The sequence below is a fragment of the Giraffa tippelskirchi genome, chromosome 3 (assembly GCF_054371585.1).
Source record: "Giraffa tippelskirchi isolate mGirTip1 chromosome 3, T2T-mGirTip1v1.2.pri, whole genome shotgun sequence".
Lineage (NCBI taxonomy): Eukaryota > Metazoa > Chordata > Mammalia > Artiodactyla > Giraffidae > Giraffa > Giraffa tippelskirchi.
The window spans coordinates 87630188-87742920 of record NC_137277.1 but is presented as its reverse complement, the minus strand read 5'-3'; the positions used below and the strand labels follow the sequence as shown (position 1 = coordinate 87742920).

At 40.1% G+C, this 112733-nt stretch overlaps 1 protein-coding gene across 4 annotated transcripts; it reads left to right on the top strand.

Annotated features, from left to right (window-relative positions):
• Positions 1-53316: 53316 nt before the first annotated feature.
• On the top strand, positions 53317-88741 carry GORASP2 (golgi reassembly stacking protein 2). Of its 4 annotated transcripts, XR_014079004.1 has the most exons (12): positions 53317-53496; positions 68838-68918; positions 70449-70652; positions 71332-71418; positions 72087-72217; positions 74934-75066; positions 76749-76872; positions 80248-80334; positions 81359-81469; positions 85733-85813; positions 86055-86207; positions 87868-88741. XR_014079004.1 is itself a non-coding variant. In XM_081577839.1 (11 exons), the coding sequence occupies exons 1-11, from the start codon at positions 53434-53436 to the stop codon at positions 86075-86077; spliced, it is 1125 nt and encodes a 374-aa protein (XP_081433965.1). In that variant the 5' UTR covers positions 53317-53433; the 3' UTR covers positions 86078-86294. The 4 variants fall into 4 exon arrangements, 3 of the variants coding, with proteins under 3 accessions (XP_081433965.1, XP_081433964.1, XP_081433963.1); XM_081577839.1 differs by lacking the exon at positions 87868-88741 and having other exon boundaries at positions 86055-86294; XM_081577838.1 differs by having other exon boundaries at positions 85733-88741.
• Positions 88742-112733: the final 23992 nt, after the last annotated feature.

Genomic DNA, 112733 nt, shown 5'->3' with positions numbered 1-112733 from the left:
ATTCTCTATGAATATTCTGTTAAGCCATGATAATACCATCTCACTCATTTGGAATACAAGGAGTTCCCTATTTGGCACTTGTAGGGATTAAATGAGTCATTTTTAATAGCATATCAATTGCACAAGTAACCATTGTATTAAACAAACTAGACTCCATAGGAAAGTCATCTTAAAGTCACTTTTTTCCTCTAACTGTTCCTTCAGATCCCCTCTGAAGGAGGGGTTGATTGTTTCCATGCCTCTATTTGAAATTCAGGCTAATCCCATAGCTTTCCTGGCCTCTCAGGCACAGAACAGCCTCATTTTAGAAACGGAATGTCCAACTCTGTGTAATAAGCAAGACCTCAAACTTATATCCAGTATAGAGTTCCTCCCCTTGCTCCTGCTGGTACTGTTTCAGGCTGCAATCCATTGTGGGGGGGGCGGGGGCATGTCCAGGGTGGCAAGGCTGATGGTGGAGATACAGTCAACTTCTTTTTTTATTCTTTTTCAGCTACTGTATTTTCCCATCTACAGTCAGATCTAGGGAGAGAAGGGGTCAGAGTAACAAAGGCACAATTTTAGATAAATGTTAAATTGTCACTTGCCCTCCAGGCCCCTGGTCTATGAGATTTTTTTTCTCATGGGACAGTGTTTTGAGAAGAAATTTTTAAATTAAGATATAATTAAGGTACAGTAAGATTCACTCTTTGTAGTGTAATATGAATTTTGACAAACCCATTCAGTAATGTAACCATCACAATACCTGGAACACCCCTAGGTATTGTGTGTGAACACCATCACACCCATGAATTCTCCCACATCCCTCTGTGAGTAGCACCTGCTCCAACCCCTAATTCTTACAACCTCTGACTTCCCTGGTGGCTCAGATGGTAAAACGACTGTCTACAATGTGGGAGACCTGGGTTCGACCCCTGGGTTGGGAAGATTCCCTGGAGAAGGAAATGGCAATCCACTCCAGTACTCTTGCCTAGAAAATCCCATGGACGGAGGAGCCTGGTGTCCATGGGGTCACAAAGAGTCGGACACAACTGAGCGACTTCCCTTTCTGATTTGTCTGTTTCTAGAGTTTGTTTCTCCCATTTTGTAAATAGAATCATATAATATGTAACCTTTTGAGCCTGGCTTCTTTCTCTTAACACCATGCATTTGGAATTCATCCATGTTGTTGTCTGTATCATTTATTCATTCCTTTTAGTACTGCATAGTATTCCATTTGTATGAATGTACAGTTTATCTGTTCTCTCACATAAATTTGGGTTGTTTGAAGCCTGGGGCAATTAAAATAAAGCCATCATAAACAGTAGGGTACAGATTTTTGTGTGAACATAGATTATCATTTAACTTGGGTAAATAACTAGGTGTAGGATTGCTTAATCATGTGGCAAGAGTATGTTTATCGATGAGGTAACTAGTTCCAAAGTGGCTGTACCATTTTGTATTCTCACTAGCATTGTAGAAATTTTCTAGTTGCTCTATATTTTGCTGACATCTGGTGTTGTTGATATTTTAAAATTTTAACCATTCTTTTGTTGTTGCTACAGCTTTATTGAAATATAATTCATATGCCATGTAGTTCACTCATTTTAAAGTATATAATTCCCTGGCTTGTAAACTATTCACACAGCTTTAAAGCCATCACTCCAGTCAAATTTAGAACATTTTAATCATCCCACAAAGAAACCCCATACCCATCAGCAGACATTCCTCATTCCCATATACATATCCTCTCCAGCTTTTGGAAGCCATTACACGGCTTTTTGTCTATTCTAGACATCACATATAAATGAAATCACACAGTATGTAGTCTTTTGTGACCAAATGTGACTTCGGATGTTTTCAAGGTTTATCCATGATATAGCATTTATCATTACTTCATTCCTTTTATTGCTGAATAATATCCTATTGCACGGATACACTACTTTTTTTAATCTCTTCATCAGTTAGTGGACATTAGGGTTGTTTCCACTTTTTGACTATTATAAATAATACTAGGCTTTGCGGTTTGGCTCAGATAGTAAAGCATCTGCCTGCAATGGGAGAGACCTGGGTTCAATCCCTGGGTCAGGGAGATCCCCTGGAGAAGGAAATGGCAACCCACTCCAGTACTCTTGCCTGGAAAATCCCATGGACAGAGGAGCCTGGCAGGCTACAGTTCATGGGGTTGCAAAGAGTTGGACACGACTGAGCGACTTCACTTTCACTATGAATATTTGTGTACAAGTTTTTGTATTGACATGTTTTGTATTGTTTTTACACTAATAGTGGTATCTTGCTTTGGTTTTAATTTGCTTTTTTATGGGGCACTTTTGAAAGATCCCACTGGAGTCCTTCCACCTCATCGCACATGAGGCATCAAAGTCTCTCCTCCGGTAACCACTTAGGACTCAGCCCCTCAGCCCTGGGCCCTCAGCCATCCACCCTGTCCAGACCTTATATTGGTACCCCTTCTCTAGATAGTACTCTTGGGTGGAATCTCTTTTATTGAAAATCATTATGTGGGTTACATAAGGAGAGCTTTTAAAATATACACATACAGGATAAAGAACAACTATCACAGAATACTTGAGTACCCACTGCTCAGCCCAGAAAATAGAACATCATCAGTACCTTAAGAGCTCTCCAACTCCATAATGAACTCTTCCATAACTAGATGCTCTCCTTTCCCCAAGAACTAGATTCATTATTCTGAATTCTGTGTTAATCACTCTCTTGTTTTTCTATATAGTTTTAATACATATATATGAATCATTATTGTCTAGTTATGCTTGGCTTTGCACTCTATATAAATGAAATATTACAGAATATATACACTTATGACTTACCCATCTATTCAACATTATGATTTTGTAGGGCCAGTGCTAACCCATAAAAGTGTTTTCAGCTTGGATGTGGAGCACATAATAGATTCTAGCACCTACCGAGCCTACTCCCACAACCTGCAAGCACAGCCTTATGTGGCAGCCTCATGTTTTTGAGATTCACTTTTGATGATGCTATAATCCATTCATTTTTATGGTTGTAATGCTATTTCACTGGTATGAATATATTTAAGTTGGTTTATTTCTTCTAGGAGGGTAGATATATGATTTTTCCCCCAGTTTTTGCCTTTAGGGACAATGTACCTATGGGTAGTCTTGGTTTTGTTTTTTTCTTCAGTTTTTAAAAAAATTATTGATGAATAGTTGATTTACAATGTTGTGTTAATTTCTACTGTACAGCAAAGTGACTCAGTTCTGTATATGTATACACATATATGTATATATGCACTTTCTTTTTCATTATGGTTTATCACAGGATATTGAATATAGTTCCTTATGCTACACAGTAGGACCTTGTCGTTTATCCATTCTATATATAATAATTTGTGTCTGCCAACCCCAACCTCCCACTCCACCCTTCCCTCAGTCTCCTTCCCCTTGGCAACACAAATCTGCTCTCGGTGTCTGTGAGACTGTTTCTGTTTTATACGTAAGTTCATTTGTGTCATATTTTAGATTCCACATATAAGTGGTGTTTTATGGTATTTGTCTTTCTCTTTCTGACTTACTTCACTTAGTATGATTATCTCTAGGTCCATCCATGTTGGCAAATGGCATTTTTTCATTCTTTTTATGGGTACTGTTCTGAATAGAATACTTCTATTGTGTGTGTATATGTATATACACACCATATTTTGTTTACCCACTCATCTGTTTATGGATGTTTAGGTTGTTTCCATGTCTTGGCTATTGTGAATTATGCTGCTGTGAACATTGAGGAGCATGTATCTTTTTGAATTATAGTTTTCTCTGGATATAGCCCAAGAGTAAGATTGAAGGATCATATGGCAACTCTACTTTTAGTTTTTCGAGGAACCACCATACTATTTTCCACAATGAGCATTCTTTGCACTTGTTTCCTGGTATTCATGTGTAAAATTTTTTCTAAGGCTTAATGCTTAGAAGTGAAATTGCTGGCTCATAGAATACTTGTTTAACTTAACTGAGTAAAGCAGAGTGGGCAAACCAAGTTGCACTTTCACCAGCAGTGCACATTTTCCATACCTCACCATCACTTGCCTAAATTTTTTGCCAGTCTAGTGGGTATGAAATTGTATCTCCTTGTGGTTTTAATTTGTCTTTCCCTAATTACAAATGAGGTTGGGTATCTTTTCACATTTTATGAACCATTTGTGTTCTCTCTTCTTTGAAATACCTAAATCACACTCTTTGTCCAATTTTTAATTTAAATGTTTGCCTTTCTCATATAGTTTTTAGAAGCTCTCTATATATTCTAGTCACTAATTCCTTTTGATTGTATGCTTAATAATTATCTTCTCCTAATTTAGGGCTTGACTTTTCACTTAACTAATGGTCTTTTTTTGAAAACATGCATTTAATGTAGTTGGATTTAGCAACATATTTCTTTACAGTTTTTGGGTTTTTGTCTGTCTTCTTTAAGAAATTCTTCTCTATACCAAAGTCATAAAGATATTCTCATGTATATATTGACTTCTAAGTTTTATGGCTTTATACCTTTCACATTTAAGTCTTCAATCCACCTAGAATTGATTTTTGTATTTGGCTCTTCCTCAAGAGTGAAAGAGCTATTATTAGCCCTTTTCTCTTCCATATAAATTTAGAATTAATTCATCAAGTTCCACCAAAATATCTTGTTGGAATTTTTATTGGAGTTTCATTGAATTTGTGAATCAATTTTAAGAATATTAACATATTTTCAATATTGAATATAATAACCTTAAACAAAGTTTATATCTCCATTTAGCTAGATCACCTTTAATGTCTTCCAGTAAAGTTTCATAATGGACATGCACAGCTTTTGATAGATTTATTCCTATGTGCTTTATATTGTTATTTTAATGGCATCTTTTTAAAATTACATTTTCTAACTCATTGTTGCTGATGTATAGAAATGTAACTTCTCAGTAATGATTTTGCATCCAGAAAACTCTCTAAAACTCAATTAATTTTGGTTCTTCAGTATTTTCCAAATACAGAAATATACCATCTGTGGATAATGAGAGCTTTGTTTATTCCTTTTTTTTCCCCCCTTCTCTCTTTTTTTTCATTGGAGGATAATTGCTTTACAATATTGTGTTGGCCTCTGCTGTACATCAACATGAATCAGCGACAGGTGTGCATATGTCCCCTTCCTCCTGAATCTCCCTCCCATCTCCGACTCCATCCCACCCCTCTAGGTTGTCACAGAGCACTGGGTTGAGCTTCCTCTGTCACACAGCAAATTCCCACCGGCTATCTCTTTTACGTATGGTAATGTTATTCTCTCAATTCATCCTACTCTGTCCTTCCCCCACTGCGCCCCCAAGTCTGCTCTCTATGTCTGCTTCTCCATTGTTGCCCTGCATAAATAAGTTCATCAGTACCCATCTTTCTAGATTCCATACACATGTGTTAATATATAATATTGTCTTCCTCTTTCTGACCGTTTATTCCTTTTTGACCCTTCTACCTTTTGATCCTCATACTTTTCCCCCTTTCCTTTGGTATACTGCACTGCCAGAATATCTAGAACAATGAGGAAATGAAGGGTTGATAGCAGGCATCTTGCCTTATTCCGGATGTTAGAGGGAATGTTTTCAACAGACACCATGTAGTTTGATGTTTCTTTTAGGTTTTTTTGGTAGATACATTTTATTGGGTTAAAGAAGTTTCCTTTTATTCCTAGTTTGCTAAGAGTTTCTGTAATAAATGAATATTCAATTAGTGTTATTATTCATAAAATACTAAAGTTTTCCATATCTTCTTGTGTCTATTTTTGCAAGTTGCATTTTTCCAGGAATTTATACATATTTTGAAGTTTTCAAGTTATTATAAAGTTGTCCATGATATTTTCGTTTTTAAAAAATCTCTTGCATCTGTACTTATAGTCTCCATTTTTCCCCTAGAGGAGTTATCTGTATATTCTTTGTTTTTTAATTGATTAATCTTAGCAGAAGTTTGTCAGTTTCATTAAGCTGTTCAGAAAAATATTTGTCTTGGTCAATACTCCTAATCATATAACTGCTTTTTACATCATTAATTTCTGCTTCTATGTTTACTATTTCCTTTCTTCTACTTTTTAAAGGCTTATCTGCTGTTTGTTTTTCTAACTTCTCAAATTCTGTGCTTTTCTTCTTTTCTAATGGAAGCATCTAAGGATATATATTTTCCCACAAGCGTCCTCTATCTATATACTACAAGCTTTGACACACAATAATGTGTCATTATTTAATTCTAGATATATTGTATTTGTCTATTTTTCCTTATATTTTCACTTTTGCTCTGTTATTGGATATAAACAAATTTCTGATTGGCGTATTTTTCTGGTGATCTAAAACTTTTATTATTATGCAGTGACCCACTTTTTTTTTTGCCTTCTCGTCTATTTGTCTGATATTAATACAGATATACCACACTCTTTAGTCTTTGCCTAATATGTATTTTCTCTTCTTTGAACTATAATATTTCTGTATCCTTATGTTTTAGGTGTGTCTCATATAAACAGCTAGGTTTCAACACCTTTTCCATCTGACCAGCTTTGTCTTTTAACTGAAAGATTTTATTGATTGTGATTAGTGATATATTTGGATTTCTACCATCTTATTTTGTGCTATCCATTTGTTCCACGTTTTCTGTTCTTTTTTCTCTTTTCTTGTAAAAGATTTGGATTGAGGTTTGTTTTTTGTTTCTGTTGTTTTTCAGTTTTAACTTATGAGAGTATAACTACTCATAAATTATGCTCCCTGTGTCTACCCTAAAGATATTGGCATGCATGTCATTTCAAAAGTTAATAATTTTACCCTTCTCATGAATTACAAAAGAACCTTAGATACTTTTGCTCTGATCATCCTCTTCCTGATACATATGCCACTGTTATCCAATATTTTAGATCTCTTTTTTAACTCTATAATTTATACATTATTAATAGTTTTATTCAATTGATTTTGCTTAAATATACCTGCATATTTACCAGTCCCCTATGCATGATTCCTTTTTACATCTCGGACCTTCCATTTGTATCATTTTCTTTTTCCTTGATCTGCATGTGTTTGAACTTTTCTTTATTGAAGCTTATTAATAACCCCTCTCTGAGAATAGACTCTCTAACATTGGTTCCTGGACATCATTTGTGAGGCTGGTTTGAAAGCACAGTTATTTAGGTGATTTGCTGCCTTGAAGCTGAAAAAGGTAACTCTTAGATAAGGCAGACTTTGTTAAACAGGAAATGTTCCCATCACATCAAGGGACCCTGCTTCTAGGCATAATGGGGATTCTGTTGTCTCTTACAGATAAAAGAAACTAGATACATGCATCAAATTTACCTGCAAGAATCTTAAAATCCTTTAATCTGACCAAATGATGCAAAGCAATTTAACAAAGGGAATCTCACTTTATTTTGGGTTGAAGGTTAGAATTTCTTATAATACAAAGTTTGCTTTAATATTCCAATAAAACCACTTTAAAACTCCTTCTGATTCCCTCAGTGTCCATAGTGGACATCTGTGTTTTTTACCTGTCAGACATCTAATCTTGCTTCTTCTGATCATAACACTCCAATTTTGCTTTGAGAGAATATCCTTTCTTCATTCTTGCCCCGTGTAATTGGAGAAATAAGCCCACCCTCTGATTCCAGAGCTGGTCATCTGAGTTAAGTGTGGCCAATCAGTGTACACTCCTGGCTACAGGGATGGATTCTACCCTGGGCAGGCTGGCAGGTGAGGTGATGAAGCTCTAGTCAAGAAGAACTCTACCAGCAAAGTAACCTGTGAGAAGTCTAAGCAATTTCGGCCTTGACACAACAGAGGGAACAGAGGCCCCATATGAAAGCTTAGACTATGTTCATCCAAGCCCACCACCTTTCCAGAGAGGAAGGGATGTCAGGCTTGTGAGCTGAGACCCAACATCCTGGAGCAGTAGGGAACCTGCTTTCAACCCTGGAGGTTGAAAGGGAAGAGGCCTTCCAGAGGAGATGCAAGCTCCTCCACACTGCTGTTGTTGGTTAGTCACTCAGTCGTGTCTGACTCTTGAGACCCTATGGACTGTAACCCTCCAGGGTTCTCTGTCCATGGGAGTTCCCAGGCAAGAATACTAGAGTGAGTTGTCATTTCCTCTTCCAGGAGATCTTCCAGACCCAGGGATGGAACCTGAGGGGAGGGCAAAAGGAAGAGGAACAAGCGGTTCTCTGCTCTGCCCCTCCCACTAAGGTCCGTGAGCCTCCAGGTAGGCACCAAAGCGGGGAGAGGCCAGCTTTGAAAAGCTGGATTGTCTTAGCAATCAATAATAACAAGGAAGTAACAGAATATAAGCTATTGCCAAGGACCCCCTACATAGTAAGAAAGTTTCAGTGTTTGGGGCTGGAGATTGGAAGACAAATAAAGCAGGTTCATGTTTTACCCCAGAGTTGTTGCTGCTGTTAAGTCGCTTCAGTCGTGTCCGACTCTGTGCGACCCCATAGACGGCAGCCCACCAGGCTCCCTGTCCCTGGGATTCTCCAGACAAGAGCACTGGAGTGGGTTGCCATTTCCTTCTCCAACGCATGAAAGTGAAAAGTGAAAGGAAAGTCGCTCAGTCGTGTCCGACTTTTGCGACCCCATGGACTGCAGCCCACCAGGCTCCTCCGTCCATGGGATTTTCCAGGCAAGAGGACTGGAGTGGGTTGCCATTGCCTTCTCCAACCCCAGAGTTAAGATGGTTAAAAATGTTCACAACGAATTTACAATAATGGCAGAATAAGCACCAAGAATCTTATTTTCTCCTAAGAGTAGGCGAGCTGCCCTAGCCTTTCCTGGAAGGAAAAAAACAACAACAACAAAATATCTGGAGAGAAGGGACAACAAGAAAGAAGGGGGAGGGGTGTGTGTGGGGAGAAAGGTCGGAGGGAGAGAAGAGGTTTAAAAAGTAATATCTGTGGCTAAACTTAGTCGTGAGCCTTGGAGAAAACAAGGTGAAAGGAAGGAGCGGGACGGAGTGAGGGTTAAGGGTGCTCAGCTAGCTCCAATTACAACCTAATAGAGAACGAAACTGATTGGGCAGTCGTTTCAGGCTTAATAAAAGAACAGCCTTCTTGCCTTAATCTAGTCCGGGCAGTCAGAGAAGCTGAGTCCTCCCGGGAGGCAGATGTAGAAAGGTGCCTTGTGTTAATGTTATTTTTAGGGTTGGAAGTGGCGATGGTGGTGGTGGAAAAAATAGAAAGGAAAAAAAGAAAAGCAAAAGAACACTTCCTTTGTGCTGTTTTAACAGGAAAGCTCTCCTTCTCTCCTCAAGCTCAGTAGACGCTACCTAGTGGGCAAATGGCAGACTCGCACTCAGCCGGCAACCGTGGCCAGCCCAGGTTTGATATTTCCTGTTTACCTTGCTTCACCTACAAAATCCAGAGGTGTAAATGGTGTGTTCGCCTCTCAAAAGCTGCCCATCACTTTGGGGTAGAGGCAGCAGATGATTCAGGCTAGCAGAAAGTGGCCCAAGAGAGCCAGAGAGCCCTGAGAGCTGGGGTAGACAAAGGAGACTCAGTGGCTGCCAGACTCAAGACAGGAGTTGGGAACCAGAGAGGCTGAAGACTGGCCAGGGCTTACAGCTAGCTGTGGGCAGCAAGAAGCTGAGGGTCCGGAACCTGGGGTGCCTGCTGAGGCAAGTTGGAACTTATTGGTCCTCAAGACAGAGATTTGACATTTAGAAGGTCACTGTTATGCAAGGCAGTGGCACCAGCCAGCAGAAATACAGTGGAGAGATTTATTCTAGCCAGGGACCATCAGTCCTCTGGCCCATTCTGTAGTTTATACCACTGCGTGTGCATTCTGGGCCTAGAGAGAACTTCTGGGGCCCGTGGGAGCATGGGCTTAAGGAATATTTCAGCCAGTATGAATTGAGGTGTCTTTTTCCTGAGTTGTAGTTGACATATGACATATTAGTTTCAGGTATACAATGTAATGATTCCATATTTGGATTTATTGTAAAATGATCACTGCAATAAGTTTAGTAACTTGCATCATCATAGATAGTTAAAAAAAATTGATAAGGACTTTTAAGATCTACTCTCTTAGCAGTTTGCAAATACGCAGCACAGTATTATTAACTATAGTTGCCATGTTGTACATTATATCCTCATGACTTTTTTAGAACTGGAAGTTTGTACATTTGACCCCCTTTACCCATTTTTCTCACTCCCCAACCCCCTACTCTAGCAACCACCAATCTGTCCTCTGCAGCTGTGAGGTTAGGAATTTTTGTTTTTGCTTTTTAGATTCCACGTATAAGTGAGATAATATAATATTTGTCTTTCTCTAACTTACTTCACTTAGCATAGTGCCCTCATGTTGCATAATGTCCATCCATGTCGTTGCAGATGGCAAGATTTTCTTCTTTTTTATTGCTAAATAATAGTCTATTATATATATATATGTATTTTATATATATATATATATATATCACATTTTCTTTATCCACTCACCCATCAATGGACATGTAAGTTGCTTCCATGTCTTGGTGGTTGCAATGCTGCAATGAACATGGGAGTGTATTTATCTTTTTGAGTTAGTTTCATTTTCTTCAGGTAAATACTCAGAAGTGGAATTGCTAGATCATATGGTAGTTGTATTTTTAAATTTTTGAGGAACCTCTGTACTGCCTTCCATAGCTATTTACATTCTATTTACATTCCCACCAATAGTGCACAAGAGTTCCCTTTTTGTCATTTCCCCACCAATACTTGTTACTTCTTATCTCTGATGAAAACCATTCTAACAGGTATGAGGTGATATCTCATTGTGATCTTGATCTGCATTTCCCTGATGATGAGTGATGTTAAGTGTATTTTCATGTGTTTATTGATCATCTGTGTATCTTCTTTGGAAAAATGTCTATTCAGATTTTCTGCCCATTTTTTAATTGAATTGCTTGCTTTTCTGCTGTTGAATTGTATGCCTTCTTTATATTTTTTGGATATTAATTCCTTATCAGATATATGATTTGCAAATATTTTCTCCCACTCAGTAGGGTTCTTGTTCAGTTTGTTGATGGTTCCCTTTACTGCACAGAAGCTTTTAGTTTGATATAGTCCCATTTGCTTATTTTTGCGTTTGTTGCCTTTGCTTTTGGTGTCAGATCCCCAAAATCCTCACCAAACCGATGTCAAAGAGTTTGCCACTTACATTTTCATCCAGGAATTTTATGGTTTCTGGTCTTACATTTGAGTATTGATTCCATTTTGATTTAATTTTGGGGTATGGTCTAAGATAGTGGTCCGGTTTCATTTGACTTGAGTTTCTGGTGCTCATAATCAAAAGAATCCTAACTAATACATCTACTCAGTCCTATTGCAGAGGACTTTGGAGAGGGCCAGTGGTCAGAAATAAAGTGGCAGTAAGGCAGTAAACATGAGCTATACCTACCTGCCCGCATCCTCTTCTCAGGGACGGTCCTGTCTAGACTATCTTGATGAAGATGCAGATCTAAGCATGTTGTTCCAACCCTGCACTTGGCCAGGAGCAGGTGCTTGATCCTAGGACAGTCAAAATAGGTTAGGTTATGCTACCTTAAGGAATGATACACACATTATTGTTGTAGGAAGGGGGAGGCCCCCCTACAGGGCCCCAAGAGTGGGCTCTTGTCTAACACTTGGAAAAGAATTGCCCTAGGAGACACGTGCTGACAAAGCAAGAGATTTTATTGGGAAAGGGCACCCGGGTGGAGAGCAGTAGGGTAAGGCAGGAGAACAGCTCTGCTGCGTGGCTCACAGTCTCGGGTTTTATGGTGATGGGATTAGTTTCCGGGTGGTCTTTGGCCAATCATTCTAATTCAGAGTCTTGCCTGGTTGCACAGGCATCGCTCAGCCAAGATGGATGCTAGTGAGAGGGATTCTGGGAAGTGGATGGACACACGGTGTCTCCTTTCGACCTTTCCCAACCTCTTCCAGTTGGTGGTGGCTTATTAGTTCTGTATTCCTTAACAGGATCTCCTGTCATAAAACAACTCATACAAATGGTTACTATGGTGCCTGGCCAGGGTGGGCGGTTTCAATCAGTGTGCTTCCCCTAACATCATTAGTGGCTTAAAAGAACATGAAACAGAGGGAGGAACAAGGGCTTATTTCCTGATCACACTCCCTGTCCATAACATGTCATGTTATGTTGTCCTCAATCCAGGAGAGGTTGCAGGGGCAGTCACTTGTTTTAGAGCATTGCTGGTGAGTGCCAAACAAAAAATGAAACAAAAACAAGAAAATGGCTGAGATAATACAAAGGATTGAATTGTCAGATTAAACATACAGGGATCATCGATCCTACATGATACTAAAATGTATTAATAATTCAAAAGATACAGGCAATTCCAAGATATAAGTGAACATGGAGGAATTTGGGACTATCACTACAGTTCTCCCTTTCTTTCTGGGTTAGAAGATATTCTTGTTTAGATTTAAAATCTAAATCTAGATTTTAAAAAGGGCACCACCTGGGAAAAAGGAGTCTTTCAGCTAAGAAATATCTCCAACTTATACTCCAGTCATGACGTAGCTGATTGACAGTTTTCCATTGGGCCATGCCCCATGAATGCATACATTCCAGATTGGTTGACGATAAGCAACCAAACAGATCAAGTACCTCTTGTTAATAACATTCTATACATGAAGACTCTCCATTATCTGCCATCAGGAGGTGTGTATAGCACACTAATAAGGAATAATTTCTTTGAGTTACCCCTTGCTACATGTTGGTATCCCCAGAGGAGGAGAATAGATTCAGGCCAGCTGGTAATCTTTTCCTTTGTGGTGATAAATCATGCTTTGGCTTTTAAAAAGTTTCCATCTGCGTTTTAAGCATATCAGTTCTATTTGCATTTCAGTGGCCAAAGCAGGTCACATGGCCAAGTCTGAAATCAAGGGGCTGGGAAGTATAATCCTTCCTTGGGGAAGGAAACCAGATATTGCTAAACAGTGATATAGTCTACCCACAGGCACCCAGTCCAGAGTCAGGAAAGAGGACCCTGATGTACAGCTTTCCCTGGTGGCTCAGACAGTAAAGAATCTGTCTGCAATGCGAGAGGCCTGGGTTCAATCCCTGGGTTGGGAAGATCCCCTGGAAGAGGGCATGGCAACCCACTCCAGTATTCTTGCCTGGAGAATCCGCATGGACAGAGGAGCCTGGCGGGCTACAGTCCATGGGATCGCAAAGAGTCAGACACAACTGAGTGACTAAGCACACACAAGGTATTGCTAACTGCTGTAACAGATAACTCTCAATTTCAGTTGCTTAACACAAAGAATGCTTATTCCTCTTCCTTTTTTTTTTTTAAATTATTGATGTGTAGTTGATTTAGCTGTGTTAATTATTTCTCTTTCATATTACAATTCTACATGATATGTAGTAGGCAGCTTTCTACATGGTAACTCAGAATCCCAGTCTCCTTCCATATAATTACCCTCTCTAGTAGCCTCATAGTTTTCTAATTGGTTCACAGGAGAAAGGTGTGGGGTTGCTGGATCATAATAGTGATATTGAGCATCTTTTCTTGTGCCTATTAGCCATTTGAATTTCTTCCTTGGAGAAATGTCTATTTAGGTCTTCTGCCCTTTTTTCAGTTTGGTTATTTGTTTTTCTGTTGTTGACTTGTGTATGCTGTTTGTATATTTTGGAAATTAAACCCTTGTTCACATCATTTGCAAGTATATTCTCCCATTTTATAGGCTGACCTTTCATTTTTGGGGTTTTTTTGTTTTGTTTTATTGTTTCCTTTCCCGTGCAAAACCTTGTAAATTTGTTAGGTGCCATTTGTATATTTTTGTTTTTACTTATTTTGCCTTGGGAGACTGAACAAGTCCTAATATTCTTTTTTTTTTTTTTAAGTATACTTGATTTGCCACATTTGCCAATCTCTATTGTATAGCAGAGTGACTCAGTTATAGATATATAGACATTCTTTTTTAATATTCTTTACCATTGAGGTTTATCACAGGATATTTAATTAACTATCCTATTGTATAGCGCAGGAGACTGTATTAAGTATCCTGTCTTAAACCATAATGAAAAAGAACATTAAAAAAGAATATATATATAACTGAGTCACTTGGCTATGCAGCAGAGATTGGCACAACACTGTTAATCTATTATACCTCAAAAAAATTGAATATTAGGACTTGTTCAGTCTTCCAAGGCAATTACAGTAGGACCTCATTGTTTATCCATCTTATATGTAATAGTTTGCATCTGCTAATCCCAAACTCCCAGACCCTCCCTTTTCCATCCCTTCATTTTGTAGTTGGTTCATTTGTGTCATGTTTTAGGTTCTACATATAAGTGATATCATATAGAATTTGTGTTTTTCTGACTTATTTCACTTAGTATAATAATCTCTAGTTGTATCCATGTTGCTGCAAATGACATTATTTTGTTCTTTATGGCTGAGTAGTATTCTGTTGTATATAGGTACCTCATCTTCATTATCCATTCATCTGTTGATGGATATTTAGGTTGTTTTTATGTTTTGGCTTTGTGAGTAGTGCCACTATGAACATTCAGTTCAGTTCAGTCACTCAGTCATGTCCGACTCTTTGCAACCCCATTGCAGCACGCCAGGCCTCCCTGTCCATCACCAACTCCCAGAGTTTACTCAAACTCATGTCCATTGAGTCAGTGATGCCGTCCAGCCATCTCATCCTCTGTCTTCCCCTTCTCTCCCACCTTCAATCTTTCCCAGCATTAGGGTCTTTTCCAATGAGTCAGCTCTTTGCATCAGGTGGCCAAAGTGTTGGAGTTTCAGCTTCAACATCAGTCCTTCCAATGAATATTCAGGACTGATTTCCTTTAGGATGCACTGGTTGGATCTCCTTGCAGTCCAAGGGACTCTGAAGAGTCTTCTCCAACACCACAGTTCAAAAGCATCAAAAGCACTCAGCTTTCTTTATACTCCAACTCTCACACCCATACATAACTGCTGGAAAAACCATAGCCTTGACTATATGGACCTTTGCTGACAAAGTAATGTCTTAGCTTTTTAATATGCTGTCTAGGTTGGTCATAACTTTTCTTTCAAGGAGCAAGCATCTTTTAATTTCATGGCTGCAGTCACCATCTGCAGTGATTTTGGAGCCCCCAAAAATAAAGTCTGCCACTGTTTCCTCTGTTTCCGCATCTATTTGCCATGAAGTGATGGGACCAGATGCCATGATCTTAGTTTTCCGAATGTTAAGTTTTAAGCCAACTTTTTCACTCTCCTCTTTCACTTTCATCAAGAGGCTCTTTAATTCTTCACTTTCTGCCATAAAAGTGGTGTCATCTGCATATCTGAGGTTATTGATATTTCTCCCCCTGGCAATCTTGATTCCCGCTTGTGCTTCCTCCAGCCCGGCGTTTCTCATGATGTACTCTGCATATAAGTTAAATAAGCAGGGTGACAATACACAGCCTTGACATACGCCTTTTCCTATTTGGAACCAGTCTGTTGTTGCATGTCCAGTTCTAACTGTTGCTTCTTGACCTGCATACAGATTTCTCAAGAGGCAGGTCAGGTGGTCTGGTATTCCCATTTCTTTAAAAATTTTCCACAGTCTGTGGTGATCCACACAATCAAAGGCTTTGGCATAGTCAATAAAGCAGAAATAGATGTTTTTTCTGGAACTCTCATAGGGGTGCTTATATCTTTTATAATAGTTTTGTCCAGGTATATTCCCAATAATGAGATTGCTGGATCATATGGTAATTCTGTTTTTAGTTTTCTGAGGAACCTCCACACTAATAGTGGCTGCCCCAATTTATATTCCCACCAACAGTGTAGGCGAGATCCCTTTTCTCCACACCCTCTCCAGCATTTATTATTTATAGATGTTAATGATGGCCATTCTGACCGATGTGAGGTGGTACCTCACTGTAGTTTTGATCTGCATTTCTCTAATAATAGTGATGTTGAGCATCTTTTCATGTGCCTACTGGCCATCTGTGTGTCTACTTTGGAGAAATGTCTCTTAAGACCTTCTGCCTGTTTTCTGATTGGGTTGTTTTTGTTGTTGTTGTTGTTGTCCTAATATTCTCAATGGACATCTGTTGATGTCTTTGATAATCCCCTGCCCTGGAAAATGATACTGGATCAGTGTCTCTTGTTTCATTCATGGACTTTCAGCACTAGGTTTGAGAAGGTGGGAAACAACTAGTTGTGGTTTTGAAGTTCATTTTTACTTTGCTCCCTGCTAGTACCTTGAAACAGATGGATCCATTCAAATGAAAATGAGGTTTAAAAGTGATTTTTATTAAAATTAACATTCAGTTTAAGCTCTCCTTCATTCATTCCACAAATAACTACGTGAATCTCCTGTAAATAGGTTGTATATGTGACATAATTCATAGTTGTTTGTGCTCTACCAATTACACTGAAATTATGACAGAAGTTACCACAGAACCTCAGTAATCATTATGATGTAATTTGCAGTTTTCAGATTTGGGAGCTTTTTGGAAGCTGAGAGTAACTAGCCAATTCTTTTTAAAGAGTACAGTAATGACTGTTATTACTGAGAAGTTGAATGAAGCTCCTTTTATGCCCTGAAGATTACTTGATAATTATACTTGATGGTGTCATTTTAAAAAAAGTAACCAACGCATAAATAGATAGCAAACTATAATAACAGTCCAATAATGTGGGCCAATATTGTTGGCTGTGAAAATTAACACACTCTTCCATTGTTCTTTATGTCTCTAATGGGAACACCTGCCTATACAAGTACACTTAATTAGATACATTGCCTTGACGCATGAATGGCATTAGACAATCAATGAAATTAAAGGGAAGATTTCTGAGATTTTGTTTATCTTGCGAAGACACAATAGGCCACCAAGACTCAAACTATTAATGAGTCAGCTCCCCTTACCTCACCCAAAACAAACCTGGCTCTATCCTTCCTTCACAGCTCGTTGAATATGGTGCCCACACCTACCACCACCATTTCCTTTCAGTCATCTGATCTGGACTAGAATGTATTACTACAGCCCACATCTCAGAAAATCCTGACTTTCTATAGATGAAGCCCATTAAAAGATTTTTAGCTTTTAAGTACCCAAAGTCAGTATTTTTTCTCCATTTTTTCTCCTTTAAACTAGGCTGTAGTAGACTTTCCCCGTTTTTTATTTGCATATATTTTTATTGTATATATTTTTTCCGTTTTTTGATTGATATATAGCTGATTTACAGTATTTCATATGTACAACAAAATGACTCAGTTATACACACATATATATTCTTTTTTTTAGATTGTTTCCCATGATAGGTTATTATAAGATATTGAATATAATTCCCTATACTATACAGTAGGACCTTGTTGTTTATTTTGTTCCCAGACATTTTTTATGCAGGAAAACATTTTTGTCATTCACAACTGACTCCGGGTTGAAGTGTTAGGGATTCAAAGCTTGCTTTCAGTCCCATTCACTTTCTTTCCTGCCTTCCCGCTCCTCTCACCTTTATACATTCAGAACATATCTGAGCCAAAGCTTGCTTTTATGATCGTCTCTGGTGCCAGGCCCTGTGCTATCTTTACTAGTGATAATTGTCCTGTAAAATTTACTTCTAGGGAATGAATAAGATTCTCTCCCAATCTTAAAGTACCTCAATCAGGGTGAAGTCACATGGCTTCTGAAGTCTGATGTCAAGTTACCTTTTTGCAACTCTGGTGTAGCCAGTGAAACTGCCCACCATGCTCACTTCCCTGCTGGAAGAATGGAAGTTCCTGCCTGAAAACAGCCCAGCGACAGCATTCAGCTTGAGTCTTTGATGCCCTCATTTTCCACAGCAGCCATTCCAAAATAAAAGCTCCTGCCTTTCACTGATAGGTTGCCCTGGGAACCACTTTAATATATCTATTTCGATCTTTGTGATCTTGGTTCACGTGCTGTGTGGCTGCTGGTATTAGCTCCCATTTCTAATTTTAATAGGACTTATACTATCTAGCTCACTGAAACAGCCCTCTTACTTTTTTTATTCAACTGAGTAACTCCAACTGTTTTATGACTAAACCGTTTTATTTAACATTCTCCAAAAGTACTCAATAAAATGCTACATGAGTCCTTTTAGGGGGCCTTTTTAATGAGCAAGAGCTATTATACTTTTTAAAATTCTTGTGATCAAACTCATCTACTTTTAGAAGGCTCCAATTGAAGGAACACCGTCTGTAGAAAATCTACTGCCTGTATGGGATGACATGACAGACAGAAAGGCTGAGGTTTCACACTACTGGGGTGCCACCCAGCTCTCCCTCTCTCAGAAAACTTCTTCACCCCCTTTCACAGAGCTGAGTACTGGCAGCCATGTTTATATGACAAGTTCCCCACTATCTGTCACAGCTGCTTGGGCCTGAGGGGAGCATCTAACCAAAGTCAAGCCAATCAGATCTCTGGCCCAGGAATTGGGAACTCAGCCTGAGCACTTAGTTGGTCTGTACATGTTTTGCAATCTCAAGAGCAGGGGTTGGGGTGGGAAGTGCATATTACACACCACCTTGTGGATAGCAGAATCAGGAAAGCCAATCTGAAGAGAAAGGGGAATGAAGTGAACAGGGCATTCCAACCCTTGAGCTCATCTCTGGCTGATGCTCTGCTTCAATTTCTGCTTTCCCTAGGGTTCCATGAACTCCCCCTGCAGCCTTATAACAAAGCCCTAAGTTCTGCTTCAACTGACCTCTTATCATAGAGTAGGTGGTACTTTTAAAAATGCATCCACAAGTTCTTTGCTATTCCTCCCTTCTCATGGTGAAGGATAAATTTCCTCCCCTGAAATGTGGGCTGCAAAATAGTGACTCACTTCTAACAGAGAGAATGGGGTGGAATGGACAGTGTAAGACTTCCGAAACCAAGTCATACAGGGCCTTGCCACACACCTTGCTTTCTTTCATCTCGATCACTATGGGGGATCCAGGAGCCATGTCTTGAGGACACTCAAGCAGTTTATGGAGGGGCTCAAATTGAGAGGCACTGAGGCCTCCCACTCTCAACTAGCTCTTCTCACCTGCCATGTAAGTGAGCCACTTTGTAAGTGGATCTTCTAGCCCCAGCCAATTCTTGGCCAATGCTTCAAATAAAAACTCATGAGATTCCCTAGCCAGAACTGTCCAGCTAAGCTTCTCCCAAATCTTTGACCCATAGAAACCGTGAGCATGTAAGTGTTTATTGTTTTAAGCCACTAAGGTTAGGGTAAATTGTATGCAGCAGCCTTCAAGGCCCCACACTATTTGGGATCCCTCTCAAACCTCATTTCTGGCCCCTGCTGACCTTGCTTTCTATGCTATAACTACATATGTCTCTCCTTACAATCTTCACCCTAGTATTCTCATTGCCTGAAGTCATCTTCACACAAAAACTCTTTCTCATCTTTTAAGTCTTAGCTTAAATGACAATGAAACCTTACTGAAACCTTACTGAGACCTTATCTAAACTATCCTTCTATCCCATTCTCTCACAGTATTCTGTTCTTTGTGTTCATAGATGTTTACTATAACTTATGTATTTATTTGATTTGGGGTTTTCTTGTTGATATTTGTCTTTCTACTTTAAGTCCAGGGCCAAACACACAGTAGACTCTCAGCAGTATTTGTGGAATAAATACTATAAGTGAAATGGGTTCCATTAGCTATGACTAGAGAAGAAAATGGCAACCCACTCCAGTATTCTTGCCCAGAGAATCCCATGGCCAGAGGACCCTGGTGACCCATGGGGTTGCAAGAGTCACACACGACTTAGCAACTAAACCACCACAAGGAGTCCTTACTAATGGCCCAATAGATAAACACTGGTCCAGGGGACCCAGATTCTGTTTTCTTGTTTTCAATAAACCAAATGCCCTATCTAGGGTGTTTTTTTATTTTTTCTCTCCCAAGATATCCTTAGGATAGGTAGCTATCACCTAAGAGGGCCCACAAGCCCAAGGAGTTACTTGTCAGAGGCCAAACAGATAAAAAGCCTTGGACAGGCTGGCAGGTCACTGATTGAGAATCAAAAGCACCAGCTCTGACAGCTCCCTCTGTCCACCACAAACTCAGCATATCTGGCTTTCCAGCCATTTTCAGAGCAGCAGGTCTGACCCTCATCCAGGAGTGTCAGAAAGATCTGCTTTTTCTGCACCAGGCATGAGGTTCCCTAGCTCTTCCCTGTCCTGCTTTCCTCCCTGAGGCCACCGGAGGGCGCTCTTCCTTCATCCCTCTCATTCCAGCCCCTCCCTGCCAGGTCACACAGAGCGTCCCCAGGGGCCTCACTCTCCCGTGTTCTCAGACTCAAGTAGTGCCAATAGCACCGGCCCACAAACTCCCATCTCAAGTCTCTTATTTACCTAATAGGATACTTACAGCTTCAGTAAATATCCTTAGGATCACCCACAGGTAAGGTGACTTTTCGTCACAAGTAGCTGGTGGCTCAGATGGTAAAGAATCTGCCTGGTTCGATCCCTGGGTGGGGAAGATTCCCTGGAGAAGGAAATGGCAACCCACTCCAGTATTCTCCCGTGGAGAATCCCATGGACAGAGGAGCCTGGCGGGCTACAGTCCATGGGGTCACAAAGAGTCGGATACGACTGAGTGACTAACACTTTGACTTTCAGCCAGGACATACAGCAGGGCCTGAGCCCGAGGAGGACACAGATGACCTCAGGATGCATTTCATGAGCAGACCCCATGGAGTATGCGGATGGATAGACAGCCACAGCTACCCCTCATCCTCTCTCTCTCTCTCCCCCACCCCCCACTTGCCCAAGACCACTGGTCTCATGTTCCCTCTGTCTCTCATTTTCATTCTCAGCCAGCTTCCTCTGTTTACCTAAGTTCTGCAAGGCTCAGCCTGTACCTCATTTCTACAGGGCCAAATACCACAGCACCCACAGGTCACTGGCATTTCAGCTCTAGCTTTCCAGACAGCTTGTGAGAATTCAGATCATAGTTTCAAGCCAAGTTATGCCAATCAGGGAGCAGTGGATCATCTCCACATGGAGGCATCTGGGGCCATCTGGGGCTGGGGGCAGGGTCCTCCACAGGCTGTGGGCAAGTGCCCTTCCAGAAGGGTGAGGGGTGGACAGGACTCCTTCAATGTCATTTCTCCACCAAGACCTGCCTCTCAAGAGGGAAAGTGTGATTTGAGGGTCACCCAACAGCCTAAATATCTACCCCACTAATCTTTGGAATTCAGGGAATTTTCTCCAGAAAAAAAAATCCTGATACTAGAGGATATGTTACACAAGCACAATTTAGTGTCTAGCAAAATGGGACTTTGGAGACCAAGGATATCTAACCTCACTCATCTCATGTCAGCTTGACAGCATTGTATTATGAAGAATTGTGCCCTCATCATTCTGTGTTGTTTAGGTGTGAGGATGTGCTGGATATCTACCTGGATGTGTTGAGTCACTCAGCATCATTTCTTTGAGGAAACCTACCCTTTTCCAGTCAGTGCAGGACTGGAGTGTCCCTTATGGTGTCCTGTCCCTTCATCCTCAGAGGTGAACATACAGTTGTGACTGAATCTGTTCTAGCCTGGCCTCAGTGATTGATGCAGAGGTGGATAAGGGACCCCTGCAGGACCACTTAGAGTCCTTTCTCTGATATATATGTTTTGTTAAACAAACCCTGAGGCTACCAGATGCCCTCTTCCCCATGACAGGAGAAAGACTGCAGAGCTGAAGACAAGGGTGGTCCTGTAGAACAGGGGTTCCCAACATCTGGGATCTAATGTCTGATATTCTAAGGTGAAGCTGATGTAAGAATAATAATAATAATAAAGTGCACAATGAATGGAGTGCACTTGAACCATTCCAAAACCATCCCCCTCCCCGTCCATGGAAAAATTGTCTTCCATGAAACTGATCCCTGGTGCCAAAAAGGTTGGGGACAGCTGCTGTAGGACACAGAGATGAAAAGAGAAAGAGACAGGGAGGGAGAACCTTAATAATACAGTTTGACCTACTGGATCCAACTATGCCCAAAGAAACCAACTCATTCCTTTTTTTCCCCTTAAACTACCATATCCCCCCATTATCCACAGTTTGTCTTTCTGCGGCTTCAGTTACCCATGTTCAACCTCAGTCTGAAAATATTAAATGGAAAATTCAAGAAATAAATAATTCATAAGGTTTAAGTTGTGTGCCTTTCTAAGTAGTATGATGAAATCATGCTGTCTTGCTCCATCCACCTGAGGGGGGAATTCTCCCTTTGTCCAGCTTATCCTGCTCAGCAGCCACTTAGCTATCTCCGTTATCACTGTGTCTATGTTCAGGTCACTCTTACTTTACTTACTTATAAGTTCCCAAGCACAAGGATAGTAATGCTAGCAGTTTGGATCTGCCAAAGAAAAACCTGCAAAGCGCTTCAAGTGAAAAGGTGAAAATTCTCCACTTAATAAGGAAAGAAGAAAAATTACATGCTAAGGCTGCTAAGATCTAGGTAAAAACCAACCTTTTCTCCATGAAATCATGAAGAGGGAGAAAAATGTAGGCGGTTTTGCTGTTATACCTCAGATTGCAAAAGTTATGGCCATAGTGCGTGATAAATGTTCAGTCAAAATAGGAAAGGCATTAAATTATGCAGTAAGATATTTTGAGAGAGACCATATTTGCATAACTTTTATTACAGTATATCATTGCAATTGTTCTATTTTTATTTATTAATCTCTCTACCTAATTTATAAATGAAACCTTATCACTGGTGTGTGTACATAGGGAAAGACATAGTATTGTATACAGGATTTGGTACCATCTGTGGTTTCAGGCATGCTTTGGGGTTCTTGGAATGTATTAATATCCCTCAGAGATGAGAAACTACTGTAGTTTGAGCTGAATTTCCTGTCACATGCAACTTACAGAATTCAAACTAATAATCGCATTCATTTTACACAGGAAACTGGGAGCCAAGAGAGTAAATGATTTGCCTAAGATCACTCATCTAGTTAGTTATATGGCCAGTCAGAAAGCAGGTTCTAAAAGAATGTGATATGAGCCATCTCTCCTTGCTGGGTCAGAGAAAAAGACCCTGTTTAAAGCTATTTGGATTCAGTCATTAGCTCTCTAATTCCATATCATTAGAAAATTTGATAAGCATCCTATAAATGTCTAAGCCACTATTAATATTCTTCAAGAAAACAAGATCCTAACCACAGAAAACTCCCCCCATAATGACAATGACCCATTGGCCAATCTTCTTTTGAGACAGTTATTTAATTGCTTACTAACCCACAAAGTATACTATTTCACAGTCTGCACCCTTGCTACTTAAGGAGTGGAATCTGAACTTGGACACCACAGTGGAGCCCGTTAAAATGCAGATTCTCAGGCCCCACTCCAGACCTTCAGAATCTGCGTTTTAGCAAGATCCTCAGGGAGTTCACTGCACCACAAAGCTTGAGAAGAATGGATCTTCCATACCTGAGGATCCTTACCTTAACACACACACACACTTTTGTGATATGCCTTTTAAAATTTAATGAACTTATACACACACACCCTTTATCTGAAAATCAGGCAGCCCTTTTGCAATAAGGAATTAGTTTGGTGCATCTTTTTCTTGCTGAACCTGTATAAGTGCATATTGGAACCTTCCAATAAACCATAATTTTAATAGAAAGAAATATTGTTGAGGCTTAATGCCAAAATGCCAGGACTACAGATTAGAGCATCTTCTTTTTTTGACTTTTTGAAAAATGGAATCATATTTGTTCATCTCAGATCTTTCCAAAACCACCCCTAATATTCCTCCAAAACATTCTTCACAGTTCCTTAAAGATGGTCAGAGGGGTTCAGTGATTTCATTTGTGTTTTCAATACTCTCAAACTCCTCCAGGTCAGGTCATTCAGGCTCATTAAGAGTGTCTAGGTCAGTGGATTTCAACCCTGGCTGCACATAAGAGTCACCCAAGATAGCTTTAAAACTACCCATGCTTGAGCCCCTCCTCAGGCCAACTGAATCAGCGCAGCAGGGCATTTCTTTTTTAAGCACCCCCAGGTAATTCTAAAGTGTCACCAGAGTTAAAAGCAATTCAATATAGTGGGTTGTTTTTTTAAAAAAATCTAACACCCAGGGCCTGCAGAATCAGAATCTCTGTGGCTGAAGTTCAAGCATCAGTAGTTTTAAGCCCCCAAGATAACAGTCAGGTAGAGCCAGCATAGAAAACTACTGATGAGAAACTGTTCTCAATTTAAGCCAGATATTATGCATATTCTTCTGTATATGCAGCCTCATCTAATCCAGACTAATGCAAGTAGGGTTCACCATTTGGATAAATTCCCCAGGCATCCTTGAGCCCTCCTAGCCCAAGGTCCCTTGGATAGCAAGGAGAAATGATCAATTCAAGGAAAAAGCACAGAAGACCAGTTGAGGAAAAATATATAGCTGCCAGATCAACTCAGTAGAAGATTTTATTGTTATTGAGCTAAAATATGCCTCTAGCCAGTGCAAAGATGTTAAGATGGCCCTTTGCCTGACCAGAAGAAGATGATTTTAAATCTTACTGGATTCTGGTCCAAGTCCCTGGAGGAAGCTTCAGGGAGGCTGGGAGTAATAGAAAGAAGTCTGGGTGGAGGGACAAGGTGAGGGTGCACTGTCTAAGAGCTCTGCCACATGTAGGCTAATCACCCCCTATATAGATATAAAGATATAAAGATGCAGGGATCAATTCAAAGTGTCACCCAGATCCCAAAGTTGAATTAGTGAGGCCTCTCGATGTCACCTCGAGAACCAACCTCATGGCAAGGGCAACACACCTCAGTAAGAATCTAATTACTTTTTTTCTTCTATTGATCTTGGCTGATCTATTCATTTGGTCCAACCCGCACTGAATGGAGACTGGTCCATTTAGTCTGCTCCTGGCTGAGGAGCTTGCTTAATTATTCTTGCTGTCTAGTTCATCACCTGTGAGCATTCTCTATGAAAGATGTCATTGACACCTCAGAGAAAGGAGGCCTTGACAATACAGCAGTTTTCTGGAGAAAATTTAATCTGCCACATGGGAAAATACAGCTTGTCAGGCAGACTGGTGGAGCATTTTTCATGCTCTGAGAGTTTTCTTTCAGCTGTTCTGTAGGCTGTGGTCTGGGTCATTTTCAAGATCTACTGAGAGCCAGTGAATGGCTGAGCCCACAGACCCGGCTGCATAAGCCACATAGCCCTCCTGTGGGCGTGGGCCCCTTCAGAGGTCCCATGTCGCTTTAAAAAGAGCAGTAAGCTGCCATCTCAGGTTCAAATTCTGACTGGCTCTGCCCCTGTGATATTGTGATGTATAGTAAGAAATACTTATATTGGTCTCTGCCCCTGGTTCCTGACACAGTACTCCTGAAACCCTTATAATTTCCTGGGTAATAGGAGTGTCTTTCGTTCCAATGAGGCAGCTCTGGGTAGGCTCCTGGATGGCTCCTGGATGAGTGCTGGTTATTAGACAAACCAAGCCATGATTAGAAGCCGGGAATTATCAGCCCCCACTCCCATTCTCTTGAGAAGAGAAAAAGGATGCCTATGTGATGATGCTACCATAAAATCCCAAAAGTATGGAGTTCATAGAGTTTCCAGGTTGGTGAACATATCCACATAAAGAGTTGATGCACTGCAGCTCCATGGGGACACAAACTCCTGTGTGTGGGAACCCCCCAGACCCCACACTTATGTATTTCTTCATCCGGCTATTCTACTGTATCCTTTATCATCTCCTTTAAGATGATGGTAAACATGTTTCCCTGAGTTCTGTGAGGACCTCTAGCAAATTAACCAAACCTGAGGAGAGGGTTATGGGAACCACTTATTTGTAGCCAAATTGGACAGAAGTTGTGAATAACCTGGGGACCAACTACTTGCAGTTGATATCTCAGGTGGGGTGGCAGCAGGCTTGCAGGACCACACCCTTAACCTGTGGGAACTGATGCTGTTTCCAGTGGATAGTTTCAGAATTTGGTTAAGTTGTTGGACACCTGGCTCACATCACAGAGAATTGCTTGGTGTGGGGGAAAACTTCCACAAATTTGGGGACCAGAAGTGAAGTGTTCTGTGTGACAGTAAGAAAAGAAAGAAAGTGAAGTTGCTCAGTCATGTCCGACTCTTTACAACCCCACGGACTGTAGCCTGCCAGGCTCCTCCATCCATGGGATTTTTCCAGGCACGAGTACTGGAGTGGGTTGTCATTTCCTTCTCCAGGGGATCTTCCTGGACCCAGGGATTGAACCCGGGTCTACCTGCATTATAGGCAGACGCTTTACCATCTGAGCCACCAGGGAAGATTGGCGTGAGATTACTCTCCCTTACACAAAAATAGGGGAGAACTGGGTTTTTCCTGAGACAGAAAATTGGGTAGGTTTTTCCTTTTCAGCCCCTCACTCTGACTTGCCCCTCACTTTCGGGCAAGTCAGTTAACATCCCAGGGCCTCAGTCCACTTACTTGTAAAATAAGAAAAGAAAATTTAAGAAAGCTTTCAGCTTTAAAATACTGTTACTTACAGGGCAACAATGGAGAAACAGACATAGAGAATGGACGTATGGACATGGGGAGAGAGGAGGAGAGGGTGAGAAGTATGGAAAGAGTAACATGGAAACTTACATTACCATATGTATAATAGATAGCCAACTGGGAATTTGCTGTATGGCTCAGGAAACTCAAACAGGAGCTCTGTATCAATCTAGAGGGACTTGGGTGGGGAGGGAGATGGGAGCAAGCTTAAAAAGGGAGGGGATATATGTATACCTATGGCTGATTCATGTTGAAGTTTGACAGAAACAGCAAAATTCTGTAAAGCATTACCCTTCAATAAAAAATAAATTAATTTAAAAAACTAATTTTATAGTATTTTATAGTGGATTTTATTTTTATTTATTTTCATTTATTTTATAAATGAAAACATCTATATTTTTTTCGTTGTACATGAGCAATTATTTTTTCTTACTTAAATAGCACTATTTCTTACTTAAATAGTATTTAAATACTTAAATATTAATTAATGTATATGTTTTGCCAGAAAGAACACATACACATTAGCAGAAAGATTAAACTGTAAATCTTCCATATCCTCACCACTCTTAATATTTTGTATATATGCTAATAGACTTTTATCTAAGCATAAACATGTTAGAAATATTTTTGCAAAATCTGAACTGTGGTCTAGATCAGATAGATCACATCTGATCAGTGGTCTACTTTTTCACTGAAGACAATATTTAAAACATCTTTACATCTCAAATATGTATACATATATATTTATATGCTATTGATCACATAGTATTCTAAAAATGTAGCAACATTTAACCAAATTCCCATTTGTTTGCTACCGTAAATATTGTTGTGTTGAACATCCATGGATATACACTTTGCCCATTTCTTTTTCCTTAGGAAATTTCCTAGAAGTGAAACCCCGGAATTTAAGAGTAAACTTCTTTTTAGGTATTTTTATATATAATATACATTGTACATTTTATACATAAAATTATCCTCTAGTAAATTGTATAAATTTAATTCCTCAAACAGTAAGAATTCACTTTCCCTCATTCTATTTACTTTTTGTCTTTCATGCTGTGCTGTGCCTAAGTTGCTTTAGTCGTTTCAACTCTGTGCAACCCTATGGACTATAGCCCACCTGGCTCCTCTGTCCATGGGATTCTCCAGGAAAGAATACTGGAGTGGGTTGCCATTTCCTTCTCCAGGGGATCTTCCCCACCCAGGGATTGAACCCACATCACTTATGTCTCCTGTGTAGGCAGGCGGGTTCTTTACCACTTACACCACCTGGGAAGCCCTTGTCTTTCATAGGTACATCCTATTACTGGTAATTTAGCATTCTTTGATAAACAATAGGATCTGTTCTTTTTGTGTATTTTTCTTGGAGATTTGTGTGTTTTCTCTAGAAAACTTTCTCTGTCGTTTGTCCATTTTTCCTTTGGGACTGTGTCTGGACTCTCTTGCATTGGCATAACTGCTGCCTCCTTAAATATGACAGACGGATAAGACATGACAGGTGAAGGGGTGAAGAGGGAGGGAGTCACCATGGAAGGTTTGGAGCTAATAGATAGGCCCCTGTGCTCCCCAAAACTTCATCCTGTGCTCTTACCCCCTGGGTAACCCGCATCAGAACACAGAGAGGAGATACACAAAGAATGCCCCTAAAAATGTGGGGGAAACTGAAGCAGTTTTCCAGGTGTCTAATGGAAGCTTGGCTGTCACAGCAGAGCCAGGGCCCTGGAAGACCCAGAGCAGTTCAGGAGCCATCTTTGAGAAAAAGTGACCAGAAGAAGCAATGAGTGATGGCATGGGGTTGGGTGTCTCCAACGTATCCAGCTGCATCACTGAGATCCACCATACTTCTGCTTTCATCATCTGAGAAATGTTTGTTGAGCATTTCCTTTGAGCCAGGGACTGTCCTTGCCAAGATAGATAAATGTCCAACAGAAATATCATTACTTATGTAACTATTTGGTCTTTGTTTCTTCAAAAGCATTCCATTTTCAGCATTCAGCAGGCTAGGAGTATTTCATTTGAAATAGGACCCATAATCAGAACAGTAAATGAAATAGGATCTGAAATGGATGGAGTCGGACCCCTTCTCCAAAGGGTATGTTGTTTGTATAAAACCAGGTGATTAGTCAGGACCTGGAGATGCCAGGAGGATTTGCAACAATGCCTTCAATGGCTTCCTTGGAGCCAGAGGAAGTGACATTACCCTTAGTATAGTGTTGGTTACTCAGTCGTGCCTGACTCTTTGCAACCCCATGGAAGGTAGCTCGCCAGGATTCTCTCTCCATGGCATCCTCCAGGCAAGAATTACTGGAGTGGGTTGCCATTCTCAGCCAACTTGCCAGAGGGAAGTATGTTTTCACAAAAGGCAAACTTATCAAGAGTTTGTGCTGAGTGGTGGTAGAAATAGTATTAGCAGTGGTAGTAGAACATCTATGGGTTTTCACAGTGACATGTATTATAACTTTTTAATGTGAAAATCTCCAGACTACTCACATGAGAGACATGGAAACTTCTGGATATTCCTTGTGGCAGCTGTTCAGTAATTCACTATGGCTGACTCAGACTTCAAACTCAGTACAGTTCAGCCCCTCTTTCTTGCCTGCCCCCAAATACCTGGTGCAATCAAAACAATAATTCAGTTATGTGGGTATCTCAAAGGTATGGAGTAGTACCATGAATAAGTTCCACATTTCATGTGTCTCTGTGTTTATAAGGCAGGTTTCATATTTCACCCTGGGCTTATCACTTGCCAGGCCAGTTTTTCCTTTCTGTGTATTTTATTCTATAGGGTGGGGTGAGTGCTGTCACTCAGTCGTTTCTGACTATTTGTGACTCTGTGGACTGGAACCTGCCAGGCTCTTCTACCCATGGGATTTTTTAACCAAGAATACTGGAGTTGGTTGCCATTTCCTCTTCCATGGGGATCTTCCAGTCCCAGGGATTGAACCCACATCGCCTGCATTAGCAGGTAGATTCTTCACCATTGAGCCACTGGCTAAATACCACAGCAAGAACCTTCCAGGCCAGGAGGTGGGGGTGGGGAACAGATTTTGCAGTATCTCTAGCCATCTTCCAAATAAATAATGGCCTTTCAGGATCATAGACCTTTGTTTCAGCAGTTCAGGAGAATTCATTCTCAGTAGAGAAAACTCATTTGCTGGTGACAGTGATTCAAGCTGCTAACTTCACAGAGAATATTGCAGGAGCCAAATTCTTTCTCAGTTATGGAGGTCAGAGGTGAGGCAACTATGCTTACAGGGCAAAGCTCTTTTATGGATTCCCTTGGCTTCCTGCTTTCTTCTTTACAGCTGATTAACACCCAATGGCCATTTCTTTAAAAAAGAAAAAGTCAATTCCTCAGTTTAATTAACTTCCCTAACGTAGTATTCACCACCGCCTGCCAGAATCCAGATGCCGAACTTGAGACTTCATAATACTTGATTTCAGTTCAAGGTAAATCATTGCTGTAGTTCTCTAAACATTGTCTCAGAGCTGTGTGGTCAGGATCAGGCTTGGACTTAACCCTTGGTGAGATCATGTAAGCACTCCCTTGTGACTTTTAGAGAGCCTGAAACTCTTTGTCTTGGTTTGCCATCTTGCCTCAATTTCACGGTCAAAGCTTTAAGATCAGTCTTCCTTTCCTCTGCTACACATTTGCTGCCAGCGTGGGTTTTGTTGTTGTTCATTTTAACACACTGTGGGGTACTTCTTCTTGCCTCACTCTTGAATACCAATAAACAAATGTTTATTGAGAATCCAGGGAGCATGGTTTGCTTTGTACATTTACTGAGTAGCTGTGGATTTAGACAATCATATGCATTTTTATTCTTTTATTATAGCTCTTCTGTGTTATATGGTAGAGGCAATAAACTATGATGGCTTGGTGCATGAATGCTACGTCAAATTGCCTGGGTTCAGATACAGCTCTGACATCTCACGGGTGTGTGATCCTGGGAAAGTTAATTGACTGCTCTGTGCCTCAGTTTCCCCATATGTAAAATAGGAATAATGACAGGATCTACCTTGGGGTTGTTAAGTAGTAACTTAGCTGACAAATGTAAAGCAGTTAGAATAGTGCCCTGGCTTATAGTATATCTTCATAGTGCTCCTCATAGTGAGCATTTATTAAAGACTATCACTACTGAAAGATCAGTATTTCATTGAGAAAGGAGATTGTAAATTATCTACAAGTAATTGTCCTGTCAACTATGGTTCATCTATTACTTGTTTTGTGCAAGGCACGATGTGAGTGATGAAGCCACAGAGGTGAATCTTACATAAACTCTGCCCTCGAGGTTGGCTGGGAATTTTGCACGTACATCACAATTGTGTGATGAGTCGCTGTGTGAAATCCCTCCGCTGCACCAGCTAGTCTGGGACCAGTTAGGACCTGGTGCATCTGTGAAGGGTCACAGGGCTCTGATATCCAACTTGCTATTTCCTTTAAAGCTTTCTAAATTACCTCGCCTTTGTTGGTGATATCTGCTCTTCGGAAAAAAAAAAAAGCCTAGGGCACAAGAAAAGAAACAATTCCTGCTGACCTTTAAAAGGTGTTATTGTATGTCACAGATTCTAAGGCGAGCATTTTTTTTTTAACCTTTTTGTGCCTCTGAAGTCGATGCAGCTAGAAAGCTTTGCCATTGCCTTCTTGTGAGCAAAGGGGGTCAGGAGAGCTCAGCTGTCACTTCAATTGACTTACATACATTGTCAGTACCATAAGACATGAAATTTATCCTTGGTCAAATGTCTTCAAATAGATTACAGTATGATTTAGATTAAATGTTACTGTACAAATGGAAAGGCACAGAAACAGAGTACTGTAATGTATGATTTTAAAAAATTGTACCTAGTGAGAATAAAAGGGAGCTTTCATTGAATACAAAACAAATTCTACGTGCTAGGAAATCATGGGCCGTAGTTTAGCTAGCAACATTCTCTGTTTAGCCTTGAAGTACAAAACGAAGCAGGTCAAAGGCTAACAGAGTTTTGCGAAGAGAACACACTGGTCATAGCAAACACCCCCTTCCCACAACACAAGAGAAGACTCTACACATGGGCATCACCAGATGGTCTATACCAAAATCAGATTGATTATACTCTTTGCACCCAAAGATGGAGAAACTCTATACAGTCAGCAAAGCAAGACCAGGAGCTAACTGTGGCTCAGATCATGAACTCCTTATTGTAAAATTCAGACTTAAATTGAAGAAAGTAGGGAAAACCACTAGACCATTCAGGTATGACCTAAATCAAATCCTTTACGATTATACAGTGAAAGTGACATATAGATTCAAAGGATTAGATCTGATAGAGTGCCTGAAGAATTATGGATGGAGGTTTGTGACATTGTACAGGAGGCAGTGATCAAGACCATCCCCAAGAAAAAGAAATGCAAAAAGGCAAAATGGTTGCCTGAGAAGGCCTTACAAATAGCTGAGAAGAGAAGCGAAAGGCAAAGGAGAAAAGGAAAGATATACCCATTTCAATACTGAGTTCCAAAGAATAGCAAGGAGAGATAAGAAAGCCTTCCTCAGTGATCAGTGCAAAGAAATACAGGAAAACAATAGAATGGGAAAAACTAGAGATCTCTTCAAGAAAATGAGAGATATATCAAGGGAACATTTCATGCAAAGATGGGCACAATAAAGGACAGAAATGGTATGGACATAACAGAAGCAGAAGATGTTAAGAAGAGGTGGCAAGGATACACAGAAGAACTATACAAAAAAGATCTGCATGAACCAGATAACCGTGATGGTGTGATCACTCACCTAGAGCCAGACATCCTAGAATGAGAAGTCAAGTGGGCCTTAGGAAGCATCACTACAAACAAAGCTGATGGAGGTGATGGAATTCCAGTTGAGCTATTTCAAATCCTCAAAGATGATGCTGTGAAAGTGCTGCACTCAGTGTGCCAGCAAATTTGGAAAACTCAGCAGTGGCCACAGGACTGGAAAAGGTCAGTTTTCATTCCAATCCCAAAGAAAGGCAATGCCACAGAATGTTCATACTACTGCACAATTGCACTCATCACACACGCTAGCAAAGTAATCCTCAAAATTCTCCAAGCTAGGCTTCAACAGTACGTGAACTGAGAACTTCCAGATGTTCAAGCTAGATTTAGAAAAGGAGAGGAAGCAGAGATCAAATTGCCAACATCCATTGGATCATCAAAAAAGCAAGAGAGTTCCAGAAAAACATCTATTTCTGCTTTATTGACTATGCCAAAGCCTTTGACTGTGTGGATCACAATAAACTGTGGGAAATTCTGAAAGAGATGGGAATACCAGACCATCTGACCTGTCTCTTGAGAAACCTGTATGCAGGTCAGGAAGCAACAGTTAGAACTGGACATGGAACAACAGACTGGTTCCAAATAGGAAAAGGACTACGTCAAGGCTGTATATTGTCACCCTGCTTATTTAACTTCTATGCAGAGTACATCATGCAAAACACCAGGCTGGATGAAGCACAAGCTGGAATCAAGATTGCCGGGAGAAATATCATCAACCCCAGATATGCAGATGACACCATCCTTATGGCAGAAAGCAAAGAAGAGCTAAAGAGCCTCTTGATGAAAGTAAAAGAGGAGAGTGAAAAAGTTGGCTTAAAATGCAACATTCAAAAATCTAAGATCATGGCATCCGGTCCCATCACTTCATGGCAAATAGATGGGAAAACAATGGAAACAGTGACAGACTTTATTTTGGGGGGCTCCAAAATCACTGCAGATGGTGACTGCAGCCGTGAAATAAAAAGATGCTTGCTCCTTGGAAGAAAAGCTATGACCAACCTAGACAGCATATTTTAAAACAGAGACATTATTTTGCCAACAAAGGTCCGTCTAGTCAAAGCTATTTTTTCCAGTAGTCATGTATGGATGTGAGAGTTGGACTATAAAGAAAGCTGAGTGCTGAAGAATTGATGCTTTTGAACTGTGGTGTTGGCGAAGACTCTTGAGAGTCCCTTGGACTGCAAGGAGATCCAACCAGTCCATCCTAAAGGAAATCAGTCCTGAATATTCATTGGAAGGACTGATGCTGAAGCTGAAACTCCAATACTTTGGCCACCTGATGTGACGATCTGACTCATTAGAAAAGACCCTAATGCTGGGAAAGATTGAAGGCAGGAGAAGGGGATGACAGGGGATGAGATGGTTGGATGGCATCACCAGCTCGATGGATATGAGTTTGAGTAATCTCCGGGAGTTGGTGATGGACAGGGAAGCCTGGCGTGCTGCAGTCCATGGGGTCACAAAGAGTCGGACACAACTGAGTGACTGAACTGAACTGATTCTGTTTCTTCATGATACATAATATAATAGTTCATTTTACAGTTAAAAGCTTCTTAGATTTCATGAAATATTCAAAGCCCTAGAAATAATTAGAAACTCCTAAGATAGTTACCATAAGAGCTCTGGTGGCTCTTTACCATCTGAGCCACCAGAGAAGCCCTTTGATACAAATGTTCAGATTCATTTCCATTGTAGGTTATTACAAGATACTGTTCCCTGAGCTATACATGTTCGAGGTGGCTGCGACGGCTCGGCGCAGAAGCGTGGCCGAGAGGAGCTAGGCCGGGCCGGGGGCTGGGGGCCGGGAGCCGGGGGCGGCAACCGAGAGGGGCTAGGCCGGGCTGGGGGCCGGGGGCAGCGGCTGACAGGGCCTAGGCCGGGCTGGGGCCCGGGGGCCGGGGGCAGCAGCCGAGAGGGGCTAGGCCAGGCCGGGGGCTGGGGCCGGCGGCGGCGGTGGCGGCGGCAAGAGGAATTACCCAAGGCCCAAGGTAAGAGAAACCCAAGTAAGATGGTAAGTGTTGCGAGAGGGCATCAGAGGGCAGACACACTAAAACTAAAACTACAGAAAACTAGCCAATCTGATCACACGGACCACAGCCTTGTCTATCTCAATGAAACTAAGCCATGCCGTGTGGGGCCACCCAAGACAGATGGGTCATGGTGGAGAGGTCTGACAGATTGTGGTCCACTGGAGAAGGGCATGGCAAACCACTTCAGTATTCTTGCCTTGAGAACCCCATGAACAGTATGAAAAGGCAAAAGGATAGGACACTGAAAGATGAACTCCCCAGGTCAGTAGGTGCCCAATATGCTAATGGAGATCAGTGGAGAAATAACTCCAGAAAGAATGATGGGATAGAGCCAAAGCAAAAACGATACCCAACTGTGGATGTGACTGATGATAGACGCAAAGTCCGATGCTGTAAAGAGCAATATTGCATAGGAACCTGGAATGTTAGGTCCATGAATCAAGGCAAACTGGAAGTAGTCAAACAGGAGATGGCAAGAGTGAACGTTGACATTCTAGGAATCAGCGAACTAAAATGGACTGGAATGGGTGAATTTAACTCAGATGACCATTATATCTACTACTGTGGGCAAGAATCCCTTAGAAGAAATGGAGTAGCCATCATGGTCAACAAAAGAGTCCAAAATGCAGTACTTGGATGCAATCTCAAAAACGACAGAATGATCTCTGTTCGTTTCCAAGGCAAACCATTCAATATCACGGTAATCCAAGTCGATGCCTCGATCAGTAACGCCGAAGAAGCTGAAGTTGAACGGTTCTATGAAGACCTACAAGACCTTCTAGAACTAACACCCAAAAAAGATGTCCTTTTCATTATAGGGGACTGGAATGCAAAAGTAGGAAGTCAAAAAACACCTGGTGTAACAGGCAAGTTTGGCCTTGGAGTACAGAATGAAGCAGGGCAAAGGCTAATAGAGTTTTGCCATGAGAACGCACTGGTAATAGCAAACACCCTATTCCAACAACACAAGAGAAGACTCTACACGTGGACATCACCAGATGGTCAACACTGAAATCAGATTGATTATATTCTTTGCAGCCAAAGATGGAGAAGCTCTATACAGTCAGCAAAAACAAGACCAGGAGCAGACTGTGGCTCAGATCATGAACTGCTTATTGCCAAATTCAGACTTAAATTGAAGAAAGTAGGGAAAACCACTAGACCATTCAGGTATGACCTAGATCAAATCCCTTATGAGTATACAGTGGAAGTGACAAATAGATTTAAGGGACTAGACCTGATAGACAGAGTGCCTGATGAACCATGGACAGAGGTTCGTGACATTGTACAGGAGACAGGGATCAAGAAAATCTCCATGGAAAAGAAATGCAAAAAAGCAAAATGGCTGTCTGAGGAGGCCTTACAGATAGCTGGGAAGAGAAGAGAAGCGAAAAGCAAAGGAGAAAAGGAAAGATATTCTCATCTGAATGCAGAGTTCCAAAGAATAGCAAGGAGAGATAAGAAAGCCTTCCTCAGCGATCAGTGCAAACAAATAGAGGAAAACAACAGATTGGGAAAGACTAGAGACCTCTTCAAGAAAATTAGAGATACCAAAGGAACATTTCATGCCAAGATAGGCTCGATAAAGGACAGAAATGGTATGGACCTAACAGAAGCAGAAGATATTAAGAAGAGGTGGCAAGAATACACAGAAGAACTGTACAAAAAAGATCTTCACGACCCAGATAATCACGATGGTGTGATCACTCACCTAGAGCCAGACATCCTGGAATGTGAAGTCAAGTGGGCCTTAGAAAGCATCACTACGAACAAAGCTAGTGGAGATGATGGACTTCCAGTTCAGCTATTTCAAATCCTCGAAGGTGATGCTGTGAAAGTGCTGCACTCGATATGCCAGCAAATTTGGAAAACTCAGCAGTGGCCACAGGACTGGAAAAGGTCAGTTTTCATTCCAATCCCAAAGAAAGGCAATGCCAAAGAATGCTCAAACTACCGCACAATTGCACTCATCTCACATGCTAGTAAAGTAATGCTCAAAATTCTCCAAGCCAGGCTTCAGCAATACGTGAACCGTGAACTTCCAGATATTCAAGCTGGTTTTAGAAAAGGCAGAGGAACCAGAGATCAAATTGCCAATATCCGCTGGATCATCGAAAAAGCAAGAGAGTTCCAGAAAAACATCTATTTCTGCTTTATTGACTATGCCAAAGCCTTTGACTGTGTGGATCACAATAAACTGTGGAAAATTCTGAAAGAGATGGGAATACCAGACCATCTGACCTGTCTCTTGAGAAACCTGTATGCAGATCAGGAAGCAACAGTTAGAACTGGACATGGAACAACAGACTGGTTCCAAATAGGAAAAGGAGTACGTCAAGGCTGTATATTGTCACCCTGCTTATTTAACTTATATGCAGAGTACATCATGAGAAACGCTGGGCTGGAAGAAACACAAGCTGGAATCAAGATTGCCGGGAGAAATATCAATAACCTCAGATATGCAGATGACATCACCCTTATGGCAGAAAGTGAAGAAGAACTAAAGAGCCTCTTGATGAAGGTGAAGGAGGAGAGTGAAAACGTTGGCTTAAAGCTCAGTGTTCAGAAAACTAAGATCATGGCATCTGGTCCCATCACTCCATGGGAAATAGATGGGGAAACAGTGGAAACAGTGTCAGACTTTACTTTTTTGGGCTCCAGAATCACTGCTGATGGTGACTGCAGCCATGAAATTAAAAGACGCTTACTCCTTGGAAGGAAGGTTATGGCCAACCTAGATAGCATGTTTAAAAGCAGAGACATTACTTTGCCAACAAAAGTCCGTCTAGTCAAGGCTATGGTTTTTCCAGTGGTCATGTATGGATGTGAGAGTTGGACGGTGAAGAAAGCTGAGCGCCGCAGAATTGACGCTTTTGAACTGTGGTGTTGGAGAAGACTCTTGAGAGTCCCTTGGACTGCAAGGAGATCCAATCAATCCATCCTAAAAGAGATCAATCCTGGGTGTTCATTGGAAGGTCGATGTTGAAGCTGAAGCTCCAATACTTTGGCTACCTCATGCGAAGGGTTGACTCATTGGAAAAGACCCTAATGCTGGGTAGGATTGGGGGCGGGAGGAGAAGGGGACGACAGAGAATGAGATGGTTGGATGGCATCACTGACTCGATGAACATGGGTTTGGGTAGACTCCGGGAGTTGGTGATGGACAGAGAGGCCTGGCGTGCTGCAATTCATGGGGTCGCAGAGAGTCGGACATGACTGAGCGACTGAACTGAACTGAAGATAGTTACTTTGAAAATTTCCCCAACGTTCCAAATTTTCATTTTGAGGCAGAACCAAATTCCACCTAAATTCCTATTTTGTGAATTTTCAAACTCATCTCATTTTTTAAACCTAAAAGCATTATTTTGAAATAAAACATACACTATTATTATAAATATAAAATGAAGGTTTTGATTGCTAGTCAAATGGTTGAATATAACTTACAATAAATTTATAAACATTAAAATGAAAAAACACATTTGACTTTTTATCACTTTAGTTCATCTTAAAATAGAATGAAGATCCCTTGAGGGAAACCCCACACTTATATGTGATTTTACCTGCTCAGATTCGTTACTTCCTCACAGCCACTAAGCCATTTCCAGACTTCATTGGTATCTACTTTTAAGAAATCCATGCTGAAAAATCCTCCCCAATCTGAACTCACAGAGAGCGGCTGCCAATTTAGTGTTTGACTCCTCAGTACCCATAATTCCTTTTTATTATTATTATCAAAGGATGGAAAGTCAACGCCCTACTTTGGCTGCAATGACTCACTCTCTAAGGTTGCCTGACACTTTGCCGTGAATCCTTACCAATGTTTCAACACAGTGATTTTGGAACTTTTGAGGAGAGGTCTGATTTTAGCCTAGGGGCATCATTTTCAAGCTTGGTACTCGTTCTTCAATTTACTTCCATTTTGTAAACCTAGTCATATATCTTCTTTGACTCAATAGAGCATCACTTTCACATATGGGCAGGATTCTTGGGTCAACAAGATGAGGAAATTCTGTTTATCAGCAAGTGACACTTTCCCCACTTTGTGCCTCCTACTAATTATGGCTGTTAAGTTTTCAGCATCCTATCACAAAGAGCAGCTCATTAACTTTAATTATTTTTGAAAATCATTGGCTCCAATGCACCGAAGTTGGCAGGTGCCAGAGGGTTAGAGTTGCAGAAATTAATTAACAAAAATGAAAGCTCTTATTAGCTGTAATTTTTTTGCTATCTTCCTTTCCCCCCCCCACTTAACAAGTTTAGAGTGGGTCTAAGACCCTTCAATCTGGACAGAGAGAAAAGTTAGAAACTCAATGTTCAAGGCCCAATATCCCAAGTGTCAGCCGTCACCTAGGAATGGAGTACTTGGCTTGTTTTCCAAATAGTATATCACTCTCAGGTCACATTTAGAGAACCCACAGGTTAGTTGGATCCCAAACCACCTTTAGCTTATGTCAATGTTTAGTTGTTTCCAAATAGAAGTTAACCCTTAAAAGCATGGCTGGAATCCCTCTGCACAGCAGCCTGTTGGTGCCAGATTTCAGTGGCCTATGGAAGTTCTCTGTCTGTGAAGATGTGGCTCTTTGCTGTTATTTTTTAAACAGCAGACTAGTTAGAATCAATTGTAGAAGATTCCTCTATTAAATCTATGTCTGGTCTAATTTCTCTCTTTAAAGTAATTTCCTGCTGTGGTAAAGTGGCACTCTCCAACACTACTAAAGGCCGTGTAAATTGGCACAGTCTTTCTTTCTTTTGTACGACCTTTCTTGAAAGCAAGATAGCCAAAGGCATAAGATGCCATCAAATGTACATGCAATATGACCAAGATTCCCACAAATATTTTGTCCAAGGAAATAATAAGAAATGTGGGCAAAGACTTATCAACAAAGACGTTTATTACAGTGTTAATTATAGTTGTGAAGTATTAGAAAAACCCAGCCATCCCAGCCACCTGAATATTATACAGCCAGCAGAAGTGATACCATAGAATATATGACACTGGAAAATGTTTCCCTTATGTTGTGAAGTTAAAGAACTGTCATAGAACAATACAGTGTTGTTCTAATTTTTAAGCACTTACGAGGGAAAGAACTACCATGGTATTTTAATTTTCATCTCTGTATGTTTCTATATTTTTCAAACTTTCTACACTGAACAGCTATCTGTTTCTTCAGGGAAGAAACATTAAAGGATTTTAAAAAGAAATAAAAGGAAGCAAGTCACCTCCTTGAGGCACAACTGTTGAAATTCAAAGTTTATCACACAGTCAAATCCTTATTCTTCCTGAAGTTTCAGGAGGAAGGAAACTATAGCTATGTTCTTGGCACTGTGCTGGGACATTTTGCATATTATCCCACTTAATCACCACAATAGTCTTGAAAGGTAAACACTATTATCTTTATTCTTAGGGGTGAGGATGCAAAGTCTGAGAGAACTTAAGAAGCTTAACTTAGTTCAGATAACTGACAGAATTCAGAGTCAGGTCTCATTCATTTTCATTCATTGATTTATTCATACATACATATGTGTGTTTGTATATATATATAAACACATGTATAAAAATATGTGTATATAAACATATAAAAGCACTTTACCAGCTGAGCCACAAAGGAAGCTCAAGAATACTGGAGTGGATAGCCTATTCTTTCTCCAGGGGATCTTCCCAACCCAGGAATTAAACCAGGGTCTCCTGAATTGCAGGCAGATTCTTTACCAACTGAGCTATCAGAGAAGCCCATATAAGAACAAATATATATATAAACACAGATGTAATTGTGAGGATAACTAAAATAGTCTGGCATATGAAAAAATAGAGAATCATATAACAAACATAGAGAATAACTTAAAATATCCATATATTCACTTACCAGCTTAAGAAGTTAAATATTTCAGATAAGGAAAATGATGCCTATGTACTTGTCCCCCATTCCATTCTGTTCTCTTCCATCTAGAGGGAACTGTTACCTTGAACAAGGAGTTTATCATTCCCATGCAAGTTATTGTTCCTTTGCTACCTATCTGTATATTCATAAACTATACTGAATCAGTCATTGTGCAGTCAGGAAAACAGAAACCACTCTATGTATTAGACACAAGGGAGATTTAATACTGAGAATTGGTTACAGAAGCACAGGAAAGACTGAAGATGTAAACAGGATGAGGGGGCTATGATTAGTTTCATCCATTCACCCTTCCAAGTCAATTCTGTACCTTTCTTTGAGCTCAGAAAGCTGAACTATACAGACTGTCCCACTGGATTCTTTTCACCTCTGATTTCCGGTTGGTTTTGGCAGGTGGAATGTGCTGGCAGGAAGAGGAGGGCAGAAGAGGAAAATGACCTCAGTATATTTGCTTACTTGGTTTTTTCCCTGTAGGGGTGCTACAAGTTGGCACTACTGCTGCTGGTATAGCCACTGATGTGACTGAAATGCTTGTTACTGCTGCTGCCACCAGGGCTGGAAGAACTGCCAGGAATGGAAAGGAAAATAGCATCTCTGTTCAGTTTTCTAATCTCCTGCACAACCTAACTAGGAGCCAGTAGATAAGGGAACCTGCAACATGTATTAATAGTTCACAGGTTTCTAGCCCTTTGCAATACATAAGGGTGCATAGAAGAACTGGGATGGGGTTGAGACTCAATAGCATAAGCGCACAATATTGTTTCAATCTTAAAAACTTTGTATAGATAGTGACCTGCTGTACATATCCTTGCTTTTTTGTTTAACTTGATACTTTTGAGGTGTATCTAAATTAATACATATGGCTCTGGTTTATTCATTTTAACTGCAGTATTGCATTCCAGAATGGTATTTCTGTAAGCAAATAATTGAAGATAGAAACATAGCATTGATGAAAAGAGATATAAAGATAATATATGGCTAACAACCATTGTGTGCTAAGTCGCTTCAGTCATGTCCAACTCTTTGTGACCCTATGGACTATAGCCCACCAGGCTCCTTTGTCCATGGGATTCTCCAGACAAGAAAACTGGAGTGGGTTGCCATGTCCTCCTCCAGGGCACCTTCCCAACCCAAGGATTGAATTTACATCTCTTGCAGCTCCTGCATTTCAGGCAGATTTTTTACTGTCTGAACCAATTAGATGAAAGGAAAATATTTCCAAAAGCTGTTGCTTCCTTCATTCAACACAGATTCATTGAGATTCTACCATGTCCCAGGGATTGTGCTTGACACAAAGAACAGAAAATCGAATATGACCTGGTCCCTGCTCTCTACTTGTTGACACATACACAATTAGATAAACAATTTGCATCAGGGTAATAAGCCCTATGATAGAATTATGACTCGTGTGCTATAGAGGCACAGAGCTTGATAAATAGAGAAAAAGCTACAGAGCAATTTCAGTTATAGGAATAGATTTTAAATTTCTAAATAAATAAAATACAAATGGAATACAGTAGCATGGTGAACAATAATACAATATCCAAAAACTACTTATTTCAAGAATGTAAAATGTTTCAATATTTAAAAAAAAAACCTATAAGCATAACAAGTTAAATGAGAAAAAGCATGGATTAAGTGGAGTTATGTCCAAAGGCATTTGATATAAGCTGACATTCAGCAGCTTTTCCTAATAAAAACTTGAAGTAAAGCAGGCTTATGAGGATTCCATCTTAACATTATAAAGATTAGTTAGCAAAAACTGAAAGCAAACATCATGTTAAGTAATAAACTGTTAAATACATTTCTATTTAAACCAGGAGTAAGATACCACTAGTAATCACTTCTTTTTTGGTAGTATTAAATAGTACAGCAAGTTTGTTGGTTTTTTAGTTGTTTTTTATTGAAGTATGGTTAACTTACAACGTTGTGTTAGGTCAAGTGTACAGCAAAGTGGCTTTGTCTTATATGTATGTGTGTGTGTGTGTGTGTGTGTGTGTGTATACACACATACACATATATATTATTTTTCAGATTATTTTCCATTATAGTTTATTACAAGATAGTGAATATAGTTTGCTATATAGTAGGTTCTTGTTTATCTATTTCAAATTTTTATGTCCATGAGTCTATTTCATAAATAAGTTCATTTATATCATTTTTAGAGTCCACATATAAGCAATAACATATGATATTTGTCTTTCTCTGTCTGACTCACTTCGCTCAGTCTGATAATATCTAGGTCCATCCATGCTGCTGCAAGTGGCATTGTTTCATTCCTTTTTATAGTTAAGTAGTATTCTTTGCATGTATATAAGCCACATCTTCATCCATTCTTCTATTGATGGCCATTTAGGTTGCTCCCATGTCTTAGCTATTGTGAAGAGGGATGCTATAAACATTGGGGTGCATACATCTTTTTAAATATGAGTTTTCTCCAGGAGTGGAATTGCTGGATCATATGGCAACTTTATTTTTATTTTTTTAAGGAACCTCCCTACTGTTCTCCACAGTAGCTCTACCAATTTACATTCCCACAAACAGTGTAGGAGTGTCCCCTTTTCTCCATACCCTCTCTAATGTTTATTTTTTGTAGACTTTTTAATGATGACCATTCTGACTGGTGTGAGGTTATACCTCATTGTAGTTTGATTTGCATTTCTCTAATGATTAATGATGTTGAGTACCTTTTCATGTATCTGTTGGCAGGTAAGGCAGCTATCAGGAGGTCAATATTGTTCTTACTGAACTGATTACTGGCCCTAACAGCACCTTTCATCTTCAAAGAGCCCACAGGTAGTAATTAACCAAAGGACTCATTCCCTAAAATTAGACACCCGTAAACTTGCTAGAAGGACTCAGATGGAGGAGACAGTTGAAAGAAGTAACCTGGGAAAGCTTTAAGCGAATTCTTTTATCTGTTAAAACACACACACACATACATACGCAGGTTATCTCAAGTAATAGAGGTATTAGTTTACAATACTTACGGTGATAAAAAGATGATGAAATGTGAAAGAAATACAAGAGCTTTAGTACATTTGGGGCCTTATTATTGAAATTGTTTGCTGGGAAGATGACACCCAGCTCTAAAGTTTCTTCTTTGACAAAGGTGCAAAGACAATTAGATGGAGAAAGGATTCTCTTTTTAACACATGGTTCTGGGACAACTGAATGTTCCTAAGCAAAAGAAATGAGCCTCAACAAACACCGTATACAAAAATTAACTTACAATGCATCATCGACCTAACTATAAGGTGGAAAGCTATAAAACTTCAAGAAGAAAACATAGGAGAAAATCTATGTGACCTTGCATTTCCATGTTGAAAGTAAAATCTGTTAAAAAAAATGATAAATTGGACTTTGTAAAATTAAAAATGTTTGCTTTTTTTTTATAGACAATTGTTAAGAGAATGAAAAGACAGTTAAATCTGGGTGTAAGTCACATATTTTGTAAGGTTTCAAATCCAAAAGACATAAAGAACACTTAAGCTCAATGATATGGAAATAAATAACCCAATGTAAAAATGGACAAAATATCTGAACACTTTGACAAGAAAGAGATATGGGTGGCATATAAGCATGAAAAAACATTCAGTTGCATTTGTCATTAGAGAAATGCTAATGAAAACCACAATCAGATACCACGACATACCTAATAGAATGGTTAAAATCCAAAAGTGGACAATACCAAATGCTGGTGTGAATGCAGAGCAATAGGAATGCACATTCACTGCTGGTGGGAATACAGACATTTTGGAAAACAGTTTGGCAGTTTCTTATAAAGTTAAACAAAAACTTACCAGGCAACCCAGTAAATCGATTCCTAGGTGTTTCCTCAAACGAATTAAAAATTTGTATTCACACAAAACCTATGTATGAATGTTCATAGCAGCTTTTTGATACTCACCAAAATCTGGAACCAACCAAAATGTTTCTTGATAGGTAAATGGAAAAATCAATGATGGTACATCCATACAATGACATACTATTCTGTAATTAAAAGGAGTGGGCTACTGAATCATGTAACATGCATGAATATTAAATGAGTTTTTCTGCCGGAGTCCAGCTCCAGCAGGTCCAGGGGTTCCCTCAGGATGGACGGCATCGGCGATACGAATGAGAAGACACAGCGAGTCTCGGCGTTTCCAAGTGTCTCCCAAGTGTCTTCCAACTTTATTATTTTTAAGACAGCTTTTATGTTTTTTGTGGTACATAGAAACAAATGTAAAGTATAGAGTCATACCAATTCAGCTTAGTGGGCATACCAATTTAGCTTAATGGGCATATGAATTCAGCTTAATGGGCCTATCAATTCAGCTTAATAGGCCAGCAGTTTTGACCTTCATCGAAACCATTTGCATGTTTTTAGTTACCAAAAGCCTCATTTTGTTTACATCATCTTCCGGCCTGGGGGCCTGCTAACATCTTGTGACTCTCCATTGATAAGGGTTGATCAGTCAGAACACTTTTGTATCAGGCACAGCAGGAAAGAATTCATCAATAGAAAGTTTCAAGGTAAAACCTGTTTTCGGTAATTTACTCTATGCCTTGAGCTTAACAGAAAAGAATGTGGTCCCATAAAGTCATAGAACAGCAAGCTGAAGGTCAGCTCCAAGTAAGAATCATCAGTTAAATCAACAATTGTCTTATTGTTTGTATTAAAGCTGAACTTTTATTTATATAAATTTTTAACTATTATGTTTTCATTATATAGGCTAAATACGTTAAGAGTAAAAACATAGTGAGTAAATATAGACTAAGTAACAGTTTCATAAGGCAACATTTCTTATATTTCCTAACAGGCCTTTTTTCCTGCGAAGGGTTTTGTGCCCATAGGGGCTTTCTGTGCGGAGGCTCTCAATGCTGTTTTATTACTAGGGAGCAGTTATGCACATTAGCTCCAAAGGCACAGGTACCTTTATTAAACAAACCAATATGTTAGCAAAAGGAATTTAGATCAGCATACTCTATATCTCAGATAATTTTATTTAGGGTGCTACCGTTCAGGGGCCTTGTTGGTTTGAGGTTTTAGAATGATCTTTTTTAGAAGGGAATCAGGAAAGGCCTTTTCCTAAGTCACAGAAAATAAGAAGAGGTTTATTATAGTAAACATCAGAAAGACAGATATCTTTAAGGTGAGCGCTGAGGCAGCCTTCCGAGAATCCCTGAGGCCTGAGAAGTCGTGCTCAAATCATTCCTCTTTCTCATGACTCTGTCATGGGTGGGATCTCGTGAGCTGGCTCCCGGCATTTTTCTCTTTTAAAAAAATATTTTTATGTATTTATTTGGCTGCACCAAGTCTTTCTTACTTGTGGCATGTGGGGTCTTCAGTCGCATCATACAAGCTCTCAGTTACGGCATGCAGACTCATACTTACGGCATGCATATGCGCTAAGTTGCTTCAGTTGTGTACAACTCTTTGCAAGACTGTAGACTGTAGCCTGCAAGGCTCCTCTGTCCAAGGGATTCTCCAGGCAAGAATACTGGAGTGGGTCGCAATGCCCTCCTCCAGGGTATCTTCCTGACCCAAGGATTGAACCCACTTCTCTTACGTTTCCTGCATTGGTAGGTGGGTTCTTTACCACTAGCCCCAACTGGGAAGCCCTTAGTTGCGGCATGTGGAATCTAGTTCCCCGACTAGGGATCCAGTGCTCACCCCTTGCATTGGGAGCGTGGAATCTTAGCCAGTGGACCACCAGGGAAGTCCCCTTAAATGCATTTTTCTAAATGAATAAAACTAGACCCATGGAAAAGAAATGCAAAAAAGCAAAATGGCTGTCTGAGGAGGCCTTACAGATAGCTGGGAAGAGAAGAGAAGCGAAAAGCAAAGGAGAAAAGGAAAGATATTCTCATCTGAATGCAGAGTTCCAAAGAATAGCAAGGAGAGATAAGAAAGCCTTCCTCAGCGATCAGTGCAAACAAATAGAGGAAAACAACAGATTGGGAAAGACTAGAGACCTCTTCAAGAAAATTAGAGATACCAAAGGAACATTTCATGCCAAGATAGGCTCGATAAAGGACAGAAATGGTATGGACCTAACAGAAGCAGAAGATATTAAGAAGAGGTGGCAAGAATACACAGAAGAACTGTACAAAAAAGATCTTCACGACCCAGATAATCACGATGGTGTGATCACTCACCTAGAGCCAGACATCCTGGAATGTGAAGTCAAGTGGGCCTTAGAAAGCATCACTACGAACAAAGCTAGTGGAAGTGATGGAATTCCAGTTGAGCTATTTCAAATCCTGAAAGATGATGCTGTGAAAGTGCTGCACTCGATATGCCAGCAAATTTGGAAAACTCAGCAGTGGCCACAGGACTGGAAAAGGTCAGTTTTCATTCCAATCCCAAAGAAAGGCAATGCCAAAGAATGCTCAAACTACCGCACAATTGCACTCATCTCACATGCTAGTAAAGTAATGCTCAAAATTCTCCAAGCCAGGCTTCAGCAATACGTGAACCGTGAACTTCCAGATGTTCAAGCTGGTTTTAGAAAAGGCAGAGGAACCAGAGATCAAATTGCCAATATCCGCTGGATCGTCGAAAAAGCAAGAGAGTTCCAGAAAAACATCTATTTCTGCTTTATTGACTATGCCAAAGCCTTTGACTGTGTGGATCACAATAAACTGTGGAAAATTCTGAAAGAGATGGGAATACCAGACCATCTGACCTGTCTCTTGAGAAACCTGTATGCAGGTCAGGAAGCAACAGTTAGAACTGGACATGGAACAACAGACTGGTTCCAAATAGGAAAAGGAGTATGTCAAGGCTGTATATTGTCACCCTGCTTATTTAACTTATATGCAGAGTACATCATGAGAAATGCTGGGCTGGAAGAAACACAAGCTGGAATCAAGATTGCTGGGAGAAATATCAATAACTTCAGATATGCGGATGACACCACCCTTATGGCAGAAAGTAAAGAAGAGCTAAAGAGCCTCTTGATGAAGGTGAAGGAGGAGAGTGAAAAAGTTGGCTTAAAGCTCAGCGTTCAGAAAACGAAGATCATGGCATCTGGTCCCATCACTCCATGGGAAATAGATGGGGAAACAGTGGAAACAGTGTCAGACTTTACTTTTTTGGGCTCCAGAATCACTGCTGATGGTGACTGCAGCCATGAAATTAAAAGACGCTTATTCCTTGGAAGGAAGGTTATGGCCAACCTAGATAGCATGTTTAAAAGCAGAGACATTACTTTGCCAACAAAAGTCCGTCTAGTCAAGGCTATGGTTTTTCCAGTGGTCATGTATGGATGTGAGAGTTGGACGGTGAAGAAAGCTGAGCGCCGCAGAATTGATGCGTTTGAACTGTGGTGTTGGAGAAGACTCTTGAGAGTTCCTTGGACTGCAAGGAGATCCAATCAATCCATCCTAAAAGAGATCAATCCTGGGTGTTCATTGGAAGGTCGATGTTGAAGCTGAAGCTCCAATACTTTGGCCACCTCATGCGAAGAGTTGACTCATTGGAAAAGACCCTAATGCTGGGTAGGATTGGGGGCGGGAGGAGAAGGGGACGACAGAGAATGAGATGGTTGGATGGCATCACTGACTTGATGAACATGGGTTTGGGTAGACTCCGGGAGTTGGTGATGGACAGAGAGGCCTGGCGTGCTGCAATTCATGGGGTCGCAGAGAGTTGGACACGACTGAGCGACTGAACTGAACTGAACTGAGACCCAACAGTCTACATATTGTGTAATTCTATTCATATGACATTCTGGGAAGGATAGAAAACAGATTAATGGTTGCCAAGAGGGAATGGCTTATCACAAAGGGGCCATGTAAAGGAAGTTTTAAAGTGATAAAAGTGTTCTGTATGGTAGTAAGGTGTTGGATATATGCATTTGTAAAAATTCATAGAAATACACATCACAAAGAACAAATTATACTGTGTGCAAATGAAAAGAAAATCATGATGGATCCAGGATCCCAGCCTGGGACTAATGAATCTAACTGTATTGCACACGTGAAGATTACCATATATCTTCACTTTGTTGGAGGGGGTCAGGGGGCAGAGGAGCTGACCAGAGTAACTTTGGGAAATGGTGATTTGGCTGGAAATTGTAAATCAAAAGATAAAAAACTGTATGTAAATACAGTACTCTAGTTGATAAATAGCTTCTCACAGGAGTCCATGTTAACAATTATGAATCTACCTTGTGTATGTACTGCTGCTGCTGCTGCTGCTAAGTCGCTTCAGTCATGTCCGACTCTGTGCGACCCCATAGACGGCAGCCTACCAGGCTCCGCCGTCCCTGGGATTCTCCAGGCAAGAACACTGGAGTGGAGTGCCATTTCCTTCTCCAATGCATGAAAGTGAAAAGTGAAAGTGAAGTCGCTCAGTTGTGTCTGACTCTTTGCGACCCCATGGACTGCAGCCTACCAGGCTCCTCCTTCCATGGGATTTTCCAGGCAAGAGTACTGGAGTGGGTAGCCATTGCCTTCTCCGGTGTATGTACTAAAGTTGAAAAAATGAGTAAAGAGTAAATAAATGATAGGTAAAAGAAGATAGGTTTCTCACTGTCAGAGACAGAAGTGACAAGTAAACGTAGGGAAATGCCGGAATGAATCCTGTAGTGCTCAATTAGAGTTGGAGACAGTATGAACTCATATTTAGTTTAATATACACAGATAGAGAAATATATAAATATAAATGTGTGTATATACTTAGATCAGTATATAGTAACATGTTTTCTGGCTCTGTCTGCTGAGGAGATCAGAGAGTGGTGACATTTCAATAGCAAACAGCATACCCAGCACCAAGATCTTAGTTTCTAAATACCATTTTACACTTAAAGGTATCAGAGCTCCTTAGAGGAATGGCTGAGTCTAGGACTGAAAGAGGAAAAATACAAGATAAGCCTGGAGCATTTTGTAGCCATAAAGTACAGAAATGCTCAAATAACAAAAGAATGGCTGCATAACAATGTGTATGTACTTGATACCACTAAGCTTTACACTTAGAAATGCTTAAGATGGTAAATTTTAGGTTATTTGTATTTTAACACATACACACACAAGCCTGTCAAAGGGATACAAAGGCCAACCCAAAAGCGGTCCCAATTAGCAAAGCTGAAACAATTTGAACAACAAAATATACCATTTTGCTTTCCTACCAGCATTGAATAACATGGTACTGGATTACAGTCAAAGAATATAATAGATATACATGAGCCTAATCATTTTATATAAATAAAATGTTTAAATAAATAAATAGGAGAGAAAAGGCAAAATTTCTTTCAGAAGAGTTCCAAATTATTTCTGTATATTCCCTCATCTAGGAGGTGGAACTTAAGGGTAAGCTAGACTTAGTAACTTGCTTCCAGGGGAAAGGGAAAAATAGTAACTTCACTATTAAGGCAGATAGCATCTTAACAAAGTGATAAAAGTTAACATCACCAGTAATGTCATGCTATAGTGAATGATGCAATGATGTAATGATATGATGTAATTAAAAGGGCACTTCACCTCTTGGTCTTGCTCCCCAAATTCCATAAACCAAGTCTAATCATGAAAAAAACATTGTTGTTATTCAGTCGCTAAGTTGTGTGAGACTCTTTGCGACCCCATGGACTATAGCACTTCAGGTTCCATGTCTTCCACTGTCTCCTGGAGTTTGCTCAAGAAAACATTAGAGACACCCAAATGCATGTATATTTTGCAAAGTACCTGACTAATGCTCTTTTTTTTTTTTTTTTTTTGCTGCCCTGGGTCTTAGCTGCGGCATGTGGACTATCATCTTTACTTCCGCATGCAGAATCTTTAGTTGTGGCACTCAGAGTCTTAGCTGCAGCACATGGGATCTAGTTCCCTGACCAGGGATCAAACTTGGGCCTCCTGCATTGAGAGTGTGGAGTCTTAGCCACTGGACCACTGGGAGGTCCCTGATCAGTGTTCTTTGAAACTGTCAGAGGCAAAGACCTCATGGAGTTTACATTCTAACATGCAAATAAGCATACATTGTGAGAAGGTCTCTGCTTATATTTCTCAGCTCCCAGTGCCCAAAGAGAAAATCTATTGACCTAGCTAGTCACCATCAACTGTTGTTTGTTTTTTGGGGTAGGGAGGTGGGTGGGTGGAGGCAGAGCTTTTCTTAATAGCCACCCCACAGGTTATTGGTTAGTGCAGGTGTTGGTTGCTGATAAGTCAGGGGGTCCCCTCTACTCCAGTTAGTTATGACTGGGGTTCTAAGGCATATAACATGACCCCTCCTGAGGTTTGCTCCCTCAGCAAAACAATCCAGGTCAGGAAAGGGTTATAGATGAAGGAGGCCCTGCTATTTGACTATGCAGAATGGTTGACCTCCAAATGCCCTAGGAGCCAAACTTTCCCAGAGTAGTCTGGAGGCAAAAATATTAGACTGTACTAGCCAATATGTCACAAATAACCCTTTTATCATGAACTGTTTATTTATGGAAACTCAAAATTACTGAAACCCAGAATAGATACACAAAATTGCATCTCAGATGCTTTTTCTTCCAGAAAAATAGATTTCATCTTATTTGATTTTTTTTTTAGTCTGTAGATATTTGCTTTTGTTGGGCTTTATTTTTCTGTTGCCTGTGATGTTTCAAAATACCAACTTGCCCGCAGCAGATTCCTACTTCAATTGAGACTGATTTGGGCAATAATCTCCCAAGTGTTCCCTTCCATCATGACATCAATTTATATTAGCTTTGGCAACATCCTTGGGATTTTATTCTCTGCTCTCTGAACATACTTCCCCAAGTAAAAGAGGAAAATGAATGGCACTAGGAAGATAGGAGCAATGGTTATCACATATTCTCAGGTCCAAATCGGGTGAGCCTCGCACCTCACCCTCTACCAGTTGCCACTAAAGAAATAACACAGGGTTTGATGAAGCACAAACAGGAATAGCAGAGGTAACTTATTAACTGATCCTGAAAAGGAAAGGTTTGGAAACTCTTCATCACACACATTCAAATCAACGAACATTACTACCATGTTCCCAACACTCAAACAAGAACTGGGAATCTAAAAGGGAAAAACATGATCCTCAATCTGAGTGAATAGACTATAAATGGTGGAAGACAGCGTGGTGGTGGTGTGACGATGCTACCAGAAATGAAGGGAGTAACTATTTCAGGAACTCAGGGTAAGGAGAGAGTCATACTGAATTTAAGGGTAAATAAGTGACATTTGAGATGGGTCTTAAGGGATTAGTTAGAATTTTTTGAAATAGAAAATGTGGAAAACAGCATCTCAGATGTATGGATGAGCTTGAATAAAGTCAAGAAGGTAAAACACTAAATGGTCTGCATGGGAAATAGCAGGTAATCACTCGTAGCGCTGAGACACATTACAGCTATAAGGAAGGGTGGAATTTGCTCAAGGAAGGGCTACCTTGGGTCTACAGCCAGGGCTCTGCAAACCATGGCTTCATGGTGGATGTCTGGGAAACAAAAATTTTGACCATTGAACATAGCAATAACTTATGACCTCACCACCAAGAGGATTATAATTGCCAAGCAAAACAAGAAAATAATAATCAAATCTAGTTCTTATACTTACTCCTTTGTGTTAGTTTCATTAACTTGCTGAATTAGCTGACAAACACTCTGCTGAATAGTAGGAACACACAGCTGACTCCACTAGCTTTCCTGTCCTTGAGGAGCCTAATAACTGGAGTTTTCATTTCTTTATGTATGTACTGGGTTTCCTAAAAACCTGGTATTGGTCTACTGACAGCAAAGAAAGAAATATTATTTTTGATTTTTTAATTTTAAATACTTTTGTTACAAAAGCAGTCCATGAGCATTTTAGAATGTAGAACCAGCCAAAACAAAAAAGGAAACATCTCTGTCACTGCCCAGGGATCACCACTGTTACCCTTGGTTGGTATCATTTTTATATGTATATTATATATTAACAAGTATTTTATTTACAAAAATGTTTTCATATTGTTTATAGGTGTATTCTGTCTTATAACCTGTTTTTTTCAGTCAATAATTTCCACTTTTCCATGACAGTAAATGCTTTTCTTCAAACACTTAGTATTCACATTTTCCCAATTAAGCCCAAAATGTCCTTTACAGCAGATTTCTCCAAATCAGCCCCCAACTCAACACCTTTCACTGCATCTCCTGGTTATTTCCTTCATATCTCTTAACCCAGTATAAACCCCTTCTGTTTTAAAATTTTTTTATTACTTTGTTTTGGCTGTGCTGTGTCTTCGTTGCTGTGTGCAGGCTTTCTCTAGTTGCTGCGAATAGGGGCTACTGTCTAGCTGCAGTGCACAGGCTTATCATTACAGTGGCTTCTCTTCTTGTGGAGCATGGGCTGTAGGTCATGGGGGCTTCAGTAGTTGTGGCACATGGGCTTAATTGCCCGAAGGCATGTGGAATCTTCCTGGACCAGGGATAGAACCCATGTCCCCTGCATTGGCAGGTGGAGTCTTAACCACCGGACCGTCAGGGAAGTCTTAAACCCTTTCTTATTATTCTGACTTGATGAAAAGAACTGGCTCGCTGTTCTAAAAAATAGCCAGTTTCTTTTTTTTTTTTTCGTGCTTGCTTCCTTGTGAAGTCATTTTACTTGTTCTTCTATTCTCTGTATTCTGTAAACAGAAACAGGAAGATCTAACTAAAGGCGTGAGAGGAGCAAGTAAACCTTTTGGGCTGGAATACTTCGTGGGTACTTCACGTTGGGGAACATTTTCCTTTATAAAACTGAGCTGAGCTGGGCAGACGCGGTAGTCCGCTCACGGAGAGGCACTACCAGGATCCTCTGTATAACCCGGAGACATGACCTACAAGTTTAGAAACCCCGCGAATAGAGAGCTCCCTGTGTTTGCATCGGGCCCTATCCTTTTCAGCAGGAGACCCTTTTCGGCCTCTGGCCACTAGGGGGAGCTACAGTCGAGCAACCGTTCTTTAGGAACAGCGGGAACGCGTCTAGATGAATCTTGTCAAACCCAGGGACCCGTAGCAAGGTATCGAAGCCAGATGAACCGTATATCTGCTCTCTCGCGAGCGTAAGTAGGCCTCACCCCGCCCTCCGCTCCAGGCTTCCCTCCTTCCCGGCCCGCGTGGCGCCTCAGATCCCTCCCGGTGACTCGCGGTAGGTGGCGCTGTCTGCGGCGTCGCAGCGGCCCTGGCTGCCGCGGTGACCATCTCCCAGCGGGCAGTGCGGCCCGGCTCTCCGGAGGCAGCGAGTGCCACGTCCCAAGTGCTACGCGGAGGAGCGGAGCGGACGGCGCGCGGGGGGCGGGGAACAGCGCGGAACCCAGCCCGACCAGACTGATCGCCCGCCGCCATGGGCTCCTCGCAGAGCGTCGAGATCCCAGGCGGGGGCACAGAAGGCTACCACGTCCTGAGGGTAAGGGCTTCGACAGCGGCCCGTGGGGCGGCGGGCGGGAGGCGGGGCCCGGCCGCGGGGAGGCGGAGGCCCCGACGGACTTCTTCCCGGGACAGCCAGGCCCGACTCCGCGAAGGAGCGGTGGCCGAGGGTGCATCGTTGGACAAGGCCGGCTCGGGAGGCCGCTCGCATCCTGCCTCCCTGGAGCGCCCGGGGTCCGCCGCTTTGGGAGGACGGGCGGGAAACCGAGGAGGCAGAAGGCGACTTGGCCGGGGGTGGCCCAGACGAGAGGGCCACCCTGACTCCTTTTTCTCTTCCCGGCCTTCTCAGCCCCTTCCCCTTTATTCTTAGCTCTCAAAGTTAGGGAAGGCTCGGGGGAGGGGGTGGGAGGAGCAAAGTCTGCAAAAAAGGTAATGGTGAAGGTAGCATTTGAATTGTCCGATAAAGGAAACCTGGAACCCGCAGACTAGAGGCGGGGGGTGAGACGGCTAGTGTTAATTCACCCCGGCGCTGTCTGGATGTCCGGAAAAGCCAGTTAGGCTACGAAACGAATTGCCTAGAAGTAGGTTTTTCACTGGATTTCTCTCTCTCCTGTGTCGCTGTTGACCTTCCCAACCCTCCTTTTCCACATTTCCTGGCGGGGCAACTTCCGTTCTCCTTTTTCCTAAGGCTGCTCAAGGTGTAATGGATTTTAAGATTTAGATTCACAGTGTAAAAGGTAATGGAAAGGAACTAAAAAAAAAAACCCAACAAACTAGGTAAGTAAAGGAAAGCAAGTTCAGTCACCAGGATGCAGAGAAACAGTATTTCGAAAGGCGTTTGCTCAGCCCCAACTATGAACAGCCTGGGTTGTACAGAGCTGATCCTTTCCTCAGGGAATTGGGAGTCCTTTCCTCAAGGAAGTGGCAGTGTTGGTTGTGTGCTGTGACACCTGCGTGAGTGATAACATGATGGACTGTTAACAAAGATGCCCCAATCCGTGGTGCTATTTCAGGACATAATAGAGTGTAAATAGATATTAGCTCAGCCCCTCACAGGAAAGAGCGTTTTCACTGAAAGTGGGAAGGTGCACTTCCTAGTGCTGCGCTCATCTTCTGCCTTGGGTCCCATGTTTCAGGTGAGAGAACATCTCAAACTGAATTACCAGACATCTGCTTAATGGGGCTGTGATCAGCCACCTCTCTGATCTTCAGGATTATCACAGCTAGTTGTCCCTCCATTCTGCTAAAAATTCCTTTTGAAGCCACACTCTGGGTAGGAAAGGATAATTTTCCCAGAAAATAAAGGGAATCTATATGTAAATCATAATACCTTCCTGTTCCGTTTACCTAAGCCAATCCCCAGGTGCCACACTGATGGGGGAAATGATCCCCCAGATCCCAGATGTGAAGTGAAAGTTAGTGGCAGTATTTTTCTTTGAGTTCTCCTGTTTGATTCCTACCTGTCTGCTGTGGGGTGTGTTATCCAGTATTAGGAGCTGATTGTGGCCATGAATCCTTGGGGATTCATGATATTTTTATGATAATGTGTTCTAGGTAAAGCACAGTATTAATGAATGTTAAAAGTCTGTGTGAAAGCTGTACACATCAAAAGGATTCCAATTTGGTGACTTCTGTTAATGACTGTGTCGGATGTTAAACGAGTTGGAGTGTTTTTTTGTTTTTTTTTTTACATAGGTGCACCTCAGTAAATCAGCACTCATATTCAGTACTGCAGATACTATTAATCTATAAATATGGTTTTTAAAATTACTAGGGACAACCTTAGTTTCCAGTCCGCATCTGAAGCATAAATGTTGCAAAAGATGAAGTAATTCTCCTTTCATTTGAGTTTTATTAGAGGGAGCTTTAAAAATAGTAATGATCATCTACTTTAGGAGAATTTTTTTAATGTTTCAGAGTTCCTAACCCACTCTGCCCCTATTCTGTAATTGGTTTATCTTTGTTTTTAGAGAAGGAAAGTACTATGTTAAATCTCAACATATAAAAATCTTATTTCCATTTGTTATTGCGTAGATTATGGTTGTATATTCTATCTCTGGATTAGTGAGCTTGTAAACCAGAGTAAATATGGCAGGGTAATTATGGAATAAAATCACCCATGTTTAATAAGTTCTAGAATGGTTTAACTAAAAGCTAGTTTTCTTTAATAATTCTTTGGCTGTTTCCTTGCTAGCGATAAAAACTTGTGTAAGTGTGTTTTGAAATACCAGTTTATAGTGCACACATATCCACTGCTAGTTATTATGTTATTTTTAAATTGTATTCCTACAATTCATAGATTGAACTTGCTGTTTTTTCCATTATTTTTCTATATCCATTGTTGGATTCTGCTTTAAAAAAGTACTTAGGAGACAACTTTGAAATGATTCAAGATTTTCTGCTATGAATAATTTACTTTTTATCTATTATGTATTTATGTATTAATGCACATTTTCATGTTGTGATTGTATTACATACCCAGCTCTTCATACTTAACCTAGAAGTGACTGATATAGTTTATGTATCCTTTCAAAAGTGTTTTATGCATGTAAAACAATCCACGCCCCATCCCCAACTTTTAACTCTGTTTTCTTTTATAACTGTTAGAATCACATGATACATACTGTTAAACACCCTGGTCTTCTTAATTTGGAGAAGCATCTTCTCTGTCTTTCTGTAGCAGCACACAGAGATTGGCTTCTCACTTTCTCTTAGCTCCTTAGTGAATCTGTTGTAGTCTAGTTTGGTTAAGCACCACCCCCTGGTGTTAGACACTTAGTTTTTTTAGTCTTTTGTTGTTACAAGTATTTATCTACAACCTTAAATGCTACCTTTTATCTTCACTGAATTGTATTTCCCCATATTAGTGAATTCTGATGTCTATTTGTATGAACATGGTCTCCATTTTAGTAAATTACTACATTGTTTTCTGATTATCAGCACATGTTTATTAGAAATCATTTGGATAAGTTCAAAAAGTTTAACAAAGAACCTCAATTGCCTGTAATCTTACCATCTAAAGATAACTACTGTTAAAATATTTTTCCTCGTCCTTTTTTTTTTCTGTGACTAACATTGCCCCTTAGCCACGTTTCACAAAAATTTTGATTAATTTAACATATTTAAGTGTATTACAGTATGGCCAAAAATTATCATAGGATGTTAGCTTTACAACTTATCCAACAGCTGAGGAGCTGTTAAATAAATTAGAGCCTAACTGCAGATTGGAATGCTATGCATTCAGTGAAAATTATATTTCAAAACACTCTGGGTTCATAGGTGTGCCTCCACATATGTGTATGTACGTATACATTCAAGTGCCCAGGAAAATGGAAAGCTAAAAAGCCAGGATATTAAAAGGATAATTGGTGGATGGCAACATTTTTATTCTTTTAATTTATTTTCCCAACATGTTCACAGTGACTGAAATAATTGTATATTTTTTTAAAATATAGTTATAAAAATTATTTTTTTAAAGTGGGCTACTAGTGGAAGATTTTAAAATTTGCTGAGAAGCTTCCTTTTAAAAATAACGTTATAGGAAATTTCCTGGCAGACTCCATAAGCTACGTGGTATGCCCAAAAGAAAAAGAAAAGAAAAATAACATTATATTTTGGATTTCCATATGGATTGGGTCTGATTCTGTGTTCACCATGCATACCACTTTTATTCCCATTCTCTAATCCTAACATAAGGCAGGAGAAATGTTAGCCAGGACTTCTCAGTCTTGTTAGAAGTTACTACAGTTGAAGTAACTGTATTTAATAGAGAATTCTTGCCTAGATTTTCCGTTATCAAGTGAAACCATCAAGGCCATTTTCAAAATTTTTGGGTTGCCTTATGGGTGCCCCTTGTAAGATGTTTCTAAATTAAAATATTCAAATTAATTCCACTCTACATTTCATACTCTTTGAAATGGGGGATATCTGAGGACATTCTGGAACCAGTGTTCAGAACAGTATGGAGACATGGAAAATGTCATGTTCACTATTCCTTAATGTCCTCTGAGAGATGTTTTGAGATGATGGCTGTTTTGAAGGAAAGGCCATTGAGATGAATTGTGTCTCCAGTATAATAACAGGCCTTTATCTTCTGAGCCATTTGCTGCATACTGGGCAGCATTAGGTATTCTCTTTAGAGGAGAAAGGGACAGTAAGTGAAATTATTTCTATAGAAAACAATACCAAGGCCATATCTACTGTTATATAGATGTGCTCTTAATGGTACCTAAGTAATCTACATTAAATCTGCAAGATTTCAATTTCCTTCTTATTTTGAGAAAATGAAATCCCATTATTTGGTGGTCATAATTTTTTTTATTCTAACACAGTGTTTAACTTTTTAAACTCATACCCCCATTGAAAAACATAAAAATCTCACTATTAGCCCTTCTCTTTTCACTCATTCTGAAAACAATGGGTGCTAAAAGAAAAAAGTGGGTTATTTGATATTTTCCAAATATGAGCTTGTAATTGAAAAAGCTCTAAGCACCATTTGAAGATTCTAACTTGCTCCCAAAATTGACCTCAGCTAATAAAAGACTATGAATTGTTTAATAAACATATTTTACTTTCAAATGTAGAATCAGAATACTTCATTTATTACGAATGTTTTATTTGGGCTTCTTTGGTGACACTAGTGGTAAGGAACCTGACGTAAGAGATGCTGGTTCAATCCCTGGGTCAGGAAGATCCTCTGAAGAAGGAAATGGCAACCCACTCCAGTATTCACGCCTGGGAAATTCCATGGCCAGAGGAGCCTGGCAGGCTGCAGTTTATGGGGCCACAAAGAGTCGGACCCAACTGAGTGACTGAGCACAGGCTCACAGGAATGTTTTATTCATTGTATGAAATACAGTGTAGGTGAACCTTAGGACACTTTTAGGAATTGTCAGTATCATTGGACATAAACTTTCCCAATATTAACAAGCCTCAAACAAATTAATACTGTCATGTTGTTTGTATGCCCTTATATATTTTTTATGATGAAGAGTGTTCTTACATATGGACTTAAGGATCCTCGTTTGGAGAGACCTGCTCTTGGTGGTTGATTATGGTTTCTGGCTCTGGTCATTAACTAGTCAAGTACACAGAACTGGCTTTAGTGGCTTTCTGGGTCAAATATTGACAGGGCTTTTTAATAATTACCCTGAAGTTTTCATAAGAATTGAACTTAGAAAAACCGCTAACATCAGTACATTCATTTTGTTGGCTTTAATATTCTACCAAAATGATTAATTATATTGCTTGATTCACTAGTAAAATATCAGCTAACAATCTAAATAGAAAATATCCATAAAGATTTGATATGTGCTTTGGAATCTGACTGTAGCTTGCCTTGGGAGTTGTAGATTATTAAGTAAGATGATTTTTTTCCACAGAAAATACGCAAAGCCAGAGGAGTTACTTTGGGAGACTGTGTATGTCCTTTTGACATTGCATATAAATTTACTACAGCATGAAGAGAATGGTGCTGGGGTTCTTTGGGTTTTTGTGTTTGTTTGGGCTTGTGTGTTTGTTGTTTTAAGCACCAATGAGAAAGCATTTAAGCACAATTTCAGCAACAAGGAACCTTGTGGACATGGGTAGATACATTGAGAAACTATCATAACTGACTATTGGAAACCACCCTCATGAATCACTAGATTCTAGTGTCATTCCATCAATTCATTGTTTTCCCTTGGACAGATTGTTGAACTTCTTTGAACTTTGTTCTTTTTATCTGAAAAGTGGGGAGAGTAGGAATGCCTCCTCCAGTAGTAATGCCTTTTTAAAAAAACTAAAAACTACATCAGATAGTGTATATGAAAATACTTTGGAAAAACATTGAGCACATTGTTTATTAAAACTGTGCTGTCCACCACCTCATTGGTTATCCTGAAGATTAAATGGCATATTCCATATAAAGCACTTAACATAGGGTCTGGAATGTGATTAAAAACTCAATAAATGTTAGCTGGTGCCTTTATGAGCATTTACATTATTTTGTCACGCACTGAGAACCGCTACTGTAGTGACAATACTGTTAAAATAAACTTGAAAACATTTTAAATAGTATTTGCACTTAGTCACTCAGCAGCTACTTTTTGTCTGTGTACCTAACTGTGTACTTTACTGCTGTTTAAAGTTTTGGATCAGATCTGACCCATTAATTTTATAAATGTGCTTAATTTTTGAAGATCCTCACTTTTGAGGAAATTTTACATCTGTATGTTAAAAGACAGATGAGTGCCAGTGTTCTTTTCATTGCTTTGCCACTTTTGTTACTGAACACATGAACTAAAATGACTAAAAGTCTATACGATTAAAATGATCTTGTTGAGTTTGATCTACACTATGAAATCAATAGATAGCTTAGCAAGAGACTTCTTTCTTGCTGAGTCATTAGATCTTAAAAAACTATCTAGTCAGCCTCCTCACTGTACAGCTAAGGAAAAGGAACAGGAGAGATTTTTGCCTGAGGTCACAAAGCAAGTTTTCTTTCCCTAAGAACAAGTACCTGAGTTGGTATTTGAATAGTATAAAATGAGGTGGCATGTTGTCAGAGTTTTAGTTTCTTTTGGAGCAGACTGATTTAATATCATTTTTCTAACCTACATATCTGTTCTAGAAAGCTATTATGTAATGATGGGTTTTTACTTCATTTAGTTATCAGAATTGGAGAAGGTAATGGCACCCCACTCCAGTACTCTTGCCTGGAAAATCCCATGGATGGAGGAGCCTTGTAGGCTACAGTCCATGGGGTCGCGAAGAGTCGGACACGACTGAGTGACTTCACTTTCACTTTTCCCTTTCATGCACTGGAGAAGGAAATGGCAACCCACTCCAGTATTCTTGCCTGGAGAATCCTAGGGACGGCGGAGCCTGGTGGGCTGCCGTCTATGGGGTCGCACAGAGTCGGACACGACTGAAGCGACTTAGCAGTAGCAGTTATCAGAATTTTATTTCTAATTGCTCCATATGTTACAAGTTGTAGGGTCAGAATCAGGAGAGCAATATCTTTTGAGTTATTTTGGTAGAACATGTGAGAAGAATGTTTTAATGGCTGAGCCTTGGACTCTTCTAGACTGTTTCAAAATTATTTACCACACAATTGTGTGTGCGTGCGTGCATGGGTTCTCAGTCATTTGAGTCTTGTCTGACTACTTGCAACCCCATGGACTGCAGCCCACCAGGCTTCTTTGGCCATGGAATTCTCCAGGCAAGAATACTGGAGTGGGTTGCCATGCCCTCTTCCAGGGGATCTTCTGATGCAGGGATCAAACCCACCTCTCCTGCATACCAGCCAGAAGCTTGGATATCTTTGCGTGTAAGCTTATAAGACACCTAGTCTGGTGATACCCTGTGTTCAGGAAGTAGCATGTGGTTTCCTTTCTTTACTTTAAGGTATTCTGTATCCTTTAGATGGACGTACATAAGTAAAGAGAAGAATACTTCACTGGAAATCAACCCAGTATAGAACGATTGGGTCTGTACGCAAAGAAGTCAGTCACAAAGATCACATATTGAAAGATTTTATATGAGATTCCAGAATAGGCAAATCCATAGAAGTAGGAACTAGGATAGTGGTTACCAGGGGCTGGGGCAATGAGGAGCAGCTGTTTAATGGGTAGACTCTCTTCCTGGGGTGACCCTTACTAAGTTATGAGTTTTTGGTATGTCTCTATTTTGACATTTGTCAGTTCTGTCATGATTTACTAAATCGATCTCGGAACCCACTGAAACTGCCTGTAGTAATTGAGTGAATCCACATTCGGGACTATTTATGTATAGTTGGTGATTCAGAATCCAGCTTCCAATCATCAGTGCTAATTTATTTTTATGTAGTAGAGATGGCTGCCCCTTCACTGTGCAGTTTCTGTCATAAACTCACTTTTGCTTCTTGGAAGAGTATAAAATGTGTAGCAAATGCCATCTTGCTTGTTGTAGTTGTTTTTTCTAGAGTGCTTATGGAGAAGTGTTTCTTTTTATGTTGTGAAGAAGAGGAAGTATTAGAGCAAGTTACTTTGTGGCCTTTACATTGACTGCTCAGTCCTTTTAGACTTAATTGCTGGCTTTCAAAATGTATCCATTGTAGGTGAGGTGTTCCCTGTGTGTTCTTAAGATTGTGATGATTTCATTTCTACTTTTTCGATAGAAGGACCATATCTTAAGACTTTTTATATGTAAGTGTACTGTGTGATGAATTTTCAGAAACAACACACTCGTGTAACCAGCATTGTTTCCCTTTCTGGTCACACCCTTCAGTTCAGTTCAGTTCAGTCACTCAGTTGTGTCCGACTCTCTGCGACCTCATGGACTGCAGCACGCCAGGCCTCCCTGTCCATCACCAACTCCCGGAGATTACTCAAACTCATGTCCGTTGAGTCGGTGATGCCATCCAACCATCTCATCCTCTGTCGTCCCCTTCTCCTCCTGCCTTCAATCTTTCCCAGCATCAGGGTCTTTTCAAATGAGTCAGCTCTTCGCATCAGGTGGCCAAAGTATTGGAGTTTCAGCTTCAACATCAGTCCTTCCAATGAATATTCAGGACTGATTTCCTTTAGGATGGACTGGTTGGATCTTCTTGCAGTACAAGGGACTCTCAAGAGTCTTCTCCAACACCACAGTTCAGAAGCATCAATTCTTCAGTGCTCAGCTTTCTTTATAGTCCAACTCTCACATCCATACGTGACTACTGGAAAAACCATAGCCTTGAGTAGTCAGACCTTTGTTGGCAAAGTAATGTCTCTGCTTTTTAATATGCTGTCTAGGTTGGTCATAACTTTTCTTCCAAGGAGTAAGTGTGTTTTAATTTCATGGCTGCAATCACCATCTACAGTGATTTTGGAGCTCAAGAAAATGAAATCTGACACTGTTTCCACATTCTCCCCATCTGTTTGCCATGAAGTGATAGGACCAGATGCCGTGATCTTCATTTTTTGAATGTTGAGTTTTAAGCCAGCTTTTTCACTCTCCTCTTTCACCTTCATAAAGAGGTGAAAGTTCCCTCTTCACTTTGTGCCATTAAAGTGGTATCATCTGCATATCTGAAGTTGCTGTTTGTCCTGGCTGTCTTGATTCCAGCTTGTGATTAATCTGGCCTGGCATTTTCCATGATGTACTTTGCATGTAAGTTGAATAAGCAAGGTGACAATATACAGCCTTGATGTACTCCTTTCCCAATTTTGAAGCAGTCCATTGTTCTTTTGTTTAGTATCTGCTAAAACCTTTTCTCCATTTCTTTAAGTTGTCTGTCTTATAATTTACATACCATTAAAATCATGTTTTAAACTTTACAGTACAGTGGTTGTTTAGTATATTCATAGAGATGTGCAACCATCATTAGTATCTTCATTCAGGACCTTTTTATCACCCCAGAAAGAAACTCCATACCCATTAGCAGCTGCTCTCTGTTCCCCCTGCTCGCATCCCCTGGTCACTAGTAATCTACTTTCTGTGGATTTGCCTATTCTGGACATTTCTTATAAATGGAATTACGTATTATATGGTCTTTGTGACTAGCTTGTTTCACTTAGCGCAGTGTTTTCAAGGTTCACTCATGTCTTAGCATGTGTTAATACTTAATTTCTTTTTATTGCCAAATAATATTCCATTCTGTAAGCGTACCACATTTAGTTTATTCATTCATCGGTTGAAGAACATTTGGCTTATTATCACTTTGGCTATTATGAATAGCACAGCTATGAAATTTGTGTGCAGGTTTTTACATAGACATGTTTATTTCTCCTGGTTATATACCTAGAAATGAAATTGCAAGGTCATGCAATAACTCTGTATTTAACATTTTGAGGATCTGCAAAAATGTTTTCCACAGAGGCTGCACCATTTTACATTTCCACCATCCGTGTATGAGGATTCTAGTTTCTCTACATCCTTACTGATCCTTGTTACTGCCTTTTTACTTCAGCAGTTTTTGTGAATGTGATGTGGTGTCTTATTGTGGTTTCACTCTCCTCCTTTTTGATTTGCAATAGTTTTGGATTCGTTCTAAATGCAATTCCTTTGTTGAATACATACCATATCTTTTCACTCTCTTAATTGTGTCTTTAATGAGCAGAAGTTCATAGTTTCAGTGAAGTTTGTCAAGTTTAAAAAAAGAATTATGGTTAGCTTTTTGTGTTTGGTTTAAGAAGTCTTCATACTTGATGATCCAGAAGATGTTCTCTTTGTTTTTCTCTAAAAGCGTCTTTGTTTTACCTTTTATGTTTAGATCTGCTATCCATACGGCATTGATTTTTGAGAGACAACATTAAAAAAATGATTTGTCTCCTCTTCTTAGCTAACTAATGTTCTGTGTCTTTCCCTCTTTTTTTTTTTTAAGGAGTGAGAGAGAATTAATACATAGCCAGAAAAATAATGCAGTATCCAGGAATTAATAGCTTATAAAAATGTGGTGGTTTGTAGAGTTAGGAAGTTGAACTTAAGATTTGTATGACTCTTATCATATGTCAGAGACTTCACTAGGCATTTCACTAAGTTAAACTCATTCAATCTCTACAGTATTCTTCTAAAGTAGATGGTGTTATCTCTTCCTTGCAAATGAAAAAATTGAGACCCAGAAAGATAAACTTTTCCCAGCTCAAAAAGCTAATAAGTAGGCAGACTATGACTCAAAATCAAGAGGGTTTTGCTCTAAAACTCTTTTATCTTTTCACTGTACATTTTTTCAAAATCATGTAAAATCTTAATTATTAAACTTTCAGATTTAATTTATCCATCTTAAACTTCCATGATATTTGGCCCAATAATAAATAGTCCATGAGGCCAGGTATATGTATTTTTTTCTTTTCTTTTTTCTTTTTTAATTAAGATGGTTCAGGAAGCTGGCAGTGAATCAACAGTCAAGAGATCCCTCATAGGGGACAAGGTAGTGGAGTGATAATCTGATGCTTGGGAGATTAGATGCCTGAGAGATTCTCATCAGTGGATAATATTGCCAGAGAAACTTGTCTGTGTGGATGTTTAATTTACAGTGTTGTAGGGTTTATTTTCCATGCTATAAAATGTAGGAAGTTCTGTTTTAAAGAATTAGGGTCAAAGAGAGCATTTTCTAGGGCTCCCTCTGCTGGCTTCCTAGCCATAGTTGAGTAAGACACCTTGTTGCCAGAGTTGTACTGGTACTAACAATGTAAATAAACTTAGGAAAGAAATTAAGTTCCAGCTCCATTAGAAACAGATTGATGTTTGTCGCAGATGAAAATGAAAAATAGAGAAAGGATTATCTTGGTTTATTTATGTTAGAATCCAAATTTAGCTATTGAATCTTTTGAGTTCTGGGGAAGAATAATCCTAATGGTATTGGAGACTTTCCATTTCAAACAGATAGTGGTAAAACTTGATACTTGGAGGGTGGCGTGATAAGAATCAGTATGTGGGATCACCTTTCTAGGCTGATGACATTACAAAGGTATTGGTAAAGATAAACTGTTGGCAGCCTCAGTGGAGAAGTCTGAAATTGATCAATGGACTATTTGGTTTCTTAAAGAAAAAAGTGGTAATTTGGGAACATTCTGAATCAGAGAATTATTTGATTAGATGTGGACCCTATTACATGAGAAATTCCTCTCCGAGGGGGCTTCTGGGGTCTGCAGTAGTTATCTTCTTTTCACACCTCAGGCATTTCACACCTAATTGATAGGAACCTAACAGACAGGCATTTTACACCTAGAGGATCATGACCTTTTGCCAGCTAGCTGTGACTCAACCTCTCCATTCTTATAGTAGCTCTAGGCAGCCACCCTTTCCTTTTTGAGTTGCCATTTAAGGAGAAATCTGTACCATTTTGGGTTCTAGACATTTTGCTTGATAATATATGGAATATAAAATATGTCCCATTTAAGAAAAGAATATAAAGAAAATAAGCAGGTATGTACTGATTATTAGAACCAACACCTTTAAATAATAAATCCCTTTGATATTTAACATGTTTAATTTACAAAATTGGTTTTTTAGTCCCACATTTGCAGGAAATTTTACATAAAGCAAGATCAGTTTTAGTAAGTTAAACATTGAGCCATTTTTGTAACAAACTGTTCCTTACTATGACAAATGAAGAAAATCTAGTTTTTACTTCTTTGGAGGCAATAATAGTATAATTTGGCTTTAAATGAATAAAAGGTAGCATTAATCCAAAAATAATGAATGTATCATCAGTTCAAGATTAAAGAAATAGAGGAAAACAACAGATTGGGAAAGACTAGAGATCTCTTCAAGAAAATTAGAGATACCAAAGGAACATTTCATGCAAAGATAGGCTCGATAAAGGACAGAAATGGTATGGACCTAACAGAAGCAGAAGATATTAAGAAGAGGTGGCAAGAATACACAGAAGAACTGTTCAAAAAAGATCTTCACGACCCAGATAATTACGATGGTGTGATCACTCACCTAGAGCCAGACATCCTGGAATGTGAAGTCAAAGCAGTAGAATGTGAAGTAGAAAGCATCACTACGAACAAAGCTAGTGGAGGTGATGGAATTCCAGTTGAGCTATTTCAAATCCTGAAAGATGATGCTGTGAAAGTGCTGCACTCGATATGCCAGCAAATTTGGAAAACTCAGCAGTGGCCACAGGACTGGAAAAGGTCAGTTTTCATTCCAATCCCAAAGAAAGGCAATGCCAAAGAATGCTCAAACTGCCGCACAATTGCACTCATCTCACATGCTAGTAAAGTAATGCTCAAAATTCTCCAAGCCAGGCTTCAGCAATACGTGAACCGTGAACTTCCAGATGTTCAAGCTGGTTTTAGAAAAGGCAGAGGAACCAGAGATCAAATTGCCAATATCCGCTGGATCGTCGAAAAAGCAAGAGAGTTCCAGAAAAACATCTATTTCTGCTTTATTGACTATGCCAAAGCCTTTGACTGTGTGGATCACAATAAACTGTGGAAAATTCTGAAAGAGATGGGAATACCAGACCATCTGACCTGTCTCTTGAGAAACCTGTATGCAGGTCAGGAAGCAACAGTTAGAACTGGACATGGAACAACAGACTGGTTCCAAATAGGAAAAGGAGTATGTCAAGGCTGTATATTGTCACCCTGCTTATTTAACTTCTATGCAGAGTACATCATGAGAAACGCTGGGCTGGAAGAAACACAAGCTGGAATCAAGATTGCCGGGAGAAATATCAATAACCTCAGATATGCAGATGACACCACCCTTATGGCAGAAAGTGAAGAAGAACTAAAGAGCCTCTTGATGAAGGTGAAAGAGGAGAGTGAAAAAGTTGGCTTAAAGCTCAGCGTTCAGAAAACGAAGATCATGGCATCTGGTCCCATCACTCCATGGGAAATAGATGGGGAAACAGTGGAAACAGTGACAGACGTTATTTTTTGGGGTTCCAAAAGCACTGCAGATGGTGATTGCAGCCATGAAATTAAAAGACGCTTACTCCTTGGAAGGAAGGTTATGGCCAACCTAGACAGCATATTTAAAAGCAGAGACATTACTTTGCCAACAAAGGTCCGTCTGGTCAAGGCTATGGTTTTTCCAGTGGTCATGTATAGATGTGAGAGTTGGACAGTGAAGAAAGCTGAGCGCTGCAGAATTGATGCTTTTGAACTGTGGTGTTGGAGAAGACTCTTGAGAGTTCCTTGGACTGCAAGTAGATCCAATCAGTCCATCCTAAAGGAGATCAGTCCTGGGTGTTCATTGGAAGGACTGATGTTGAAGCTGAAACTCCAATACTTTGGCCACCTGATGCGAGGAGTTGACTCATGGAAAAGACCCTAATGCTGGGTAGGATTGGGGGCAGGAGGAGAAGGGGATAACAGAGAATGAGATGGTTGGATGGCATCACTGACTTGATGGACATGGGTTTGGGTAGACTCCGGGAGTTGGTGATGGACAGAGAGGCCTGGCGTGCTGCAATTCATGGGGTCGCAAAGAGTCGGACACAACTGAGCGACTGAACTAAACTGTGAAGTCTGGTATTAGAAGGACATATTCTGGGAACAACTTGGGTTCTGTTTTGAAAGTATTCAAATGATTTGTTACTGTGTGAATTGCTGCAGATTTGTTTGTGGATCGATGTGGATCTTTTATTTGCATTAGCTTCAGAATTGTTTATTAAAACTGTTTGGGCTATTATAGAGGATCAACCTACAGATACCAATGCAAACTCTTTTCATGGGGTAGTTTTGACAGTATTGAGTAACATCAAGTAGAATAAAAATTCCTTAAAACATTATGAAAATATTTTAGAGGAAATGCAAAATTGTTTCTATTAACTTTTTGCTCTTTTGTCATATCACTGCCATTACTAGCTACTGATATTTGTGTTATTGCAAATTTAGGAAGTTTAATAGTTTATTTTAATGCATTTCAAATTGGAGATGCTAAACATTTGAGTTGTTGAGAAGCTAGGTAAATCTTAATCTTCCAAGTAAAATCCTCTGTAAGTCTAGATCCATTCTTTCTTTCCATCCTTCTTACTGGAGTAATGGTTAATAAGATATACTTTTGAGTTTCATCCCTACCATTTCCCCACTTTGAGACCATAGGCAAATCATAAAATGGTTTCTTCACCTGTAAAATAAAGGAATTGCAAAAATCCATTATTTTAACACTTTATTTGGGTTATAGAGACACCCTTTAAGAATCTGATGAAAGCCTGAAAACTGCTGATTCTTACAAAATGTGGCACATAGTTTATTTATGTCCCCTACCACCTTGTTGTCTCTAGCTAGCTACATTATCCTCATTTTGCATACTTCTGGGTTTTACTCATATTATTCTTTCAACTTTCAGATTTTTTTTCTCATCCCCCTTATCCTTCCTTAGTTCTACCCTCCTTTTAAAGCCCAATTCAAATGTCATTTTTTTTCCCTAGGAAACGTCTTCACTCAGATTTAGCCTGTAACTCTCAACCTGTTTGCTTTCGTATTACAGTTATTAGAGGTCTGTGTGTCCTCCGTCTCCCCTTCTTCTTGCTTGTTACTCAGCAGATTATAATGTTTTGATAACAGCAGCTGTGTTCCTACATTAGTTTTGTAACCAAATGGTAGCTTGCTAGTAGTAGTCATGGGATAAATAGAATAAATTAATTTGAATTTGCCACTTAGTTGTAATGATTAACTGTCTGGTATGTGATGTGCTAAATGCTAGGAGGATTGTCTCCTCCCACCCCCTAAAAAGTGGAAAGTAGTGTGAAATAGAACCAGAGGGAAAACCTCATATATGAGATGAATTTAAAGAATGAGTAGAATTTAGGGAGCTGCAGGGGCATTATCTGGAAAATAAGAGAAATGAGAAAACTAGTGAGTGCCTGTATTTCCTCATAAATGAGATTAATCTGTTTTTACCAAAGTGATAGATATCAAAATTTAGCTTTTAATTTATAATTAAGCTTTGCATTTTTCAATTTTGTTTTCACAGGTACAAGAAAATTCCCCAGGACATAGAGCTGGACTGGAGCCATTCTTTGATTTTATTGTTTCTATTAATGGTTCAAGATTAGTAAGTTCAGCTTTTTGTAGTTTCACCTATGAATTTTTGTCATCTTTTGAAAATTGAGTGTTTCAGATTATCTGAGATGGATATTTATTTATTCATTAGTTACAAACGTTACATAGAGTATGATATCAATAAAATAACCATGTGTTAGTAAACAGGAGAATGTCAAATATATTGATAGACTACTACACCTCACACTCCAGTGATTAGTTTAGGGGGAGGAAGAAAGACCCTGGAGACTTCTACTTTGTATATTAAATGTTTATTTTTTAAGCAGAAAGATGTGATTTTGTTGCTTTTTCAAAAAATGTCAGACTTTTGTAGGTTATTGACAAATGATTTAGTAAAGACTCTTCTCAACTAACTTGTCAATTTTTTTGTCACTCAGTTTCCTGATATAGAAATAGTGTTATAAAACTAGACAGAGATGTGTTCTAAAAGTGCAGAATTAAAACCGCTTTTTAAAAGTTACTTCTAGTTTACATGTGGTAAAGTCCAATAGGAAGGAAACTGTATTATAATTTCAGTAAATTCTTATGACAGTGGGTATTTGTTTGGTTTATTTTTTCACAGCAGTCCAAGTTTTTGTTCATTACTTACTGACATCTCCTAACATAATGGCCTTTATTCATTTACATAATGAAATATTTAACATACTATTTCCTACCAGTTTGTACTAAGTGTATATGTGAGGAATAAAGTCCAAAATTAAACTTTAACTCCAGCAATGTTTTTGATTTTAAAATCAGTTATGCCAACTTTGTTAGTAATATGTCTTCTTGTGGAGTAATTAGAGTTTTTTATCGTTGAAGCCCTGGATCATTTCAAATAATGCTGGGTTGCAAATTCCATAATTCCATAGCTGGCTATTAGAAAAAAGTCAAAAGCTGTTGCTAATGTTACTGAACACAAGTTTGTGTGCCTGACGCACAGTGAGGCCAAATAATACCGAAATGTTAGAGTTTATAGCAGAGAAAGGTCTATTCCAGGACCAAGCAAGGAAAGCTGGTGGTTTATGCCCAGAAAAACCCAGACTCCCTGAAGGGTTTCAGCAAAGCATTTTTGAAGTCAAGGTGAGGAAGGGGTATCCCAGGGTAGGTGATCAGCTCATGCACAGTTCCCTGATTGGTTGGTGGTGATCAGACCTTAGGCATCAGAAGGTCTGTGGCTACCTGCTTATAATGTTCAAGTAGTTATTTCTTGCTTTCGGTGGTAGTTTTTAGCATCTGAAAAACTTAGGAAATATGCATGAGATACTATAATCTGGGTACTTGAGAGAGGAGCTACAGCAGAGGATATGGGGGAAGGCCTGTCCCCAGAAGGCCCTGTAGAGTTCTACTCGGTTACACTAACATAAGTTCCTAATTTCTTGACATTCTTTTACTTTGAGGAATATTTGAGTGTTAATGAAACCTCCACTTATTGAATGCTTTATTTACATTAGTTATTAATATCACTCCAATAGGGCCATAGGATGCTTAAGCTAATTAACATTAGATTTTTATTTATTAAGAAAAATTTCTTTGTTTATAGAATAAAGACAATGATACTCTTAAGGATCTACTGAAAGCAAATGTTGAAAAACCTGTGAAGATGCTTATCTACAGTAGTAAAACACTGGAGCTGCGAGAGACCTCAGTTACGCCAAGTAACATGTGGGGTGGCCAGGGCTTGTTGGGAGTCAGCATTCGTTTCTGCAGCTTTGACGGGGCAAATGAAAACGTTTGGCATGTGTTGGTAGGTATCAACTGTGAACTGTTACTTGCAGTTTAAGAAACTGTGTAGAAAGGTGTTTTAATAGTGGTTGTTTCCAATTTGGGAGACTAGGGCTAATATTATTAGGCTACTTTTAGTTTCTGAAAATCAAAATTGCTTTTAAAATATGTATTAATAACAAAAACAGCTTGAGGAAGAAAAGCAAATATGGTGCCTAAAATTTTTTTCTAATGATTTATCCATTAGAAGAAGTTAAATTAAAGCAAATAGCTGCAGAAATATTTTAAATATTTATAAAAATATTGTTGGGTTTTTTATGTTTGTGAGATTTAAATAGGTGTATCCTATAGCTTCTGATCTGACATTGTCTCTAACAAGACAAATATAGGAGAGTTTAAATTACTCTAATGAAGGACTGAACTATACAGTTTAGAAGATTATTTTATATACAGTAATTAAATGGGGAAGCTTCGCTGGTGGCTTAGCAATAAAGAACCCTCCTGCCAATGCCGGAGACATGGGTTTGGTCCCTGGATCGGGGAGATCCCCTGGAAGAGGAAATGGCAACCCACTCCAGTATTCATGCCTAGCAAATCTCATGGACAAAGGAGCCTGTCCGGTTACAGTCCATGGGGTCATAAAAGAGTTGGACAAGACCTAGTGACTAAACAATAACAACAGTTTGATTGTATCATCCTAGGAAGTGGAATCAAATTCTCCTGCAGCACTGGCTGGTCTTAGACCTCACAGTGATTATATCATTGGAGCAGATACAGTCATGAATGAGGTAATTAATTTGTTTATTAATACTAAAAATAATTTAACATTTCTCATTAATGTTTAAATTCAAGTATATTTGCATACTTTACATTCAGAGTTGAAATTTAGGTCTTTGCTAATCAAGATAGCTTATGCTCCAGGGTGTTAAACAGAAATATGGAAGATGTCTCTTGTACCTCAAGATTAAATCAAATCCTCATTTTGATTATTGATTTTATTTTCTCTTTTTATAAGGTAGCAAAATTGGCTTAGCTATATTAGTTGGATCCTTTTCCTTGTCTGTTAGCTAGTGGAAGTATGTATTACTCAATTACAAATGACAGGGAAAAAAGGTGCCCAGATAACCAGCTCTTAATAATAGGAAGAAAGCAGACTATGTTGAATTTGGGTGTAGAAAACTTTTACTCAATTGCTAACTAGGTTGTACAGAACTGAACATGAGGCCTTGTGTTGTATAGGTAGGTATTAATAATACTGATTTAAGAAATGCTTTTTATGCCTAGGGACAGGGCCCAGGATCTGTTTTTTATGTGTGTTTTGTTGTTGTTGTTTTTTTAGGTGTGTTTTTTGTTTGTTTGCTTTAGATATTAACTGGGTTTGATATCTACTATTTGAGACCTACTATTCAAAAGTTCAGTAACATAAAAACATTTTTCTCCTGTAATGCTTTTGCAGTCTGAAGATCTATTCAGCCTTATTGAAACACATGAAGCAAAACCATTGAAACTTTATGTGTATAATACAGACACTGATAACTGTCGAGAAGTGATTATTACACCAAATTCTGCATGGGGTGGAGAAGGCAGGTAAGGTCACTTTTTTTAGACTAAGTTACAGCTGCTTAAATTTACCAGTCAGATATGTTGTAAGCATTGTTTTTATTTTGAAACAAGTTATTGGTTTATAGTAAAACTTCTCCAGAAAAGGAAAGAGCCAACCTGAATGTTGAATCCAATAATTCATTTTTTTAAAGCACAATTTAGTGAACATGGTACACAAACTCTAGTCCTTTTTTTTTTTTAAACTCATTTAAGCACAAACTAACTCTTTTGTTTTATTATTTTAGTAAAATAGCTTTCAGTTTTATTTTCCCAATTCTCTCCTCAGCAGTGGGACAATACAGTGTAACTTTCTCTAGCTGCTGGGGAAATTTCTTAGCACTTGGAGGAAACTGTTGGCTTTCAGAAATGAACAGACCAATTTAGACCAAAGGTTAGACAAAATTATAACAATAAAAAGCACTTTAGAAGAGGGTCAAGCCAAACAGAAAAGCAAACTTGATAAAATCAGTTTTCTGGGACTTTTCTTCAAGTCAGTTTCCTAATTTCAAAAAGTCAAAGCACAGCATTCCTACTTGATATTGTATCTGTGCGTCTTTTTATTGTTTAAATTGTACAAATCTTTCATTATTTCGAAAGTACTAAGAACCTTTTTAAATTTGAGGAGTTGTTGAGCGTAAGCTACATTTATAAGAAAGGCTAGGCTTTGGAAACTTCTTCCAGTGTTTTGTAAAAGTTCTAGCACTTGCCAGGTAAAGGATGACCTTAGTTGATGCAAACAGAGAAGGCCTCTATTTGATCACAATACCCTAACCCACACAACCTGAGATTCTCCAGCTGAATGTATGCTGCCACCAGAATGCTGACTTACTGCAGTTTAAGAAAATGGGACAGAGAATCTGGGCTGTCTGGGGGCCGTACTTGATCAAGTTATGGTTTTCCAATGTCGAGCTGTCAGAAAGGTGATCTTCTCAAGGTATTCAAAATTGATTTCATTCTAGAGGGACTGTCTCATATAAACTAAATTTGCAAATAAACTTCTGTATTCATTAGAATGGTTCATTTTCAGTTTATGATAGAAAAATGCCGCCTCTCCAGTTAGAAGAAATCTTAGATCCCATTACTACCTCCACCTTGCTTGGTGTGCATGAAATCATGGTCTAAGGAAGAGATTCTAGATGAAGTTCAACAACAAAGAACATTACTAGTTTGTTTATTTCTAATTATGCTGACTAAATAGTGCTACATGCTTGTTCTTGGCACCCTTCTTTTCTAGACTAGCAGTTTCTCTTTTTCTGTGGAAGACATTTTTCCTTTTGACATGGTTTTGTGCTGTTGATCAGGTGTTGCTTTAGACAGGCCCATATACACCACCTTCCTGAGTCTGCCCCCATTTGGTATATGTGTGCCTCTGGTTTTCATTCCTTCCTCAGAGGCTGACCATGTTGCATTCACTACAGCACAGAATTTTTCTTAGCTTCGTTCTTGGACTGTCTTTAAATTTTTGGAGGGCCTTCCTCTTGCCTCAAGTGCCTGTCTCTACCACCACTTAGTTCTTTTGATTAACAAGTAAATTTTAAATACATTTTCAATGTTTTTAAATGCAGCTGCCTCTGAAAGGCTTTTACTGATCAGTATATTTCATCTCTCTTCTAAATCAGTCTGAGGTCCAGTTGAGTAAAAATTGCAGCTTGATGGTATAAGGGAGGAAAAGTGAGGGAACAAATAATTCTGTAATGTGAAACACTGTTATGGAATCAGATTCAGATAAGAAACTGCTTTCTCTCTCAGCTTTTGGTGGTGGTCGTGGTAGTAGCCATGAAAATAATAGATGCCTTAACGGGATAGGCACAGAGGTATCTGTAAATGTCCTACTCAGAAGGTACAAGTACTTTGGAAAGTATAAGCAATTGTGATGGAAACATAAGTTGAAACCTGGTTGTGAAAAGTCTTAAATAGGGACTTAGAAAGGAAGAATTAATTGGCAGTTTCATCCGTATTCTACTGAAGGGGTATAGCCATTTTGGTTTTTACTGTCACTTCTAAGGTTTGCAGTCCTGAGCAAGATGGGTAGATTGGCATGGCTCTGGTCATGAGACACGCCTATTGGGGCAGGACAGGCCCCCGATTGACGACGGTCCTACCAGCATTGCACACAGTGACTGAGGAGTAGTTCTCCAAAGGGAAAAGGGAAACAAGAATGTGGGAAGTCAGCAGACTGGAAAGAAGCATTGTGATTGTATCTAGTTAGAAAAATGTCACTGGCGGCATTAGGATGATGAATTAGAAGAAATCGGAATTAATTTGGATTGATATGTGTTGATTCTGAAGTAGACCTATGGGATGTGTGAATATCATTAGCATGCAAAAGTGCTTGGAGCTCTTGAGTAGAAAGACAATATGTCATTCATTCAGCAAATAATCATTAAGTGTCTGCCATGTTCCAGGAACCATTAAGGCAGTAAACATAACAAGGTCTCTTGCCCCCTTAACATTTTATTGGGGGAGACAGAAAATAAATATACAGTGTGTTGGATGGAGATAAATACTTGAAGGGAAATAAAGGAGAGTAAAGTTAGTGTCTGTGGTAGAGGGAAGTGTGCTTTTCATAAAGGGTGGTCAGACAAGACCTCTGATAAAAGACAGCATTTAAAAGAATGGAGATGTGTTTTTGTTTCAAAACCTCAAAGAAACATAAGCTGTGATTGATAACAATAACTTTAAGAAAAAATTATTTTCACAGCCTAGGATGTGGCATTGGATATGGTTATTTGCATCGAATACCTACACGCCCATTTGAAGAAGGAAAGAAAATTTCTCTTCCAGGACAGATGACCGGTACACCGATTACTCCTCTTAAAGATGGGTTTACGGAGGTAAGGTAACTTTACTGCCTGATTATGTCATAACTTTCCACCCAGATGAATAGATGTGTGTGGTGATAGCACTTACTGAAACTGGGCAGATGAGTTAAATACTGACGTTTAGGATTAGACGTTCTTGTAGGATACCTAAATGGGTATCCTCTGGTTCTAGATTTCAGGAAAGAGGGCAGGGCTAGAGATACAGATTTGGGAATCATCAGCATAGAGAGGGTAATTTACCCAATGGACGTTGATTTTTTAACAAAACCAAGGAGTTGGGCTTGGGTGGGTTAGAGGAACAAGGGTGGAGTCTTGACCATTCATAGTATTTAAATGCACAGGCAGAGACAGGAGATTTAGCAAAGGATGATCAGGAGAAGCCCAAAGGGAGAAAGCAGAGCATCAGGAAAGCAGGCACAGGCAGCTGTGTGAGTAACTACAGAGAAGCTGGGTGAGAGGAGGAATGAAAAAACATGTCCTGGGCTGGAGCAGGGATGCAGATGCCAACTTACTGGAGAGAGAGGGTGACTGGTGCGGGTTAAGGTGATGACGGATAGTGCTTACGATTTCAAGAAACTTGATTGAGAAAGCAAGGAGAGCTAGGGGTGTGGGAACAATTACATGATCAACGTGAGGCTATTTTAAGGAGTACGAGAGGTATTTGTACAGGCTTAGGGGCTTTTAAAATGTTTCCTGTGTAGGCCTTACAAGACAGTTAACTTTTGCCTGCATGGCTAAATAAAAACCAAACAATCAGAAAGAAAATGCTGTGGTTGTAAAGAAAGGGCTGCTGTCATTTTATGGTTTATGGTTTGGCCATCCCTAATTCTAGAGGAAGTGAAGAGGAGCTGTGGGAATGTGTAACCTCTCCTCACCCCACCTATCATAGGCTCACAGCCAGAGCCAGTGTCGTTATATATTCAGACTCCTACTGTCATATATGCTGCCCCAGTCAGTGCTCTCTGCCCCTGTAAGGCACTATGGGCAGTCTGAGAAAACCAGATGGTGAAATGGCAGCTGGGGAGAACAGCCATAATACAGGTCATGTTGAAAAGTGCCGGAGGACACTGGAGCTGGAGGAAGATGGAGGAGTCAGGGGTGAAATCTGAAAATCACCCATCCACCCACTTGTAGAGTCCATACAGATTCATTCATACCCCTACCCCATGCTCCCGAAGGTAGAGATCTAGTTCCCACATTCATTCATTGATGAGAAAAGATAAGGGGGACTCGTGACGTTAGACATCAAAAGAAATTTCTACGGAATCTTTCATGGTATTAAGACTTCAGCTGACTTCTTCCATGAACAATGAAAATTAAAAACAAAAATCTGGCTGAGAAATCAGAGAAGAGGAAAGAAGTGGTGTTTTAAGGGTTGAGTATAATCATTTTTGGCTGGCTAGGAAGGAGAAGAAAGAATCTCCTGGTGTCGAAGTGGCTAGAACAGTGTGTGTGACGGGCTAGATGCCATGTGTTAAAGAGATCAGAAGTGACAGGTTGGGGAGATGTCTACAGCATGACATCCTTGGCACCTATCAAAATTATGAAGGAGTATCTGAAAGCCAAAGTGCCAGGTGAAAACTTTCGACGGTTTGTACATGGTGGAAAAAGTATCTGTAGGACCAGTGAGAGCCAATATGTATATTTTAAGTAAACTTGAGTAATTTTCCTTTTTTCTTTCTATTTTTTGGAAGGTCCAGCTGTCTTCAGTTAATCCCCCGTCTTTGTCACCACCAGGAACTACAGAAATTGAACCGAGTCTGTCTGGACTTTCTATTAGTTCAACTCCACCAGCTGTCAGTAATGTTCTCAGTACAGGTATGCAGAAAATAGATTTCTGTTTTCAGTCTGCTTTGTTTTACATGATACTCTATTCTGTCCCAAGCTGTAGAATTTTAAAAATTAATTCCAGTGTACTTTGAAAACTTTAAATGTGCTCTGCATTGACAGGCCCTGTCTGTGAAAGCTGGTAGGTACTCAATTATCACATGCATTTAAACCTCTTCTCAGCCAGTTTTAGACCTTGGACTTCTCTGTGTTCTACCTTTAAATTCTGTTTAATTGCTCTATTTACTCAACAGATGTTTGCATATCCCCTAGGTAGTGTACTCTGGGGATACGAAAGTGAGCAGTTTACCATTCCTTTCTTAGGGGCTCAGGCTTGCTCAGGGGACTTGTGCCTGTCTCCTCTTTCCCTGTACTCCTTGTTTTACCTACTATACTCCATTTTTGCATGTTTTAGATTTTTTTTAACAACTTTATTGAGATGTAGTTCACATAGCATATAGTTTACCCATTTCAAAGTGTACAATTTAGTAGGGTTTTGAGTATATTTGCAGAGTTTTGCAACCATCACCTCAATTTAGAACATTTCATTACCCCAAAAGAAACCCTGTACCCAGTCACTCTTTTCCCCCAGTCCCCCAAGGCCTAGGCAATTACTAATCTACTTTTTCTTTCTAGTCTAAATATTTCATAAAATATGTGTGGTCATCTATGACCTTTCTCTGTGGCTTCTTTTACCTTGAATAGTGTTTTGTTTTCCAAGTTCATTGATGTCATAGCATATGTTAATACTTTATCTTTTTATGTTTAAATAATGTTCCATTGCATGGGTATGCCACATTTTGTTGATGGACATTTGGGTGGTTTCTACTTTTTGGCTATTTTTGAATAATGTGGCTATGAACATTTGTGTACAAGTTTTTGCATAGACATATGTTTTCATTTTTCTTGATTATATACCCAGAAATTAGAATTGCTTGGTCACATGATATAGTTCTTAACTTGGTATGTTGACATAGTTTATTTTTCCCTTTCCTTTTTTTAAATATCTTCATCATACCAAGAGTATATTATATACTCAATCAGTGTTGAATAAGTGGATAAAATATTTCCATGGTTTCATTTTATTTTATTAGTATCCTTTTATTCTTGAGCTCTTTTTTTTAATATTTGTACTCTAGATCTGCTCATATTCCACTTTGTTCCAGAGTGAACTTAAAACAACCCATCAAGATGCAGTTAAGGTCAACAGTATGGTCCCTAGAGTTTGTCCCCGAGATTGAAATCCCAAATCTTTCCAGAGTCTTTATTTTCCAAGATAAGTTTGAAATTTTTATTTTTTATAAAAAATTAAAAATTTGAAACATACTCAAAAATAGATGAATGTTAATAAATACAGATATTCATTTGTGTAAAGAGTAGTACAACAGACCCCCACCACTCAGCTTCACCAGTTATCAGTATGATGACATTCATCCCTACCCCCTACTCTTTGCTGGGTTTTTTCCCAGCTTTATCAAGGTATAATTTGTGTACCATAAAATTTACTTACTGAAAGTATAGAATTCAATGATTTTTAACAAATTTATGGAATTGTGCAGTCATCACCACAGTCTAGTTTTAGAATATTTCCTAAATGAAATATTAATGTCATCAGTATCAAGTCATAGATACATTTGGAAGAGATTTTAAAGTTTATTTCATCAAGTAATGTTTGAGTCCTTTTTGTGAGATTGAGTTTTTCAACTTATATCCCGTCAGATATAAGAAATGGTCCTTTGGTTTATTCTTGAATAGACTTCCCAAGGCAGCAACCCAGTCTGTGTCTGATGACTCTCTCACCTGGCTTTACAGTGAGAGTTCCAGTGCATATGAGAGCTCTTCTGGCTTTAGGAGATAGCTGATGTCTCTTCAAGTCCCAGTTTCTGTTTTAAATCTTCCCTCATACATGACAGTTATACTTGTGTTATCTTATAAGCACATGCACTGAGATCCCTGGTCTTATTACAGCATAGAGAAATGGGTTATTGAACAGTAAAAGAGATATCAATAAATCAGAAATTCCTAAAGGAGATTGAAAGAAATCAGCATTTTCACTTTGAGTAAGTAAATTTAGCATTATGACATGAAAGACCACTTTTTGTTAGGTATTTATTTTTCAGTCTTTGCTTTAATTATTATATTGCTGGAAAGCAGCCCAAACAGTAACTGTAGAAACATAAAAGTATGTGTTTTTTAAAAAAAAAAACTTCACTGTGGATTTGAAAAATTTGGATTAAGTTTTCAGAAAATGAATGTATCATTTTGAAATGGCATTAATCGATATGACCCCCTCACACTTCCTGTCTCCCTTTCTTTTTCTGCACCTCATCAGAATGTAAATTTCCTGAGGGTAGTGATTTTTATTTTCTTTATTCTGTAAGTTCCTCAGTGCCTAGAACAATGTCTTGACATATAGCAGGTGCCCACCCTGCCTCCAAACTTGAAAGACTAAACATACCAACCAACCAGCCAACACCTTTGAGAATCAAACAAAACAAAGAACTCTCTTCTGGTTTTTCATGCCTCCAGTTTTCTGCAGAAAAGTAAATATGTGATGAAATAAATTTATAAAACTATCTGAAAATAGTTGCTTCATACTTTTAAGCACAGTTCATACTGGCTTTAAGCAGATCTCTAAGACAAAATCAAAATCCATGTGTAGTATTACTGTTGTTTGGATATCAGTGAAACTTCTCACTTGAGTAGCTGGTAAGCATTAATAGATAACCTTTATTAGGTGGTATCCTAAGAGTTACTTGAATGTAAAGAACATAAACTCCTCAAGCTAACATCAGTAAAAATGGAAATGTAGTAGACTTCAAAGGCATGTCACAGAACCAAGGTCAGAAGGAAATGGAGATTCAGGAAGGTCATTCTCCTCATCTCTGGAGGTCCATATGCTCTTGTCTCTTTCAGGCCATCTACATCGTTCTCTTTCACAGACCGGCATTCACTGTTTCACGGGGCACATAGCCCCCAGCAGCCCCAGGGTTACATGACCTTTTAGGTCAGGAGCCCCATAAAGATTGACTGGAATCCTTGTGTCTCATTTCCAAAATTCCAAAACAGTTTTCCAATCCAGCCCTTCTCAGGGGTGAAACTCATACCTGGTGTTACTTAGCTGGAGTGGGCTTACGGAGCCCCCCGCCCCCTTGGCCCATGCTCTACTAACAGCCCTTGCGAAGGGCAGAGGGCAGAGCAGGTGGATGAGCTGCGGAGTGACACAGCTAGAGACCAGCTGACTGAATGAAGTCTCACTGAGGGAAGACCTGACCATGGTGGGAGGGAAGGGACTGAAGACTGTCCAAGATGGTCTGCTCATTCTTTATCAACTGAAATGTTTCAAAGGCTGTGCTTTTATTTTAGGTGTACCAACAGTACCATTATTGCCACCACAAGTAAACCAGTCCCTCACATCTGTGCCGCCAGTGAACCCAACTACTACATTACCAGGTAAGCCACAGGAGACGTATATGTAATAATAATAGCTTTACTGGTATTTTACATCTTAGAAACAATGAAAAAAATTTATCCCTGTGTGGTGACTTTTTACATGTTTTATTCTCATTTTATCTCTGCTGTAACTTCATGATAAGTGAGAGCAACTGGCAATGAGCTGCAGCCACCAGCTAGTCAGCTGCTGAGCCCTGGGCTCCTGAAACCTAGCCCACCATCCTCTCTGCCCCCAAGCAGCCTGAGGCCGCAATAAGGAGTTTGTAGATGTTCCATTCGTCAGCACTTCCTTACTTAGGGCATTCTGATCAGTGCTTAATGAATACGACATTGTATCCTAGAGACGAGCACTCCTTGCTTGGGTCCTCAGTAACTCTAATGTTAGGTGAGATTTTTATTTCGCTTATTGTTCCCAGTGAAGACCAAGTCCTTTCATCTATCAGGTAGGGATCAGATATTATTTCAATGATTAAGTATAGTTGGCATTGTGAGAGCCTTTAATTGTATGGCTAAAGATGTTGTTACACAGACATACTAAGCCATTAACCAAATGTGAGCACACACAGAATGATAAAGCAAGTGTGATAAAATGTTAATATTTGAGAAATTTGAGTGAAAGATATACTTGGGATTCTTTATTAGCAACTATGAGTCTGAAATTAAAAAGGGAAAAAGAAAAAAAAAGGCTGAGAGAGTGTAAACCTCAACCATCAAAGAAAATCAGTCCCATATTTGCTGAGATAAATCAGCTTCTTCTTTAAGACACTTAGGCCGGCATCATTCTTGCCCTTGGGTTCAGAGGTTTGTTTTAACCCTTACTCACTTAGCCATCTAATCACTTAGGTACAGAAAGATGCTTCATTGGGGAGAGATTTTTGTTATTGTTGTTACTGTAGTTATGGTACAAAACTGCCACGGGGTAAGTGGACTTGTGGTATTTTCACTTCGAAGTGGGTGGTGTTTTTTTCAATATGCAAGGGTTTATCTTTGGTGCTTTATCTTTTGTCCTCTGCCTTCTCTTCAGGTCTGATGCCTTTACCAGCCGGTCTCCCGAGCCTGCCTGTCCTCCCCAATCTCAACCTACCCACCCCGCCTGTCGTGCCAGGTGTCAGCTTACCAGAACTCGTGAACCCGGGTATGTTGCCCATCTTGCCGTAGGACTCTGTCTAATAAAAAGTTTTATCCAGGAAAGGCAGTCCTCTATTTCAGTCTTTGTCTGGCAAGGGCAGATTCCAGCTGCTTCAGATATAAATTAATCTTTTTTATTTAAAAGGGTTGAAAAAGAAGAGGAGGAGAAATGTCTTTGTGATGTTCCTCTGCCTGGCTGTCTGTCCCTCCCTTTTTCTCCCTCCTGCATCTGACAGCTCAAGCTCTGTAAAGGCCAATTGTAGAAATAAAGAGCAGTGGTGTGGCTTTGTTGAGCTGAGTGGGATGGGAGGTGTGCAGTTCGCCCAGTGGCAGTGAATGAACTCCCTGTGATTCTCCCTGTATTTTGGGCAGCTGCCATCCAGCGACTAGTGGTACCCGTGTTTTGCGTGGCTCAGGCTGGCTGGGCTTGCTGTGCTTGCTACTTGATAAATATTCTTCATTTTTTTAATTGAAGGAGAATTGCTTTATAGAAATATTCATTATTAATGTTTTTATAATAAAAACTGCGAGGTTTTAGCTGCAAATAGTTAAGTTCACAGATAGTCAAAGTATTTACAGTCAGATTTTATGTACTGATGAAAATGAAGCAGTAGAGTGTCCCCACAAGTCTTCTCTTCTGGTTAATGATTGCTCAGATTAGTTTTAGCTTTGGGATGGCCACACGTCAGGGTTGACTTTTAATTGCTGTTCTCGAGAATTTGGCCCATCGGTGACGTCAGTGAATTATCTTATTACACCATGGTATATATTGTCATGTTTCTGTTTAGATCATAACAGCCCCTGTTGTAATGCTTATCATCTGTATATATTCATTACCTGTCCTCATTAGCCTATTTTTTGCTTTTTGGCACAATGGGTTAAAAAACAAATGAAGTCAGTAAATTCAGGCTGTTTACTGTCTCGGCATTCCCTTTGTCTTTTGAGGGGTGGGGCCTGTATTCTTAGACTTTTGGCTTTGCCCTTTCCCCAGGTTGACAGACTGGGCCACAGGTTGCCCAAAACCTGTTTTACAACCTGTCTTCCTTTTGTTTCTTGAAGATGTAATACTCTTTCCTTTCATTCTGTGTTTTAAAATTCTTACAGTAAATCTGCCAAGTATACTGTAAACAGTTATCAATCAGAGGGCTTGAAAAAAGGCTGCGTACTTCTGGCTTCAGGCCTGGCCCCTGTGTCTCCTGTTCCTCTTGTCTGTCCAGAGTGCAGCTGAGAGGCAACCTCCAGTTTGTTTGAAGAGCAGAGTTCTGCTCAGCAGTCTGTGTGTTGCCTTGCAGGCAGATGGGCTCCTGTCCATCCTGGCTGGGAGAATCATTTCTTCCCTGAGCTGGGCTGAGTCACACGAGGGGACCTTTCCTCTGGCCAGCTGGTCCTGTGGTGAATATTTAACTCCGTCCCAGCCTCCAGCCAAGGATAATCAGAGGTGGTGATTTGTGTTGTCGCTCCTCAGCTTCCATTTCCTTAGTGAAATGCAAATGAAAATGATTGTGTGACTGTGACTGTTGCTCTTCTGTGCTGGGAGGATGTGTGATCTCTGCCTTTTTGTCCTAGGTTTGCCACCTCTTCCTTCCCTGCCTCCCCGAAACTTACCAGGCCTTGCACCTCTCCCCATGCCATCCGAGTTCCTCCCGTCATTCCCTTTGGTTCCAGAGGTCTCTCCCACAGCAGGCTCCACAGAGCTGCTGTCCTCCGTCCCACCCGCCGGCAGCCCACCCTCCGACCCCGTCCCGACCGCTGCACGGGCAGACGCCGCCTCCGCACTCACTGTGGACGTGACACCCCCAACTCCCAAGGCCCTGGCCACTGTGGAGGACAGAGTCAGCGACTCCGCCCCAGCCAGCGAGAAGCCCATCTCAGCGGTTACGGTTACAGATGCATTTGCCTCTGAGTCACCTTAGCTTTGGACCAGTCTTCAGAATTGGTGTGGTGTGCTTGTTTCACCACAGGAGCGTGTCTGAAAATGCAAACTCTCTTTAATTTCATACTAGTTTGTACCGTTTCTGTAGGCATCCTGTAAATAATTCTAAGGGAAAACTCAGCAAGAGGATGGGGGCTTGTATTCTGCCAAGTGGGAGTGTGGCTCACGGGCCGGGAAGGGAAATGTCAGGAAGTGCTTGTATTTTAAAACAACCAAAAAGAATTGGAAGAGTGGCTTGCTGCCAGGTTTCCACTGCCATTCTTGGGGGTGTAGCTCTTTGGGAAAGGTGGTGACAAGGTGTTCACTAGGCTCCCTGTCCTCCTGTTGCTCCTTCTGTAAGAAAATGTAATATTTTATGCCTAATACCCACTCGCAACATTTCTTGTATTTTGTAAATCATTTGCAAGAATGCAGACCACCTCACTAAGCCCTGAAACGAAAAGATATTTTACTTTTGGTCTCTGTGAGTCACATCTCTATTAAGGTTTACACAAAAATTCCAACAGAAGATGTTATTAAAGTTGACACAATGTGCACTATTAATTGAACATCTTTTTTTTCAGCCTATACACAGATCTTTGTTTTGAGCTCTCAAAAGTATTCAGACAACATTTTATAACTGCTGCTGTTGCTTTATACGTCCACTAAAAAATGGCATTTAAAAAGAAGGAGATGTTGCACAGTTTTAAACCAGAAGGTGGCACTTTGTAGCTACTTACAATATTATAGCTGTACTGGGAAGCATAGATACAGCAATAAATTACAATACTTTTGCTTTTCTTCTTGTGGTACATTTAAATTACAACTCCTGATTCCATGGTGCATTCATTAATCTCCAGTGCATCACAATGCATTCATGTAATTCCATGTCTGACCTTTGCTTTCTCCTAAATTTTCTAAGAGATGGTAAGTTATGTGGAATTGATTTATTGAACGAAATTAAATGCATATTATATCTCTGCTTCTTAAATAAGATGAAAGCGATTCATCAGTTATTGACCTGGCACTGGCATGAATGTTGCCGAGGAGCAGTGAGTAGAACAGGGCTGCTAAAACCCACCTGGAAACTAGAGTTATCAGCAACCACCAGTTTTTAGGATGGATCCATCTCCAGGGCCAGGTTTATATTTAAAGTAAGTGACAAAAGAAGGCTCCAGCTCAGGTAAAGTTGAGCAAGTTGTTATTTCTAAAAGATACTCATGTTTTTTAAAAATGCTAAGGAGCTACCTTAATGGGAAGCAAGTAAGTAATTTTTGAGCTTTAAAGACAAATTTTTTAACAGTAGTTTTTCCAGAGCAGTGATTCTGAACTCTTGTGAGGTCACAGTTCTCATCTGAGGATGACAGCAACCCTGGACCATCTTCCCAGAACAGGGTCTGTAAGCATATAAGATACACTGAGCTTTGGGGAGAGGGGGATTCTCAGTGTTCACCTGGAATATGGGCACAGACAGGCTCATCGGGTCTTCCTGAGATGGAAAACACTTATCTAGATATTCTCTTCTTCCTTCAGCTGTGGTTTTTTTTACATAGCATATTCTATTTCAGGGGCCAGAAACACAGATGTGAAAGAGTGTTGCTACCATGAGGCCACTCACCATGACCTTTTAGAGGGGATGGTGTCGGCGGTCAGTCCTCTGGACACTTGAGGATAGCGCTGTACACATTGAGATGAGCCCTCAGTGAAGATGACAGTCGAATTACCTTTGAACCCGTGGGTCACTCAGGGTGCGAGTTCATGCCAGAGGCATGAGGCAGTGATGGGGAGAATGGAGAATGCTGGTTTGAATAGGCTTGGTTATCAGAACGACTCTCAAAATATAATGGCTCAAGCAAAGTCAATTTTCTCTTCCATGGTTGGTTTTGTTGGGGTTTTTGTTGTTCTTTGTTGCGGTGCATGGTCTTTCTGTAGTTGCAGGGGAGTGAGTGGGGTGCTTCTCTCTAGTTGCAGCATGCAAGCATCTCCTGTTGAGGCACACAGGCTTAGCTGCCCTGTGGGATTTTAATTCCCCAACCAGGGATCGAATCCATGTCCCCTGCATTTGGAAGGCGGATTCTTAACCACTGAACCATGAGGACCATTGCTTTTGCCCACGTTCAGAGTTGGAGATGGTCAGGCTGAGGCAGGACCAACCTTTGGTCATGTCAGAGACCGCAGTTCCTGTCCTGTAGTGCTGCTTAGTGTAGTTTTCATTTCCACGGTCATCACATGGGCCCAGATGGCAGCCAGAACCCCTGCCATCCCCTCCTCATTCTAGCCAGAAGAAAAGGGCCAGCCCCCTTCTTTGGGGGACAGTTCAGAGAGGTTTCACGCAGCACCTTGGCTTACATTTTTCAGGCTATTGTGGAGTAATATGGCTGAAAGAGAGGCTGAAACATGAAGGCTGTGCTGCAGGAACGGAGGAAGAAGCAGTGACTAGTAAGGCCCCATGCGCATCCCCCACACAGTGCCACTGTTTGCTGAAGATTCGATGCAGGCACTCTGCCAGAGTGCCGGGCAGGAGCAGGAAGATTTCTGAGAGAGGACGTGACTTGAAGAACTGTGCAGGCAAAGGAGGGGCAGAGACCATTTGAGGCGAGAGGAATGGTGAGGAGTAGAGCACACGGAGGCTGGGTCCTGAGTGCCGGCCTAGGGAGTTGGGGCTTTGTCTTAAAAACAGGAGTCGCTGGAGGATTTCCTTGAAGACAAGCTCATCTGCATTTGAGGAAGCCTGTCTAGTAGTGGAGGATGGAGGGGCGGCCAGCCCTGAAATGAGCGGACAGAGGAGACTGAGGAGGCAGCTGTCATCTGAAGGCCATGTTGGTAGCTGGCAGTAAGTCTGTGATGATGATGACTTTATCTTTCTTCTTTGTGTTCCTGTTTTATGCTTAGTCCCTTACTAAATTTGCTTGCTTTAGAACAGTCGGCTTTAGATCATTTCCTAAAAACTGAAAAAGACCTTCCCCATTTGTGAGGCTGCAGTAAAATGGCTCTGCCTGGGCCTGAGGGTAAAGGCCTCCTGTTTAATTATCTGACCACCCAGCAAGGGGGTCAAATTAGAACCACCTCTCAGAGTATGGATTCCTGGACCCCTGAGTTCTGAAAAGCTTTCCAGGGGATGAGAATCACTACACAGTGACATTTGTTTCCTTCATTGTACCTGCCCCTCCCCAGCTCCAGTTAGCAGCAGGCCCTGAACCACATCCTAGGTTGATAATTGAGACAGGCTGGTCTATAACCTGAAGTAATAAGGCAATAGAAAGTCCATTGTCTACTGAGACATTTTCACCACTTAGCAAAGTGCACACGTTAGAGAAGGGGTCCTTTTATCAATGATACCATTTGCAGTGGATCTTGGAAGGACAGTTTCTGGTCTTGCTAACCAGTGCGTTCCTTTATAAGCTCCTTGCATATGAGCCAGTAACTACAAGAATGGGGAAATAACAAAACCACAGGCCAGCGGAATGGTAGGTGAAACTGCTCCCCGGCTTGCAGCACTCTGGGAGCTGGAGACGGACAAAGTCAGAGATGTTCACAGGGAGGGGGCCCATGACAGAGGCACCCGCAGGCTGCAGAGCTGGGGACAGAGTTCTTGTCTATTAAAGAGCAGTTCAGGACTGACCAGTGTAGGAAAAGCTGCCTCTTCGTGAAGTTACACAAGCACAGTGCCCTCTGGTCAGTTGTCTTCGCCAGAGCAAACCGAGAGAACACGCCGTCCACTGGTGGGTGTGGGCCCGGGGACTTTGTGTTATCAGAGTTAAGGTTGCACCACGTTTCCTGGCACTCCTGGATAGAAACAGGCCCCGGCTTGTGGGGTGAATACTGGAACAGGGAGCTGAGCCAGCCCTGTGCAAAGCCCTCTGCAGGATAGTCTACCCAGGGAACAAGAGGTAGCAAACTGACTTCCCTCAGACACCTTTGAGCCACCCTGTACATTTTTAAATGTGAATTAATTGCCAACATTCCAAAACCAGGAAATTTCACCTAAGTCCAGATTTCTGGTTTCTCTTGCCCATTATCCGGCAACATTAGGTCCTCAGCCCCACAAGAGAACAAGCCCCCTTGAGCCGACACCCAACAGTTTGCCACCTGGCCTGCTGGTTTCTGCCACTTGCTGGGTCCACAGGCATCTGAAGTTTGCAGTGTATCAAGTATTGTCCTGGTGGAGATGAGTGGGAAGCCTGAGCTTCAAAAAGCTGGAGGGTCCAGAGCGTAGGGAATCCAGGATCAGAAAACAAGATTTTTCATGGACTTCATTATTTTTGATCCATGAATCACGGTGAAATGGGTGCTAAGGTTGACAGAATTTGAAGCAGTCACTTTAACTCTAAACCTTGGGGAGAAGTAAGTCTCTGGACAATGACCAAGATGATGACAGGGATTTCGGTTTCCCCAGCCTCTCCTGGAAGCCAAGTCTGGGACAAAAACCCATTAGTTGAATTTACCTTGACAACCAAATGTACTGAAATATGTCATCAGTTCTCTTTTTTTAGGGACCAAGGAGTATGTAATGAGAGGCCCTGCCTGAATTCCCAAGTGGCTTCCTTGCCCTCCATGCTGTGGCCTCGAATCCTGGTGAGAGGAAAGCCGCTTAGAGTTGTCCAGCTTGGCCAGTCTGGCCCAGTTTGTGATTGGAACTAGTAATGTTCACCTGAGGTTGGGTGTGTGGGGGAAGCATCTTCAAGGAATACCTGCGTTAGGGTGGCTTGGGTGGGGGGACTTCTCATTTCTTATGCACTTTTATATCAGCAGAATTTTTTAAAACACATTTGAATTACTTTTTAGTCAACAAAAACAACAGAGTTATTTTTCATGTAAAGGAGAAATGGGACTTAAAGAGCCAGGACTGCCTAGCCTGGGGGAGGGGAAGATGCTGGCCTACTCCAGTGGCATTTAAAAGCTACCCGCTAAGAAATCCCTAACACTGGCCCTAGACTAGAATTATTAGTGACGTTTGCTTTAATAGACCTGTACTTTGATGATCTGCAACATTATTTTGTGTTTGTAAATCAGTTTGGCCAGAAATGTCCCTGTGTGGTTCAGATAGCTCTACTGAGCACAGAGACATGATGGCAAGAGTTCACATTGTCTCTAGGGATCCCTTCTGGCATTTAGATCTCCGGAAATCATGTTAGCTGTCAGGTACATGAAGTATTCGCAGTTCTAACATTGTTTAATTTGAGATCAGCAACTGAACAACCTGTGTGCTTTGGGGTGGTGGAGAACATAAATGTGAGAGCAAATCCCGTCTGTCTTTAGTTGGGAAAGTGAAGAAAATCAAGAAGAAACAGGTTCCTACTGCCTAAATTCAGGGGCTTAGAACTCAGTCTGATTTTAATAAACAAAGCAAAACTTGGTCTCTGCAAAGTTTTTCTTTTTCTTTTCCTGGAATGACCAGAAATAAAAAGGCATGTAGCCTCAGAGATAGTGAAATCAATTTTTCCAAATTCAGATCTCTACTAGGCAAATGGTGTCACCTGAGGTGAAAACCCCACCCACTTGGGGTCTTCCTGGAGAGAGACAGATGAGGGGTGACAGTGGACATGGAAGAGGCAGAAGAGAGAGAGAGGAGGGGCCCTGGGCAGGCACACGTTCTGGGCTTGATCCCCTGGACTGGTGTTGCCAAATGTACATGGAAGACATTTCTGTTTTCTAATTTTATTACCTATATATTTATCTTAACGTGTTGAAAAAATAGATCTGCTTTGTAGGATGAGGCTAAAGTAGCTTCCTTTATCAACTTTATTGAGAAAAAGGAATCAAAGAGAAGTATTGAGTTGACAGCAGGTGTCAAGAAGGGCAATTTTTTCTTCAGTCTTCCCTGGCCTCCCAGTAGGTGGTACTGATACCTCAGTTCAGTCGCTCAGTCGTGTCTGACTCTTTGAGACCCCGTGAACCGCAGCACACCAGGCCTCCGTGTCCATCACCAACTCCCGGAGTCGACCCAAAGCCATGTCCATTGAGTCAGTGATGCCATCCAACCATCTCATCCTCTGTCGTCCCCTTCTCCTCCTGCCCTCAATCTTTCCCAGCTTCAGGGTCTTTTCCAATGAGTCAGCTCTTCGCATCAGGTGGCCAAAGTATTGGCGTTTCAGCTTCAACGTCAGTCCTTCCAATGAACACCCAGGATTGATCTCCTTTATGATGGACTGGTTGGATCTCCTTGCAGTCCAAGGGACTCTCAAGAGTCTTCTCCAACACCACAATTCAAAAGCATCAATTATTCGGCGCTCAGCTTTCTTCACCATCCAACTCTCACATCCATACATGACCACTGGAAAAACCATAGCCTTAATTAGATGGACTTTTGTTGGCAAAGTAATGTCTGCTTTTTAGTATGCTGTCTAGGTTGGTCATAACTTTCCTTCCAAGGAGTAAGCATCTTTTAATTTCATGGCTGCAATCACCATCTGCAGTGCTTTTGGAGCCCAAAAAAATAAAGTCAGCCACTGTTTCCACCGTTTCCCCATCTATTTGCCATGAAGTGATGGGACCAGATGCCATGATCTTAGTTTTCTGAATGTTGAGCTTTAAGCCAATTTTTTCACTCTCCTCTCTCACTTTCATCAAGAGGCTCTTTAGTTCTTCTTCACTTTCTGCCATAAGGATGGTGTCATCTGCATATCTGTGGTTTTTGATATTTCTGCCCCTGGCAATCTTGATTCTAGCTTGTGCTTCATCCAGCCCAACATTTCTCATGATGTACTCTGCATATAAGTTAAATAAGCTGGGTGACAATTTACAGCCTTGACATACTCCTTTTCCTACATGGAACCAGTCTTGTTCCATGTCCAGTTCTAACTGTTGCTTCCTGACCTGCATACAGGTTTCTCAAGAGGCAGGTCAGGTGGTCTGGTATTCCCATCTCTTTCAGAATTTTCCACAGTTTATTGTGATCCACACAGTCAAAGGCTTTGGCATAGACAATAAAGCAGATATCTCCATTTACCGAAGAAGTAACCTCCTCCAGTTCACACAGTGGAAGCTTTAGGGTAGGAGCTGACTCCCGGTAGGTCTGCTTCCTCCCACGTCTCAGTTCTGTTACCACAGACCGCTTAGGAGCGGTAGAACCCAACACTGACTTCTCCAGCAACTTCTGTTGTTTCCAAGGCCACGTGGAGCCGGAGCCCGGCCGGCAGCGCGCGCCGCGGCCACCAGGTGGCGCTGCGAACCTAGGAAAGCCGCGCCCCGTCGGAGGCCGCGGGGTCTCCGGGCCGACCTCGCAGGGCCCTCGGGCGGGGCTGGGACGTCGCGGGACCGGCCCCGAGGGTGGGGATGTGTTTTTTTCTTTGGAAAAGGGCTCGCTGGGACTTGGTCCCTTACTTCCCTTCCACCGCAGACAGGTTTAGCTGGGTGGGGATGCAGAGAAGCCTGGGTGCATTCCCCAAAAGGAGTTCCTTTGCAACACAATTTTAAAGTAAATATATCAGCCTGAGGCTTGTTAAGATAGAAATGAAGAGCCCTACAGGTGACTGTGAACCCCACATGCTTCCAGAAACATCAGAAGTCAAGATCCTGATGGGGGGGGGCGGGGACAGGGGTCTTGCTTCCACCATTCCCAGCCACATCCTCCCTTACCCTCGACCCCCAACCCCAGGCTCCCGACCCTGTCGTTAGAGCCTCGCTCTCTGGTAGTGGGTGACCCTCTCGCCGCCCAACAAGCCTCCGCTCATCTGCCCCACGGCTCGTGAAGGCACACGTTCCTGCCTCACAGGCCCCGGGCACACCTCGTGGAGCAGCCCGGTTGGGCCCAGGTGGTCTGAATTCAAAGGCCTCCCCCTCCCCACGCTGCTGACATCGAGCAATGAGATGCGTATATAAGGTACAAGGAGCACGCACAGGCGGGAGCTCCGTGGGCCGAGGCCTGAGCCAGCTTCCGGGGAGGTGCCTTCTGCGCCTTGGAGGAAGGAGAGAGGCTCCTGGGCCAAGTGGAAGCCCGCTGTCGTCAGAGGCAGCAACATCCGCAGTGACGTGAAGGTAGGTGGCACTCAGGGTGTTCTGGAACCGCACATGGCGCCGGGTGGCTGGAATGGGAAGGGCGACGTCTGGAGTGGCGGCAGGTGCGGGTGGGGCTGCGGAAAGGGCCTGGGGAACCCAGGAGTTCAGACTGCATTACTGGGGAGTCGATAAAAGCTGCTTTGTTTTTGCAAGGAAGTAAACAGTTTGCCTCTTACAAAGATCAGAGGTTTAAAAATCTTACCTTTTAGCAAGCTTTTTAAAAATGAAATATGCGGAACATAGGCTTAAAAACGAAAAATTGGGATGGAACTGCTGGTTGCTGCCGTCTGAGCAGGAGAGAAAGGTGTGGACGGCATCTCTGAGGAAAGGGGCCCCAGCTCCCCCAGAGCTGCACACCTTGGGGGAACACTAAGATTTCGTCTTATCCACAAAGAGAATCAAGCCCAGAGAAGTGCTGTGCTGCCCGGGCCTCCTGCCTCCCAGTCCACCCCATTCCCAGCGCCTGCTCTCCGGCGGCTGGGGCATGCCCTCACTGTCTCCTGGTTTTGTGGAGGTCTGGGGAAAGCCAGAAGCCCAGCGGGGTGAGGCCTCTTCATCTTCTGCGGTCTCTCTCCAGGCAAGGCAAGCTTTTACACCTGGGCGCACAAAAGCAGTGCTTCTCAGCCCTGCGTGCCTAATAAACAAAATACCAATATGCCTATAGCTCAGGGAGAGAGCCTGGGGGGGGGGCCTCAGAGATCATCTCCCTCAGTTCCTCATGTTACAGATAAAGCATGAAATCCTGAGAGGTTAAATGATTCTCCCTCAGGCTCACAGTTGTAGAAGTGGGTAGAAAGCTGGGCCTGATACCCAGGTGGAAATGATCGTGTCAACTTGTCTTGGCCTGTAGCGGCTAGAAGCAAGGTTTCAGTTCCCCGCCAAAGACTGAGGTTGAGTCGTGGTAGTTAAGAGCCGAATCCTAGCCACTAGACCACTGGTCAGTGACAAGGTCCTAGCCCCTTGACTTTGCAGAAAAGAATTCCTACAAAGAGAGTGTTTATTAAAAGGAAAAAGAGTACAATATGTGTGGATAGATGCACAGGTGGACTCAGAGTTGCACGCTCCTGGTTGTTTGATTCACTTTTGTGGGGCATTTCTTCTGGGTTTCCTTTGGCCAGTCATCCTGATTTGCCTGGTTCTGAGCCTGTACTTGGTATATCTCAGGAGCTTCCCATGGGTGCCTGGGTGTGCATCTCAAGGCCTATGGGTAGACTTCGCATCATTCCCCTTCTGACCTCCAAGGAGCTTTCTAGTTGGGAAGGTTTCCTGGACTTCAAGAATGAAAAATATGTGGTCTCTCATCTGGGCAGGGCCCAACATCCTCTCTTGATTGTCATGCTACTGATATTTTGGAGTTTCTGTCCACAGATGAACTCCAGTTGCTTATTCTGGAGTGGGGTCGGGGGGCATCTACCTCCTGCCTCAAAAATAGGAATCTTTCATTTGTTCTTTAAGCAGGGCCACAACCTGTGCGGTGAGGGGATGGAGTGGGTGGGGCAGCTCCCAGCCTTTTGAGGCAGCAGGGGAGCTGAGGTAGAGGAGGTAAGCTCAAGGTCCCGTGCTCACACATGGGGGATGCTCCTAGCTCACAGCAGAGCTAACAGTACCCTCATTTTTATTCAGATTTAAAATGCCAGTGATTGTGTCAACAATGAGACAGTGTAGTAGTCATCAGGACTCTTAGTTGAGATAAGAACCCAGTTAGAAAAAAAAAAAAAAAAAAAGAACCCAGTTAGAAGCAGCCTAGTAAATCGGTGGCCATTTAACCCTGGGCTCCTGGAGGAGCTTCTGGGACTAGAGGGGAGCCATGTGGCAGCTGCTGTCTCTGGGCCCTGGCATCTTTCCACCCCTGCAGCCTGGAGGGCGAATGCACGTGGAGGGGATGATTCCTGTGAGAAAGAGCTACAGCAGTGTGACATTTGAGGCAGGGAGGCCACCTCTGAGGTTGTACCATCTGTTGTCGCACACTGGTGGCAGGGTGTAATTGCCCTGTCTGGTTTAATCGCCTCTGCAACACCTAGCACATCACTGGCTCACAGCGGGCACCTGACCTCTGCTGAATGAGCCACCATCAAGATATGTCCTTATGTAGCTCGGCGTCTAGTTGTGGGACCCAGATGAGAGCGAGTCCAGGTGGTAAACGTTAGAGCAGGACGAGCAGCAGAGGGCGCCCACCCCAGGCCTGGTACCCTCAACAGGGATGTGAGAGGAGAAGGACATGCCTTCCAGGAAGGAATACAGAATGGGGACTGCAGTGAAGACACAATCCTCCCTCCTTCCCGGGGCAAGAGCTGGTGGACCCTCCTGTTTAGTGACCAAGGGTGACAGAAGGGTGAGGGCTGCTCTCCACTGCCCGAACACCCAGGTCACAGGCGCTTTGTTCCCTCATTTCCTATCTAATGGGAGGTGGAGTGCAGAGTTAAAAACAATGGGTTGGTTGGTTGGTTTTCGATTTACGGTTGAGGCTTCCCACGTGGCTCAGTGGTAAAGAATCCTCCTGCCAATGCAGGAGCTGCAGTAGATACAAGTTTGATTCCTGGGTCAGGAAGATCCCCTGGAGAAGGAAATGGCAATCCACTGCAGTATTCTTGCCTGAAAAATAGGGGACTTAGCTTTTTGCTCAAGAGGAAACAGTAAGTTATGGGAAGGAATTAAATCTAAAGGAAGTCGATGGGATTCTCACTTTCAAAAGGTGATATTCAGAGGTTTATTCTTTTGCTTGTAACAGATTGGGAGAATTCATAAAACTTCTTAACACTGAGAAAAATAAAAACCTTGAAGTATCTGAACATGTGAGAAACTAGCAGCTCTTTGTTAGCTTAGGAGAATGGAGTGGTGTCTGGAAAGAAATGCATTAGATGAATATTGGCAGAAGTATCAATAACATAATCATGGAGGAATTTAAGTTCATACTTGTAATAAAAATGACTCAAATTATTTGAGTACCTTTTGGAGAATTACCGGGAAAGATTTTTATCTTTTTTTTTTTTTTTTGAAAGATTTTTATCTTAAGTGATTTCCAGTTTTTCACAACTAAGATTTGTTTAGAAGTTTCTCTTTTGAAGAGTCAGGGAGAATGGATATCATTATATCTATGAGCTGCTTCAGATTAGAATTCCCTAGATACCCAGAGTATTGACAGCTATTATTGTCAATATTCTCAGCTTTCACCTCAAGGTATGCTTTGGTACATTTGATAATTTGGAGTGTATGACTCTGTCACATTATTTCATCTCCAAAGTGAAGAGTTTTTAAAGTGAAATGATCTTAGTTATTTTATATTAGAGTAGCATAGACCTTTGACTTTTTTACATATCTCTTTTTATTTTTTTCAGTAGCGTTTATCACATTATCTTACCACAGTGGAGTTTCACCTTTGTGTGTGTGATCTAGTGTGTTTCCTCTGTTGGATTCTATGCTCCAGAAGGACACTTCGCTTTCTTCCTTATTATCAGACTCCAGAGTGTCTGACACACACTGTACGCTCTATAAATTCTTATTGGATGAATTGAAAAGGTCTTTGAGGAATTTCTAGACTATGCTAGAGAAGAACCCATTTTGCAGCATCCCTGTGTTATTTTCTAAATACTCAAAAAGCATTTGTAAAGGATGAGATTCTCATGTAGTGGTTTATATCATTTAAAAGATATCTTTTCATGGTGTAAAAATTTTATGGTCTAAAGGTTTTGAAATCATACAGAGTCTGTTCTCTTATCACTGTGGAATTATGTTATAAATCAATATAAAAAGATATTTGAAAATAACCCACATATTTTCAAGTGCAGTGTGACTTTTAGCAAGAGAGATTTTTGACTCAGCCATTGAAAGCCTCACTAAAGTTAAGACTGAAAAAAGAGGGTAATTGCAGAGAAAAAAGCATTTAAATGAGAAATTAATATCAAACATATTTTTTAAATGTTGCACCTTATTTTATGTTTACAGTGTCACCTGGTTTATAGTCTGTGGGAACTTGAATTTGTATCCTGTTGTTATGTAAAGATTGTATAAATCTTAATTGTGTTAAATTGGTTCATTGTGCCTTTTAGGTCCTTTGCTGTATCCACTGTATCCTCCTGCTTTTCTGTCTATCATTATTAATTTTTGAGAGTTTGATAATGAAACTCCAACTAAACGTTACTTAAAAAAATAATTGTAGTGGAACTAGGTGTAACTTTGTTCTGTATTTTCCAAGTCTCCTGTAAATGTGTTACCATACTTCCATAATTTAACAAATAAAAAAGAAAAATAACTTATTTAAAATACCTTTTAAATGATACAAGCTGCTAAATCCTTCCCATTTTGAAAATCCTTGTTTGACTTACTTGAATTTACTCATGACTGAAACCAACTAGATATGTTAACTTGTCTGATTTTCCAAGCAACATTTTTGCCTTAAGGAAAATAATATATGACACTTCGACTTTATATGAAAATGTAAATTGGGGCAAGGTAATATTTCTTAAGATTCAGTTGATATATTAGTTACAAATGTACGATACAATGATTCCATATTTGTACATATTGCGGAGTGATCACCAGTGTCTAGCTAACATCTAACACCATAATTAGAAATTTTTTTCTTCTGATGAGAACTTTCAAGAGGTACTCTCTTAGCAGCTTTCAAATATGCAATAGTATCAACTGTAATCATCATGCTGTGTGTCTCCTCCCCTTAACTTATTTATTTTAAAACTGAAATTTATACCTTTTGACCCTCTTCACACATTCATTCACTCCTTACCCAGACACCTTTGGCAACCACCAATTCTCTATCTATGAGCATGGTTTATTTCTTCATTGGTTTAGATTCTACACATAAATGAAGTCATACTGTATTTGTCTTTCTCTGTCTGCCTTATTAATAGTTCACTAACCATAATTCCCTAAGGTCCATCTATTTGTTGCAGTTGGCAAGATTTTATTCCTTTTTATGGCTGCATAATATTCAATTACAGGTATATTTATCACATTTTCTTTATCCTTTCATTCAGTTGGGTTGCTTCTGTGTCTTATGTATTGTAAATAATGCTACAATAAACATGTTGGTGCAAATACCTTTTCCAGTTAGTGTTTTCATTTTCTTTGGATAAATATCTAGAAGCACAATTGCTGGATCATAACCGTAGAATAATTTTTAACTTTTGGAGGAACCTCTGTACTGTTTTCCATAGTGGCTGCACCAATTTGCAATCCCACAACAGGGCATGAAGGTTTCCTCTTCTCTACATCTCACCAACACACTTATTGTCTTTTTGTAATTGCCACTCTAGAGGTATGAGGTGATATTGCAGTTCTGATTTCCTTTTCCTAATAATTAGTGATGTTGAGCACCTTTTCATGTCCTTGTTGGCCATCTGAATGTCTTCCTTGGAAAAAAAGTCTATTCAGATCATTTGTCCTTTTTTTCTTTTTTTTTTTTTTTTTTGCCATTGAGTTTTGAGTTCTTTGTATATTTTGGATACTAACCCCTTATGATGTATATGACATCTGCAAATATTTTCCCCACTTGGGAGGTTGTCTTTTCATTTTGTCCATGGTTTCCTTTCCTGTGCAGAAGCTTTTTCATTACATGTAGTCCCACTTGTTTACTTTTGTTGTCAAGTACAAAAAGGTCCTCACCAAGACCTATGTTGAGAAGCTTATCACCTGTTTACTTCTGAGAGTTTTATGATTTCAAGCATGTTCAAGACTGTCATCCATTTTGAATTACTTTTTGTGTAAGATCTAAGTTAGTGGTATAGTTTCATTCTTATCTATGTGGCTGTCTAGTTTTCCCTACATCATTTATTGAAGAGATGACTCTTTCCCCATTGTATATTCTTGGCTCCTTTGTCATAAATAAATTGATCATATATGCATGGGTTTATTTCTGGGCTCCCTATTCTGTTACATTGTGTGTTTTATGCCAATGCCATACTGTTTTGATTACTATAGCTTTGAAATATAGCTTAGAATCACAGAGTATGAAGACTTAAGCTTTGTTCTTTCTCAAGATGGCTTTGGTTCTTTGGGGCTTTTGTGTTTCCATATGAATTTTAGGATTTTTTTCCTCTATTTTTATGAAAAATACCATTGAAATTTTGATAGGGATTCATTGAATCTTTAGATTGCTTTGAATAGTATGGACATTTCAACCCTATTAATTCTTCCAATCCAAGAATGTGGAATATCTTTCCATTTATTTGTGCCTTCTTCAGTTTCTTTCATTAATGTCTCAAATAGATTTCTGTACATATTTTTAATTTCATTGGTTAAATTTATTCCTAGATGTTTTATTCTTTCTGATGCAACTGTAAATGGTTTTGTTTCCTTAATTTCTCTGACAGCTTGTTATTATTGAATAGAAACACAATAGATTTTTTTTAATTTTTTTTATTTATTTATTTTTTAAATTTTTTTTTATAAATTTATTTATTTTAGTTGGGGGCTAATTACTTTACAATATTGTAATAGTTTTTGCCATACATTGACATGAATCAGCCATGGGTTTACATGTGTTCCCCTTCCTGGACCCCCCACCCACCTCCCTCCCCATCCCATCCCTCTGGGTCATCCCACTGCCCCGGCCCTGAGCCCTTGTCTCATGCATCGAACATGGAATGGTGTTCTGTTTCACATATGATAATATACATGTTTCAATGCTATTCTCCCAGAACGTCCCACCCTCACCTTCTCCCTCAGAGTCCATAAAATTGTTCTATGCATCTGTGTCTCTTATTCTGTCTCGCATATAGGGTTATCGTTACCATCTTTCAAATTCCATATATATGCATTAGTATACTGTATTGTTGTTTTTCTTTCTGGCTTACTTCACTCTATATAATGGGCTCCAGTTTCATCCATCTCAGTAGAACCGATTCAAATGTATTTTTTTAATGGCTGAGTAATATTCCATTGTGTATATGTACCACAGCTTCCTTATCCATTCGTCTGCTGATGGACATCTAGGTTGCTTCCATGTCCTGGCTATTGTAAACAGTGCTGTGATGAATATTGGGGTACATGCGTCTCTTTCAATTCTGGTTTCCTCGGTGTATATGCCCAGCAGTGGGATTGCTGCGTCATATGGCAGTTCTATTCCCAGTTTTTTAAGGAATCTCCACAGTGTTCTCCATAGTGGCTGTACTAGTTTGCATTCCCACCAACAGTGTAAGAGGGTTCCCTTTTCTCCACACCCTCTCCAGCATTTATTGCTTGTAGACTTTTGGATAGCAGCCATTCTGACTGGTGTGAAATGATACTTCATTGTGGTTTTGATTTGCATTTCTCTAATAATGAGTGATGTTGAGCATCTTTTCATGTGTTTGTTAGCCATCTGTATTTCTTCTTTGGAGAAATGTCTGTTTAGTTCTTTGGCCCATTTTTTGATTGGATCGTTTATTTTTCTGGAGTTCAGCTGCAGAAGTTGCTTGTATATTTTTGAGATTAATTGTTTGTCTGTTGCTTCGTTTGCTATTATTTTCTCCCATTCTGAAGGCTGTCTTTTCACCTTGCTTATAGTTTCCTTTGTTGAGCAAAAGCTTTTAATTTTAATTAGGTCCCATTTGTTTATTTTTGCTTTTATTTCCAATATTCTGGGAGGTGGGTCATGGAGGATCCTGCTGTGATTTATGTCGGAGAGTGTTTTGCCTATGTTTTCCTCTAGGAGTTTTATAGTTTCTGGTCTTATGTTTAGATCTTTAATCCATTTTGAGTTTATTTTTGTGTATGGTGTTAGGAAGTGTTCTAGCTTCATTCTTTTACAAGTGGTTGACCAGTTTTCCCAGCACCACTTGTTAAAGAGATTGTCTTTTCTCCATTGTATAATCTTGCCTCCTTTGTCGAAGATAAGGTGTCCATAGGTGCGTGGGTTTATCTCTGGGCTTTCTATTTTTTTCCATTGATCTATATTTCTATCTTTGAAAACACAATAGATTTTTGCATATTGTTTTCGTATCCTGCAAGTTTACTGAATTTGTAATTAGTTCAAACAATTTTGTTTTTGTGAAGTTTTGGGGGTTTCTATATATCCTGTCATCTGCAAATAGTGAGAGTTTTCTTCCTTTTCAATTTAGCTGCCTTTTATTTTTCTTGCCTAAATGCTCAGTCTAGGCCTTCCAAAATTACATTGGATAAGTGGTAAGAGTGGGCATCCTTGTCTTATGCCTGATTTTACAGGAAAAGCTTTCAGGTTTTCACTGTTAGTATGATGTTAGCCATGGACTTGTCATATGTAGCCTTTAATATGTTGAAATATATTCCCTCAAAGCCACTTTGTTGAGATTTTTAAATCATAAATGGAAATTGTATTTTATCAAATGTTTTTTATGTGTATTGAGATGATCATAAGGTTTTTTATATTTTATTAGAGTCTAGTTGATTTACAAGATTGTGTTAGCTCCAGGTGTACAGCATAGTGATTCAGTTATTCATATCCATATATCCATTCTTTTTCAAATTCTTTTCCCATATAGCTTACTACACTGTATTGAGTAGAGTTCCCTGTGGTATACAGTAGGTCATTGTTGACTATATATTTTATATATAGTAGTGTGTATGTTAATCCAAAACTCTGGATTTTTCCTGCCACACCTTTCCCCATTGATACCCATAAATTTGTTTGTGAACTGAGTCTTGTTTCTGCTTAGTAAATAAGTTCATTTGTATCTTTTTCAGCTTTCACATATAAATGATATCAAATGTATCACTTGATATGATATGTATCATATCATTTGTTTTTCTCCAATATACTTAGTGTGATAATCTCTAGGTCCAGCCATGTTGTTCCACATGTTGTGGCTGAGTAATATTCCACTGTATGTGTGTACCACATCTTCTTTATCCATTCATCAGTATTCTTGCCTGAAAAATGCCATGGACAGAGGAGCTTTGCAGGCTACCATTCAGAGGGTCGCAGAGTCAGACACGACTGAGCACACAACACCCACACACAACATCTTTATCCATTCATCTGTCGATGGACATTTAGGTTACTTCCATGTCCTGGCTATTGTAAATAGTGCTACAGTGAACACTGGGGTGCAGAAGTCTTTAGAATTATGGTTTTCATAGAGTATATGCCCAGCATTGGAATTTCTTGGTCATATAGTAGTTCTAGTCTCGATTTTTAAAGGAACCATTGTACTGTTCTCCACAGTGGCTCTACCAGTTTACATTCCCACCAACAGTGCAAGATGTTTCCGTTTTCTTCACACCCTCTTCACCATTTATAGTTTGTAGATTTTTTTGATGATGGCTATTCTAACTGTTGTGACATGATATCTCATTGTAGTTTTGATTTGCATTTCTCTAATAATAAGCAGTGTTGAGCATCTTTTCATATGTTTACTGGCCATCTGTATGTTGTCTTTGGAGAAATGCCCATATAGGTCTTCTGTCCATTTTTTGTTTGGATTGTATGTTTTTTTTGGATACTGAGCTACATGAACTGTTTATTCCCTTGTCAGTTGCTTTATTTGCAAATATTTCCTCCTGTTCTGAGAGTTGTCTTTCATCTTGCTTATGGTTTCCTTTGCTGTGCAAAAGCTTTTAACTTTAATTAGGTTCTATTTGTTTATGTTTGTTTTTATTTTCATTACTGTAGGGGGTGGATCCGAAAAGATATTGCTGCAGTTTATGTCAAAGAATGTTCAGCCAGTGTTTTATTCCAAGCGTTATGTACTGCCTAAGCATTACATTTAGATCTTTAATCCATTTCGAGTTTACTTTTCTGCATAGTGTTTGGTAGTATTCTAATTTTGTTCTTTTACATTTATGTGTCCAGTTCACTGAGCACCACTTACTGAAAAGACAGTCTTTTCTCCATTGTTTATTCTTGCCTCCTTCATTGAAGATGAACTGATCATAGGTGTGTAGGTTTATCTCTGGGATTACTATCTTGTCACATTGATCCATATGTCTGCTTTTGTGCCGGTACCATACTGTTTGATTATTGTAGCTTTGTAATAGAGTTTAAAGCCAGGGAGCCTGATTCCTCCAGCTCCATTTTTCTTTCTCAGGATTGCTTTGGCAGTTTGGGGTCTTTTTAATTTGTGTTCCATTCCATTCCAAAATTTTAAAATATTCTAGTTCTTTGAAAAATGCCATTGTTAATTCAATAGAAATTGCATTGAATATGTAGGCTATCTTGAGTAGAATAGTCATTTTGATAAAATTGATTTTTTTAATTCAAGAACATGATCTGTCTTTCCATCTGTTTCTTCATCTTCAAATTCATTAATCAGAATCTTACAGTTTTCAGAGTACGAGTCTCTTGCCTTCTTCAGTTCAGTTCAGTTGCTCAGTCGTGTCCGACTCTTTGCGACCCCATGGACTGCAGCATGCCAGGCCTCCCTGTCCATCACCAACTCCCAGAGTTTACTCAAACTCACGTCCATTGAGTCGGTGATGCCGTCCAACCATCTCATCTTCTGTCATCCCTTTCTCCTACCGCCTTCAATCTTTCCCGGCATCAGGGTCTTTTCAAATGAGTCAGTTCTTCGCATCAGGTGGCCAAAGTATTGGAGTTTCAGCTTCAACACCAGTCCTTCCAATGAACACCCAGGACTGATCTCCTTTATGATGGACTGGTTGGATCTCCTTGCCGTCCAAGGGACTCTCAAGAGTCTTCTCCAACACCACAGTTCAAAAACATCAATTTTCTGCACTCAGCTTTCTTTATAGTCCAACTCTCACATCTGTACATGACTACTGGAAAAACCACAGCTTTGACTAGGTGGACCTTTGTTGGCAAAGTAATGTCTCTGCTTTTTAATATGCTGTCTAGGTTGGTCATAACTTTTCTTCCAAGGAGCAAGCGTCTTTTAATTTCATGCTGCAGTCATCATCTGCAGTGATTTTGGAGCCCCCAAAAATGAAGTCTGCCACTGTTTCCCCATCTATTTGCCATGAAGTGATGGGACTGGATGCCATGATCTTCGTTTTCTAAATGTTGAGCTTTAAACCAACCTTTTCACTCTCCACTTTCACTTTTCATCAAGAGGCTCTTTAGTTCTTCACTTTCTGCCATCTGAGGTTATTGATATTTCTCCCAGCAATCTTGATTCATGATTTGCAGTCTTGATTTGCCTTCTTAGGTAGATTTATTTCTAGGCATTTTATTCTTTTTGATGAAATGGTAAATGAGTTATTTCCTTAATTTCTTCCTTTGATATTTTGTTATTACCATATAGGAGTGCAACAGATTTCTGTATGTTTATTTTCTCACCTGTAACCTTATCAAATTTATTGATGAGCTCCAGTGGTTTTCTGATTGCCTCTTTAGGGTTTTCTATGTATAGTATCATGTCATCTGAGAACAGTGAGAGGTTTACTTCTTTTCCAATTTGAATTCCTCTATTTCTTTTCCTTTTATTGCAATAGTTAGACTTCCAAGACTATGTTGAATAAAAGTGATAAGAATAGACATTCTTGTCTTGTTCCTGATCTTAGAGGAAATGCTTTCAGTATGATGTTAGCTGTAGGTTTTTCATATATAGCCTTTATTATGTTGAGTAAGTTTCTGTCTTTGTCCCTTTCTGGAGAGTTTTTATCATAAATAGATGTGAAGTCTGGTAAAAAAAAAAAATTCTTTGTGTCTACTGAGATGATCATGTGTTTGTTTGTTTTTTAACTGGGGTACTGTTGCTTTACAATGTTGTATTGGTTTCTGTTGTACAAGGAAGTGAATTAGCTGTATGTGTACATATATCACCTTCCCCTACCCCTTCCATCCCACTGATTTAGGTCACCATAGAGCACTGAACTGAACTTCTTGTGCTGTATCAGATTCCTACTAGCGATTTATTTTACGCATGGTAGTATATGTCAATCCCAGTCTTTCAGTTAATCCAACACCCTTTCCACCCTCATCCCCATGTCCACATTTCCAGTATCTACTTCTGTGTTTCTGTTCTTGCCTTGGAAATAGGTTTATCTGTGCTACTTTCCTAGAGTCCACATACATATGTTAATATTCAATATTTGTTTTTCTCTTTCTGACGTAGTTCACTCTGTATGCCAGATTCTACATCCACCCATGTCTCTACAAGTGAACCAGTTTTGTTCCTCCTTATGGCTGAGTAATATTCCATTGTATATATGTACTGTATCTTCCTAATCCATTCATCTCTCAGTGGACATTCAGGTTGCTTCCGTGTCCTGGCTATTGTAAATAGTGCTGCAGTGACCATTGGGGTGGGGTGTGCTTATGTCATTTTGAATTGCTTTTTCAGGTTATGTGTGCAGTAGTGGCATTTCTGGGTCATATGGTAATTAAATTTTCAATATTTAAATGAACCACCATACTGTTCTCCACAGGGGCTGTACCAATTTAAATCCCACCAACAGTCCAAGAGGTTTGCCTTGGACATGATCCTCTACATAGAAAATCCTAAAGACACCACCAGAAAATTACTAGAGATAATCAATGAATATAGTAAAGTTGCAGGATATAAAATTAATACACAGAAATCCCTTGCATTCCTATACATTAACAATGAGAAAACAGAAAGAGAAATTAAAGAAACAATCCCATTCACCATTGCAACGAAAAGAATAAAATACTTAGGAATGAATTTACCTAAAGAAACAAAAGACCTATATATAGAAAACTATGAAACACTGATGAAAGATATCGAAGATGACACAAATAGATGGAGAAATATACCATGGTCATGGATCAGAAGAATCAATATAGTGAAAATGAGTATACTACCCAAAGCAATCTATAGATTCAATGCAATCCCTATTAAGCTACCAATGGTATTTTTCACATAACTGCTGCTACTGCTAAGTTGCTGCAGTCGTGTCCGACTCTGTGCGACGCTATAGACGGCAGCCCACCAGGCTCCGCCGTCCCTGGGATTCTCCAGGCAAGAATACTGGAGTGGGTTGCCATTTCCTTCTCCAGTGCATGAAAGGGAAAAGTGAAAGTGAAGTCTCTCAGTCGTCTGACTCTTAGCGACCCCATGGACTGTAGCCTACCAGGCTCCTCCGTCCATGGGATTTTCCAGGCAAGAGTACTGGAGTGAGGTGCCATTGCCTTCTCCATTTCACATAACTAGAACAAATAATTTCACAATTTGTATGGAAACACAAAAAAACCTCGAATAGCCAAAGCAATCTTGAGAAAGAAGAATGAAACTGGAGGAATCAACCTGCCTGAATTCAGACTATAGTACAAAGCTACAGTCATTAAGACAGCATAGTACTGGCACAAAGACAGAAATATAGATCAATGGAACAATATATAAAGCCCAGAGATGAATCCATGCACCTATGGACACCTTATGTTTGACAAAGGAGGCAAAAATATGCAATAGAGAAAAGACAATCTCTTTAACAAATGGTGCTGGGAAGACTGGTCAACCACCTGTGAAAGAATGAAACTAGAACACTTTCTAACACCATACACAAAAATAAACTCAAAATGGATTAAATATCTACATGTAAGACCAGAAACTACAAAACTCCTAGAGGAAAACATAGGCAGAACACTCTCTGACATAAATCACAGCAGGATCCTCTATGACCCACCTCCCATTTTATTTCCATTATTACAGAGTAATGGAAATAAAAGCAAAAATAAACAAATGGGACCTAATTAAACTTAAAAGTTTTGCACAACGAGGGAAACTATAAGCAAGGTGAAAAGGCAGCCTTCAGAATGGGAGAAAATAATAGCAAATGAAACAACTGACAAAAAATTTCCAAAATATACAAGCATTTCATGCAGCTCAATACCAGACAAACAAATAGCCCAATCAAAAAATTGGCCAAAGAACTAAACAGACATTTCTCCAGAGAAGACATACAGATGGCTAACAAACACATGAAAAGATGCTCAGCATCATTCATTACCAGAGAAGTGCAAATCAAAACCGCAATGAGGTACCATCTCCCACCAGTCAGAATGGCTGCCATCAAAAAGTCTACAAACAATAAATGATGGAGAGGGTGTGAAGAAAAGGGAACCCTCTTGCACTGTTGGTAGGAATGCAAACTAGTACAGTCACTATGGAGAACAGAATGCATATTCCTTAAAAAACTGGAAATAGAACTGCCATATGACCCAGCAATCCCACTGCTGGGCATACATGCTAAGGAAACCAGAATTGAAAGAGACACATGTACCCCAGTATTCATTGAAGCATTGTTTACAATAGCCAGGACACAGAAGCAACCTAGATATCCACTGGCAGATGAATGGATAAGGAAGTGTTGGTACATATACACAATGGAATATTACTCAGCTGTAAAAAAAGAACACATTTGAGTCAGTTCTAATGAGGTGGGTGAAACTAGAGCCTATTATACTGAGAAGTAAGCCAGAAAGAGAAATACCAATACAATATATTAACGCATATATATATATGGAATTTAGAAAGATGGTAATGATGACCCTATATGCAAGACAGCAAAAGAGATACAGATATAAAGAACAGACTTTTGGACTATGTGGGAGAAAGCGAGGGTGGGATGATATGAGAGAATAGCATTGAAACATGCATATTACCGTATGTAAAATGGATGACCAGTGCAGATTCTATGCATGAAGTGGGGCACTCAAAGCTGGTGCTCTGGGACAACCCGGTGGGGTGGGGAGGGAAGTGGTAGGGGGGTTCAGGATGGTGGGACACATGTATACCCATGGCTGATTCATGTCAATGTATGGCAAAAACCACCACGATATTGTAATTAGCCTCCAATTAACATAAATAAATTAATCTTGAAAAGAGAGGGAGGTTTGCCTTTTCTCCTTACCCTCTCCAGCATTTACTGTTTGTAGAGGTTTTGATGATGGCCCTTCTGACTGGTGTGAGGTAATAATTGTACTGTAGTTTTGATTTGCATTCCCTAATAATTAGTGATGTTGAGCATCTTTCCAGGTGTTTTTTTGGCCGTTGTGGTGTTGGAGAAGACTCTTGAGAGTCCCTTGGAATGCAAGGAGATCCAACCAGTCCATCCTAAAGGAGATCAGTCCTGGGTGTTCATTGGAAGGACTGATGTTGAAGCTGAAACTCCAATACTTTGGCCACCTGATGCGAAGAGTTGACTCATTGGAAAAGACCCTGATGCTGGGAGGGATTGGGGGCAGGAGGAGAAGGGGACGACAGAGGATGAGATGGTTGGATGGCATCACCGACTCGATGGACATGGGTTTGGGTAAACTCCGGGAGTTGGTGACGGACAGGGAGGCCTGGCATGCTGCGATTCATGGGGTTGCAAAGAGTTGGACACGACTGAGCGACTGAACTGAACTATATTATCTTCTGCCCTTTTTTTTTGACTGGGTTGTTCCCTTTTTTTGGATACTGTGCTACATGAAGTGTTTATGTATTTTGGAGATTAATCCCTTGTCGGTTGTTTTGTTTACATATATTTTCTCCTATTATGAAGGTTGTCTTTTCTTCTTGTTTATGGTTTCCTTTGTTATGAAAAAGCTTTTAAGTTTAATTAGATCCCATTTGTTTGTTTTTGTTTTTATTTTCATTACTGTAGGAGGTGGATCAAGAAGATATTGCTGCAGTTTGTTTCAGAGTATTCTGCCTATGTTTTCCTTTAATAGATTTATAGTGTCTAGTATTACATTTAGGCCTTTAAACCAGTTTTAGTTTACTTTTGTGTGTGGTGTTTGGTGGTTTGCTAATTTTATTTTATATGTAGCTGTCCAGCCTTCTGAGCACCATTTCTTGAAAAGACTCTTTTCTCCATTGTGTATTCTTGCCTCCTTTGTTGTAGGTTAATTCATCATAGGGATGTGGGTTTATCTCTGGGTTTTCTATCCTGTCCTATTTGAGATATATATATATGTATTTGTGCCGGTACCATACTGTTTTGATTACTATAGCTTTGTATTAGTTTGATGCCAAGGTGTCTGATTCGTCCAGCTCAATTTTTCTTAGGATTGCTTTAGCATTATGGGGTCTTTCATGTTCTCATACAAATTATAAAAATTTTGTTCTAGTTTTCTGAAAAATGCCATTGGTAATTCAATAGGAATTACACTGAATATGTAGATTGCCTTGGATACTATAGTCATTTTGACAACATTGATTTTTCCAATCCAGAAGATTGTTTTTCCGTCTATTTCTGTCATCTTCACATTCTTTAATTAGTATTTTATACTTTTCAGAGTACAGGTGTTTTGCCTCCTTAGGTGGGTTTACTCCTTGGTGTTTTATGCTTTTTGATGCAATGGTAAATGAGTTATTTCCTTAATTCCTCCTTTTGATCTTTTGATATTAGTCTATTAAAGTGCAGCAGATTTCTATGCTTTAATTTTCTTTCCTGCAACCTTATCAAATTTATGGATGAGCTCGAGTGGTTTTCTCGGAGAAGGCAATGGCAACCCACTCCAGTACTCTTGCCTGGAAAATCCCGGGACGGAGGAGCTTGGTGGGCTGCAGTCCATGGGGTCACTACGAGTCGGACACGACTGAGCGACTTCACTTTCTTCACTTTCATGCATTGGAGAAGGAAATGTATTCAAGTATTCATGCCTGGAGAATCCCAGGGACGGGGGAGCCTGGTGGGCTGCCATCTATGGGGTCTCACAGAGTTGGATACAACTGAAGCGACTTAGCAGCAGCAGCAGGGGTTTTCTGCTTAGAATCCACACATATGTGTGAATATATATTTGTCTTTATCTTTTTGAGCTACTTTACAACGTATGCCAGACTCTGGGTCCTTCCACATCTCTACATATGACCTAGTTTCATTCCTCCTTGTGTGTGTGCTAAGTCGCTTCAGTCATGTCCAACTCTTTGTGACCCTATGAACTGTAGCCCACCAGGCTCCTCAGTCCATGGGATTCTCTAGGTGAGAGTACTGAAATGGATTGCCATGCCCTCCTCCAGGGTATCTTCCTGACCCAGGGATTGAATCTGCATCTCTTGCATCTTCTGCATTGACAGATGGATTCTTTAGCACTGATGCTGGGTGAGTAATATATCATTTTATATATATGTACCACATCTTTTTCATGCATTTGTCTGTCAGTGGACATTTAGGTTGCTTCCATCCTGGCTCTTGTAAATACTGCTACAGTGACCTTTGTGGGTGATTGTGTCTTTTTGAATCATAATTTTCTCAGGTTATATATGCAGTAGTTGGATTGCTGGGTCATATGATAGTTGTATTTTCTGTTTTCAAAGGAACGTCTATACTGTTCTCCACAGTGGCTGTCGCAATTTTTATTCCCACCCACAGTCCAAGAGGGTTCACTTTTCTCCTGCTTTTATTGTTGGTGAGCTTTTTGATACTGGCCATTCTGACTAGTGTGAGGTGATAATTGCACTATAGATTTGATTTGCATTTATGTAATAATTAGTGATGCTGATCATCTTTTCATGTGTTTTTTGGCCATCTGTACTTTGTCTTTAGAGATACATCTATATAGATCTTTTGCCCATTTTTTTTGATTGGATTGTTTGATTTTTTTTGAATACTGAGCTTCATGAACTGTTTGAATATTTTGGAAACTAATCCCTTGTCAGTCATTTCAGTTGCAAATATTTTCTTCTATTCTGAGCCTTGTCTTTTTATCTTGTTTATGGCTTCATTTGCTATGCAAAATGAGGGGAATTCAAAAAGATATTGCCGCAGTTCATGGAATACTGTTCTGACTGTATTTTCCTCCAGGAGTTTTATAGTGTCTAGCATTATATTTAGGTCTTTGGTCCATTTCAGGTTTACTTTCGTGTAAGGTGCTTCTTAGTTTTCTATTTTCATTGTTTTATGTGCAACTGTCCAGTCTTCTGAGCACCACTTCTTGTAGAGACTATCTTTTCTACATTATATATTCTTGCTTCCTTTGTTGTAGGTTAATTGATCATAGGGGTGTGAGTTTATTTCTGGGTTTTCTATCCTGTCCCATTTGATCTATATGTCCATTTTTGTGCTAGTTCCATACTGTTTGATTACTGTAGCTTTGTATTAGTTTAATGCCATGGATTCCTCCAGTGCCATTTTTTTCCTCAGGAGTGCTTTGTCTACTTGGTCTTTTGTGTTTCCATACAATTTATAAAGTTTTTGTTTTAATTCTGTGAAAAATGCCATTGATAATTCAATAAGAATTGCATTGAATATGTAGATTGCCTTGAGTAGTATAGTCATTTTGATAACATTGATTCCTCCAATCCATGAACTTGATCTGTCTTTCCATCTGTTTGTATCATCTTCAAATTCTTTCATCAGTGTCTCAAAATTTTCAGAGTATAGGTCTTCTTGCCACCTTAAGTAGGTAGGTTTATTCCTAAGTATTTTATTCTTCTTGCTGCAATGGTAAATGAATTATTTCCTTGATTTCTTCCTTTTGATCTTTTGTTATTAATGTATAGATATTTCCTTATTAGTGTATAGATGTGTAACAGGTTTCTGGGTGTTAATTTTCTCTCCTGTAACTTTATCAAATTTATTGATGAACTCTAGTGGTTTTCAGCCTTCCCTGGTGGCTCAGTCATAAAGAATCTGCCTGCAATGCAGGAGACCCGAGTTTGATCCCTGGGTTGGGTTGGTCCCCCAGAGAAGGGCCCGGTAGATCCCCTAGAAATGGGTTGGGAAGATCCCCTGGAGAAGGGAATGGCTACCCACTGCAGTATTCTAGGCTGGAGAATTCCATGGACAGAGGAGCCTGGCAGGCTACAGTCCATGAGGTCGAGAAACACACACTCCCAGTCAGTGGCTTTCTGGTATCATCCAGAAAATTAGAATTTTCTAAAATCCTAGTCATATATAGTATAATATATATATATATAGTCATCCTATAGTATCCTGTCATCTGCAAACTGTGACAGTTTTACTTATTTTCCAGTTTGAATTCCTTTATTTCTTTTTCTTTGATTATTGTGGCTAGGACTTCCAAGACTATGTTGAATGAAAGTGGTAAGAGTATACATTCTTGTCTTCTTCCTTATTTGAGAGGAAATGCTTTCAGCCTTTCGCTGTTGAATATGATGTTAGCTGTGGCCTGTCATGTATGGCCTCTATTGTATTGAGGAAGGTTCCCTCTTTGCCTCTTTCTCTAGAGTTTTTATCATAAATCCATGTTATATCATCAGTCACTCTTTCTGTATCTAGTGAGATGATCATATTTTAAATTGGGGTACAGTTGCTTTCCAATGTTGTACTGATTTCTGTTGTACAACAAAATGAATCAGCCATTTTGTATATATATTTGTATATCCCCTTTCTCTTGGACCTCCCTCTAACCCGCCTCCATCTCACCTATCTAGGTCACCACAAAGCACTGAGCTGAGCCCTCTCTGCTAGAGCAGTTTCCCACTAGCCATTTGTTTTACACATGGTATTATATGTCAGTCCCAATCTTGCAGTTCATCCCACCCCAACTCCTTCATGTCCACATGTCATTGTGTATGTCTGCATCTACATTCCTGCTTTGAAAATAGGTTTATCTGTACCATTATCTGTACCATATATGCATTAATATATGATGTTTGTTTTTCTGTTTCTGACTTACCTCAGGGTTTCTATGACAGACTCTGAGTCCATTTCTGTCTCTACAAATTTGTAGAGACATAAAAATAGAACAAGCATAAAAATTTGTAGAAACATAAAAATACAGTTTCATTCCTTTTTATGGTTGAGTAAGATATCATTGTATATATGTGCCATGTATTTTTTCATTCATCTGTCAACAGACATTTAGGTTGCTTCCATGTCCTGGCTATTGTAACAGTGCTGCAGTGAACACTGTGGGGTGCTTCTGTCTTTTTGAATTATTATTTTCTCAGAGTATACGCCCAATAGTGGGAATGCTGGGTCATATGGTAGTTCTATTTTCAGGTTTTAAAGGAACCTCCATACTGTTTTACACAGTGGCTGTACCAATTTACATTCCATACATTCGTGCAAGAGGGTTCCCTTTTCTCCACACCCTCTCCAGCATTTATTTTTTGTAGATTTTTAATGATGTCCATTCTGACTTTGAGAGTGATACTTATTGCAATTTTGATTTGCGTTTGCTTAATAATTAGTGATGTTGAACATCTTTTCATGTGCCTCTTGGCCATCTGAGTATCTTGTTTGGAGAAATGTCCAGATCTTCCACTCATTTTTTGAGTAGGTTGTTTTTGTTTTATATTGAGATGCATTTAGCTGTTTGTATATTTTGGAAATTAATCTTTTATCCTTTTTTTATTTGAAAATATTTTCTCCCATTCTCAGGGTTGTCTTTTCATGTTGTTCATGGTATCTTTTGCTCTGCAAAAACTTTTAAATTTAATAAGATCCCATTTGTTTATTTTTTGTTTTTATTTTCATTGCTCTAGTTGGTGAGTGAAAAAAAATTTATTGCTGCAGTTTATGTCAAAGGATATTCTGCCTATGTTTTCCTCTAAGAGTTTTCCAGTGTCTGGTCTTACACTTAGGTCTTTAATCCATTTTGAGTTTATTCTTGTGTATGATGTTAGGTTTTGTTCTAATTTCATTTTTTTACATGTAGCTGTCCAGTTTTCCCAGCACCACTTATTAAATAAACCATTGTTTCTCCATTGTATATCTTTGCCTTCTTTGTCAAAGATGAGGTGACTATAGGCGTGTGGGTTTATCTCAGGGATTTATGTTCTGTACCAATGATTTACATTTATGTTTTTGTGCCAATACCATACTGTCTTGATCACTCTAGCTTTGTAGTATAGTTTGAAGCCAGGGAGCCTAATTCTTCCAGCTTCATCTTTCTTCCTCAAGATTGCTTTTGCTATTTAGGGTTTTTGTGTTTCTATACACATTGTAAAAAAAAAATTGTTCTAATTTTGTGAAGACTGCATTGATAATTTGATAGGAATTACATTGAATATGTAAATTGCTTTAGATAGTATAGTCATTTTCTAGTCATTTTCCCAGTGTTGATTCTTTCAGTGTAAGAACATGATATCTATTCTGTTTGTGTCATCATTGATTTCTTTCTTCAGTGTTTTATAATTTTCTGAGTACAGGTCCTTTCCCTCCTTAAGTGGATTTATTCTTAAGTTTTTTTATTATTTTTCTTTTTTTGCTATGGCATATGGAATTGTTTCCTTAATTTCTCTTTCTGATCTTTCATTTTTAGTGTATAGGAATGCAAAAGATTTGTGTACATTAATTCTGTACCCTTATACTGTACCAAATGCATTGATTATCCCTGGTAGTTTTCTGATGACATCTTTAAAATTTTCTATGTATAGTATCATGCCTTCTGCATACAGTGACAGTTTCACTTCTCTATTTCCAATTTGGATTGCTTTTATGTCTTTTTCTTTGATTGCTATCGCTAAGACTTCCAAGATGATGTTGAATAAAAGTGGCAAGATTGGACATTTGTCTTGTTTCTGACCCTAGACCCCACAGAGACTGAGCCAGACCTGCCTTTGAGTGTTAGAGT

Excerpts from the sequence above, each read along its gene's own strand:
- GORASP2 (XM_081577837.1), top strand. The coding sequence starts at position 53,434 with ATGGGCTCCTCGCAGAGCGTCGAGATCCCAGGCGGGGGCACAGAAGGC. Across the intron at positions 53,497-68,837 it reads AAGGCTACCACGTCCTGAGG|GTACAAGAAAATTCCCCAGG; the intron begins GTAAGGGCTTCG and ends TTGTTTTCACAG. Across the intron at positions 75,067-76,748 it reads TTAAAGATGGGTTTACGGAG|GTCCAGCTGTCTTCAGTTAA; the intron begins GTAAGGTAACTT and ends ATTTTTTGGAAG.